The 144,179-nt window shown below is 37.8% G+C and overlaps 1 protein-coding gene and 1 pseudogene across 1 annotated transcript; one reads left to right on the top strand and one right to left on the bottom strand.

Moving 5' to 3' along the window:
• The first annotated feature begins 48,523 nt into the window (after positions 1-48,523).
• Tinag (tubulointerstitial nephritis antigen) lies at positions 48,524-133,568 on the top strand. The gene is made up of 11 exons (NM_001005549.1): positions 48,524-48,932; positions 62,984-63,047; positions 63,801-63,890; positions 68,571-68,685; positions 80,319-80,439; positions 83,668-83,818; positions 86,705-86,885; positions 88,578-88,623; positions 91,190-91,313; positions 119,807-119,852; positions 133,235-133,568. Exons 1-11 carry the CDS (start codon positions 48,578-48,580, stop codon positions 133,367-133,369), a joined length of 1,428 nt encoding a protein of 475 aa, NP_001005549.1. The 5' UTR covers positions 48,524-48,577; the 3' UTR covers positions 133,370-133,568.
• On the bottom strand, positions 96,829-96,981 carry LOC120094535 (U2 spliceosomal RNA; annotated as a pseudogene).
• Positions 133,569-144,179: the final 10,611 nt, after the last annotated feature.

The raw sequence follows: 144,179 nt of genomic DNA, 5'->3' as shown, positions 1-144,179 counted from the left end.
ACTTAACTTTCATAAAAATGATTTTGTGAGGCAGTTGATATCATTACTCATGTTTTATGTTTACAAAAGTAGGCATATCCAAATGTCAAAATCAAGCCAGTAAGTGGAGGGGTAGAAGCCAAGTAGATTGATTCTAACACCAATATACTTTTCAAAAGTTTCATTGATTTGTTAATCCGCTCATTCATTCAATTGTTGGTTATACTCCTAATATCAAGCACAATTGTTTCAGCAAAACCCTTCTAGTATTTGATTATTAATTGGTGACTTATTTTATAATATTTTATAATATTTTCAATTGTTCCCTTGAAGAAGGCAAAATTCTTATGTTTAATGTTTATATGCTATGAAGATTTTTTTTTGCATAAATTACATTGCTTGCTTACATTGCTTCGAGTATAGCTGTACCCAATTTAATTCCTACCAGAAGTTCGGCAACTGTAAAGACAACTTTTAATATGCAAAAGTTGATTGAATGTGGTATCTTATATATCTTATGTGTTCAAAGGCTTGTGTTACTTGTTTTATGTTGTTGTGAAAGACTAATCAATAACTGACATTAATAATTTAAGAGGAGGAGTGAAAATTTATTTCAGCTTGTGGCATCTGACATTTCAGGCCATAGCTCCATTGATTCAGGTCCACGCTGGGTAGAACAGCACAGTGCTTAGCATGTGTAGAACAGAGTACATCTGTTCACGTCATGAGGATCAGGAAAACTTGAGATAGGAAGGGATAAGTTGTAGTAAAGATATGGTTTCCAGTGTACTAGGATGCATCCTAAAATGTCCAGAACCCCTCAAAATAGTGACATCAGCTGTGAACAAAGCATTTAAGACATGAGTCATGGGGGGGCAACACATACATGTTTCATGCATTGCATTGTCAAGCACACATTATTAGATTCATTTTATTGGTAAAATCCTTGAATCTGTTTTTAATGGAGACATTAATGAACACTAAATGTATCATGAAGCCTTTTCATTCTTGAACTACATCTAAAGATCACATGTTCAGATGAACATCGTGTTCTATGTTTGTTCATCTTCTCAGTGAAGATAAGCATGTTACTAGTTTGAAGACAGGAAGGGGAGAAAGTGAATCATCAGAGAACCAACTGCCTAAAGGCTCACCCTATGGAATTTGCTGTCCAAAGGGGTTTGGAGCACAGTGGATGTTTCTGAAGAGGAAAGATGTATGTCCGTTTGTAGAGAGACAACTGTGAAGCTGTGTCCCATCTCAGCTAGGGTTTCCCAGAAGCCAACTGTAAGACATGCCTCTAATGCAGTTAGCTACCTCAGCGGTGAGTACCAAACACCAGGGAAGCAGCAAACACAGGGTCTGTTATCAAGCCATTTAGCAACATGGGCAACTGGAGCATATTCCTTCAAGGAATCTGGGATATAAAACTTAATGAATGTGTGTTAGAATTAGTTCAACTGTGAGAAAAAGAAAGGTGGTCATTAGTCTGTAGCTTGAGTACCAACCTTCACTGGCCACAAATTCGATTTGTGAGGCTTTTAAACAAAAAACTGAACAAACAAACACCATTTCATTAGGCAAATCCAGTAGGCCTCATTATTTACTGTGAAATTGTTTTCTTAGGGGGGAGGGGTAGTCTTTTGAACTGTAGTGTTCATTCCAGGTTCCAAAATAAAGGGCAAGAAGAAAGAGACAAAAGAGCGCTTGTACCAAGGGGCTATTCTCACTTTAGTATTCTGGGCAAGCAGAAAACCTTGCAGGTAGCAAATGGAACAAAAATTTTTCCTTCAAGTAGACTTCTGTGGATTTGCACATTTGAAGTTATCTTCTATTAGATATTAAATTAGTCGCGAGAGGGTAACTTCGATAGAAAGAAAGCTTGTTTTATTTAGATTAAGTCCAGGGGATTTCGAATTATAACCTAAGAAAATATTTTTCAATTTGTTTGAAGCATGTTACATTTGGAACTTTTCCTTCATTTTCTGTGGTATACTATAAAATTAACTATTATATTACCTTCATTTTGAATGCTCAATTTGTTTGAGTGGAATCAAATTTTCTTTACTATGTATTTAATGAGTGTCTGTTGATACTTCTTAAATGAGGGTTTTATAATGTGCTTTTAAAAAATGTTTGTGCAATTTCTCGGCATCACTTAAGCACCTGAGCCTACATTTTCAGTGGCTAAAAAGTTTGAAGGTAAATTAAAAAAAATTATTCAAGAGGCAGAGGAAAACTTCACTAATAATGAAATAAAAGCATGAAATAAATAAGGACAAAATTTTCCAGGGACCAACAGATCGCAGCTAAAAAAATATGAGTGAAATCTTTACTCTGAGAACAATAATAGACTAAAGGGAGGGAGAAAGGCACCCTTGCCTTGCCAGAGCATGAGGACAGGGTGGAAGAGTTCATGTACTGTGGATAGAAAAGGAGATGGTTCCTTGGGAGGCTTGGGAAGTCTTTCCAAATTCGAACTGAGTTATATCATTTATGTAGGAGTCCAGAAATATTTACCAATTCTGCTTTTGGGTTTCAGTTGAGTATTTATCTGAATAAAAAATCATAATAAAAGAAACATAATTTGTTGGGAAGTGAAAATGAATAGTTTTTGTTTTCTAATAAATATGGTTTATGAAAAATTGTTTATTAAGTCATTGCACATCAGAGAATAATGCCACTAAGGGACTTCAGAGAGGACTCTGAGGATGAAACATCTGGTGTTGAAGTACCAGGGTCTTACGATCAATTCCTAACACTGTGAAAGCCCAGTGCACTGTTTGCAGAATCGGGACTGGGAGGAGGTGGAGAACATAGAGGCAGACCACGGAGCTTGTCTTCAGCCAGAATAGCCAGTTGATGAACTCTAGGCCCAGTACGGTCCTCTTTCAAGGGACAAAATTGAGAATGATTGAACTCAGGGTTGATCTTAGGCCTCCATGTACAAGGGCAGAGCTACACATCTCAACATCATAGTCTGGTTTCCTTGGTACATTCTGTGTGTGTGTGTGTGTGTGTGTGTGTGTGTGTGTGTGTGTGTGTGTGCATGTGTGTGGTATGTGCGTGCATGTGTAACAATAAACAACAAACAAATAATAAATACTATATATTAGACTATGTCTAAATTATCTCAGTCAGGTCCTGGATGGTAAACACATTAAATAGGTCCAGCAGAATTTGGAAAAATCCACAAGCAAGAAGTCATGTGCTGTTGGTTAGAACATGCTAAATGGTAGTGCCAAGAGAGGAAATGAAAACAAAAACAAAAAAGCCTATTTCCCAAGATTTTATCCTGTACAAAACTAATGACATTTTCTAAGAAGGAGAAAATCGAAATAAGCCTTCCTCTCAATTTTCAATCCTATCGCTAGCCATAGATTTTAGCCTATTATTGGCCCAGTAAAGCCACACAGAGATGCCCCTCTACCAGCACGCAGTACTACATGACTGGTTTCTGTATTTCTTACTACAGAGTGGTCTCACTAGCAAGGGCCTTTTCATCTTTTCCTGCCACATGCCCTCTGTGCAGGTGAATCATTCTAGTTATTAAGTGGAGATGAAAGCCGGAGCCTGTCTCCAGCTGAGATAGGCTTGAGCCTTTTATTTCTCAGGTTAAGAGTTCAAATCTCCACTTGAGCAATCAGTGGGAAATCTTAATGGCTCCATCTTGACATTGTACTTTATTCCCCTAGACAAGATCTGTGTGCAAGATGAAATAATCCTTTGAGAGCTAAGTTCTCCCAGGTTGTCTGGATAGACACTAAACTACTCAATCAGCTCTCAAATCTGCTGCAGGGGGATGAATCTCTGGAAGTAAGGCCATAGCTCTGCCTCTTTCTAATTTTTTTTTAAGTTCCACTTTGGTACTCCACCACTACAGAGGAAGTTTTCCAGAGTAGACTTCAGGGGTCTTTCAAGCTTCCCTATACACTCATGTTTCATTACCACAAAGGGAACGTCTTCATCACACTATTCTCCAGAGCCAAGGAAGCCTCGTGTGATTTGTTCACAATTCAGAACATATTTGGTAAGCTACATTCAATAATATATAGAAAGTGCTGCTTCCGGTTAAGATTGGCTTATATCTCTACCTACTTGATAAGAGAAACCCAGTGCTCTATCGAAGGTGTCAGTGAACTCCCAAAGACTACAGTGTTTTTCTTAGCCTTCCATAGGTCACAACCTGGCTTCCATGGAACACTCACTGTCATAACTTGTCCTTGTGACCTAGAGGGTGCCCTGTGGGGACACACTCTTTTCTCTTGTCACCTTAAAATTCCTTGCCACATGGTATAAAACTGACTTCACTATAGATTTGTGAGAAGGATGAGAGTTGAAAAGATGAGGACCTTTTCCTTTATGTAAACTGGCTGAGTTGAGTTACAGAGTTCCCTGTTCTTAGAAAAAATAACAGATTTGTGTTCTTGGTTTCCATCTTGGGGTTGAGGAGCTCTTCTACATACACTCTGACCTTCTTAAATTTACAAATGGCACCTTAATATTGATATAACCATCTTAAGATGTCTTTCTCACATCTTACTACCATTAAGTGGCATGGGGAGTTTCCAAAATCAAAAGGTAACATTCCCACCAGAAGTGTATGAAGGTTCTCTCTTGTCTGTATCCGGCTTTGTTCTTATTGGTTCTCTTACTGGCTGCCCTTTTCATGATATCAATTGGAATTTCAGTGTAGATTTAAGTTTGATTCCTCTGTTGGCTAGAGAGGTTGAATAATTTTATATTAACTTGCAAGAGAATGTATTTGTACTAGTTGGTTCTGAGAGTCAACTTGACACAAGCTGGAGTTATCACAGAAAAGGAGCCTCAGTTGTGGAAATGCCTTCATGAGATCCAGCTGTAAGGCATTTTCTCAACCAGTGATCAAGGTGGGAGGACCCAGCCCATTGTGTGTGGTGCCATCCCTGGGCTGGTAGTCTTGAGTCCTATAAGAAAGCAAGCTGAGCAAGCCAGGGGAAGCAAGCCAGTAAGCAACATCCCTCCATTGCCTCTGCATCAGCTCCTGCTTCCTGACCTGCTTGAGTTCCAGTCCTGACTTTCTTTGGTGATGAACAGCAATGTGAATGTGTAAGCTGAATAAACTATTTCCTTCCTAACTTGCTTCTGGGTCATGATGTTTGTGCAGGAATAGAAACCCTGACTAAGAGTGTATTTAAGTAGGAACCATCACATTTAGTGAATTATACAAGTCACAGAAGAATATTTTTCTCTTTCATTTGTGATCCTATATTTTATGTAGACATATGATATCATTTCTGTGCATATGAAGATAGATGTGAAACTGTCTGGAAGAACAAAGGTGTGAAGTAGGGGTGAGAGAAGTGGGGATAGATGAAGGGAATAAGCCCAAAGTACATTGTATGTTTGTATGAAAATTAATCCCTTCAAGTAAACGTGAAAACAAAAGAAAACCTTTTTTCTTCAGAACTTCACCCAGGAGGTGATGACATATGATAGCAGCTATTAGAAGATCATACTATCAAAAGCAGTTAAAAACTTGGTTCAGCCTTTCTCCTTTCGTCTGTCTTTACAGAAGGTGGAAATATCATGAGAGCTGAGCAAATCAGAAGCAGCACTATGAGAACTGAAATAAAATCAGTCTCCAGAATGAACACACAAACCAATCTGCTCAGCTCCTTACTTGTTAACTAGGCATCCTCTGACAAGGTGCAGTCACTGGTGGATGTTGGATTTCCATGCCAGGAAGACTTTCTGCTTCTTTGACCACTCAAACCTCTGATGCTCTCAGCTTCTCTTGGTTGCCACCAAGATCCAACTCCCCCTTTTTGCCATGTATTCTCCTTTCTTTGCAACTTGACTTTGGGCCAAATCCTGGACCCTGACCTGATGGTTCTCTGAGGGGCAGATTCCTTAGTGTTAAGACCAATGATACTGCATGGGTGCTTTTGCAGCTTTGGTGGTCTCAGGCAGCAGGACCACTCTATCTATATAGGAACCCCAGGGCAGGAGGACTGGAATCACTTGGAAGAGTGCACAGTGGCCAGGAATTGACTATGTGGTGGGGTGAAGCTGACCTGTGCTGTCCTTTATCTCTTAGAGGTAGAAAAATGAGAAGGAAAAAACTTAATGTTTTTTACTGAAAATATACTTGATTTTCCAGAAAAGTACATATTTTTTCAGTTTATATTTATTGCCCCTGTGAGCATCAGGTATTATTCTGCATAGGGTTTACATAGAAGAGAATGTATAAGGCTTGCATATAGGCTTTGAATCCTAGTGTAATTTGTTGCATAGAACACTTTTTTCCAGACTTGTTAAAATATTATATGTGGTTTGTTTGGTAATACTCACTGTATCTCTACATTTATTGAAAGAAGAAAAGGAAACTTGCAGCTGACAGAATTGTCCATTTAGCTGATGGGGCAGTTCTATTTATTCAAAGTGTTAGGACGAAGTTAAGAAAGTGTTTATGCCCAGAATGGGAATCTGCTCTGGAGGACACCCCAGGGAAAGAGTTCCCGTTATTTCCTACAAAGAGGACTTCCTATTGTGGTTGTGTCAAACAAGATACAATCTGGTTGAAGGCTCCTGGCAAACACTTCTCAGGTAGCATGTAGGGTGAGATGGCTGACTGATTACTCATCTCAGGCCTTTGGCTTTGAAGTGTCACGGCCTCCTAGAAACTTTACCTGGTTCAGTTCCAGAGCCAGAGAACAAGGGAAAAACAAATAGACACCCCCCACCCCCACCCCCTCATAGACATGTACTCGTCATTGTTTTTTTTTTAACTTTTGATCTACCATATCTCCTAACAGATACAAAGTGTGTACGCATGCACATGCACGTGTGTGTGCATACACACACACACACACACACACACACATACACTCTCATAAAAAAAAGATACTTTTGTACATTGCCATTATCCGTCAACTGTAAGTGTTATTTGGCTATTCTTTGGCTCAAGAATAGTCAGAACCTCCTGTACATACTCTTAAACAAATCAAGGTGGTGATTCATGTCAGCCCACTGGTAAACCCAGCACTTCGGGAGATGAGAAAACCCATTCCAGTCACAGTGCCAAACCCCTGACATTGGTATTCACATTTGCTGACATATTATGGCAAGATTTCTTCCTGTTCTGCTGACAGAAATCTCTACAATCATGGTCATGAGAGCTATGATGTCTCATTTCAGCTCCAGTATCTGCTACACAGGATTCTGGGCTGTGAAAAAAGTGATTTTAATTTATGTCCACAATAAACCCTGTTATAATTCCTGCCTTAAAGTGTTGCAATTTGGCTCTTAGAAAACCAATTAGAGCTGGACCCTCAGAAATGCAGACACTCCTGAGAACCCAGAGGAGACTACTTTGTACCCACATTCTGGAGTCAAGAGGAAATCACCTAGTGCCATCTGTACCCTCTGGGCACAGGGACCTAGAAGCAGTCAGGGGCAGGACCCTGAGGGTTTCTGCCTGGGCCAAGAGCTGAAAGCCAGTTTCCAGGAGTGCCTACTCACCTGAGAGAAGAGCTCTCTGTTCCCAGATCCAGCTGAAAGAAAACAGGTCTACAGGCATGCTGACACAGAGGCCTACAGGAAGGTACAGCCACTGTCAGAGACAGTAAGACAACCTAGCACCAGAGACAACCTGATGGTGAGAGACAATCACAAGAATCTAAGCAACAGAAACCAAGACTACATGGCATCATCAGAGCACAGTTCTCCCAGCAAAGCAAATACTGGATATCCAAACACGCCGGAAAAGCAAGATTTAGATATAAAATCACATTTTATGATGATGACGGAGAATTTTAAGAAGGACATAAATAATTCCCTTCAAGAAATACAGAACAACATAAGCAAACAAGTAGAAGCCCTTAAAGAGGAAACACAAAAATCCCTGAAAGAATTGCAGGAAAACACAACCAAATAGGTGAAGGAATTGTACAAAACCATCCATGATTTATTTTTTTCTTTCTTTCTTTTTTTTTTTATTAACTTGAGTATTTCTTATATACATTTCTTTTTTTTTTTTTTTTTGTCTAAAATATTTTTCTTATATACATTTCGAGTGTTATTCCCTTTCCCGGTTTCCGGGCAAACATCCCCCTGATCCTTCCCCCTCCCCTTCTTTATGGGTGTTCCCCTCCCCATCCTCCCCCCATTGCCGCCCTCCCCCCAACAATCTAGTTCACTGGGGGTTCAGTCTTAGCAGGACCCAGGGCTTCCCCTTCCATTGGTGCTCTTACTAGGATATTCATTGCTACCTATGAGGTCAGAGTCCAGGGTCAGTCCATGTATAGTCTTTAGGTAGTGGCTTAGTCCCTGGAAGCTCTGGTTGCTTGGCATTGTTGTACATATGGGGTCTCGAGCTCCTTCAAGCTCTTCCAGTTCTTTCTCTGATTCCTTCAACGGGGGTCCTATTCTCAGTTCAGTGGTTTGCTGCTGGCATACGCCTCTGTATTTGCTGTATTCTGGCTGTGTCTCTCGGAAGAGATCTACATCCGGCTCCTGTCGGCCTGCACTTCTTTGCTTCATCCATCTTGTCTAATTAGATGGCTGTATATGCATGGGCCACATGTGGGACAGGCTCTGAATGGGTGTTCCTTCTGTGTCTGTTTTAATCTTTGCCACTCTCTTCCCTGCTAAGGGTATTCTTGTTCCCCTTTTAAAGAAGGAGTGAAGCATTCACGTTTTGATCATCCTTCTTGAGTTTCATTTGTTCTAGGCATCTAGGGTAATTCAAGCATTTGGGCTAATAGCCACTTATCAATGAGTGCATACCATGTGTGTTTTTCTGTGATTGGGTTAGCTCACTCAGGATGATATTTTCCAGTTCCGACCATTTGCCTACGAATTTCATAAAGTCATTGAATTTGATAGCTGAGTAATATTCCATTGTGTAGATGTACCACATTTTCTGTATCCATTAAAAGTGGAACTAGACAATAAAGGAAGCAGAAAGGGAGACAACCCCGGAGATAGAAAATCTAGGGAAGAGATCAGGAGTTGGAGATGCAAGCATCACCAACAGAATACAAGAGAGAGAAGAGAGAATCCCAGGGGCAGAAGATACCATTGAAAACATTGACACAACCATCAAAGATAATGTAAAATGCAAAAAGCTCCTACCCCAAAACATGCAGGAAATCCAGGACACAATGAGAAGATGAAACCTAAGTAGAATAGGTATAGAAGAGAGTGAAGACTCCCAACCTAAAGGGCCAGTAAATATATTCAACAAAATTATAGAAGAAAACTTTCCTAACCTAAAGAAAGAGGTGACCATAAACATACAAGAAGCCTCCAGAACTTCAAATAGATTGGACCACAAAAGAAACTCTTCCTGTCACATAATAGTCAAAACACCAAATACACAAAACAAAGAAAGAATATTAAAAACAGTAAGGGAAAAAGGTCAAGTAATATATAAAGGCAGACCTATAAGAATTACACCAGACTTCTCACCAGAGAGTATGAAAGCCTGGACAGATGTCATACACACCCTAAGAGAACACAAATGCCATATATCCAGCAAAACTCTCAATTAGCATAGATGGAAAAACCAAGATATTACATGACAAAACCAAATTTACACAATATCTTTCTACAAATCCAGGCCTACAAAGGATAATAGATGGAAACTCCAACACAAGGATGGAAACTACACCCTATAAAAAGAAAGAAAGTAATCTCCTTGCAGTGAAACCAAAAGAAGAGAGAAACACAAATATAATTCCATCTCTAACAACAGAAATAACAGGAAGCAACAATCACTGGTTCTTAATATCTCTGAACATCAATGGACTCAATTCCCCAATAAAAAGACATAGACTAACAAACTGTTTACATAAAGAGGACCCAGCATTTTGCTTCATAAAGGAAACACACCTCAGAGACAAAGACAGACACTACCTCAGACTGAAAGACTGGAGAACAACTTTCGAAGCAAATGGTTCAAAAAAGCAAGCTGGAGTAGCCATTCTAATATCAAATAAAATGGACTTTCAACCAAAAATTATCAAAAAAGATAAGGAAGGACACTTCATATTCATCAAAGAAAAAATCCACCAAGATGAACTCTCAATCCAAAATTGACTGTGTAATTAGTCACAAAACAGGCCTCAACAGATACAAGAAGATAGAAATAATTCCATGCATCCTATTAGATCACTAAAGACTAAGGCTGGTCTTCAATAACAACACAAACGACAGGAAGCACATATATACATGGAAGTTGAATGATGCCCTACTCAGTGATAACTTGGTCAAGCAATAAAGAAAGAAATTAAAGACTCTTTAGAATTCAAAGAAAATGAAGGCACAACATACCCAAACTTATGGGACACAATGAAAGCAGTGCTAAGAGGAAAACTCATAGCTCTGAGTGCCTCAAAAAAGAAACAGGAGAGAGCGTATGTCAGCAGCTTGACAGCACACCTAAAAAGCTCTAGAACAGAAGGAAACAAATATACCCAACAGGAGTAGAAGGCAAGAAATAATCAAGCTCAGGGTTGAAATCAACCAAGTAGAAACAAAAAGGATTATACAAAGAATCAACAAAACCAGAAGCTGGTTCTTTGAGAAAATCAAGATAGATAAACCCTTAGCCAGACTAACCAGCGGGCACAGAGAGTGTATCCAAATTAACAAAATCAGAAATGAAAAGGGAGACATAACAAAAGAATCTGAGGAAATTATAAAAAATCAGATCCTACTACAAAAGCCCATATTCCACAAAACTGGAAAATCTGGAGGAAATGGACAATTTTCTAGACAGATACCAGGTACCAAAGTTAAATTAGGAACAAGTAAACCATCTAAACAACCCCATAACTCCTAAATAAATAAAAGTAGTTATTAAAAGTCTCCTAAGCAAAAAGAGCCCAGGTCGAGATGGGTTTAGTGCTGAATTCTATCAGACCTTCATAGAAGGCCTCATACCAATAATGTCCAAAATATTCCACAAAGTAGAAACAGATGGAGCACTACCGAATTCCTTCTATGAAGCCACAATTATGATTATACTTAAACCACACAAAGACCCAACAAAGGAAGAGAATTTCAAACCAATTTCCCTTATGAATATCGACACAAAAATACTCAATATAATTCTAGCAAACTGAATCCAAGAACACATCAAAATGATCATCCATCATGAAAATGTAGACTGCATCCCAGGGATGCAGGGATGGTCCAATATATGGAAACCCATTAATATAATCCACTATATAAACAAACTCAAAAAAAAAAAGAAAAAACAACCACATGGTCATTTCATTAGATTCTGAGAAAGCATTTGACAAAATTTAACACCCCTTCATGATAAAAGTACTGGAAAGATCAGGAATTCAAGGACCATACCTAAATGTGGTAAAAACAACACACAGGAAACCAGTAGCTAACATTAAACTAAGTGGAGAGAAACTTGAAGCAATCCCTTTAAAATCAGGCACTAGACAAGGCTTCCCACTCTCTTCCTACTTATTCAATATAGAAAATCAATTCTCCTCTTGTTTAAAAAAAATCAGGCATCATTATTTCTAGTTGTCAGCCCATCCAAATTCCCAGTGTGTCTCTTACCTCCTGGAAGTTGTGGGTGATACTCAGCTTTATAATCCAGAGTATAGAGAGATACCCTGAAACTTGGGGACACATTCCTTTAAAGTGTTTATACCATTCCTTCATTTCTAGAATGAGCTAGCATTGATAATGTCAACCAAACAGGACCCTTGTGTTAGACAAATAGCTGTTTAAGCCCTCATCCCGTATAGAGGCTCTCCACTGTATATAACATGCATATATAAGAAGACATAATCAGAGATTCATGCCTTCCCAAGTCTGGGAAGTTGTAGAAAGAATCCTAAAGGAGGTCACTGAGATATTTGTACCACTCATGTTCTACTTATCTCTTCCTCTGAATTTCAAAAGTCTAATTTTCTCTTTTTTCTCAAAATTAAAACAATCCCCAAATATTTATTTCTTTATTTACCTATTTTGGGAGGAATTTTACATAAGCCAGTACTCATGTCATTTCTACCCCTTTCTGCACCTGCCAACCTCTCCTAAGTCCTCTTCCTTAACTCCCTCTCTAATCCAAGACCTCTCCTTTAATTATTATTGTTGTCAGTGATACTCTTGCATACATGTTCATATGTAAAAAACTACTGGGTCTATTTAGTAGACATTTTTCAAAACCTACTTTAAGAAGGGTTTTTAAATACTTTGACCCCCTTTCTAGTCCACTGTCCAAAGGTACGGGAGAAAAGGTATGTGGACATATTTAGAAGTAGTTCTTTGGGGTGATTCCAATCTTTGTCATGATACAAGCATCCAGTTTAGTACTGTCAGGATACCAACATTCTAATTTAAAAGTATCATTGGTGGCATGATCCAGCAGAAAATGCCAGGCTTCCGCTGAATCAGCATACATCAGTGGGAGTGACCAGGACCAGCCAAAATGAAAGGAGGTCTCAACCATACCTCTCTCAGTGAAGTGAAGATCAGTGAAGCATTGCACATCTATCTTTGCAAGGGTCCATCACTGTCTGTTGAGTCCTATTCATACTCTTTCCAAACATCAATTGTCCTCCTATGGGTCTTGCCTCAGCAAAATACCATGTGAGTCTGCCTCAGCAAAAAAATAAATCACATGATTCTGTGTCAAATGACACAACCAGAGATTTCACATATGCTTAGGGCTGACCACTGGGGCTAGATATTAGTGGCCTTATTTCTGGAGAAGACTGATTTTCCCTCTCTCAATGGCCTTTGGTTACCTGAAACTGTTCATCTAGTAATAGGACCTTATGAGATTCCCTAGCATTCTTAGAGGATGCTCTTTCACAGTAGGCATTATGGTCCTCTGGCTTTTACAGATTTTTCTGCCCTTTTCCTGTGACATAGGTGGAAGCCTTGTATTGTTGACTTACCCATTGGTGCTGGGCACCCTACTGCCCTTTATTCTCTGCATTTTGAGCATCGTGGGTGTCTTAATAGCTTCCATCTACTACAAATCAAAGCTTCTCTGCTGACATATGAGAGCTATACTTATCCTTCGGTACAAGGATAAGTGAGGATAAGTGTTTAGAACACAGAAATTATATTGGCTTTGGGAAATGGCAGGAGTAAGCTCTCCTCTCTAGTCTGTAATTTCTTCAGCTCTGGATATTTTGCTCTGTCTCAAGTACCAGGAATTAATTCCTACTTATTGGGTGGGTCTTAAGTTTAATTAGACAGCTATGGATTTTCCCCAGAAGAAAAGCTTCACTATAGTATCACTGAGTGAATTGTGCTGCCCTGATCATTAAAGTGGTTCATAGACATAACAGCTGGCTAGGACCAGTGATTTCTTTTCTCCTTTTGAACTTTATATAGTACCTTCCAATGCTGTGGGAGTCAGTCCTCAGGGGAGAAGCTTCTAAAGAAGTAGTTTTTACTCAATTCCTCTGAGCTAAGTGTGTGACATCATCAGCAAGGGATCAAAGGCCTTAGCTTAGATAAGTTTTGGAGTTCCTTGGGCACAGCTCTCTCCCCGCACCTCCCTCACCTATCATGAACAACTAACATAGGATATTTCCTATGTCTGGCTCTAGGATTTTGTTAGCTAGCACAGGGCTAATGGGAGAAACATTATCAAGTCTGATTATCATAGTCCCATGTGTGTGTGTGTGTGTGTGTGTGTGTGTGTGTGTGTGTTTGTGTGTATGGATTTTAAGAGTACTTATAAAATGTCTCTGAAAAATTTCAAGCATCTTTAGTGTAACTTATCCTTCCTGTAGTCCTTTCACTTTCTATTGTATTACCCTGACTTCCATTCCCCTCTTTTAATTTATTCACTTTACATCCTGCTCACTGCTGCTCTCCTTATCATATCCTCCAACAATTTCCCCCTCCCTATTCTTCTCTGAACAGGTGAGGTCCCCCTGGCTATCCCTCTACCCTGGTACATTAAGTTTCTGTGGGGCTAAGCACATTCTCTCCCACTGAGGCCAGACAAAGCAGTCTAGCTAGAAGAACCTATCCCATGGACAAGCAATAGCTTTTGGGATAGCCACTGCTCCAGTTGTTTGGGACCCACATGAAGGTCAAGCTGCACATCTGTTACATATGTGTGGGAAGTCCTAGGTCTAGCCCATTATGCTCTTTGGTTGGTGGTTCAGTCTCTGAGAGCCCCAAAGGTTCAGGTTAGTTGACTCCTGGTCTTCCCTGAAGGTCTTCGCTTTAGGTCTTGAAATCCCTTCCCCTATTCTTCCATAAGAGCTCCCAAGCTCCACCCACTGTTTGGCTATGGGTGTCTGGCATCCTTTTGAGTCAGCTCCTGGGTGGAACCTCTCAGAGGACAGCCATGCTAGACTCCTGTCTGCAAGCATAACAGAGTATCATTAATAGTAAAGGGATTGGTGCTTGCCCATGGGATGGGTCTTAAGTAGGTCAGTTAATTTGTTGGCCATTCCCTCAGTCTCTGCTCCAATTGCTGTCCATGTGTTTCTTCTAGAGAGAATACATTTGAATAGAAAGTTTTGTGGGTTGGTTGGTGTCCCTATTGTTCCACTGGGGGTCCTGGCCCTTCAGGCTCCTCTTCCTGAACCTCAGGTGGTTTCTTCAGGTTCCATATCCCCAATGCTGTGAGTCACAGTTAAGATCGCGCACATTGATGTCCTCCACTTTCTTACCCCTGACATTTGTGAATTTCCATTCATTCTCAAAGTCATCTGGCCATCTCTCCTGTTCCTTCCCACACCTGATCCTAAACTCCTCTTCCCCTTTCTATCCCTTGTCCCACCCAGTTCCCTCCCTCCACCTGCTTCTTATGACTATTTTATTCCCATTTCTAAAGGAGATTCAAAGCATCCTCCCTTGTGCCTTCCTTCTTGTTTAGTTTCTTTGGGTCTGTAGAGTGGAGCATGGATATCTTGTACTTTATGGCTAATATCTACTTATAAATTATTGCATACCAGGCATGTCCTTTTGGGACTGGGTTACCTCACTCAGGATGATATTTTCCCATCCAAGTATTAACCAGGCCCAGCCCTGCTTAGCTTCTGAGATCATGATGGTATGGCTGTAGACAAGATGATATTCTCAAGTTCCATCTATTTGCCTGAAAAATTCGTGATGTCTTTTGTTTTAATAGTATTCCATTGTGTAGATGCTCCATGTTTTCTTTTTCTATTCTTCAACTGAGGTACATGTAGGTTGTTTCCAGTCTTTGGCTATTACTAATAAAGCTGCTATGAACATAGTTGAACAAGTGTCTATGTAGAATGTGGAGTATCTTTTGGGTATATGCCCAGGGGTGGTATAGCTGGGTCTTGAGATTTTCTAGTTTTCTGAGAAACCACCAAATTGATCCAAAGTGGCTGTTCAAGTTTGGACTCCCACCAGCAGTGCAGGAGTGTTCCCCTTGCTCCACATCCTCGCCAGCTTGTGCTATTACTTGAGTCTCCCTTCTTAATGCCTCTGGCTATTTCTTTACTTCCCCTTCCACAGTACCTGTGCCCTACTGCACCTTTCTCTGGATTCCCTTCTCTTCCTCTTTACAGTCTTAGCTTTTGTGGTTGCTTCTGGTTATATATGCATGTACAAAAATTCATAGCCAGATTGCATAAACAGGAGAGAATATGTGATATTTATCATTCTTAGTCTGGGTTACCTCACTAACTATTGTATTTTACACTTCTGTCCATTTACATGTACATTTCATCACTCTTTGTAGTTGGATAATACGCCATTGTGTACATGCGCCATGTTTCCACTTATGTTGGACTTCACTTAGGAATTTATTCTGACCCTCATTAAATCCACTGAGGTCTTTCTTAATGTCCTTAAAAAATCAAAAACAAAAACCTTGAATTCTTTGATTGTAATTGTGAATATCCTTTTAAGTTCTGTATTCCAGGGTCCATTTAAGTAATTCTCATTACAGAATATTTCCTTCAGACTAATGGTTTTTGCAGAGGGTGTTTGGTATTCTTTCTATGCCTATATTACTTGTGTTTTTCCAGTCTAAGCTGGGCATATGGAGATCTGAGGACTGGCTCAGCTAGTAGAGTGTTGGCCTTATATGTTTGATCCTGGGGTTTGATCCTTAACATTGATAATCCAGACATGGGAATGCATGCTTATAATCCTAGCACTTCATGAAGGAGGATTAATAAGGCAAGGTTATCTTGGTCTACACTGAAAGTTTGAGGATAGCTTGGGCTGCATATAACCATGCTTCAAATAGAAAAATATTTATGTATCAGTTCCCTGTATAGTCAAGAATATAATCTGATAAATAGGTTCTTGAATCTTAATTAGGACTGAGAACAGCTACATCCAATATAGCAAGAAAATAGCTTTTCTTCCTGATTCATTACTATGCTGAAGAGGAAATTATGAGTGCTGAGTCTCCCTAAGACTATATAATACTTTTAAATTACATTTATTTATTTATTTATTATTTATATACAATTGAAAGGGGCTATGCATATTCCATGACACAGGTGTGAAAGTCAGAGGAAAACTGGTGTGAATAGTTTTCTCCTTCCATCAAGTGTGCTCCAGGAATCTCAAACTCACACCATCAAGCTTTACAGTGAGCTCCTTGACCTGCTAAGCCATTTCTCTAACACTGTATTGCATACTCAGACAGACAGACAGACAGACACACACACACACACACACACACACACACACACACACACACACACATGCATGCACGCATACACACTGTTCAAGAGGATTCCCAAGTTTAGGTCTATACTGAATCACTGATAAGATCCAGTTATCCAGAGACCTCTATTAATACAAAAGAAATCAGGCAACATAGTACTGCTCCAGAACGCCCGTGGTAGGCTGCTACAGCTTGATGTAGTCATCCTCAACAGGTTGTCCAGGAAATTGGTTTCTGTCTGTCTTGTTTTGGGAATGCAAAGGGAAAGAATGTCAAAGCATATTGCCACCATCACCACCACCACCACCACCACCACCACCACCACCATCACCGCTACCGCCACCACCACCACCACCACAACAACAACAACAACAAGAACAGCAAAACCCAGAATAATGAGAGACAGTAAAAAGAGGTACGAAAGAATAAAATGGCAAAATATATGGAAAATAAAAAATGGAACTATTTCCTCATCAATAATTACACTAAGTATAAACAATTAAGATTCTTAATGAAATATAGTAGAGTGGTGGACAATAAAAGCAACCAAACAAAACCACCAACGATATAAAGATCTATCTTCATGTCTACTTTACAGAATTGTTTTAGATTAGAAATGCTGAAGATGAAGACATGGTTAAACACCCATTGTGAGTGGTACCATAAAGGCTTGGTGGATAGCAGTACCTATATCAGGCAAAGCTTAAAGACATGGTGATATATAGAGGAGGCATAGTGTAACATCAAAGGAGAATTCACCCGATATCAAAACACCTAAATACAGGAAGCGAAGAACAATATAACTGAAGGGGAACTTCATCAACAACATAATAATAGCATGAGATTTTCATATCTGACTTTAATCAGCAAAAATACAGTTTCTTAGTGAAAGAGGCCACCATAATAGTACAGACCATTGGAGCTAACCCACATATGCTGAGCACGGAACCAACAGAGCGACAACTGTGTTATTCTGGGCCTTCTCTAATCTACACATCATGCTAGATAATAGGAAAAGTCCTAATAAATTTAAGGAGTATAAAATCATATCAAGTGCTTTTCCCTAGTGTGAAGTAATAAAACAGAGGTTAATAGCAGGTGGGAACTGGAAAATTTACAAATAAGTGGTAATAAAATTTACAATCACTTGAGCATCACTGGATTTGACAAAGAAAAAAATGACATGGGAAAAATAGCTATGGATAAATGAAAAAAAAACAGTACATATCAGAACTTATGAAAGGGTGCAGAGCCCCACAAAAGAGAAATTTATAGTGACAAATACTGAGGTAAAAAGAGTAACATCTCGAATGGGTGCTTATATTCCAGTTTTAGTGCGTCGAGGGACTAAAACAGGGAAAACCATGGCCACAAACATAGTAAAGAGAGAGAAAAAGTGAAGGTTAGAGAAGAAAAAACAAATCAAAATTAATGGTAAAAATCTATTAGTATACGATGTGCATATGAACAGAACAGCACTGTCAAAATTTCAGCTTTATTATGAAAAAGTTTTCAAATACAACCTGAAGCAAAAGAGGGACATCACAGCTTATACCACACAAAGAGGGACGCACTGGGTAAATAAAGACACTGCATAACATAAAGGAAATGGATGGACTCCAGTAAAACACAAACCACCAAGAATAAGAACAAATGTAAACCCCCAAGACTCAACCGAGAAACAGAACAGCTGAGCAAACCTGTAACTAGAAGCAGATTGAATCGATACTTGAAAACCTCTCAGAAAAGGAGAGTCCAAGGCCAGATGGCTTCGCCGATGAATTTTACTGAATTTAAAAATGAGATTGAATGTCATTCTTTCTCAAACTCTTGCAAAAATTAGAAGGGAACAAAATCTTCCAAACTGATATGAGATTGGCTTTTCCTTAATGCCAAAGCCAAAAAGACATTATTAAAATAAGGACGTGGGACAACATCCCTGAGGAATATAGACTTAAACGCTCCCAGCAAACACCAACAAACAAACTCAGCATTATGTTAAAGATTGGGATGTAAAGTGAATAAATAAATAAATAAATAAATAAATAAATAAAATAGTGAAAAACAAAAAGAGAAATCAGTTTACATTAAATTTACCTGTGGATTGCAAAGGTGTTTCAAAGCATGTAATTTCACCCATGTGACACACCACATTAACACTGCAGTTATAAAAATTACACAATCATCTTCTGTAGGCTCAGAAAAATGGTAAAATTTAGTGACTGTTTGTTAAAAAATATTTCATAAACTAATAGAAGGAAATTGTCCTAACATGATAAAGGCTATATTTAAAACTCCACAATAGAGATCATATTTAATGTTGAAGAAAAATCCAAAATTATTTTTTCTTAAATTAGAAGTAGTGTTCTCCTTTGAGATAAGGATAAAGCTGTCTGCTCTTGTAGCTTCAGCAGTCATAGTCAGAAGAACAATTTGGCAATAAATAAATGAAAATATTCTCATTAGAAAAGCAAAATTATCTCAAAGTATGTGATATGCATGATCTTACATAAAATAAAACTATTTAAATGCTATTTGCATGTCATTATAAAAATAAAAGTATTTTAAGTTATAAAGCAGGGCCAGCAAGACTGCTCAGTGATAGAAGCACTTACCATCAATCCTGACTGACTGTGTCTGGTCCTCTGAATCCACAAGGTAGAAGGAATGAACTGACTCCTACAAGTTGTACCCTGATCTCTACATATGTTATATAGCATGTGCATGGCCATGTGCATACATAAAATAAATAAACAAATTTTATATTTTTAGTATAAGTTTAAATGTATATATGTAAATCTAACTATTTGTATAATTTGAACTATGATTTAAAAATTAAAACTAGAAGTAAAGAAAACTAAGAACAAGAAAATCCATAAGAGCTATGAGATAGAAAACCAATACAAATATCAATCCTATCTCGACATACTCACAGTGGTGAAACTGAAAGGATGATCAAGAAAATAATCATATCTACATTCATTTAAAAGTCTTTGTGGTGGATTTAATCTAGAGGTAAGAGTTCTGTAGACTTAAAACCATAGACTATTGCAAAATGAATTAATGAAGTCAGTAAATGAAAAAATAATCTATGTTTATAGGTGGGAACATTTCTAACTTTAAAAGTCCTATATTCCCCCCCCCCCAAATCTTCATACTTATTACAATCTCCGTTAAAGTTTTATTGGTATTTTTAAGATAAATAAGAGAATAATTAAACCAGTGATCCCGGATAATTACAACAAAGCCTAGAAGAGCAAGGTCAGGGGGCTTTACTTTATGTTTCAAGACGTATTAAAATACGGTAACTAAACTGGCATTGACCTGCTGTAAGAAGAAACATAAACGGATGGAGCAGAATAAGAAGACCAGAAATAAGCTTATGATTCGATAATCAATATATCGGCTCCAGGGGCCATGCAGACTTAGTATGAGAAAGGATAGTTTCAGAACAATTACGTTGGAAAACTGGATTGTGTCTTCTTTTTCTTTGTTCTTCTCTCATACAATACATCCTGACAGCAGCCTCTCCTCCCCCCCTCCTTTCAGCATCCCTGCCACCTCCCCTCTCCTCCAGACCCATTGCTCCTCCATCTCCCTTCAGAGAAGAGCTGCCCTTCCAGTGGTGTCGACTGAATATGCCCTAACAAGTTATAAGACTAGACACAAAGCCTCATACCAAAGCTGGGTGAGGTAACCCAGGAGAAGGACAGGGTCCCAGCACAGGCGAAGGAGTCAGAGACACCCCCAGGAACCACAGCCAGGAGTCCAACAAGAAACCCAAGCTGGACAATCACAGCATGGCCGTGGAGAGTAGTCCAGACCCACGTAGGTCCCATAGTAGGATTGTGTTTTTTAAAAAGATGTTGAGACCAGATATGCAGAAGGATACTAGATCCTTCCTTATCTTATGTGTACAAAAATACACTTAGGTGGGCTAAGTATTTAAAGAGGAATGAAACTATAAAACTCCTAGAACATATTATACATTTATGCTCTCATCCAACACCCCTCTGGTCATTTCTTATCTGAATTCCCTTCACTGCTACACCCTGTTTTCAAATAGAAGCTTTGATAATTTTTCTATACTCATGCCAAGAACTCAAAGACCGTTCTAATTTTCTATTCCTGACACGTCCCATGAATTTCTTGCCCAGATTCTCCTGGGTTGCTTTATTTTCTTCTTTGCTAAGTGACACCTTTGTTACCGTGTAATTCATAGAGCACAAGAGCGCCTTCATGGAGTATGGAAACTGGACGGCGAATTACATGCATTCATTATGCTGAACAGTTACTGTCCTCATACAGCTTTCAGGTATTTTCATCACCCCAAGGAGATCCCAAAGGAGCTGTCACCCCACCCCACCCCCATCTTTAATCCCTAACAACCATTCATCAGCCTGACCTCTCCATGAATTTTTTTTTTTATTAACTTGAGTATTTCTTATATACATTTCGAGTGTTATTCCCTTTCCCGGTTTCCGGGCAAACATCCCCCTCCCCCCTCCCCTTCCTTATGGGTGTTCCCCTCCCAACCCTCCCACCATTGCCGCCCTCCCCCCATAGACTAGTTCACTGGGGGTTCAGTCTTAGCAGGACCCAGGGCTTCCCCTTCCACTGGTGCTCTTACTAGTATATTCATTGCTACCTATGGGGTCAGAGTCCAGGGTCAGTCCATGTATAGTCTTTAGGTAGTGGCTTAGTCCCTGGAAGCTCTGGTTGCTTGGCATTGTTGTATTTTTGGGGTCTCGAGCCCCTTCAAGCTCTTCCAGTTCTTTCTCTGATTCCTTCAATAGGGGACCTATTCTCAGTTCAGTGGTTTGCTGCTGGCATTCGCCTCTGTATTTGCTGTATTCTGGCTGTGTCTCTCAGGAGCGATCTACATCCGGCTTCTGTCGGTCTGCACTTCTTTGCTTCATCCATCTAGTCCAATTGGGTGGCTGTATATGTATGGGCCAAATGTGGGACAGGCTCTGAATGGGTGTTCCTTCAGTCTCTGTTTTAATCTTTGCCTCTCCCTTCCCTGCCAAGGGTATTCTTTTTCCTCATTTAAAGAAGGAGTGAAGCATTCACATTTTGATCATCCGTCTTGAGTTTCGTTTGTTCTAGGGATCTAGGGTAATTCAAGCATTTGGGCTAATAGCCACTTATCAATGAGTGCATACCATGTATGTCTTTCTGTGATTGGGTTAGTTCACTCAGGATGATATTTTCCAGTTCCAACCATTTGCCTACGAATTTCATAAACTCGTTGTTTTTGATAGCTGAGTAATATTGCATTGTGTAGATGTACCACATTTTCTGTATCCATTCCTCTGTTGAAGGGCATCTGGGTTCTTTCCATTTTCTGGCTATTATAAATAAGGCTGCGATGAACATAGTGGAGCACGTGTCTCTTTTATATGTTGAGGCATCTTTTGGGTATATGCCCAAGAGAGGTATAGCTGGATCCTCAGGCAGTTCAATGTCCAATTTTCTGAGGAACCTCCAGACTGATTTCCAGAATGGTTTTACCAGTCTGCAATCCCACCAACAATGGAGGAGTGTTCCTCTTTCTCCACATCCTCGCCAGCATCTGCTGTCACCTGAGTTTTTGATCTTAGCCAATCGCACTGGTGTGAGGTGAAATCTCAGGGTTGTTTTGATTTGCATTTCCCTTATGACTAAAGATGTTGAACATTTCTTTAGGTGTTTCTCAGCCATTCGGCATTCCTCAGCTGTGAATTCTTTGTTTAGCTCTGAACCCCATTTTTTAATAGGGTTATTTGTTTCCCTGCGGTCTAACTTCTTGAGTTCTTTGTATATTTTGGATATAAGGCCTCTATCTGTTGTAGGGTTGGTAAAGATCTTTTCCCAATCTGTTGGTTGCCGTTTTGTCCTAACCACAGTGTCCTTTGCCTTACAGAAGCTTTGCAGTTTTATGAGATCCCATTTGTCAATTCTTGATCTTAGAGCATAAGCCATTGGTGTTTTGTTCAGGAAATTTTTTCCAGTGCCCATGTGTTCCAGATGCTTCCCTAGTTTTTCTTCTATTAGTTTGAGTGTGTCTGGTTTGATGTGGAGGTCCTTGATCCACTTGGACTTAAGCTTTGTACAGGGTGATAAGGATGGATCGATCTGCATTCTTCTACATGTTGCCCTCCAGTTGAACCAGCACCATTTGCTGAAAATGCTATCTTTTTTCCATTGGATGGTTTTGGCTCCTTTGTCAAAAATCAAGTGACCATAGGTGTGTGGGTTCATTTCTGGGTCTTCAATTCTATTCCATTGGTCTATCTGTCTGTCTCTGTACCAATACCATGCAGTTTTTATCACTATTGCTCTGTAATACTGCTTGAGTTCAGGGATAGTGATTCCCCCTGAAGTCCTTTTATTGTTGAGGATAGCTTTAGCTATCCTGGGTTTTTTGTTATTCCAGATGAATTTGCAAATTGTTCTGTCTAACTCTTTGAAGAATTGGATTGGTATTTTGATGGGGATTGCATTGAATCTGTAGATTGCTTTTGGTAAAATGGCCATTTTTACTATATTAATCCTGCCAATCCATGAGCATGGGAGATCTTTCCATCTTCTGAGGTCTTCTTCAATTTCTTTCTTCAGTGTCTTGAAGTTCTTATTGTACAGATCTTTTACTTGCTTGGTTAAAGTCACGCCGAGGTACTTTATATTATTTGGGTCTATTATGAAGGGTGTCGTTTCCCTAATTTCTTTCTCGGCTTGTTTCTCTTTTGTATAGAGGAAGGCAACTGATTTATTTGAGTTAATTTTATACCCAGCCACTTTGCTGAAGTTGTTTATCAGCTTTAGTAGTTCTCTGGTGGAACTTTTGGGATCACTTAAATATACTATCATATCATCTGCAAATAGTGATATTTTGACCTCTTCTTTTCCGATCTGTATCCCTTTGATCTCCTTTTGTTGTCTGATTGCTCTGGCTAGAACTTCAAGAACTATATTGAATAAGTAGGGAGAGAGTGGGCAGCCTTGTCTAGTCCCTGATTTTAGTGGGATTGCTTCAAGTTTCTCTCCATTTAGTTTAATGTTAGCAACTGGTTTGCTGTATATGGCTTTTACTATGTTTAGGTATGGGCCTTGAATTCCTATTCTTTCCAGGACTTTTATCATGAAGGGGTGTTGAATTTTGTCAAATGCTTTCTCAGCATCTAATGAAATGATCATGTGGTTCTGTTCTTTCAGTTTGTTTATATAATGGATCACGTTGATGGTTTTCCGTATATTAAACCATCCCTGCATGCCTGGGATGAAGCCTACTTGATCATGGTGGATGATTGTTTTGATGTGCTCTTGAATTCGGTTTGCCAGAATTTTATTGAGTATTTTTGCGTCGATATTCATAAGGGAAATTGGTCTGAAGTTCTCTTTCTTTGTTGTGTCTTTGTGTGGTTTAGGTATAAGAGTAATTGTAGCTTCGTAGAAGGAATTTGGTAGGGCTCCATCTGTTTCAATTTTGTGGAATAGTTTGGATAATATTGGTATGAGGTCTTCTATGAAGGTTTGATAGAATTCTGCACTAAACCCATCTGGACCTGGGCTCTTTTTGGTTGGGAGACCTTTAATGACTGCTTCTATTTCCTTAGGAGTTATGGGGTTGTTTAACTGGTTTATCTGTTCCTGATTTAACTTTGATACCTGGTATCTGTCTAGGAAATTGTCCATTTCCTGAAGATTTTCAAATTTTGTTGAATATAGGTTTTTATAGTAAGATCTGATGATTTTTTGAATTTCCTCTGAATCTGTGGTTATGTCTCCCTTTTCATTTCTGATTTTGTTAATTTGGACGCACTCTCTGTGTCCTCTCGTTAGTCTGGCTAAGGGTTTATCTATCTTGTTGATTTTCTCAAAGAACCAACTTTTGGTCCTGTTGATTCTTTCTATGGTCCTTTTTGTTTCTACTTGGTTGATTTCAGCTCTGAGTTTGATTATTTCCTGCCTTCTACTCCTCCTGGGTGTATTTGCTTCTTTTTGTTCTAGAGCTTTTAGGTGTGCTGTCAAGGTGCTGACATATGCTCTTTCCTGTTTCTTTCTGCAGGCACTCAACGCTATGAGTTTTCCTCTTAGCACAGCTTTCATTGTGTCCCATAAGTTTGAGTATGTTGTATCTTCATTTTCATTAAATTCTAAAAAGTTTTTAATTTCTTTCTTTATTTCTTCCTTGACCAGGTTATCATTGAGTAGAGCATTGTTCAATTTCCACGTATATGTGGGCATTCTTCCCTTATTGTTATTGAAGACCAGTTTTAGGCCGTGGTGGTCCGATAGCACGCATGGGATTATTTCTATCTTTTTGTACCTGTTGAGGCCCGTTTTTTGACCAATTATATGGTCAATTTTGGAGAAAGTACCATGAGGAGCTGAGAAGAAGGTATATCCTTTTGCTTTAGGATAGAATGTTCTATAAATATCCGTTAAGTCCATTTGGCTCATGACTTCTCTTAGTCTGTCGACATCACTGTTTAATTTCTGTTTCCATGATCTGTCCATTGATGAGAGTGGGGTGTTAAAATCTCCCACTATTATTGTGTGAGGTGCAATGTGTGTTTTGAGCTTTAGTAAGGTTTCTTTTACGTATGTAGGTGCCCTTGTATTTGGGGCATAGATATTTAGGATTGAGAGTTCATCTTGGTGGATTTTTCCTTTGATGAATATGAAGTGTCCTTCCTTATCTTTTTTGATGACTTTTAGTTGGAAATTGATTTTATTTGATATTAGAATGGCTACTCCAGCTTGCTTCTTCTGACCATTTGCTTGGAAAGTTGTTTTCCAGCCTTTCACTCTGAGGTAGGGTCTGTCTTTGTCTCTGAGGTGTGTTTCCTGTAGGCAGCAGAATGCAGGGTCCTCGTTGCGTATCCAGTTTGTTAATCTATGTCTTTTTATTGGGGAGTTGAGGCCATTGATATTGAGAGATATTAAGGAATAGTGATTATTGTTTCCCTTTATATTCATATTTGGATGTGAGGTTATGTTTGTGTGCTTTCATTCTCTTTGTTTTGTTGCCAAGACGATTAGTTTCTTGCTTCTTCTAGGGTATAGCTTGCCTCCTTATGTTGGGCTTTACCATTTATTATCCTTTGTAGTGCTGGATTTGTAGAAAGATATTGTGTAAATTTGGTTTTGTCATGGAATATCTTGGTTTCTCCATCAATGTTAATTGAGAGTTTTGCTGGATACAGTAACCTGGGCTGGCATTTTTGTTCTCTTAGGGTCTGTATGACATCAGTCCAGGATCTTCTGGCCTTCATAGTTTCTGGCGAGAAGTCTGGTGTGATTCTGATAGGTCTCCCTTTATATGTTACTTGACCTTTTTCCCTTACTGCTTTTAATATTCTTTCTTTATTTTGTGCGTTTGGTGTTTTGACAATTATGTGACGGGAGGTGTTTCTTTTCTGGTCCAATCTATTTGGAGTTCTGTAGGCTTCTTGTATGCCTATGGGTATCTCTTTTTTTAGGTTAGGGAAGTTTTCTTCTATGATTTTGTTGAAGATATTTACTGGTCCTTTGAGCTGGGAGTCTTCACTCTCTTCTATACCTATTATCCTTAGGTTTGATCTTCTCATTGAGTCCTGGATTTCCTGTATGTTTTGGACCAGTAGCTTTTTCCGCTTTACATTATCTTTGACAGTTGAGTCAATGATTTCTATGGAATCTTCTGCTCCTGAGATTCTCTCTTCCATCTCTTGTATTCTGTTGGTGAAGCTTGTATCTACAGCTCCTTGTCTCTTCTTTTGGTTTTCTATATCCAGGGTTGTTTCCATGTGCTCTTTCTTGATTGCTTCTATTTCCATTTTTAATTCCTTCATCTGTTTGATTGTGTTGTCCTGGAATTCTTTCAGGGATTTTTGCCATTCCTCTCTGTAGGCTTCTACTTGTTTATTAATGATTTCCTGTGTTTCCCTAAGTGTGTTCATGTCTTTCTTGAAGTCCTCCAGCATCATGATCAAATATGATTTTGAAACTAGATCTTGCTTTTCTGGTGTGTTTCGATATTCCATGTTTGTTTTGGTGGGAGAATTGGGCTCCGATGATGGCATGCAGTCTTGGTTTCTGTTGCTTGGGTTCCTGCGCTTGCCTCTCGCCATCAGATTATCTCTAGTGTTACTTTGTTCTGCTATTTCTGACAGTGGCTAGACTGACCTATAAGCCTGTGTGTCAGGAGTGCTGTAGACCTGTTTTCCTCTCTTTCAGTCAGTTATGGGGACAGTGTGTTCTGCTTTCGGGCGTGTAGTTTTTCCTCTCTACAGGTCTTCAGCTGTTCCTGTGGGCCTGTGTCTTGAGTTCACCAGGCAGCTTTCTTGCAGCAGAAAATTTGGTCTTACCTGTGGTCCCGAGGCTCAGGTTCGCTCGTGGGGTGCTGCCTAGGGGCTCTCTGCAGCGGCAGCAACCAGGAAGACCTGTGCCGCCCCTTCCGGGAGCTTCAGTGCACCAGGGTTCCAGATGGTCTTTGGCTTTTTCCTCTGGCGTCCGAGATGTGTGTGCAGGGAGCAGTCTCTTCTGGTTTCCCAGGCTTGTCTGCCTTTCTGAAGGTTTAGCTCTCCCTCCCACGGGATTTGGGTGCAGAGAACTGTTTATCAGGTCTGTTTCTTTCAGGATCCGGCGGTGTCTCAGGCGCAGAAGTCCTGCCGCTCCTGGGCCCTCCCCCACGGGAGCCCAGAGGCCTTATACAGTTTCCTCTTGGGCCAGGGATGTGGGCAGGGGTGAGCAGTGTTGGTGGTCTCTTCCGCTCTGCAGCCTCAGGAGTGCCCACCTGACCAGGCGGTTGGGTCTCTCTCTCACCGGGTCTGGGAGCAGAGAGCTGCTGCGGGCCGGGCCCTCTCCATGAATTTATCTGTTCTTCACACTTCATATAAATGGTTGGGGGTTTTCTTATTAATTTCCTTTATGAAACATAAATAATAATCAAGGTTCATCCATGCTCTAACATTTATCAGGACTCTGCTACTTTTTATTACGAGGGTTTTCTTAAAGGGTATATTGCATTTTGTTGTGTCGTGTAAACTGATTGCACCCTTTAGCTATTTCTTTATAAAATTGCTGACTTAAGAGTCATAGATAAATTTTCTGAACATATATGCTGATAATTTTGCCACGCAGATTATTTTTAGTTTGATTGAGTCCTGTTTGTTTTGCTTTTTAACCTGTGGTCTTGGTGTCATGCATTAAATCATTGCCAGGAACAATGTCATAAGGTTTCTCTGACGTCATGCATCATGTGAAGGTCTCCATGGATATCATAGGCTAGAGGAGCATCCAAAATGCACAGGAATCATTGAGAGAACTTGCTATGAGGAAAGCACTACATGATGCCCAGTTTGCAGGGCTGAATAGGCCAGACTCCGGGAAGAAATGGATTGAGCGGAGGATTGAGCAGGGACATCAGGAGTGACATTGGGGATTTCACAGCTTTGGTAAGCATTGGAGAAAAAGGCTCTTTATGAACTTGGAAAGGCTTTGACAGATGTGCGACACTCAGACCTGCAAGAAAAGTGTTTGCAAAGTGAGAGAAATCTAGAGTAGATAAGAGAAAGGCAAAGCTGGGCTGTTCAAAGGTCAATGCCAAAGGATTTGCTTCAAGCAGGAGTTCCTAAGGGGGAGGGGAATGGAAGAGAGATGAATTCTTTGCTAAGGAGCTTTGGGAAGGTGTTACGGTCCAAGAAGTAGTTTACAGAAGGGCTCCATGATAAAACCAAAAGGAAAAAACTTCAAACAAAAGCAAGCAAGCAGACAAACCAACAAAACAAAACCACACACATGCATGCATGCACGTACCCACAGAGGCATGAGTGGGTTAAAAACATTCAAGCCTGTCTCAGAAGTGGGTAATAGCCTCCTCCCCCAGTCACCACAGTAAGGTGTGTCTCTCCCTCTAGCAAAGGTATGTACATATGGTGGGTTTTATAAATTTCCTCCAAGAAAGAATTTTAGCAACTCTAAATCATTTTGGTACTTGGTGTACGCCATTGTTTATTACTGCTGCATTTATTTTCCAGGTGGAAAAATGAGTTGTATAAGTGTATAATGAGTTAAGTATATTAGCAAGCCTACCCTGTTACAGATCTTAAGAGCCCAATAATATTCACTCAAGAAAACGTTTTAGCCGCTCTCTGGGAGTGAGCGTGGCTTTCAGGAGGGTATAGTGAAAAACTGATTTGGGAGTATTCATTAATTGTCTCAGTCACTTCATGCATTTTTTTGTTGTGTTGAGTAACTAATCTGAACAGGGGCTGGGCTGCAGAGCATGACTTAGGAATGTTAAAACTGCCCAGAGAATGGTGGCCAGAGCTTCAAAGTTCACTCCTGAACAACTCATTAACCAAACTCCCCCAATCTTGAGGTATGCAAATTCACCTTTCTAAGCTACGAAAAGAAATTCCTCTCATCACGAGAAATTGTGTCTCATAGACTCTATCGCTAGGCACAGCAGCGTTTCTGCTGAATCTCACATTTGCCACCATGTCCGAGAACTCCATTACCACCTGGTGCTTTTCCTCTTTTCCTTCCTCCAGATGCTAGTGTTCTCCTCATTAATTCCTCTCATATTTACATTGTATTGTATATGCTATATATATATATAAAACAAATCCCAATGGATATATATATATATGCATACATATATATATATCCAAAATCTTTTCTGCTCAGTATTCTAAAGTATATATTATTTACACTTTATATTATGCATACTTATATTACATATATTATGTTATATTGTATATAAATAATTGGTGTATATTAATTTTCTCCCATTGCTCTTTCTTGCATCTCCCACATGAATCTCCTTCCTCAAATAGCATGCTTCTATTTTCACAATTTAGAAAAACTCTGAATTCTACCTTTAATATGCTGAGAAGAAGATATTGTATTTTTTCTAGCATATGAGTTTGACTTTTGAAAAATGTGGTTTGCAGTGAAAGGGAGAAATGATGGATGCCAACAGAGAAAACCAAGAGCCTTGGAATGCACCATGCCCTCACTGCCCCTTCCTGCCATGTTCTCTGCACCCCTCCAATGGGTGCTGAGATTTAGTCCAAACTAATTCAAATGGAATTTTGTTACTTGTGGCTAAAAGAACATTCTTTAACTCAATAATGGCTTAACACACACTAGCTTTTGTTACTTTTAAATAATTTATTAATTATTTGAGAATTTCACATAGCATGTTTTATTAATAATTCATTCCTTCTCCTCTAACTCCTCCCAGATCTAAACTCACCTCTCTATTTACCCAACTTTAGTTCTCTATAAGCAAACACTTTTTAAAAAAGATAGATTTATTTATTTATTTAATATAATGTGAGTACACTGTTTCAGACACACCAGAAGAGAACTTCAGATCCCCTTACATATGGTTGTGAGCCACCATGTGGTTGCTGGGAATTGAACTCAGGACCTCTGAAAGAGCAGTCAGTGCTCTTAATCTCTGAACCATCTCTCCATCCCCACAAACAAACACTTATCCAGTATAATTTGTGTTGACTAAAGATTTTTTGGGTATTGGCCCTGACCTGAAGATTAGTGAACTACCGGGGGTCACTCCTTAAAGTTAACAGACTCATGTTCTCCAAGAAGCTATGAAATGCCTATAACTTATTAGCTGGGGGGGGGTGTAACCTCATGCCCAAATTCCCTGTCCATGATGGATGGGATTTGTTTTGTTTCGGGCACACAGACGGTGTACATATTATCACACTTGTCACAATTACAATGAGTTCATGCAGGCATTTGCCCTGCTACATCTGGAAGACACTGTTCTGTTGAATTCACCCACTACCTCTGACTTTTGCCATCTTCCTGCCCTTTCTTCCAAGGTAATCCCAGAGTTTTTCAGGGAGAGATACGATAAAGAATACCATCAGGATTGAGTACTTTGTAATTACTTATTCTCTACATGTTGGCCTGTTGTGGGTTCTGTGCTGACTTCCAATTTTGGTAATCTGTTTGCAGCTTGTTAAGACTGATGTTTTCTTTTGTTCCTCAGGTAACATACGTAATGCCTTCTAGCTCTATGAAAGCTAGACAGAGGGAGGAAGCTTACCAACATGACTTCCTTCCTTCCTTCCTTCCTACCTAACTACCTACCTACCTACCTACCTACCTACCTACCTACCTACCTACCTATGTCTGTCTATCTCTTTATCTCTCTATTATCTACCTACCTACCTTCTTACCTACCTACTTACCTACCTACCTACCTATGCCTACCATCAATCTATCTGTCAGTCTATCTAGCTGTCTGTCAGTCTATCTGTCTTTCTATCTATCTATCTATCTATCTATCTATCTATCTATCTATCTATCTATCTATCTATCTATCTGGAGTTACCCTAATACAGGGGATAATACCCCTACTAGACACCACATGCAAGCAAATAGAAACCCTAACATCATGAATGGGCTACTTCCTTTTGAGTTGTTTGTGAGTGGTATGAAAAGTAACCCATAGACCCCACCCCCCAAATTACAGGTTTTGCCATTGTTCTTTGTTACCCTTCAGAGCTTGACAGAAAGAGCATGTTTCTAAAAACCAGATACATGAGTCACTTTTTTATTACTGTAGCTAAGCCTTAGAATAATTTAAAAATTCTGTTCACCTGTATTCATAATTAAAATCAGTACTATGAAGTTAGTTATAATTATCAAATCTCATTCCTTTACTTGCATATTTATGCTTGCTGGGTGGCATTGTTTTTAAATTATATTAGGAAGATTTTAAATCAGTAATAGAACAGGAAAAGAAGATTACTAAGCATTAGATGTCACAGTCTAGTGGAATATTCAAGACAGTATCTGGTTGGTGAAAATAATTAATAAATGTCAAAATATAACTAATTAGGATGTATGCCATCATTCAAATTCGTAGTGAGTGAGGATAAAGTTGAAAAAAATGTTGTATGTGGCATCCACAGGAGAGGAAAGGTAGCCTAACAGAACTTGACTGTCAGGCAGACCAATGTTAACCCTATGTGTACTTACCTGAGAACTTTTCCAGGATGATCTCTGGAGATTTCCAGGGTGAGCTGCAGAACTTTCCCTAAGAAAGGACATATTGGTGAGAAAAGTAACTCTTCTTAATTTATACCTGGTTGTCATTGTTTTTGTTTTTACACTTTAAGGAAATCAGTAGCTCTGAAGGAGATCATAATGAAAGAAGTGGTTTTTAAAATAATTTTATTTTCCTTAATATATCACTGTGTAAATGGAAGAGTGAATTCAAGGGGAAGAGATCTTCAGATATCAGAGAACAAATGTAAGCTTTGAGAATGAGAAGAATGAGAGAACAAGGAGAAAGATAAAGACTTCTGGAATGATCCCAGCTGACACCTAGTTCTTACATCCCACAGTTACTACATGGTTGAGTAAAGACAGAGCAGGAGAAATCTAGGGAACCTTGTCCATGAACTGAATTAGGATGATGTGGAACTTCACAGGTCAGAGGTGCTGATGATCCCATAGAGCAAGCACAGGCTTATCTTCAGAATGAAGGGTATACATGTTCTATGCTTCAAGATGAAGCCAAATGATTAGATCATAGATTTAATGATGAATCCATCAGGTTACCTCAAACAGAGGGCCTTCGTAATTCAATTTTCCAAGAAGAACGCAGACAGAGTTGGAGCAAGGAGGGGGAGAGGAAAGGGTACATATGCAGTGCTTGCTATAGAGTTCATGGGGAGGTATCTTTGTATGGAGTTCATGGGAAGGTATCTTTGTTGATATGATATTTATTAAAGGATAAGTAGATTTACTCCAGTGGAATTTGGGAGGCATGAGTGGCTTTCTGATGCACACACACACACACACACACACACACACACACACACACACACACACATAAATTGTTTGTAAAAAAAGAATTATTAACTTCACGCTATGAGAACGTCCATCAGCTATATAACCTTGAAATATGAACTTAAAGCATGCTTTATGATCTCCGGAAAATAGTAAGAATAGTTATTTTTTTAAATTGGATATAATTTTTTACTTATTTTTCCATTTATTTATTTATTTACTTTATACCCTGACCACTGCTCCCCATCTCCCCTCACAAGTCTCTCCTCCTATCACCTTCTCCTCTGAGAGCCCCCCTCCCCCCTGCCCCAAGTATCCCCCTCTCCTGGCAAATCAAGTCTCTCCAGGGTTAGGTATACCTTCTCCCATTGAGGCCAGAAAATGTAGCCTAGTTGGAGAATGGATTCCACAGACAGTCAACTGTTTTAGGGACAGTTCCTGCTCCAGTTATTGGGGCACTTACATGAAGAGTGAACTGCACATTTTCTACATATGTGCACGTGCCAAGGACCAGCCTGTGTGCGCTATTTGGTTGTTCATTGAGTCTCTGAGAGCCCCCAAGGGTCCAGGTTAGTTGATTCTGTTTGTCTTCCTGTGGAGTTCTTATCCCCTTTGAGGCCCTCAATCATTTCTCCAACTCTTCCGTAAAGTCCCTAGACTCCATCTAATGTTTGGCTGTGGGTGTCTGCATCTGTCTGAGTTAGCTGCTGGGTGGAGTCTCTCAGAGGACAGCCGTGCTAGACTCCTGCAGGTATAACAGAGTATCATTGAAATGTCAGGGATTGGTGCTTGCCCATTGGATAGGTCTCAAGTTAGGCCAGTTATTGGTTGGCCATTCACTCAGTCTCTTCTCCATCTTTATCTCTGCATTTCTTTTAGACAGGATGAATTGGGGATTCAAAGTTTTGTGGGTGGGTTAGTATCTTTGTCCCTCCGTCAGGGATTCTGCCTGACTACAGGAGATGGCCCCTTCAGGTTCCACATCCCCAAAGCTCAGCATCTCAGTCAAGGTCACCCATATTGACTCCTGGGAGCCTTACTCATCTCAGGTTTCTGGCATGTCCTAGAGATGTATGCAGAAATAAATATTTAATAAATCCCAGTGGTGCTTTCCTGCTCCCTGAATGAAAGACATACACACAGCCTTTACATTTTGATCCTCATTAAACAGTGTAATAACTGGACCAAGGCCTAACCTCCACATGGTTAATACACCTTCCTCTGATAATTCCGAGTTATTATTTACTAAATTCTATATTCTACCTTGGCTTCCCAGGACATGGAAGGCTACCCAACCAGGCCACACTCTCCTGGCTTCTTTCTATGCTGGCTATGCCTCCCTGTCCTCTGCTATTCCCAGGTATGGCGTCTCTCCTCTCTTCCTAGCATGGCACATCTCCTTCTTCCTCCTCTCTCAATCCTAAACCCAGGAATCCTAAAACTCCCACTTCTGTCTGCCCTGCCTAGCCATTGGCTGCCGACATCTTTACCAATCCGAACCAACTGGGCACAGGGTCCCTCAGTGTCTTATGTGCAGACACTCATGTAAGCAGTTTTGAGGACCAAAATTAATATTATAATACAAGAAGCATTAGGTCAAACCACTACAGATGTCCCCCACCCTACCACTGCCACTAACTGCAGATTTCCTTTCATTCTCCTGCCCTCTGGACCTCTCTCCTGTCTCTCCCCGCACCTGATCATGACAACCCTCATCCTCCTTCCCATCCCCTCTCCTACTCAGTTCCCTCCTGCTATCTGCCTCCTATGACTATTTTGTCCCCCCTTCTAAGTGAGATTCAAGCATCCTTACTTGGGCCTTCCTTCCTGTGTAGCTTCCTTGGATGTGTGGAATGCATTGAATATATCCTGCACTTTATGGGTAATATCCATTTATCAGTGAGCACATAGTATGCATGTCTTTTGGGGGCTTTGTTTCCTCACTCAGGATGATATTCTAAAGTTCAATCCTTGCCTGTAAAATTCATGGTGTCCTCGTTTTTAATAGCCAAATAATATTCTATTGTGTAAATGAACCAAGTATTCATTCTTCAGTTGAGGGACATTTGGGTTGTTTCCAATTCCTGGCTACTGTGAGTAAAGTTGCTATGAACATAGTGGAGCATGTGTCCTTGTGGTATTGTGGAGCATCTTTTGGGTATATGCCCAGGAAGAGTATAGCTGGGTCTTCAGGTAGAACTATTTCCAATTTTCTGAGAAACCACCAGTTTAATATCCAGAGTGGTTGGACAAGTTTACACTACCATCAACAATGGAAGAATGTGTTCCTCTTTCTACACCTCCTTGCCAACATGTGCTATTGCTTGAGATTTTGATCTTAGCCATTTTGATGTCTGTGAGTTGTCATTTTGATTTCTATTTTCCTGATTACTAAGGATACTGAACATTTCTTTAAGTGCTTCTCAGTCATGCGAGATTCCTCTGTTGAGAATTCTCTGTTTAGCTCTGTACCCCATTTTTTAATTGGGTTATTTATTTATGTATTTGTTATTTATTTTTGGTGTCCAACTTCTTGAGTTCTTCATGTATTTTGGATATTAGCCCTCTGTAGGGTTAATGACGATCCTTTCCCAATCTGTAGACTGTGTGTTTGTACTACTGACAGTTTCTTTGGCCTTACAGAAGCTTTTCAGTTTATGGGGTCCCATATATCAATCATTGATGGTTTTACTTATAGGGGCATGGGTGCTTCGCAATGTATGCCTAGTACCCTATGCTGGCGAGAAGAGAGCCCTGGGTCTGGCGTTTCAGATGGTTGTGGACTGCCGTGTGGTGCTGGGAATTGAACACTGGTCCTCTGGGAACAGCATGTGCTCCTAACCGCACAGCCTTCCCAGCCTTCCCTGCAGTCCCATGAACAGACTTTGGTTCAAAGAGTTATATGGAAGTATTCTTAATGAAAGTAATCATCAAAGACTGAAGGAGACTATACTGGGCAGTATTCTAGTTGTAACCAAGCTCACAGAAAATTATCAATGGTGAATTCTGGAAGATGGGGATATTTGCCTTTCATTTACCCCGAGTTAAAGTTTAAAGATAATGGAGCAAAGCCTTCATAAGGCAGCTTATGTTCATTCTCGGGAAAGCATTTCAGCTGTGAGCTGTCAGCTGGTCCTACCAAAGCAGCTACAGAAAGGGATTCACACGCAAAGGGAAATCTACACAACACATAAAACTGTAAATTATGACCAAGTAAGACTAGATAACTAGGGGGTATTGTAAATCACATATAAAGGTTTATTATGCTGAAGGGTAATTTTAAATAATGGGGTCTTAATGATTTTAAGTTCAAAGTTAATGCATGCGATCATTTTACGACTTAAGTACTTAGTACTTAAACAGTCAATATGGCTTAAAGGTAAAGTTGACATTAGGGTAAGGATAATAAAAGAAGAAAGATGCATTATAAACTTGTTTTAGGTGACAAAGAGGAGATGGTGAGAATTTGTTGTTTGTGGGTGGAGCTTGGAATGAAGAAAAGTGAACTGGCTAAAGGAATATGGGAATATTCTAACTGGCACTCCATACTTCAAATGAAAAGTATGCAGGGTGATAGAGAAAGATTGATGAAAGCTGTTTCTGGCCCAGGAATCTGAAGTAGGAAATTTGGTCTAAGACAATGAGTGTTATATGACTTTCATTTCCTATGTTTTCTGTCTGGCTCATAGAAAATGGTTCATGGCAGTACACTTGAGGTTAGGGTGAAGTGTGCAACCATTTCTGGCTAATTAAGCATGATTGGAAATGATACATGCTACTTCTGAGACAAGATACTAGAAAAATCTCAGCAATATTGAGATTTTTCTATATACTATACTTTTTCTTTCTCTTTGGCAGGAAGCAGAGAGGCCATATGTGAGGTGTTGAATCCAAGAAACAAAGTGCTGAGGACAGTGAATTCCCTCCTGGAGGGCAGATGCTTTGGGCTGTTGCCTGGTCAGGAAAGGATCTGTCTGAGCTAGGAATATACTTTACATGGTATGCTTTTAAACTTTGTTGCTATTGTTCCTGAAAAATAGGGCTAGCCTATCCTGATGTATACTGGTACATAGAAGAAGGGTGTGTGTGTGTGTGTGTGTGTGTGTGTGTGTACTTGTGTGTGTGTCATTTATGTGTGTGATTGTGTACATGTATGTGTTCATATAGGCATGCACTTGCATGTGTGTGTGTATGTGTGTGTGCATGCGTGTGTGTGTGTGCGAGTGAACAAGCACAATGTGAGTTTCATTTAGAAACACCAAGTTTGAGATAACTAAGATATAAAATGGACATATTTAGAATATAGTTACTAAATATGTGTGACAATTTCAAGCCAATACTAGACTAAAAACAATATAGATTTTTAACAATTAGAGCCAATGTCGAGTCATGTGGGCGATGACTACTAAATTGTTTAACGGAATAGCTTCTGTGCTCACAAAAGGCAAAGAAGTCACCCCATGATCATTAGCTAGTTATAACCAGCTACCCTCTTTCTTGTGAAGTTTCCAATTCAAATCAGAAGTTGTATTTGAAAAATTATCCAAGGAGGCCGTCACACAAACATAGAACAAGTCACTATAGCATTATCAACAACTGTAAAGTAATCTCAATGCCATTATTTTTGGGACAGAAAATAAGATAGTTACTTGGTGATGTAAAAATTGCATGATCAGGGGCTGGGGATTTAGCTCAGTGGTAGAGCGCTTACCTAGGAAGCGCAAGGCCCTGGGTTCGGTCCCCAGCTCCGAAAAAAAAGAACCAAAAAAAAAATTGCATGATCAAGCCAGACTTCACAATGCTACAGGTGTTGTACTAAGGAGACAGAGATATATCAGAGTCAGTTATAAGTTCAGCCTGCTTTGGTTAGTGAACTCTTGTTCAGATATGTGTGCGTATTCCTGCTTAGCAGTTAGCCGTTAGAGACTTAAATTGAAACTCTTGAGATCAGCAGGAAAACACAATCATGAAGTTCACATCATGTTGTAAACAAGGTAGAAAGAATGAAATTATTTGAACATGTCCAGCCTAGTATGGTCTAAAATGCTGTTGTCTTCCACATAATAATCTAAATGTATGTGAGTGGGGGGTAGGTCCATATTGAACTGATACATTATATAATCTATAACTAAGTTGCAAAAGTAAGAAAAGGTTAAAACCTCAAGTGAACTCTAAAAGGAATACCTTGCAGGATAAAGTCAAACCCAGAGCCAAACTGGAGCCCTTTTGAATCTAAGTCCCCCACGCTTCCCTCTTGTCCACATAGTCTTACATGGGATTGTTGTAGGTGAGGATTTTTGTCAATGTCCTGTAAAAATGTCCTTTCCTTTCCTTTCCTTTCCTTTCCTTTCCTTTCCTTTCCTTTCCTTTCCTTTCCTTTCCTTTCCTTTCCTTTTCCTCTCCTCTCCTCTCCTCTCCTCTCCTCTCCTCTCCTCCTCTCCTCTCCTCTCCTCCCCTCTCCTCTCCTCCCCTTCTCCTCTCTCTCCTCCCCTCCCCTCCCCTTCCCTCCCCTCCTCTCCTTTTCTTTGCTCCTCTCCTTTCCTTAGTCTTCCCTTTCCTTTTCCTCTTCCCCTCCCCTCTCCTTCTCTTCTCTTCTCTTCTCTTCTCTTCTTTCCTTCCCTTCTTTCTCTCTTTCTATTCTTTCTTTCTATCTATCTGCTTGTAACATTAAAACATCTTAGAAAGCTATTGGTCTTTATCCTTTCTGATTCCTTGTGTGTGTGTGTGTGTGTGTGTGTGTGTGTGTGTGTGTGTGTGTGTTCATTAAAATAGTTTCCTTCTTTCTTTTTTGGTTTTAACTACAACAATGCTGAAAAGCAACTTTGCATTTCAAGCTAGGGGTGGTATATGCCTTATGTTGGGGAAAGAAGATTGACAACATACCATCGTTATAACACTACACAGAAAGGTAACTGCTTCTGATAAAACAAGGAACTCTGGTCCTGGCCAGAGCCATCCACTATCTCAGCCCACATACATCCTGCCTCTCATCTCATCTTGCTCATTCTGTTCTGATTAAACAGCATCTTTTGAATGACTTGTTATCATCATCTTTATGAGTAAATGGGAAATGAATACCCTGAGGATACCACTCATGAATACAGAGTTTCTTCTGTTATACAAAGGAGATGCGTGATGTTTCTGAATAATAATAACCCACCAGAGATTAGAATTTAAGATTAGATAAGTTCTGCCTAATGCATTTATTATCTGGAGGAGAATGATAGGAAGGGGAGGGCAGAGCAAGAGGCCGATTTAGAGGAAGTGGCAGATACTGACTGCCTATTACGCATCTGGTGCAGAGCCTTTTAATCAGATACACTTTCAATTTATGGAGTCTCAGTAAGTGAACAAAATTATACTTTAATTAAAATCACCCATCACCATTAGATATGGTTAGGACAGTGTTAGGGCATTTTAGTCATTGGGTTTCTAGACTCATGGACAGGAAGTAGGCCATCTGCACCATTTCGGTAATTTATTACTTCCATGCATAACCCTATATGCCTGGTAAGTAGCAAGTGACAGCCTAAAAGACAAGGCTTATGGGATAGAGAGTGAAGGTAACTTTTATAAATTAGAGGATGTGAAAATGGATAATTATGTACAATTGTGGATAGTGACTCATTTTTCTCAGAATGAGTCCTGCTCGTAATAATCAATCAAGGCAGAGGGAGGCCTGAGTCTATACCACTGGAAGCAATAGAGGAAAGGGGACAAGAGAGTGATTGACAAGTCAGTCAGCTTGTGTTCCAGTAGATGTCTCTCAGCTGCCTACACCTCGTGGGTCACTAATGATGTAAAGTGTCACTTCTTCGCTCTTCCTTGCTGCTCCTGTCCCTAATTCCACAGGAAGAATTGGTCATTACGTTGCATGTGCTTTTAAACTTCCCTGGAATAAAACATAGAGGCTGATGACTTGGTTCTAATACAAAACTATTGTGAAATAGCTTAGGAGTTTTTGAATGATATTCTGAGTTTCTAAGTGAAAAGTCTTTTAAGCATCTAGAAGTGCCCCTGAACTATATTTTTGATAATACAACTATGCCAGTGGTAATTCTGTAGGCACAAAGCTGCTCAGCGTAAACACTTAAATCAATGAAGGGTCAGTGATTGGTGACACTGGGTGCTGAGACGAATTGTTCATGCATAGACATCATTGGGAAAGTTTAAGATTCCATCCATGTATTTTTGTATATATGTTTCCAAAAGGCTTTCTAATTGAAAGAAGATATTTTATTTGACTTTAAGTCATTTATGTGAAGTGTATCTTGGGATCTCAGTTTGTAATTTTCTCAGTCTCTGGACTTCAGAACACATGGATTTTATATCAGCCTTTCAAAACTATATTTTTCAAGTATTTAATTTCCACATGGTTCCAACAAATTAACCTGTGTTGTTTTATTTAATCTCCAAAGCAGCTCTATTAGTTTTACATTGCTCTTTCTACTTTGCTAGTTGAGGTAGTCAAATCTCTTAGGATATAACTAACTTGATCAATGTCTCATGGCTAGTAAGTAGGGCTTGAATTCAAAGCTAAGACCCATTCTATTATACCACATTTTTCAAAAACATATATATGAGGTACGTTGGAATTTTGTATCATTTGAAGATAGAATTATGAAACATTTTTGTAACATTCATGAGGCATTAAAATACAACCCCTTGCAGTTAACTTTTATAAACACACTTAGACCATTTAAATGTCTCTCTGACAGCCCTGGCTGACAAAGGTAATGCCACTCAATTTACAGCTTTCAGTATCAACTGTATGCCGATAGCTTCCAAATCTACACTCCAGCAAAGACGAAAGCGAGTTTCTCATTAGACTTTTCCATCTGGACAAACCAATGGAATGTCAAACTGGGTACGTTGGAAACCGAGTTCATTTTTGCTTTAAATTGCTTTTTCTAAGCTACTGACACCTACTATCTAGCCACTCATGCAAGAAAACTAAAATTCAGTGTAGGTAACTACAGTTCATTTTCTGTCAGATCCAAGTGACTTTCACAGTTCTTAGTTCCTTACTGTGTCTTTTCACTCTACAGTCAGTTCTCAAAGGAAGGTTATCATTATTTTTCACAAGTACTGCAATGTTTTCGCAGCTCATCTTCAAACCTCTAGTCTTAACATTACAGAGCCTGTCCTCTATTTTGATGACATAGCAATCCACTTAATAAGCATAGACTTAATACAGCAGTTTACCAGGTGTGTTGTTACCCATCTATAATCGCAGCACTTGGGAGGCTGAGGTTGAGAGACTATGATTCCCCGACAGATTGAGATGTGTAGCAATTTTTTATCCTAAATAAATAAATAAATATTTTCCTTTCCTTTTTAAGATTATAATATAATTACATTATATCTTCCTCTGAACTCTTTTATATGCTCCTACTTGATTACTTTCAAATTCATAACCTTTTAAGATCAATTGTTGTAACCTGCAAATATATTCCTAAATATAATCCGCTCAGTCTATATAATGATTATTGTATTTATGTTTTCAGAGCTAACATTTATTTGTCATTTACTTTGGGAATTGTTATTTAATTACAACATTTCTCCCTTCTCTTTTCTCCCTCCAAACCTTCCCATATAACTCTCTCCACTCTCCTTCAAATTTGTGGCCTCCCTTTTTTATTTTTATTGAATTTATGTATGTATTTGTATACACACACATTCTCAAATATAACTAGTTAAATCCATGTAATGTTTCTTCTCTGCATGTATTCAGGGATGGATTTTTGGCACTGGGCAATCAATGTGTGTGTGTTCTTGCATAGAGAAGACTTCCTCTCCCACTCCTAGCTTTATTCAGTTGCCAGTAGTTCTTTCTGTAGGATTGACGTCTGTGGGCTTTTCTCTGTGAGGGTTGGCACGTTCATTGGTATCATTCTTGTTAGCCTTGACTGCTCATGTTGGTGAGACATTATGGGTTATAGCTTCGAGTGTTATTAGGAGACATGATTTCGCATCAAACTCCATAATTCTCTGTCTCTTGCAATCTTTTCTGCACCCCTTTCTATAATGTTTCCCGTGTCTTCAGTATTTTGTAGATGCATGCATTGGGACCCGGTTCTGCAACTCTGCATTTAAATAGGTTGTGGTTTTCTGCAGTGCTCTCCTACTGCTGCAAAGAGAAGCTTCCTGGATGAAGGGTAAGACTTGGTGAATCTGTGGATATAAAGACAAATATTTGTAGATTGTTGTTAGGAATTATTCTGCTTTTCTAAACTAGTGGTTATAGATTCCCTTCCAATAACCATGACTTCACCAATAACCGTGATTTCACTGGCACTGGGCTTATCTAGGTTTCCAGTACCAGGCATGATCCCTCTTGTTGAACAAATCTTAAGTCCAATAAGAGAGGAACTGATTACTGCCTAGGCGTGTGCGTCACTACTGCTTCTATAGGGCGATCATGCCATGCTGGTTATTGACGTGATCCATAGGCATCATGGTTCGGTAGGACTGTTGGTTTCTTCCCTCTTTTGGAAGCTTGCATGATGCCTTTTGGTACCATAAAAACTAGTCTGCATGGAGGGGACATTCAGATCAGTTCCAGCTCAGGGGTCTCTGGGCCCTGTATTTGAAGTATATCATATCTTTAGCACTAGGGACTTGCTTTCTATCTCTGGGGAATGACCAAGGACAACAGCAATAGACTATATGTTGGAAGTCTCTTAGCTCTGTTTAACAATTCAAAAGAGGGCTTATCTGTCTGGTTGGAGGTTTTGTTAGGTGTTTTTGGATCTTGGAGGGATCACTATCAAGGGCTAATATTTAAAAAAACCTCATTTGGACATGATTCTTGTCTTGTTACAAAATTGTGGTAATTTTCTGCCTCATGAAATCTTTGTTTTGTGGCAGAGGGAGTTTTGGATGACTTGAGGGTGCATATGATTAAGACACATTGAATGGATGAAATTGTTAAAGGATGAATACTAATATTTGTAAGAAATGAAATTTTGGTTACAGTCTACTAGGTTTTCTGCTAGCTAGAAAAGAAGAAAGGAGAATGTTTTAAGAGAACATTGTCATTTACAGAGTTAAGGGAAAGTTGAAAGATTGTAAGTCATGATCAAGTTGATCAAGTTTGGGGACGTTGTATCTGAATGATAAACACTGCTATTTATATAGTCAGTGTCATCTGGGACTTGGGTGACTAGACAGAGGGCCTAGTTTACCATGGGGTAAGAAACATCTAAGAGGTGGTAGAGATGAGTCCCTGTGGCTGACAGTTCCTCTAGAACTTTAGGATAGAAACAAAGCCTACGGGTCCACCAGGGAAACTATGAGCTGTCACAGACATGAGAGTACCAAGACAACCAAACATGTCTTCTTGGCTTTTAAAGTCCCCAGTGTTGGTAACTTGCATGTCATTCAAGATACGGTTATGTGGGCCAATAAGTTTTTCAGGTGTGCTTTGTGTTCTATTCTTTTTCTCGTTCTACAAATTGCATGGCAAACAGCCTCCTGTGTGATATCACTTGGTGTTATTTTTCTTACATCCACCAGAAGGGCTCCCTAGCATCTCTCTCTGTGCCCTGGTAACAACCTTTTACTGGCCACAGCAATAAAACTTGGGGGGGGGTATTGAAATGATTTCCTTTGTAAAGAATTTTTAATATGCTATATTCTTCTTTTTAATTGTTTGTTTATTTTATTTATACGAGTACACTATAGCTGCCTTCAGGCACACCAGAAGAGGGCATTGGATCCCACTATAGATGGTTGTGAGCCACCATGTGGTTGCTGGGAATTGAACTCAGGACCTCTGGAAGAGCAATCAGTGCTCTTAACCACTGGACCATCTCTCCAGCCCCTGAGATAGTTTTCTATCAGGTTTGCTTTCTGGGTATCCTGGACTTGTCTTTAAGGATTAAGATCATTAATCCACATGCTCCATTATACGGTATGTCGTTTTGAATCTGTTTTAAATGAACCTTTTTCTTGCATTTGCTGGGAGCCCACCCCAGGGCCTTTTGAATGACAGGTACATGCTCTACCTACTGAGCTACATCCTCATCACCCAACTTTTTTTTTTTTTTGAGTAAAACGGAATGACTAATATTTACCTTCTTCAAAGCATTCTAAATGCTGGACGTGCTGGGTATGTTTAGTTTGAGACAGCATGACTATTTCTTCTTTTTGAGTGATTCTTGTGAAATGAAGTACTAATCAAACAATTTTTTTTACCTCTAGAATTGATGCTTTTGCTTTCTCCGTTACTTCCGATTCCAATACTTTAAAATGGAAGTTCTACAGACGAACTTGGTTCTGACTTATAATATGTGCAGCCTCCGTCTGCAGAGTGGTTTCTGTTGGCCCTTTTCTCTCTCCTGTCCTTTGTCTTTGCTACCTCCTTTCCTTTGTGGATTTCCCTTCATTTTCTATTGCAGTTTTGGCTTCTTTGGGAGATGTGTAATTGGGGAATTTGAAAAACTACTTCATAGTCCACAATGAAGCAAACAGTTGAAAATGTTTCTTCAGGAGGCCTTTCATCAAGAATAGAAATTCAGGAATGAGGTGAGGCAAGGCTTCAGTCAGTCTCTCTTCCTTCCAGGCTCAGAAGAACACATCATATTGGACTATTAGAATATTCTGTGTTGCTGGTGGCTACCCCCAGTTCCCCATTCCCCATTGTTACAAAACTCTGTTCAAATTCCTGACACTCTGTACATCATCTCCATCTCCTCTCATACCTGATCCTGTTCCCCCTTTCTCCTTCCCTTTTTCTCTTCTTCCTAAGTCCCTCCCACCCTCTATTTCCCGTGAGGATTTTGTTCTCCCTTCTAAGAAGGATCAAAGCATCCACATTTTGATCTTCCTTCTTCTTGAGCTTCATATGATCTGTGAATTGTATCTTGGGTATTCTGAGCTTTTGGGCTAATATCCACTTATCAGTGAGTGTGTATCATGTGCATTCTTAAAGCAAGAGGCTCCCAGGACCCAACAAAGATGAGATTAGCTGAAATGCCCAACAAAGGGGAGGGAGAACTTGTATAGACCATATCTAGAGGTTAGTCAAGGTCCCAGGTTGGGGGATGGAGCCACCTAACCTTATCAAAATTTTAACCCAGAATTTCTCCTGTCTCAAGAAAATACAGGGACAAAGAGTAGAACAGAGACTGAAGGGAAGGCCATCCAGAGACTGCCACACCTGGGGATCCATCCCATATGCAGCCACCAAACTCAGTCACTATTGCTGATGCCAAGAAGTATTTGCTGACAGGAGCCTGATATGGATGTCTCCTGAGAGGCTCTGCCAGAACCTTACCAATACAGGTGAGGACGATTGTGGCTAACCATCAGACTGAGCTTGAGGACCCCAATGGAGGAGTTAGAGAAAGGACTGAAGGAGCTGAAGGAGCAACTCCACAGAAAGAACAACAATATCAACCAACAAGAACCCCCAGAGCTCCTGGAGACTAAACCACCAACCAAAGAGTACACATGGAGGGACCCATGGCTCCAGCCACATATGTAGTAGAGGATGGCATTGTCTGGCATCAATAGGAGGAAAGGCCTTTGGTCCTGTGAAGGCTCCATTCCCAAGTGTAGGGGAGTGCCAGGGAGGTGAGGTGGGAGTGGGTGGGTCGGAGGGACAGCAATGCTGGAAGGGGTGGACTGGGAAAAGGGATAACATTTGAAATGTAAATACATAAAATATCCAATAAAAAAGAAAAAAATTTCTGTGTTGATGATCTAGTTTGTCTAAATATGTATTTCACAAATCATGATACTGTACAGCTGTGTGTTGGTACATAAACAGATAAAGATGTTGAAAAAAACAAGAGGAAAGTGATATGCAGAGCATCTAACAGTAATGAGATAATAGATGACTATGAACAAGACTGCCAAAGCCTCAGACCTTACCCAGCATCCAGAATTGTACTGTAATACCCATTCAATCTGATGGGTCTGTAAGGTTTTCAGTATCTTTCTATTTTTATTAGCATTGTATAATTAGATTCTGGATTTACATTAATGACCATAATTCTGCACAAGAAAATTCTTTTAGCACTTGGACACTTTTATGATACATAATTAGCCAGTTAGCAAAAATCATTATCCTTGCTTAGATCTCTACCTCTGACACCCACCTCCACCATATTCTTTCTTCTTCACAGATCACACTGGCTTGGAAAGTGACATGGAACAATTTTTTTTTCTGATGTCATGGATGGAGGCCAGGTTTCAGTCTAGAGACTCAGGTGAATATTTAGAGAGTAGAGCAGATGGGGCAGCAAGATGTTCTCTGAGCCAACCTTTTGTGTGACCTTGATTAGTCTCTTGATCCATAGCTTTTAAAACTAAATATATACCATATACATTGAAATATGAATGATGGTTACAACCTATATCATCAAAGAAAGCTGCAGAGATCATATGTGACTACATATTACCATATATATGTTTTCTTTAGTCACTAAAATTCTTCATTCTATAACATTAAGTCAACTATGTGGAGGAGAAATAGGCCACTTCAATATTGAGTTGAAGAGTGAGGAAAGATCCTTCCACTTACAAGTCTTCAGGTATCTTTCCAGGCCGATCAATCTTCAGCATCTCATGACCCATCCTGGGCCTCTTATCAAGATAAAGGTGACGCCTGCCATGCTGAGGTGAGTCTACATTACCTATCCCCCATACCGAGAAATCAGTGAGAAATGTTTCCCTAGTAAATGAGTACTGATAGAATGTAAGCCACTTAGGTCTGTTGTTTCAGCCAGACCACCTTTCTGTTCTATTCTCCAAATGTCTCCTAACCTTTGGGTGACATTGAAAAAGCCCTATCAATCCCTAACAAAACCACGGATGGCAGGTAGTTCTCCCTGGAAGTACATAGCATTTCATTAGTCACTTTCACGATGGAGCCACTTGTTGGCGGTCTATCTACTGGAACTTTACAGAAGGCAAACTGAAAATAAGCACTTTACAGACACTGTGTGTACCAGGATGCTTAACGTCGACCCTATCTGCTGCCCACTAAGTAAACATCAGCAGCATCTCCACAGCAAGAACATGAAAATTTCTACAGACCCTGCCTAACTTCTATGAGTGAAATCACCCTCTACTGAGAACTACTGACTTAAGGGAGTTAAGCCCTAGTAGAACATGCCTTGTACAGGACATTTTCAGCATGGAGTTCTTCTTACAAAATCTAAAGCATTACTTTAGAGGTCTAGATATTATCAGAGGTATATGTACTTACCAGACATTGATAAAGTCAGGTATTTAATAATGCCATATACAGGTACATTAAGATAATTATGTCCATTCTACTCCAGAGAGCTTCCCATAGGATATGACATTGATATGGGTCCCAGAAAGAACCTTTTCACATGCTGGCAGAACATGGCATTTAAAGGCCAATTTTTAGGGCATTGTTTGAGATCTGCTTCTGAAAAGCTTCCTAACATTGTTGTGGGTTAATATTTTATAAACATATTCTATGATTTCACCCATAAGTAGGGGATACACACAACACACACACACACACACACACACACACACACGGCTAATATGTACAGAAGATACATTTAAAGCTATTGTCATGTAAATAATAGTAAAGCCATGAGAGGACATCTCACATCTGTTAGAAGGGCTATGATAAAAGGACAAAAATGTAGCAAATGTTTGTGATGATATGGAGAAAAAAGGAACTGTATGCTGTTGGTAGAAGTGTAAATGAATTTAGCCATCTTGGAAAACAGGATATAGGTCCTTCAATGTAAAAATTACCAGTGTGATTGTGTTCTAGTGATAGTACCAAGGACCTCATACATGGTAGGGAAGTTTGCTGACTGAGTACAAGGCAAAAAGGTAGAACCATCAGTTACTAGATGGGAGGTAAGACAGGAGATAGGATAGTGATACCAAGAGGGTGGAGAATCTTTTAAACATACAGAAAGAATTATACTTGTTTTTACCTGAGAGTTCACTACTCCCACGGAAGTGCTATAATAATGAAGAGAGTGATAAATCAAAGGCAGAGCAAGATCAGGGAATATATTGATGATAGGTCTTAGATGAAATAGCCACCAAGAGGAAGAACCATTGCTTTATAGGAAAATAATCAAGGAATATATAGGTGAATAGTGGTCTACAGGCTACAGAGCCAGTACATTGCTTGCAGGTGGAAGTCCAGGTCTCTGACTGCTAAGGTAGATCCTTTTCAATAGTTCACCTAGACGCTCTTGCTGATTCATTGCCTTCTGGTTATTTATTCCACATCCAAAGGCAGTTACTGTAGTTAATGAATAAATACAGTCTGGCGAGATCCATTGTAAATGCATAGCTTCGCAGATTACCAGACATCTTGACCTCTGAGTGTGCCTTACGGCTCCCCCTACCCCAGATGCTTAGCAGAGAGACCTGACTTTTCTTGGCTAAAAATGTTTCCCAGAGTGTTCAGTTTCCCCATTAACTTTAGGTAGAGACTGGGGTGGGGAGAAATAAGGTCAAAGTCAGAGTATTCTTGCTGACTAGGGCTTTGGCAAGCCTAAACATGGAAATGCTTGTGGTAGGTAAATGAGGTACAGATGAGAGATGAAGCCAGCATGCGAGTGTGTGTGACTCAGAGGAACTGCTGTCCATGGGACAGTTCCCAGCAGGTGACATTGCAGGAGCCTGGGTTTAGTGACCAGGCAAGCAGGTGAAATGAGTAATTGTATTTTTGGCTTTTGCATTTCCTGCACCTTGCCAGCGCTTTTATAGCCATGTTTTAGTGCATGCCTGTACCTAGGATTGTTTTCTTAGATCTAGCAACCTAGATTTTCTGAAGGACAAGCAATAATAGTCCATGTATCATTTATACACTTAAGATTGTAAGTAGGTTTTGTTTGTTTTTTTTGTTATTGTTGTTGTTGATCATATAAACTTTGTGACATTGCATGAGATAGACATTTTTAAAATTTTAGATGAATTATAATAGTCAACTTCTAACACTTGTATTATCTTGTGCAAACACTGAAAGTTTTGTTGATTAATGTTTAACTCTAAGAGGCTCAAGTAAAGAATGAGTCTCAAGGTCCAGGCTGAGGTATCCTGATGGTTACTGATCAGGCTTCAAGGAAAAAAAAATCCCCACGACGAAAAGAATTGGGTATAGCTGAAGGAGGAAGCTGAACTGACAACCAGAGAATGTGGATCGGATATAAGATCTTAATCTTCTTCTCTCTGATGACAGAAATCTGTGCAGGAACTCATTATTTATCAGGAGGAGAAGTGGATCCAGGGCTGAGTTTCACTAGAAACCACACCAGTTTTGAAGGTACTCGGCACAAAAGAGCCATTTTCCAAGGGGAATACTGTAGGCGCTTTGGCTGCTGTGAAGCCAGAGATGACACCTGTGTCACTCAGTTCTATGAGGCCAATGCATTGTGCTACTGTGACAGCTTCTGTGAGCGGGACACCTCTGATTGCTGTCCTGATTACAAGTCATTCTGCCGTGAAGGAAAAGATGGGCCTCCTCTCCAACAGCCTTTAGACCCGGAAGGTAGGCTTCGGGAATGTGTTTGAACATTATCCTTGTCATTAGATCTGACAATCTCCTCTCCTCTCCTCTCCTCTCCTCTCCTCTCCTCTCCTCTCCTCTCCTCTCCTCTCCTCTCCTTTCCTTTCCTCTCCTCTCCATTCCTCCTATCTCCTCCCTGTAGCATTAGAGTTCATGGTATTAGTAATAACATCAAAATTAATCAAAGCAAAATAAAACTAGTAAGTACCCTTGCCTAAGGATAAATTCTTCAAGTATATTTTTGTCTTATTTCACCACTCTGGAAATTTTAAGACTGTCAAAGAGAGGGGTATGAAGATGATTCTGTTGGTAGAATGATTGCTTAGCATATGGGAAGCCACGGGTTTGATCCACAGCATCACACAAACTGTACATTGGTAAGACACATCTGACATCCTAGCATCCCGGGGGTAGAGGAAGGATGACGAGATGTACAAGGTCACCCTCAGCTGGGCAGTGATATTGATGACAGCCTGGGTTGCATGAGAACCTGTCTAAAAAAGAATCATTAAAGAGAATGTTGGGGGGTGGAGAATACAAAAAGAATAAGAATAAAATATTCTTATAAAAACCTAGGACCCAAAAGGTCAATAGAAGCGATGTGTAGAGAGATAAGTAGAACAACGGTATTTGGTATACGGATGCAATTAAAGGAGGATGGATATTGGTTTGGGGAAGTAATTACAACAAACCTTCATAGGATACACGGACACATGCACTTGAGACACTTCCCTAGATGAAGATCTCATAGCATCAAATATCTCCATCTGAAGTTTGAGTTAATCAGAGCCCTATCACACTATGTTTAAATGGGATTAGAACTTGTAGTTAGAAGAAGAAGGCACTTAAAAATCTTATTTCAAAATAGAAATGGCATTGGTCACTCTTATTTTCAATAAACTTGTCCTGTTTATAAGTCTTAAAAAAGTTTTTCTTTAAATGCATATTTATTATTTAGAATTGTCCACAGAACTTTCAATTAGCCCCAGCTGTAATTTTACCAACAGCCATCCCAGTAAACATTTCCTTCATTTTACAAAGTGGCAAATACTCTCCTGGGTATGAAAAACCTAGATTTCCTTCCACAATTCAAGTATCCCTGTTGTGCCAGGCATCGTGAAACGTCTTACTGTTATGAACATTAATGAAGTAGGACGAGTAGGGAAAACTTTAGGAGATTTACTGAGTAGCTGAAAATAGTGATGTATTCTTTGAAGAAAACAAGAGTGTTCCTCTAGACTGCAAATAGCTTAGATAATGAAAGTGCTTGCCTTGCAAGTGCCAGAACCTGCCTTTGGCATCCAGAAGCCAGATAGAAAAACAGGATTGGTGGCAGGTGTTTATGATATCTTGACTGGAAAGGCAAGGGAAGGCAAACATCAGGGGCTTGGTGGCCAGCTAACCTACTGTACCTGTCCCACATCAATGACAAACCCTGTTTCAAAAGTAAGGTGGTGGCTCCCTAGGAAATGCACTCACATACAAACCAAATGCCCTGAGAAAGTCTAACCCAAGAGAATATTAATATGTATGAAGCTATATACTATCTGTCTCACCAGAGGACTAGTGAGAGAAAACATACAAACTACCACATGATAAAAGAGGAGCTGAGTTGGAGACCAGTTTACATGAGTGTTACAACCCTGATCATGAAGACCACAGTGTTAGTTAACAACTGGAAGAAAACCATGTTTTCCAGAGAATCCTGATGAGGGAAGGGTGAGAGGAAGATCAGTTTGGGAAGTGACTATAAGTTATTGTACTTGAGACCATTCAGGCCATGTTGGGCATTTGAGATCACATTTGTTTGCTAGAACCCACCAGACGATGGACCATTGGAATAGGGTGAAGTGTCTTAGATGTGTAGAAGTGTAACACTAGAGTCAAAGACTTCCTATTCTCAGAAGACGCTCAAGCTCAGTCAGTGCCATCTTGAAGCCCTTGACAATTTATAAGCAATGAGTTCCAATCTTAACTTTTGACTCTGCTCCTTAGTACATGTGTGCTTTAGATTTTAAGTGGTATGGGAAGATGAAGAAACAAGGTAGTGTGGGAAAGCCTTTCAGCAATAATGCTCAGATGGTGTTAAAGCAGAAACTTTGAAAGACAGTCTTACCCTAGAAGGACTTAGGACATCCAGGGGCAGTACTTGCGACAAGAATATAGTCAATGGGCAAGAACCCAGGATATTTGGACTGAGTCCTAAGAAATGAGTGGGTTATCTAGAGGATAAGTGTTGTGGGCTGCCTTATCTCCAGGGGGAACATAATATGTGCATGATTAATGTGTAAGAAACTGCATAGTCCAGACTCAGAATCAGCAATAGGCAGAAGGGAAAGGAGAGTTCCAAAAGGACACTGGGTATTGCACTAAGAACACAAGTCTCATATTGCATATTACCTGTCTATAAATGTGTGTCTGGCTTTATAGACAGTGTTTTAGCAAATTGAAATATGTTATTTCTCCTCTGTATATTCTCAGGAGAGAATGAATTGAGCTAATTAAAGTCCATTTAGGATTCAATATATCTAATGTGTCATAAACTATGTGGGATAATTTTATGTATCTGAATTATTAATTTTTTAAAGTATCTTCTGTCAAAGACAAGTTTCTTTCTTATTCTGTTCAGACAAATGATGTTTTAGGTCTGTCTCTGTCTTCGTCCATGTCTAGATCTCTCTGGTTGTCCCTTTCCTTTCTGTTCTCTCCATGATGAATGAGTGTGGGCAGCCACAGAAGTCAGTGTTGGAGAGTTTCCCGCATAGCCTCTCTGTTAACAATCAGTCTTCTTTTATGTACCGTCCTACTATACCCAATTTTTGTGTGTTACAAACTGGTACAAGTAAAATTTTCATTACTTTTTTAGTGTATATATGTAAAGGCTACCCATAGTAACAAAATTCACAGTGAAACTTAGTTATTACATAATGTTTATAATTTTTTTAAAGTTAATTGAATGTTAACTGCCTTTACTGAAAATCATTCCATTCTCTTCTGTCCAACCTTATAAAATAATAATGTTTAAAAATGCATTGGTCTCAACATCCTAAACTAATTTATTTTTTATTGAAATTACCCTTTTACGGCGTCAAACTTATACATAAATGTATTTTGCTCATATCCTCCCCTAATTTACTTTCCCCAGTCATGCAATCTCTTGTTCCATCAGATCTCTCTCCTGTTTTCATGTGTGTGTGCCCACTGTATTTACTTAGGGTTCCCCACATGAGTCTGAGTGGGGGGCTAACTACTGGAAGCAGGGTTACTTTCTAGTGGCTACATCATTGAGAGGAGTATGACTCCTTGGTCCTGGGTAGACTTTAAAGTCTATAACTTTCAAGGAGAATTGGAGCCTCAGATGCCCCTCCCCACTCTGTGATAGAACTTCCATGAACCCAGTCTTGAACAGGTCTAATATAGCTTCTGCTTCTATTCCATGCCATGCACAGAAGACAGCTCTGTACAGGACTCCATTGCTTCCCCTGGTTCTTTTTTCTTCCCATGCACTCTTTGGATATCTTCTCTTGTAACTGTGTGACAAAAAGAACAATAAACAAGACAAATGCCTGAGATTCCTAGGAAAGGGACACACAATGATGTAAACTGAATATTGCTCCTTGGCTCTCCACATTGTCTATCCCAGTCTGATAGTCCCAGTCTGACTCTGAATACAAATTTAATTACACAACATTTTTAATGCCCCATGTTGTAATCTTTCCTTAGATGAACAGTGAAAATTGGCTTTCTCCCTAGATTACTGATGGGTTTGAGCTTCTCTTCTTATCTCATGTTGGGCTTTCTTCTCATGATTTGCTTGTGACCACCTATAGCTTTCTACTTGTCTTAACATCTAGAACTGCCAGTTTACTTATTTGTTTACTGTTTTCTTTCTAGGATGACAGGATAAGTACTTAGTCCTTTAAAAGGAGTTATGTTGTTACTTAAAACAAGCTAAGACTGTGCAAATAATTGCTTAGAATTTGCCATTTTTATTTAAATTAAATTTGAATTGACACAAAACAAACTGTAAGGATTAAGGGTACGGTGTGATGAGTTGATATAAATGTATATTGTATAACATTTAAATCAAGTTTGGCATATGTCATTTGTTTATGGTTAGAACATTCAAAAGCCTCTGTTCTACTGAGTACAACATGTAGGTACATTGCTTTTGTTTGCTGTCACCCTGCTGTGCAATAGCACATCAGGACTTCCTGCTTCTACATACTTTGACATATTAGCATTTATCAACCTTCTCTGTGTCTCACCCGTCCTATTCTTCAAGGTTCCTGGTAACCACCACAAGATCTGCTTTGAGATCACTGCACTTGTAAAGTTCGATGTTCTATCAAACAGTATAGAGTATGTTTCCTCTTACTAAGAGTATTTGAAGTATAAGAATATAAGAAGTCTTTAGATAAAATAATATTTTTCTCTATAGTAGCCTTATTGAGAGGATAATATAACAACATCTTTTGCTTCTTAAGTTTCTTCTATTCAAATTCTTCTATATATCTCTCTTAGCTCCTGTTCAAATGCATGGCCTCCTTTATCAATACTTGTTGATCTCTCTCTCTCTCTCTCTCTCTCTCTCTCTCCTCCCCTCTCCCCTCTCTCCTCTCTTCTCTCTCTCCTCTCTCTTCTCTCTCTCTCACCTATATCATGTATCTATATCTATGTGTGTATGTATTTATGAATATATTTTAAATACATAAATGTAACCTACTCAGTCTGTATAATGCTACTTTAATGTAGATGTTTTCAGGGCTGACCAATTTGGTTTTCCTTAGTTGCTTGCAGTTCATTGTGTAGGATTGAGGCCTCATGGACTTTTCCCTGTCCGTGTTAGAATACCTATTAGTATCATCCTTGCTAAGCCTAAGTTCAGGCAGCTATGTTGATCAGACTTTGTGAGTGTAGCTTCGAACATCCTTAGGAGACACAACCTCATGTCAAAATTCCTATTTCTTTGGCTCCTAGTCTTATATCCATTCTTCACAATGCTCTCTTAGCCTTAGGTGCAGGAGTTGTGTTGTAGGTTGTAACCAAGCTTAACAAATCTGCATGTTGATCAGTTTTATCATCTGTGATGATATCTGTTTCAAAGAACATTTCTTAAATGGGGAGAGCCAACCATATCTTTGAGTATACAAATATAGTTAGAGACTATATTGATTTAGTAAGGTGGTGGTTATGGGTTCTCCTTAAATTTCCACTCCTGTCAAATATTGGTTCTAATAGTATTGGGTTGATCTATAAAAATTTACATTTTTTATTGCAATATTCACCAAATAATTTTATTTTGATATACTTTAAACCTTTTACTTCTTTTATTTTTGAGATTATACTATAATTACAATCCTTCTCCATTCCCAACACTTTTCCATTCACTTTCCACCCTCTAAACCCTTCCATATATCCCTTCATGCTTTTTCCAAATTCATGGCCTTTTTATTATTAGTTGTTGGTATATTTCTATCTATTTGTCTATCTGTCTATCTCTCTCTCTCTGTGTGTGTGTGTCTGTCTGTCTGTCTATCTGTCTATCATGTACCGATCTATCATGTATCTATAATTGTAAGCTTCTCAGTGCACACGATGGTTTTTGTCTGTATGATTTTAGAGCTGCTCATCTGGCACTGGAGAGACAGTTGGTTTGCTCTTCTGTAGGGAAGACCCTCCTCCGCCAGCTTTCTCCTGTTCCCTATACTTCATTGTCTACATAATTTTAAAGAATAAACACATTTTAAGAGTCATGTTTTTTTTCATGCTGGAGGTCATTATTAAAATTTACTTAAAGTAGTGAGCTGTAATTTTCCAAGTTTCAATAGATAATGGTTATACCTTTTTCAAGGCAACATCTTGACAGAAGCTGTTGGAAGCATTTAAAGTGTGTAGTACATCTCTCCATGAAGTTAGCATTGATGTGCTGATAAACCAGGACTATAAAGGACTCTAAAGCCCCACATTTTAAGATGATTATGGCCTATATAAGTGAGAAAATTTTAGCATATAAAACAGAGCAATTGTAAATGAGTAGGAATCTCATATATGAACAATGTTGTCTAAAAATTAAGAATCATGCAAAAGCATGATCATCTAGACGTTTGCCTTCTTAAATGTAAGTCATAATTTCAATGAAATAAAATTGTCTCCTGCTTTGAGATAGGACTTTGCTTTGTTTCCTAAGCTAGGCTTGAATACTTGGACTCAGTCAAGTCTCTTGCCTCCACTTCCTGATTATTAGGAACCCAGGTCCCTTGCATATTAGAATTATAAAATAAGATGACTTAGTTTCATTGACAAAATATTCAGGGTCTCATCTTGGGACCCAAGCTGGACTGGACCTCACTGTGTAGTTCAGAGCAGCCTTAAGATCACAGCAAGCTTCCTGCCTCAGCCTTTCTCCTACTTCGGAAGATTATAGGTGTCTGCCCCCATGTTGCTGACACTGACAGCTATTGCTGCCAACATACTAAAGTATATCCAGACTTTCCTTATTTAAAACATATACTTCATTATGAAAAATGATTTTTATCTCCTTAACTTAATTTTTTGCTCAAAGGAAATATTGCAAAGATTTCAACTCAGTTATATTTTAGGTAGAATTTATGTTCCAGGGATAGTTTTTAGACGACCATTCATTATGGATAAAAACAATTACTCATTTTAGTTAGTAGCAAAAAGTTCACATTGACTGTAATTGCTTTCAAGAAAGATAAGTTTCCCTTTTGTTTTGTCTTACCTTGAGAAAGAATTTGTTTAAAGAGTACTGCATGAAATTGAAGAAATGTGTAAAATTAACTAAAATGAAAGGAAAATAGTATATTATTTCCACTATTTTCTATTTACAAAGCAGCTTTTCTCTATGATGCTACATGTCTACTTAGTGATTATGAGTTTTACATGACCTGGTTATATGGTCACTTCTATTTCTGCCATGAGAACAACTAGCATGGAGTTTATATGTACACACACATACGCATGCATACACTTACATACATGCACACATAGATAGGACAAACGTGCATGTGTATATATGTGGATCACTGACATATTTGAATTTTTGAGTTGTACAAGTTCCTCGATCCCTTTGCATCCTTTTAAACCATATTTGAATGAAGTTCAATCACAATGAATTTTTCAAATTTCCCTACATATATCAACCAACCCAAAGATACATTGCTTAACAAAAAGATCTGCAATGTGTAAATTTCAAGTCTCTGTGTCATAAGAAATTCATTTCTTAAAAAATAAAAGAAAAACACTGGAGGAACACATGATACTATTATAGAGGTTGGGTCCTATTACCCTTGTAGTAGGTATCATATTGGCAAATCTTAAGTGTTGTTGCAGTATGCAGGATAAAGATCAATCTGAAGGGACTGAGTCAACAATTGTATATGATTTTCCCTTAAGGAATAATAGATAAATATGAACTGTGATGTGAAAGATACAATGTGACACTGAAACATTTCAGCTAACCACCTATATTGACCACTATTAACTTAACCAGTGTGAATGTTTTAGACCTACTGTGTTTAGTGTCAAGCTGCTAATTTTATCAAAAAAAAATCCAAGTTCCCTATGCTACCTCTGGTGCTGAACATGTGGGACATGTAAGCACACCAAGCAGCCGCCCTCAAGTCTGCCATCATAGAATGCATGCCAGTGCACACCCCTAGGGTGTGGATTCCTGATTACAGCAAGTGACAGTCTTTCCTACAGTGCAGCTTCAGCCTGCACAGATATTTATAACACACTGAGGTGAATGAAGTATTTTAAAATAAATCACATGCATTATATTGTTATCTTTTCTTGAAGCAGCAGGACCCCAACTATTTCCCTCTCTACGTAATTGATTTGCCTAATCCTAAAATCTGTTAAAAGACTCCCTTAATTTCAATGGTCACTAGATTGTTTATAAAACCGTTATATGTATACACAATTTGGTGAACTCACTCAGACATACTTCGTACATATTTTACAATAGATTAGCATCTTCTTAGCTCCATCTGGGTCCCAACTTTGGTTGAACTGAGTCTCATGCGCTTGGAGTCCTGTATTCTTGTTGGCTCAATTCCTTTTCCGTATTACAATATTCTCTCTCTCTCTCTCTCTCTCTCTCTCTCTCTCTCTCTCTCTCTCTCAAGTGACCATTGATTTTCTAAATGTAATTTTCAAATACTTTAATTAAAAATTAAAAAGACCTTTCCTTGACTCTGTTAGGTTCTATTTTATTTTCCTTTGTCCATTTAATTGCAAAATATCTTAAAGAAAAACCTTCGCTTGCTTACTTTCAAGCTGCTCATCACTTCAGGCCCAGAGGATCTCACGATTGGCTACTCTGCTGATCCTCCCTTGATAAGCCAATTGGTGACTTCTCCTATGTTAGATGTAATGTCCAGATTTCTACATTCTTGCCTGTAATCTCTGCCTAATATTGCACATGACTGGCTAATCTTGTTTTTGTTTCCCATTGCTTGATGAACATTAATTCAGAGCATGAAAAAAGAAGCTTGGAGAGGAAAGGGTGTATTTCACTTGATAGTTTATAATCCCTCATCCCAGGAGGTCAGGGCAGGCATTCAAGGCTGAAACCTCCAGGTAGAAAGGAAAATGGAAGGCATGGAGGATGGCTGCTTCAAGGCTCCCTCCTCAGGGGTTTCTTATGCTACCTGCCTAGGGGAGCTACTGCTCACAGTGGACTTGTGCCTCCTTCATAAATCATTAAGCAAAATGTCTTACAGACACACCTACAGGATACTCTTAGAGATATTTTCCCAAATGAGCTGACCCTGCATCTGTCGACAACAACAACAACAACAATAACAACAATAACAATAACAACAACTAACCAACAAACCAGCCATTTTGCTCTTGAGAAATTCTTTTCTTTCGCATTCAACCTCTGTTGAATTTCCTGCTTCCTTACAAGCCATTTAGTCCTGATTCTTCTGAATATTTCTCATGTGGAGTGCTTTGAGCACAGCCCTGGACAACTTTTTCTTGCCTAAACCCACTACTGTAATACACATGTAGTCTCAGGTTTTAAGAAATATGTAATATATTATAATTTCTGTATCAATACCTCCATTTAGATGCCTAGCATAGATTTAATCTAAAATGTACAAAACAGAAGTCTTACAATATGTTAAGTAAGTACTTAACTACTGATAAAAACCTCTAACCTTAGAATTCTTTATCTTATAGCACTGTCTGATTCATTACTCCGGTAATAAATATTAGTCATTATTAAATAATATTAAATAATAAACTGCCTCATTATTAAAACTACCTCATCCATGGAGTAATTAAGCAATAAGTTTAATTTAAAGTTATATTTCCCCTTTACTTGAGTTTATTTTATTATAAGATGCTTGGTCAGGAAAGCCCAGTCAATGATTATGGAATAGCAAATTTCTATAGGAAAGGAGTGGAGAGCTGCAGACACTTGGAGCTTTAGTTCATTAAACGAAAGAATATCAGAGGAAACTTTCATGTGTTTAAATCAAACGGCTTTGAATTTGAAGTTGTCTATGACATTGTGACTAGCAGTTGAATCAAGTCTCCTGGGGACTTTCGGAAATGTGTTGACCCATATCGGTGTAAGAAGATCATAATTCTTTTGCTAAATTCAGGGCAATTGATATTAGGAGACTAGAATTTCTTTTGCTAAATTTGGAGCCATTGATATTATAAATCAATAAATATCTTTGTTTTAAAATGTTACATTATACAGAGAGGGGTTCCTTTTGCTAATTCAGCATTGATTTTAAACTTCTCAAATTATAATTTTAAAACTGACCTAGTTTGGAACCTGGATATTACTCTCATAACACTTTGCCAGCAGTTTCAATATTACCACAATTCATTATCAGTTCCTTTTAGATAATTTGTGTATTATAAACCAATTAAAGCCAATTTTTGTAAAGAGTTAAGAGGCATTTGGCTCATACACATTCTTTACCTCCCTACACATTAACCTTGTCTGTCTGTCTTGCTCTCTTCCTCTCTCTTTCTCTCCCTCTCTCTCAAAAAAAGGCCCCATAAAATAGAAAATCAAAACAAACACAATAAGACAAAAATGTAGCAACAACAACAACAACCAAAAAATGAAACAAAAATCTTACATACAAAACCACATGGAGTTCATTTGTGCCGCTATTGAGCATGGGGCCTGCCATGGAGTGTGCTATATACATTCCATGATACTGCATTGTAAAACATTAATTTTCCTTTGTAAGCAGCGATCAATTGCAAATAGTTTCAGTTTTATTTTTTTGGTTAGATTTTTTTATTGCGTTTTTAAATTACATTTCAAATGTTATCCCCTTTCCTGGTTTCCTATCCATAAACCTCCTATACCATCTCCCCTCCCCCTTCTGTTTAAAAAATTTATTAGATATATTTCTTTAGATATATTAGATACATTTCAAACGTTATTCGCCTTCCCAGTTTGCTGTCCATAAGCCCCCATTTCCTCCCACCTCATATGGGTATTCCCCCTATACATAACTCTCATTGCTCCCCCATATTCCCCTGGGTTTCCCCTTCCACTGGTGCCCAACAAGGCTATTCTCTGCTACATATGCAGTTGGAGCTCTGGGTCAGTCCATGTATAGTCTTTCGGTAATGGTTTAGTCCCTGGAAGCTCTGGTTGGTTGGCATTGTTGTTTTTATGGGGTTGCAAGCTCCTTCACCTCTTTCAATACTTTCTCTAATTCCCTTCAAGGGGTCCTGTTCTCAGTTCACTGGTTTGCTGCTAGCATTGACCTCTGTATTGGACATGCTCTGGATGTGTCTCTCAGGAGAGATTTGTATCCGGTCCCTTTCAGCATGCATTTTTCAGCTTCAACAATCTTATCTAGTTTTGGTGGTTGAACACACACACACACACACACACACACACACACACACACACACACACACATATATGTATATATATATATATATTTGCCACATGTCAGACTCTGAATGGCCATTCCTTGAGTCACTGCTCTAAACTTTGCTTCCATATCCCCTCCTATGAATATTTTTCCTTCTTTTATGAAGAAGTGGGAGCTTATGCCTTTTGGTCATCCTTCTTCTTTAGCTTCCTATGGTCTGTAGTTTGCATCTTGGGTAATTTGAGCTTTTTGGCTAATATCCACTTATTAATGAGTGCATACCAAGTGTGTTTTTCTGTGATTGAGTAACCTCACTCAGGATGATATTTTCTAGTTCATTCCATTTGTCTATGAATTTCATGAAGTCATTGTTTTTGTGTAGATGTACCACATTTTCTGTATCCATTCCTCTGTTGAAGGGCATCTGGGTTCTTTCCAGCTTATGGCTATTATAAATAAGGCTGCTATGAACATAGTGGAGCACATGTCTTTGTTATATGTTGGGGCATCTTTTGGGTATATGCCCAAGAGAGGTATAGCTGGGTCCTCAGGTAGTGGAATGTCCAATTTTCTGAGGAACCTCCAGACTGATTTCCAGAGTGGTTCTACCAGTTTGCAACCCCACCAACAATGGAGGAGTGTTCCTCTTTCTTCACATCCTCGCCAGCATCTGCTGTCACCTGAGTTTTTATCTTAGCCATTCTGACTGGTGTGAGGTGAAATCTCAGGGTTGTTTTGATTTGCATTTCCCTGATGACTAAGGATGTTGAATGTTTCTTTAACTGCTTTTTGGCCATTCGATAATCCTCAACTGAGAATGTTTTGTTTAGCTCTGTACTCTATTTTTAATAAGATTATTTGGCTCTCTGGAGTCTAACTTCTTGAGTTCTTTGTATATTTTGTATATTAGCCCTCTATCAGATGTAGGATTGGTAAAGATCCTTTCTTAATCTGATGGTTGTCATTTTTGACCTAATGACAGTGTCTTTTGCCTTGTAGAAGCTTTGCAGTTTTATGAGATCCCATTTGTCGATTCTTGATCTTAGAGCATGAGTCATTAGTGTTTTGTTCAGGAAATTTTCCCCAGTGCCCATGTGTTAGAGACACTTCCCCACTTTTTCCTCTATTACTTTGAGTGTATCTGGTTTGATGTGGAGGTTCTTGATTCACTTGTACTTAAGCTTGTACATGGTGATAAGAATGGATCGATTTGCATTCTTTTACATGCTGACCTCCAGTTGAACCAGCACCATTTGTCCAAAATGCTATCTTTCTTCCATTGGGTGGTTTTAGTTCTTTTGTCAAAGATCAAGTGACCGTGGGTGTGTGGGTTCATTTCTGTGTCTTCAATTCTGTTCCACTGATCTATCTGCCTGTCTCTGTACCAATACCATGCAGTTTTTATCACTATTGCTCTGTAACACTGCTTGAAGTCAGGGAAGGTGATTCCCCCAGAAGATCTTTTATTGTTGAATATAGTTTTTGCTATCCTGGGTTTTTTGTTATTCCAAATGAATTTGCAAATTGCTCTTTCTATTTCTATAAAGAATTGAGTAGGAATTTTGATGGGGATTGCATTGAATCTGTAGATTGCCTTTGGTAAAATGGCCATTTTTACTATATTAACCCTGCCAATCCATGAACATGGGAGATCTTTCCATCTTCTGAGATCTTCCTCAATTTTTTTTCTTCAGAGACTTGAAGTTCTTGTCATATAGATCTTTCACTTGCTTGGTTAAAGTCACACCAAGATATTTTATATTATTTGGGACTATTGTGAAGGGTATCATTTCCTTAATTTCTTTCTTAGCCTGTTAATCCTTTGAGTAGAGGAAGGCTACTGATTTGTTTGAGTTAATTTTATACCTGACATTTTGCTGAAGTTGTTTATCAGGTTAAGTAGTTCTCTGGTGTAACTTTTGGAAATGGACAATTTTCTAGGCAGATACCAGGTACCGAAGTTAAGTCAGGAACAAATAAATCATCTAAACAGCCCCATAACTCCTAAAGAAATGGAAGCAGTTATTAAAAGTCTCCCAACCAAAAAGAGCCCGGGTCCAGATGGGTTCAGTGCAGAATTCTATCAGACCTTCATAGAAGACCTCATACCAATACTGTCCAAACTACTCCACAAAATATGAAGCCACAATTACTCTTATACTAAAACCACACAAAGACCCAATAAAGAAAGAGAAGTTCAGACCAATTTTCTTTATGAATATTGATGCAAAAATACTCAATAAAATTCTTACAAAGTCAATCCAAGAATACATCAAAATGATCATCCGTCATGATCAAGTAGGCTTCCTCCCAGGGATGCAGGGATGGTTCAATATACAAAAATCCATCAATGTAATCCACTATGTAAACAAACTCAAAGATAAGAACCACATGATCATTTCATTAGATGCTGAGAAAGCATTTGACAAAATTCAACACCCCTTCATAATAAAAGTCGTGGAAAGATCATGAATTCGAGGACCATATCTAGATACAGTAAAAGCAATATACAGCAAACCAGTAGCTACCATCAAACTAAATGGAGAGAAACTTGAAGCAATCCCTCTAAAATCAGGGACCAGACAAGACTGCCCACTCTCTCCCTACTTATTCAATATAGTTCTCTAAGTCCTAATCAGAGCAATCAGACAATGAAAGGAGGTCAAAGGGATACAAATTGGAAGAAATCAAAATATCACTATTTGCAAATAGTTTCTTAATGAGGGTTAAGATCCCATGTTCACTGGCCCTTTCAGTGCTGGCACTCTACCTGGTTTGAACCTGGGCACTGCCACGATTTCTGTGAATTTATGTTTGCATCTGTCTTGTTGTGCCTAGAAGATACTTGTTCCGTGAAGTCATTCACAACCTCTGGTTCTTATAATCTCTCTGTTGCCTCTTCTTCATAGATTCCACATTGATCTGTTTTGGGATGTAATGCACACCATAAAAACAAAAGCTCACAGAGCAAGCACAAAAGAATTTGATATATAAACCCTAACCCAAATCAGATGGAGACTGCTATCAGATTGGCAATAAGTAGTTTTTCACATTCCATCAACTAATGACAATCGTAGATGGCATGTCACGCAGATATGGTTTCTCGGCTTGAAATTCTCATTTGCTTGCATGTCCTGTTATCAGGTTGCTCCAGAGATAGTCAACATTATGAAGAAGGATCAGTGATTAAAGAAAACTGCAACTTTTGGTGAGTAACATAAGCGACACAGACTAGGGCTCTTCTGCCCGTATATTTTTCCAGGAATTTGGGAATCTGCTTTTTAAAGCATACACCTAACACATCTAAGCCAAAGTCGCATTCCCTAAGACATACATTTTCAGAAGTATGAAAACAGTTTTGGAAATGTAATTCTGTGAGTAATTAATGCAAGCTTCAAATTTGATGTTTTCATAGTAAGTCTTCATATAACAAGTACTCATTAAGCCTATTCTAAATTATAAATGTTTTGATGGACTGCTGACAAATTGTGTTTTTTGTTTTTTTTTAGCACAGTAAGTATACATGAAAACAAGCTGATTAAATTGAGTTAATTTGCAGAGAATGTTCAAATATAAGTATTTCAAAGTTACATTTTAATTTGTTTTTTTATGATGTAGTGAATATGAGGCCATGTCTTATATAGTCACTTTAGAGGACACAAGCACATTGACCAGGATTTAATACAGGTTTTATATTTTATTTTCTCCAGTAATCAAATGTGCATGTAGCCTACATTAATTAAGAATGTTTGGGGTTGGGGATTTAGCTCAGTGGTAGAGCACTTGCCTAGCAAGTGCAAGGCCCTGGGTTCAGTCCTCAGATCCGGAAAAAAAAAGAAAAAGAAAAAGAAAAGAAAAGAATGTTCTATGACTTACTTAACAACGTACTATTCTTATTAATATTTTGGAAACATATACCCTGTAGAGGTCAAAGGACTTTGTAACTTTTTTATCTTTACAGTACATGTTCAGGACAACAATGGAAATGTTCCCAACATGTTTGCCTTGTTCTTCCAGAATTAATTGATCACATCAATAAAGGAGACTACGGGTAAGCATGTCTTTCAGTATAGGCTTCTTGTCAATCCCACTTACTCAAAACACATACAATGTGTCACTTGCTTCTAACAGGGTCACTAATATTAAAAACTGACTGGAAAAGAAATATGGGGGGGGAGATTTTCAGAAACATGCATTTCAGATATACAAAGTGAACATTAAATGGTTAAAGTAAAATGTATACAGAAAATGAAAACATAGATGTTAGCCTCAGAGTGTCTAGGAAAGACTTGTGTTTGAGTGGTGAGAGAGTAAAGGAATATTCCCTTCCATGCAGGGTAGTTAAGAAGACTTACTGATTCTGTTCAGTTTTTCCCTCTTGTTGCCTTAACCAAACCAAACTCACATGCGGCTCTCCTAGGTAGACTATAAACTCAATCAGGTAGAGTTATATCTTCACAACACCCCTAATATTGTTCTAATCGAGAGTTTCATAAAAATGTTTGACACTCAATAAATATTACTTACACTGACATCAAAAGACATGTGGAGATGACTATGTAGCTAGCAATTTTATGATAAAAGGATGGCCAAGGAACTCTGGGAACAGCTCTTGCTCAGCTGAGGACCCTGGAATTTGGTCATTTCTCCTCTTACACACAGGGATATAAGTTTTAGGCTCCCAGTGATGTTTTCTTTACAGAATGGAATGAAAAGGGAATAATCTGGCTAACCTTAACATCTCCCTGCTGCCACTTGTCAGTCTATAAGCCACCAGTATCATTACTGACACTCTTCCAAATACCGAATGTAAAAAGACCATCTTGAAGCAACTAGAAAAGTGAAGTAATTTCCAGACATGTATCTTTAAAGGGCCTTTCGAAATTATATTTTTAAAACTAAAAAAAGAGTAAAAAATGTGTGTGAGGAGGAGTGTGGGAATAGCATGGTTGTGGTATGATGCTAATACCTGTGGCTCATGTGCTATATCCACACAAAATTGGAGGCTCGGCTCTGTCCTTCCACCGAGTGACACCTGGGAGGGCACTACCTTCATCGGTCTTGGTGGTAAGTGCCATTGTCTCCTGACCTATCCCAGTGGCCCTTGAGATACATTTTAAAAATATTACAAGGATTTCTTTCAGGCATAAAAATTTATATCTCCCAAGACAATGGTAGCACTGAATTTCAATGTATCTAATGCATTTTCTTGGAAGGCATAAAGTACAGAAAGTCACATTTTTGCCATTAATATTCTGAAGTCATTCTTAAGTTCTCTGTATGGTGTGTTTGTTTAACTAGTATTTTAGGAGATAGCTTGATGACATTTGAGTACTTCTCGGGAAACCGATTATGGTTTCTTGTGCCTAAATTATATCCAAATAATTGAAAAGACATAACAAACACAAGAGTATGTATCATCTTGATAAATGACTCTAGTCAGGTTTCTCGAAGGATTTAAATAGTGGACCCATGCAGCACAAATTTCCAAGAAATCATAAGAGAAAAGCCTTCTACTGTTACAGCATGCACGGGAACCAGTCTTAAGTAGGGTAGAAAGCAGGCATTCTTAAAAACATGGATGTTGTGTGAATTCTGCCTTCCTCAGAAGATGAGTTTTTCTCCTCTCATTTACTTGTTTTAAGGACAATGGAGGTATATTTAGGAGGCATGAGTCTTTTACTTTTGTAAAAAAGAAATACATTAAAATGTGAATTATAAGCACACAAGCAAAGCTTGAAAATGTTGCTTCCCCAAATCTTCACTGTATTAAGCCCAGACCTGTAATTATTATACATAATGCCCTTTAGTGTATATTTATCCACTATTTGTTTGTTTGTTTATTTGTTGAGACCACATTTTGCTGCACACTCCAGGATGCTGTCTAAGTTAAGACAGTCCTCTGGTCCACTTCCCAAGTGTATTACAGGCATGAGCCACCATGTGCCACTTGTTTGTGCTTTCTTTTTACAGCAATTAGTAATGAAAGTGTCTTTCTTTTATGGGATTGCTGAAAATATAAGTAAAATTTTTTTTGCTTTAAACTGATTTACTCTCTACTTGAAGAGCCAACATGCCATACCATTCTAAAATGGCAGAACACAATGCCAAGTTAAAATTGCACAAATAATTCTCAGTGAGTTAGCAGAATAAAGGGATTTATTTATCTGCTATATTTATCTGAAACTGTGGAGCAAACATTCCAGACTCAACACTTTAAAGCTGATCTCTTCCAGGCTCCAGAGCTGAAGCTTGCAATCCCAGCAATTGGGAGGCTAAGGGAGGAGGATCGGTATTTGAGGTCAATTTAAGTATGGCGTAAGCCATTCAGGGTTACAGAGTAAGACACTGCCTAAAAACCCAAATGAAGCTAACGACAAAACAAAACACATTCTTTCAATTTACTCATGCCGACAATTTGGAATAGATTTAGGTAAGCTCTGTCATGTTCTCCCCTGAATCCTAGTTGGTTTCTTGCTTGTAATAGGGTAGGTTGATAATTAGCTGTGCAGATATTTCAGCTTTATGGTCCTTAATCTTTTCTCCAGAGCTGCGTCTGAGGGCTGCTGTGCCTCTGTCACTTGATCGCGATTTGGGCAGGCTGAGTTCGCTTTGGGTGCAGCTCTCGGCCCTTTTTCATCAGTCTTGTTCTGTGGACCCACAGGCTGACCATGTGCTCCTTCAGGCATCGGCAGAGATCATCGCGAGCATTGGGGATCTCTTCATCTGAGATTTCCCCACCCTCTCCTAGTGCTTGCATGGCAATCTCTTTCCAATGTCCTCTTTAGTCCTTAAGCTCACCCAGCCTTTGGGGTTTCCCACAGAACCAACCGATTCTCCAAGTTCTGACAGGTCCAGGTACTGAAATCCTAATGGTTCTTCCTGGCAGGATCTAGCTCTGTGCCAGTGCTGGGTATTTTTTACTGCTCTGACTTCCTGGTGGGCAAAAGCCCATCTTGTCTTAGTTCTGTGGTCTGCAGTTCTTTCTCTCATTTCCTCTATTGTTGTCTTTTTATCTTGATGTTCTTTAACTTAATTGGTTTCACAGACACAATTTCTGATTCCCAGAATTGAGCTCGAAGATGCCTCATGCCTTGCAACAGTTCAAGATGGAGTGAAGTCCCCACATACCATCAGCCAGGACCAGATTTTTATATTCTTGTTATCTTTAAATATTTATATACTTATTATGTATATGAGTGTTTTGCCTGTCTTCATATATGTGTACATATCACACATGGCAGCAGTCAACAGTGGACATTGTATCCTTTGGTTCTGGAATTACAGAGGGTGTGGGTGCTGAGAACTGAATTCCAGTCCTTTTCAAGAGCAGCAAATGTGCCTAACTGTAGCTGAACATCCTCTCCTGACTGTCTCACTTTGCATCCCTGGATGCTAGAACTCACACTCTTGACTGGGCTGGTGTTGAACTCATAGAGCCTCCTGAGTGGTGGGGTTAAAGGTAGGATCCCCCACTCCAGATCCATACCTCCCTCCTAAATTTTAAAATGCTTTTTCCTTTCATTAAATTGAGTGCAGAGTTAAATGAACCCTGGTTGTATCAGACCAATTTGAAGACTACAGGGCACCTCCCTCCATTCCCATCACACTTTGTTCAAACAAGTTCTCTTTGTCTTTCAAACAACAAGACCAAGCATAACATACATCCAGAGGTTTCTACCTTGAAATTTCTTAGGTGTTGCAGATTGTGCTTTAAAAATATTACTGAACATGTAGTTGAAGTTTTAATCACTCAAAGGAGCCCATCACACTATGAGTAATTTTGCTAATAAACACAACAAAGTACAGTATGGACCTGATTTAAATACTGCAAAGATTTGTGTGTAATGTGAATGCTTTAGATGAGCAATGTTTAGATGTCGGTCAAATGTGCAGTTTTCAGCCAATATCACCTACTGGAGAAATCTAACTTTAATTTCCTATATCACATTTTGAAATTAGAGATTTTTAATAAGCAAGGTAGAAAAGTAAACCTTTAGAAAAACTTGAATTTTAATAGCTAATTTTAAACAGTGGATTTACTATGTTTGCCAGTAACTATTAATAATGGCTAACACTGTATACAAATTAACTCCTTAACACAATTGTCTTAATGTCTATTAACAGTTGCTAATATAATCTCTTTGAAGTAGGACAGTGAGGACTACCAAGCAGTGGCTCAACGGTAGGACACTTGCCTGCATGTCTGAGGTCTTGCCTTCAGTGTCAAATACTGCAAAAATAAAATGCCTAGCTAGCTAGCCTTAAATGTTTCATGGGTACTTCTTTTTAATTGAGAATTTTCAAATATAAATTCTAAAGGTACAGATTATTCTATTTACCCTGTGAGTACTTGTCTGTAGAGTCAAATTTCTTTCTAAAAAGCAATCAAATACATTTAAAGGAAACTGCATATATTAGCCTTACTATATTTAATTATTTTGTAGAACATAAAGACTTCATATTCCTGGTTTCAACTTATAACTATGTGGCCTCATGTTTCTTATATCAATCATAACTGTGATGGGTCAGTTTCAAAACTAGTGTTTCATGTACTTCATTGTAGAATAATCAGTGCCGAATCTGTATGAAGATTATCTGACCTGTACTAATGTTTCCCATATTTTGAGATCCTGTTGCTATATACTATTTAGACTTAGAAATAAGCTTGTATTCGTAAGAGTGATATCATGTAACCTATGCATATTTCTTTGCTTCATTTGTAAGGTAGATGGACAGCACAGAACTACAGCCAATTCTGGGGAATGACCTTAGAAGAAGGATTCAAATTTCGCCTTGGCACCTTGCCACCTAGTCCCATGCTTCTGAGCATGAATGAAATGACAGTAAGTGTTGGGTTTTTTTCTGATTCATGGATGTACATGTGTTTTTACAGGTGAATCCATGTACATGCTTAAGAAAATCTGAATGATAATATACAGTTTTGACTTTTCAGGCCATGGAAATGAGACATTTTATCATAATTTTTTTCCATCTTTATTAACTTGAGTATTTCTTATTTGCATTTTGATTGTTATTCCAGGGCCAACATCCCCCTAACTCCTCCACCTCCTCTTCTCTATGGGTGTTCCCCTCCCCATCTTCCCCTCATTACCGCCTCCCCCCAACAATCACTTTCACTGGGGTTCACTCTTGGCAGGACCAAGGGCTTCCCCTTCCACTGGTGCTCTTACTAGGCTATTCATTGCTACGTATGCAGTTGGAGTCCAGGGTCAGTCAGTCCATGTATAGTCCTTGGGTAGTGGCTTAGTCCCTGGAAGCTCTGGTTGGTTGGCATTGTTGTTCATATGGGTTCTCAAGCCCCTTCAAGCTCTTTTAGTCCTTTCTAAGATTCCTTCAATGGGGGTCCCGTTCTCAGTTCAGTGGTTTAATGATGGCATTCGCCTATGTATTTGCTATATTCTGGCTGTGTCTCTCAGGAGAGGTCTACATCCAGTTCCTGTCGGCTTGCACTTCTTTGCTTCATCCATCTTATCTAGTTTGGTGCCTGTATATGTATGGGCCACATGTGGGGCAGGCTCTGAATGGGTGTTCCTTCTGCCTCTGTTCTGAACTTTGCCTCCCTATTCCCTCCCAAGGGTATCCTTGTTCCACTTTTAAACAAGGAGTGAAGCATTTGCATTTTGGTCATCCTTCTTGAGTTTCATGTGTTCTGTGCATCTAGGGTAATTCAAGCATTTGGGCTAATATCCACTTACCAGTGAGTGCATACCATGTGTGTTTTTCTGTGATTGGGTTACCTCACTCAGGATGATATTTTCCAGTTCCATCCATTTGCCTATGAATTTTATAAAGTCATTGTTTTTGATAGCTGAGTAATATTCCATTGTGTAGATGTACCACATTTTCTGTATTCATTCCCTGTTGAAGGGCATCTGGGTTCTTTCCAGCTTCTGGTTATTATAAATAAGGCTGCGATGAACATAGTGGAGCATGTGTCTTTGTTATATGTTGGGGCATCTTTTGGGTATATGCCCAAGAGAGGTATAGCTGGATCCTCAGGCAGTTCAATGTTCAATTTTCTGAGGAACCTCCAGACTGATTTCCAGAATGGTTGTACTAGTCTGCAATCCCACCAACAATGGAGGAGTGTTCTTCTCTCTCCACATCCTCACCAGCATTTGCTGTCACCTGAGTTTTTGATCTTAGCCATTCTCACTGGTGTGAGGTGAAATCTCAGGGTTGTTTTGATTTGCATTTCCCTTATGACTAAAGATGTTGAACATTTCTTTAGGTGTTTCTCAGCCATTCGGCATTCCTCAGCTGTGAATTCTTTGTTTAGCCCTGAACCCCATTTTTAGTAGGTTTTTTTTTCTCCCTGCGGTCTAACTTCTTGAGTTCTTTGTATAGTTTGAGTATAAGCCCTCTATCTGTTGTAGGACTGGTAAAGATCTTTTCCCAATCTGTTGGTTGCCATTTTGTCCTAACAACAGTGTCCTTTGCCTTACAGAAGCTTTGCAGTTTTATGAGATCCCATTTGTCGATTCTTGATCTTAGAGCATAAGCCATTGGTGTTTTGTTCAGGAAATTTTCTCCAGTGCCCATGTGTTCGAGATGCTTCCTCAATGTAATGACCATTACATACTCAGAGAATTGTGTGTTCCCTTTCAGCAATGACTGGTGTTTTGGTTCATTGTCAATGACTTCAAAGAAATCCATATTTCTGCTGAAGGCTTATTCATTGTGTTCTGTGTTAAAACTTGATTGTCAAGTTGATTTGATTGAGGAGCATATGCTTGTGAGAGGGCTTCCAGAAATTAGTGGAAGACTTTTTAAATTATTTTTTACACATAATTAAATAATTAATTAAAATAATCATTTGATAGTTTTAACTAATAAACTTAATAAAGTTATTAAATATTTTAATTAAGTTAGAGTAGGAAGACCCGCTTTAAAACTAAGTGGCATTATCACTTGCTTTTATCTAAGGATCCTGGTATAATAAGGAGAGGAAAAGTGGGAAGCTTGCTGTCTGGCCTCTCGTCCCTCCTCTGTTTCCTGGTCATCAAAGTGAGAGTGGCTGGCTCCACCTGCCCTCTCCTCATGACCACCTAAAACCTCCAAAACTATGATCTAGAGTAAACCCTTCCCTGCTATGCAGTTTAGACAGAATGTTTTGCCACTTTGAAAAGCTTGAGTGACATAATACACCAATTTATTTGTATTACTTTCATTAGTTTCATTATAATGCTTAAGACATTGTCCTATTGTACAAGGCAGATTGTGATGGAGTTTACTACATTGGACCAGGTAACCTTTATCTCACAAATATATTCAAATCGATTGTGTGCTGAGATTATAGGAGTGTGCTATCATGTCCGGCTATGCTTTTATTTTGCGGATACATCAAGACTTTGATGACCTTTCTCAGACAACTCATTATCATATAAGGATAAAGTAAATACTGGGAACCTTAGTCATGTATTCCATGGTCATTAGAAAACAGTTGTCCTCAAAAGTCCTCAAGCTGCCTTAAATAATACATCTGAATGTTGCCTGGGACCTGACATACTCATTTACATAATTGTTTATTAGTATTTTCTTGCTTTGTGCTGTTGCACAGGTTGTATTTCATGTTGCATAAAGAAATTTCAACCTTTCTAGGGACCACAAATACCACTTGGTATAGTGTTTCCCAGGCACATACACTTTTAAGTTGAGATGTCTCTCTGAGACCTCTACTCGAGTCCAGAGCAGAGTGGCATGCAGTGGCACCGTGGTTGAGCTTGTCAGTCTACAATGAAGTCATCAGTCCCAGCTGCCCAAATGCTCTTAGTCTTCTGCCGCTAGAGGAATTGCAAATTAACCAATGCCTATTAAACATCTAACCCAAGTTTTGTTTTTTAGGAATATGATCACCACAGTAAAATTCCAATTTAGATTCCAGCATTGCTGGAACATAACTAGTATCAGAGAAAATAATACCAAGTGACATTTCCTGAGCAGACATGTGCCCAGCATGCAAATACCTTCATACTTCACTTCATTGAATTCCCATAATAGCATAGTGTTCAGGGTTCTACCATCACTCACTGTCAAACAAACTAAGACTGAGTGAGCCCAAACCACACCGAGAATGAACAAACAGCATGCTGCCTCCGGGTTCATTACACGCAGAGCCTTGTCTATCTCCCCCATGCCAATGGTCTGCAGCATAAGCCGGCCCAGGTAACTTTAACCAATTCACATTCAACATAGGGAAAAGGGTGGTTAATCTCCCACTAAAAGCTATTTTTCAACAATGCCCAGTTATGAAATATTTTGAAGTCATTTACAACCAGTCTGACAAAATCTTTAGCAGTATGTCTCATTTCATGTTTTTTTAATAACTTGACTTAACTTCATGCTCAATTGGAAAAAGTCATTTTTCCTTGTGGTTTTTTATGGTGTTCTTGTTGCTGCTGTTGTTGGTAGTGGTGGTGGCGGTAGTGGTGAGTTTTTTCTTTTCTTTTTTCGTTTTTGCCTCTAGCATTGCTTCATTATAATGGTTATCCTTGAGTTTTCTTTCATCCAGGGCCACAATGAGCCCAATTTTTGGAAAATATTAATATGATCTTCCTCAAGATGATCTCCAATGTTTTCCTGTTCAAATTTTAACTTTTCAGCTTTTGTGATTTACTAATTTATAAAAACACATGATAAAAAAACTTCAAGTTACTACTCATCACTGTAGACAGCAGAATATTTCTAGCCATGTATTGGTTCCTGGATATTTGTTTGCCTAAAAGTATCTATGAGATTTATAATTGAAAAAAATTACTGATTAGTATTCTAGGACAGTTTAAAATCCCTAGTTACTGAATAATTCCAAGAAAGCGGCAAGAACAATTCAGCTGACCTTCAAGAGTTCCATTACTTAATTACTGCATAAGTCATGGAAATAGGTTCTGACTTTTTGGGCACAGTAGCTTGAGTGCTAAGTTTTAAGTGTCAAAATTGTCTTAAATACTAGTCAAATGGATTAGAATAGAACTAAGGTAAGTGCTTAGAGGAAGGACATGAGATCAACATGAACTGAGTTGAACTGGTGGTGGCCAAATGTAGGCTAAAGATGTAGACTTTTGACTGTACAGTTATTGTACAGTAAATTACTGTACTTGAATACAATAAAAATGAATGATTTATGTAATTGTATTTCTGAATAACTGGTATTTCCTCCATTTAAAGTTATTTTCAGTACAGGAGGGACTATATATGTACAAGGGTTACTGGTGTAAAATCCTATGGAGCAGGGAACTATAAATTTGGTGGAGTTATTGGTCAGTTATTGATTTGTATCTGTACTTGCCAAACCAAGATAGGAATGCTGGTGTACCAAGGAGATACACTGTACTCTAACCCCACAATCTCTCCCATTATTTGGAAACATTGTCTAGATGAATGTTGAGACTCAAAAGCCTTTACTCTGCATTGAGAAAATGGGTGCTGAAGCACCCTTAATTCCTGGGAAAACTCTGCTCTTTCCTATTTGTTACCTGGTTTTATTCTTCAGCTTAAGTCACAGTTGGTCTGTAATAGTCTAGTGGATGCCATTTGAAGGGATATCAATGGCTGTTATGAAGATAGGCACAGTAAGTTCAAGACTCTGTTTCACTAATGAACTGACTGCAGATGAGGTTGTCTGCATAAGACCTGTATAAGATCAAGCCAGTTAATGTACTCGCATAAAGGGGAGAAGGGTTCATTGTCTCTCACTCCTAAATGAGGAGCTATAGTCTGTGGCTTCTGGGGAAGGGAGAGGCAGTTTCTTCAAAGCTATTTCCACTAGCTAGTCGACTATACTACTACAGTGGATGGCCCCATATCCATGAGTGTATCAACCCAAAACCAAAACAGATGACAAGGAATTGTGAATTGGAGGTAGATCTCAGAAAGGTTAGGAGAAAGGATGGGGGATAACTATGGTCCAAAATACCTTGTGTGAGATTCTCAAAGATAATACATATATTATATTGAGAAATTAATTCAGGAACTTCTTCAAACACATTTTCATGAGCTGTGATTAGTAACAATGTGGAATACAAGTATGTCAATGGTGTGGGGCTAGAAGTTAATTTTATGATTTGGGGATGACCCTCTGGGATGTGAAACCTAGATAAGGCAACCAAAAGGCAAGTGAACATATTTTCTCAGGCACAAGCAGAATGGTGAGCAGAGGCAGAAGGAACAAAAGGGAGAAGTTTGAGAGGCAGCTAGCCTGGACTCTGCAAGTAGGTTTCCATGGGTTCTGGACAACTAGAACCATATCTCAGCTGATGCAGGAGGAAACTGTGATTAGCAGCAAACCATATCTTTCTTTTGAAGATTCACTCTATTCATAAGGACATTGAGGCTATTGTAATGTTTATTTCATCAACTTTTTTTAATGCAGCATTTTCTAAATTCACAAGATTAGAGAAGCTTTTGGTTAGTAATCAGGTATTAGGTTCCACACCACACAGTGTAATTTAAGAAATACTGACTTCAGCTAAAATTTTTAAGTAAGAGTGGTGAAAGGAAGAGAAGCATATTCTGGGGAGAAAAAATAGAACACAGTTCCTTAGAGGGCAAAATGGAAACAACCAATTATTGTAGCTGCATACAAGCTTACACTGATGGCGGTTCTACTGAGCCAGCAGAAACAACATTGTTGAAGAGATATGAAAAGTTGTAGGTGGCTTTAGTGATGAGCTTAGGAGTAGAATGCTTGCCTAGTATATGCAAAGCCCTGGTTTCTACCTCATGTTCTATACATCTGCACAGATATGTGCATGCGTTCATATATCTAGGCTATCTAGAGACTAGAACATTCCCTGGAGCCAGGGCGTTTGGATATCAAGGTCTTACTGCTTATTTCATCCATACAGTGATGGTTACAGTTCTACCTCGGTCTTAAAGCTTCATGAGTTTTATATATTCATGCTCAGAATGTGATTAGCAAAACAGGCTACAGTACGATTCTCAACGACTACTATTATACACTATTAGATGCTTTTCTCCTTTGTGTTTTTGACCTTCATTTCGTTAACCTTGAGAGAAGAACAGTATTTGGAAATGGGTTAGGCCTACGAGGACCTAATTATTTAGACATTCATCATTTTTAAAATTTTATTTTCTACTAAAATGTGCAGCTTTTCACTTATTGACTGAAGGAGTTTACATATTTCCGATGAGCCTGAAAATTGACTTTGTTCTTAGACCAAACTAAACCCAATAAAATCAAATTAACAGCATAAGATTCTTATTACCGTATTTAATATTCCAGTGCTTGGGGATTTACCAAATAGCTCCAAGAAACCTAATTGTGTTACATCTTTTGTGTAAATCTTGAAAATATTTTGCATTCAAAATATAATTTCTTATTCAAAAAAACCTGAAATTTAAGAATTTATTGTCTAATTTGGTTCTGTTGAAATTGTTGAAATCAGGACCCAGAGAGATGGCTCAGAAACTAAAAATACTTTCTACTCTTGTAGAAGACACAGTTTTAGCTATTAGCACCCACATGGCAGTTCACGAGTGCCTGTAACTACAGTTCCGGTCCATTCCATGTCATCCTTTTCACGCCGCAGGCAGCAGGTATAAGTGTGGGACACATACATTCATGCAGGACAGACAAGGGGATGAATGCAGTAAGCTCAATAAATTTAAGAAACCATCATTTTTACTGTGCCTGTTGGTTACCCCATGTCAATAATTTGTTGTTCCACCTGAGGTGAAACTCGTTGGAAAGTATGAAAATGTTAGGAAGGCTGGCACCCATAACCAAAATACTCTATCCGATGCCAAGTTGTTATGGTTAAAAATGTTCACAGTTACCCTAGCAAGTATATTTATTCAATCATTCGGTGTAAATGAACTTAGTTGATAAAACTAACAATTAAAAATGACAATATAAATTTTCGATGGTATGTTAAAAGTTAAACAAAATAACATTTTATGAATTACAAACTAACTTTCAAAGTTCCTAAGTTTTTTGATGAGAAAATAACAGTGCATCTGACCGACTGAATACTTCATTACTATGTAGCACACACCAGTTGTTTGACTGACTGCTTTATTATTCTCCTAGTCATTAGATAATCAGTTTATTTTCTTTTTCTCCTTATTTTTAACATTTTTCACCCAATATATCTTGATCATACTATTTTCCTTCCATCAACTCTTCCCAAATTCTCTCCATTTCATGATCTCTCTAACAAAAAAAAAAAAAAAAAAACAGAAGCAGAGAAATCAGTCACATGATTTTGTAATTCACATAATATTAGACAAAAATGGCCCCTTCCCCCACTTTTGCACACAGGACAGTTGGCCGCAGCACAATGAGTCTGGACGGTGCCAGACAGGCAGGTCAGGAATGGTGGAGACTGTGTCAGTGTGTGTTCACCTCAGAACCTTCTCACATCTGTGGGAAAATGGCAAGAGCAAACCAGAATGTAAGACATTCTCACTGTCACTGGGTCAAGGTTCTTAAAATTCTAGCCACCATTCTATGCCCAACGCTGTGACAGTAACTGGTACAACCAGACCAGTCATGGAGCCTAAGCGATCAGCACAGATAGATTTTTCACAAGGGCTGAGGACATTTCTGAAGTAATCTGAGGTGCTTATGTACCATATACCCACTTGCTGGCTCTCCGATACCAGACTCCCTTTTTTCTATTCCTATTTCTTCCCCAAATCTGCTGCACTAGACACCAATTCTTTGCTTTATCATCAGCGTGAGATGAGAGAAGGAGTAAAATGAAACATTTTGCATTGAATTAGATGAAAAGCCTTTAAAACTACGAAGAGTGTCCTCACGAACATTGGCGCTTGCAAAAAAATATAAGCCCATTTAATTAAAAACGTCTCTTACAAATTCCCCTTAAAATTACCTTCTAAATTTCCTTCAAACTAGTGTAAACCATCTGAGTAGCCATTTAGGATGTAGCCATCTATTTCGTCTGTGTTTTTCTTTAGTACCTCGGAAACCGGGGTGCCTTCTTGTAGTTCATGTTTTTGGTACAATGTAATACAATATTAACCTAGAACTTTATTCTTTAGTAAGTATGATAAGGCAAACCGAGACCAAGAGAACAAAAAATGACAGTGGCATAAGCGTGGCAAGAGTCACCCCCACCCCAGCCTCTGTAAGCAAAGCCTCTGATGGGGAGGATCCTGCACCCAAGCTGCTGTCTGTTCTGTTGTTCCTCCTTCACTTTCTCCTTCATTCCCAAGGTTAGAAACCAGCTCAAGGGGTCACCTCTAAGCCAAACTATGAGACCCAACTGCTGGCAGCAGAAAAAAGCAGGAAGAGTAGGGAAACGATTTGTCTTTTAAGGAAAATTACCAAGCACTACCAAGTGACACTTAGGTGTAGTATGCTGGGAACGGTATCAGTAGCAGCTGGCTTGTGGCCAGTGTAGTCACTTTTGTGAGCCTGCATGTGCCACGATACAAACTCCATGACTGTGAAGGAAGAATAGGGCTACAGAAGAGCTGGCACTAGCCACTGAGCGTGAGACAACAGAGAAGCATCAAAGGATTTCAAATGCTAACGCTCAAAGGTAAACACATTGGAGGATGAGAAGTATTTCCGTATCCCCTGACCACCAGAAAAAACAATACTGTCCTCCTCAGGATGAAACAGTCCAGAGAAATGTCTCTACCACTGACGTGGAATACTGAAATAAACTTAGGTTCTCAGTCTCATTATTTGAATTTTATGTTTCTGGTTATCCATATTAAAATGGGGAGGAAGGTCAAATTGGAGCTGGAGTTAAGAGAGGGGTGAACCACATAGTATGTGTCTTGTAGGCATAGACTCAATAGTAATTATGCATATAATTTTTATGCATATAATTTCTAATGTCTCTGAGAAAATAAGTGTGTCTTAGACTTCTCAGTGATTATCTTTCCATTCTCCATAATCTAGATGCAAAGGTTAATGTAGGGAAGGCTCTGGGGATTAGCACTGCTATGAATTTGTATATCTGTCCACAGTATCCTTACTTTATTTTATTATTATTATTATTATTATTATTATTATTATTATTATTTCCAAATAAAATGTTGAAATAGGGACACTCTTCAAATTTAATCTCAAATTTGGCTAATGTTTGTTTGAAAATTATGAGTCAAATTATGATTGATTTCCTTCAACATAACAATATAAGAAATTAAAGAGGCCCTTATGGAAGAGTGAGTACTTCGTTTGAAGACAAATTTCTATTTCACATAATATACCAAATTTATAATTTCTGTAACCTCTTAGGTTGTACTTCTGATTCTTTTAGTTACCTGGTTATATTCCACCAAATTAATTAATTAAAATGTATCATTTATTAAAATCAGAATTCTTTAACCCACGTCTAAGAGTTATTATTCTGTAGTACTATTTTTACTTTCTGGCTTTCAAAAGTATTCTTAGTTTCCACAGGAATATAATACTTAGGGGATTTTCTCTGTGTTCATTACTTAAATAATTTGTTATCATGAGGGAAATAAAATTGAAAATAATTCCTCTGAGAAGCTTTAAGTCATACAGGCCATTTTTCTAAGAAGAACCAATATTAAATAAGTGGTAAAAAAATCTTTAAAATGTTAATGGATGAATTTCATGAATTCTTCTGGCTTTATCCTGCTGATGAATATGTTTTCAATAAAAGTATTACAATTTCTGTGTGTCTGTTATGTTATCTTACTGAGAAGGATTACCCAAATTTCGTGATCAGTATTTTAAAGCAGAAATCATGAAAGTAGAAATATAAGGTGCTACAGTAGTTCAAAGCACTAAGGAGAAATCCTATTTTAATAGATGAAATCTACCTGGCTTGCACAGGTGCACATGTGTGCACACACACTTTTCTTATTAACAGGCTACCTTACATATGCAAAACAATCTGATTATCTTTCAAGTGTGGAAGTAATATTCTACATAACTAAATCCTGCTGAAATGCATTAGCAATGAGAGATCATTGCTTCAGCTCAGTAAAAGGGTTATATCCTCACTGGACTCTTAAATTGTATTTGAGAGTCGTATGATAACAACGGCCATTGAGACAATCAAGTTATCTGGAAACGTGAGGCAACCTCATGTGATAAGTGCTTACATGGGCACTGATACGCCGATGGGCATGATGACAGAAGGCACAGGGAGGTATATAAGACGTGTGTCTGTTTCCTATTCAGAAAGATAGCGATGAGGCCGAGCCTCTATCTCCTCAGTGATCCCTTTCAGACCACCATGCTTATATCGCTCCACCTCAGCTCCTGCTATGCGCTCCATTGGGCAGCACTGGCATTTTAGACCTCTTGGTTCTGTGACGCTCATCTTTATCATTCAGCCACGTTGTAGTGACAAGCTCTGTGTCCTTCCTTCACTCTTGTAAGTAGCAATGCCTTTGAAATGGACTCAGGATGTCTTACTCTCTCATTGGGTAGTAATACTTCTCTATGTCTAAAGTGATGTGTCTTATCACTGCTGTAATTTATAATTAGTTTGGGTGGGCGCCCTTTTCACAAAGACATTTTACTTGCCTTAGACTTTGAATCTGTTTTGTAACTGTGAGAAGAAATTTTTGGTAACTTTTCAGATTAGTAGCTTTACTAGCACGAATCATAAAACCATTAAGTCAATGAGCTTTTATTATTTATAGACATCCAGTTTCTGACACAAGGAGCAGCACCCACACATTTCTTGTAGAAATGACAATAATGGTTCATGAGGTCAACAGAACTCTAAGCCGATGGTCTAGTCCGTGGAGAAAATCTTACTTAACAGAGTCTTTATATTATCAATTAGCTTTTAGAAAGTCATTTTTCCTCATTTATTTAAAAATGCTGCAAATATTTCCTCTTCTTATGTCACCTAGGTATGTTGAAATAGTAGCAAAAACTGACCCTGTTAGAAAATTATTATGGGTTTTCATGACATCATGCCATTATCTATTTTGTTTTACACAAATTTTATAGTCCTCATTAATCTTTAATAACTTTATAAATATGAACAAATTAATTTTAAATTCATTTCTCATAATGATGTAAAATTGAATGATTTCTTGCATTAATAGGCAGCTACTCTAAATGGCTTGTTTTGAAATTTCTTTCCACTGACAGCCATATATACTCCCAAGAAGAAAAGAGGTACAGAAATATAAATTCTCTATTAGTAGTAATTTTCACAATTGTGTGTGTGTGTGTTTAACATGAATGAGAAAGCTATGATTCAAGATGACAGGTGCACTGGCAGGAACATTCTTGCACTATTTGGTAAATTGAAGAAGCATTCAGTCCATGTTGTGAGTCTCTGCATATAGCCGCCTTTCAACACAAATGGTACAGAAATCCTCTATACTTAATGCTTCCCTCAGAAACCAGAATGTATAAAACAATTCAAAATCATGATAAGCATTACAAGAGGGCGTGCACGCATCTTACCCTGCCAGCGGGGCCATACTTGAGAACATGTAATATGTCTGCTTCTCTTTCCCTTAGGCATCTTATCCCAGAGCTGATCTTCCTGAGGTTTTCATTGCTTCTTATAAGTGGCCTGGATGGACTCATGGTCCACTGGATCAAAAGAACTGTGCTGCATCCTGGGCTTTTTCTACCGCAAGTAAGAATGTCATCTCAATCCTTCCTTCATTACTTCTGTTTGTCATTAGAGCATGACAGAGCAGAGGAACAGTTTCTAAGTTAAGAAAATGTAAATAACCACAAACGATTAGTCCAAGGAAAGGAACACAGAGGTTATAAATTTGGAAATAAACCCGGATATCGATGTCTAATTTATATACACAATAAATAAAAAAGAAATAAAGGCACCAAAATTCATTTGATTTTGAGTTTGGACCACATAATGAGAAGAGAACTTTACTTTCTTTTCACTACAACATCACCTAGAATGCTAACATTCATATATAAACTCTATATTATTTTCTCTTTATAAAATGTATAAAATGTATATTTTCTCTTTATAAAATGTATAAAATGTATAGTTATTAAACTGTTTTGAAGCAAAGTCAAACTTTAGAATTAAGTCATAGTAGATTAAAGTATTACACCTCATTTTAACAGATTACTTTCCAAAGTAATGTTTGGAGGCTCATTTGAAACTGTAAAAAAAGAATCCCTTCTCTAATGGCTATTTTTACACAAGTTCCTAAGCACAACAAATAAGATACTCAGGTTGATCCCAAGTTGATCTCCAAAATTGTCCCCAAAGACTTTTCCACAACGAAATAGAACCTACCATGATGATATCTGGATACTATTAACATCCTCATAGAACTGTCTGGTGGGGCTTTAATGGAGTCCAAAAGAGCATTTAGGAGCGTGCTAAAAACACAACAAGGATGTGGAATGAGTGCCCAGGCTCTTGCAGAAGCCAGCTCAGGCAGTGGCATTCCCTGTGACAGAAACTTGCTAATCATTATGTACCTCTACTTCTTTGTATTAACTTGGTTACTCTAGAAATGCTCTGGCATAACTTTAGCCTTAGGGCTGTTTACCTCTGGAGTAGTTATACCTTTTTTTTTAATTAGGTACTACTGCCCACCTTATCAGTATAAATGTTGTCCGCACTGTGTTTCTCTTATTGAGTTAGGAACCCATGTCTTCTTTGAGCACTGTTTCAGACAGTTAAATAAAGATTTAATCAAGTAAAATATTTATTAATTTGTGCTTATGTGCTAAATATTTCCTAATCAATGCCGTTTCCTTACATTTAGGGTAGACCAGTAGACAGCATTTGCAAATGCATTTAAGTAATATTCTTAGTGGTAAGAAACAAAAATCTGGCTAGAACTGATCTAGAGGATGGGTCCTTTAGACTTCCCAGGTCATGGTCCTGCAGAGGTCTATATGATGTCAGGTCACAGTGTAGCCTCTGGCAACCTTCCTGTTCATGAAGGACAGCCATGATCGTGAATTAATTTACAAAGAGCAAAAGTGTTAGAAACCATCCTGAGCATCAAGCCTCGAACTCCATCACCCCTGTTTTCCTTCGTTGCAAAAGTATTCTGAATGGAATGTTATGCAAACATTTAAAACTATATTTGATCTCGATGCACAAAAACAAATATCAACATATCAAAGAACCTCTATTCTCTACTGCAAAATAAAGATTTGTTCTCTTTGAGAATATCAGAGGCAGCAGGATACTGTCATTTTATCCTACAAAGTGTATCTTGTTAAAGAATAAACGGGAGAGAATGAAGTGTAAGCTGTTAGTGAACACATCTAAACATGGCAGAATAAGACACACAGTTAAGGCATGTAGAAAGCACACAAAAACTTCAAGATGACACCTTCAGAGACTTTCATGAAACTTGGTTGAGAAAAAATATCAAACAAACAAAAGTTAAGTTGCTCTGAGAAAAGAAAATGCATAAAAGCAAATCTCTTTTTCTTTTCATCTTTATTAAATTGGGTATTTTTTATTTACATTTCAATTGTTATTCCCTTTCCCGGTTTCCGACCTAACATCCCCCTAGCCCTCCCCCTCCCCTATTATATGGGTGTTCCCCTCCCCATCTTCCCCCCATTACCGCCTTCACCCCAACAATCATGTTCACTGGGGGTTCAGTCTTGGCAGGACCAAGGACTTCCCCTTCCACTGGTGCTCTTACTAGGCTATTCATTGCTACCTATGAGGTTGGAGCCCAGGGCTAGTCCATGTATAGTAAAAGCAAATCTCTTAATGTTCTGCCTTTAATTGAAGGTATGTAAAATACTGACTTGTGATTTGCTTGTGATGAAGCATGAACAATGACATGATATAGATTTCTAGTATTTCAAGAATTCTTACTGAAATGGCCCTCACCCTAATTTTTTCATCTCACGATGATGAGTTGATTTCCACTACTTTTGACTCATTTCCCATTTTATTATTCTTTAAGGAGAGAGATGTGTTATTTCTTTTTTTCTACTCTTCAGCAGTAAATATGTATTTATTTTTCATGTTAAAATTTTAAAATGGTATGCATGATATTATGTCTCATGGCATAAAAGTAGCAGCAGCAGCAACAACAACAATAACAACTATAACAACAAAACAAACAGAAAAAGGCTATACCTAATGAGACATTTCTCTAGCAAAGCCATATTTCCTAAAACCACTCTAATGCTGCAACCAACTGAGAAATAAGGATTCAAGTGCTGGGCACTACTGGGGACATTTATCATTTAAAACAAACATTATACCCCTATCAATTTTTAAACTATTATAATAGAGACAGTATAACCACATCTACTTATATACTCATCTAGTTACATATGTGTGTATCTATATGTTTATATACAGAATTAACTACATGTTTACTAAAATATGATTATTTTAATCATGTTATAAGTATAAAAAAGTATGCTATAAAGATTTTAGCTATACTTTAATGTAGACTTATGGTAGCATAATTTAGTCAAAGTATGGCCTCCAGGAGAGTTATATGAGATGACAATGTAAAAATATGGATTTGGTTACTGTAGTATGTAAAATTCCTATGGATTAATTTACAGTTAATTTTTCTGTAACAAGCTTTCTTGATTCTCTGTCACATAAAACATAGATTTACCTGTAATTCTCTGGAAGATGCTGTTCCAGGTGCAATCGTTAGACAATTTGGCTACATATGTCTCTTTCAGAAAACCTACCACTCAGCAGGCTTCTTAATGAAAAGGGGGGTTAAATATATATAGACTATATTTGAATAACTAAAAAAATGACTTAAAGCAGTAATTTACTGGAGCAATATCAATTTTGAAAAAGTAGTTGTGGGTTCAAATAAAAAAGTATTAGAAATATAATATGTCATTTGAATATTAATCGGTATTTTGTTTGAAACAGGTGTAGCAGCTGACCGAATTGCAATTCAGTCCAAGGGTCGATACACAGCCAACCTCTCCCCTCAGAATTTGATCTCCTGTTGTGCAAAGAACCGTCATGGATGCAACAGTGGAAGCATAGATAGGGCCTGGTGGTTCCTGAGAAAACGTGGGTAAATAACTGCCCAACATGTATATCTAGGTTTTTATAAGTGAGACCATGGAAAAAGACGAGTTTCAAGATTGTATTTTTTTTTTTGCAAAAAGACACCCCTGAATATATCTTATCTATATAGCCATGAGAAAATGCCACATTTAAATATATATAATACCTGACTTCTAGCATTATCAGCCATGAAGATAATGTTGGAAGACAGTACTCATTTCTAGCTAAATGAGTATGAAGACTGAACGAAGTATTTGTTCTTTGTTGCTCTGAGTCAAATAGTTTTACTGAGTCTTCACAGAGGAAGTAATATTGGCTAATGTCACTAATAAATCTGTTATTTCATTTGTTTAACCAGGTTAAGGAATATATACCTGAAGAAAATCATATTAAAAACAAGAAAAGTAAAACTAATGAGCAATTTAGGGTTTTGGCGACTAATTAGCCTCCTTCCAATTTGGTGGAAAATAGCAAATAGCATTTTCTTACTCTTATTGGTATTTGATATCTATATAGCACCCATGACTACCATAAAAACAAGTTATTAAAACGCAAAAAGGAACTGTGGCTGTAAGAGAGTGGTGTAAAGGATGAGTCATTTGTTCTTTACCATACAGTTCTAATATATCTGCTGTTTCATGGTATCTGACTATAGGCAGACGTGAGTGCGAGCCATATCTGATATTGATATTAAGTTATTTTACCTAATAAAATTTATTATAAATTAAAGTTGCCTTATTTGGACTGTTAACTTCCAGTCAGATTAACTTTTGCTTGGTCCTTCCTAAGCAATCATCCTAAACACATATACATGTAAGGAACATTAAATGGACTCAGTAGGTTGATATTTACATATCACATATATATTGCATGTATGTGTATATATGTATATACATACTATAATAATATAACAATATTTAGAGAAGAAGTCATAGGTTTGAGAGGAAGTGGAAGATGGGGCATTGTGGGTATTGGAGGTGGGAGAAGAAATTGTAGAAATGATGTAAGTCCAGTATTCATGTATGAAATTATTTTTAAAATATTAAATTATCATCGTCATCATTCTTATTAATATGTAGACATGACTCAGTGGGTAAAATGCCTGAGTAGAATTATTTTAACCTTCATAAAAAGCCAGTTATGGTATTATAAACCTATATCATTGCTGATAATCAGAAACAGGAATATCCTAGGGACTCACTGGCCAGACTACTGACTAGTCCATTAGTGAACTCTAGGTTCAGTGAGAGACGCTATCTAAAAGCTAGAAGGAGCATGAAAGAGAAAGACACCAACATCAATATTTACTCCATACATATAATTATAGATGGAAGCAACATCACACATGTGCACAAACATGTGTACACGGATATGACACACATACAAATTTTATATGTGCATATTAAATATATTACATACAGAAACTGATATTACAATCCAATTAAAACATATCACGTTTTTCTGCTTAGGCCATCATAAGAAAAAGCCATAGACAGTAGACACTTTTCTCTGGATCTTGCAAAGTCATGATCAACATGCTGCCTGCTTCAGTCCATCAGAAGAGCTCTTACATGGCTGGCAAATGTCTATCCTCTCATAGTATCCCTATATAATGGAGAAATAACATTTTTATGAAGAGAATAATCCCATTCACAAAAGGCCCATTCTCATTACCTCACTTAAATCTACTTAATTTCTTAAGTTCAGATATCACTACCTCAGTTTTAGAAATTTAACATTTTAAAAAAATGCATTTCATGGAGCTGGAGAGATGGCACGGTGGTTAAGAGGACTGTCTGCTCTTCTGAAAGACCCAGGTTCAATTCCAGGCAGCCACATGGCAGTTTATAACTGTTCGTATCTCCAGTTCCAAAGGATCTGACACCCTCATACCAATGCACATAAAATAAAGTTAAATAAATCATTAAAAGAATACATTTCTAGTTAAAATAGAATGGTATTGATTACCTCATTCCATTTCCTTTCTGTAGCTCCTCCACTCAATACATCTTCTGTACCCCAACACTCTAATTTATAATTTTACCCTGATCAATTTCGTTACAACCATAGATACATATGTCAGGAATTTTATGTACAAATATATAAATATAATCTGTTGACTCTGTTTTTGTTGTTTGCCTTTATACATTTTCAGGACTGACTAGCTTGTATTAGATAAACAATAAAGGGGTTCATCCCTGAGAGAAGCTAATTCATCTTTCCTACCAGCCACTAGTTACTGATAGTTCTTTGTGTAGGGTTATAGCATTTTTGGTATTGCATATTTACATAACTAAATGTATAATTCTGTTTCTTTGCTCTCCACTTCTCTATTCATTAGGGTAATGATAAATTTGGAATCAGATATTTTGGAGCCAAATAATCGGTATGCTTAGATTCAAAATCTACCAATAGTAGTCTCTTTTTAAAATGACATACAACTTTTAACTTTTTACTCTATAAATTTCAATATCGTACAAACATTATATTGTTTCCCCCTCAGTATTATGAACTAGACATATATTCAATGAATTATTAAGAAAATGTCAGCTTAGTGGAAGTGTCAAAAAATCAATCCTAATTCTAAAAGTTAAGTTTTTAGGATATCCCATCAGGAAATAATCAAATTATTGTAGGATCCTTTTCATCTTCAGGAAACTGCATGCCAAGTATTTATGTAAAATGTGTGAAAGCAAGACTTTAAAAAAATCATAATGAAATAGCAAAAGGAGGGAAGACTGTGGTATCCTTAAGCCACTGTGCTATGTAGTCGGTTGACATTTTAGAACCATGCAGGTAAATAAATAGCAAATTTTACAAATGTTTAGTTCGGTAAACTTGATTATTGACAGAACTTTCTTAGATAACACCCTCCTCACTCTTATTCCCTCAGACTGGTATCTCATGCATGCTACCCACTTTTCAAGGAACAAAGCACTAACAATAATAGCTGTGCTATGGCCAGCAGATCAGATGGGCGGGGGAAACGGCATGCCACAAGGCCGTGTCCCAACAGCTTCGAGAAATCCAACAGGATTTATCAGTGTTCTCCTCCATACAGAATCTCTTCCAATGTAAGTCTAAACTTCAAGAACTAACAAGGATGACATTCCCAAACTTTTGGCTCTGCTGTTATTCATATTATTTTTAAAACATTCAAAACAATTGTAGACTAACAAATGTGCTTACAGATATAGTTTTCTCTATTTACTACATATATTTGTGTCTGGTGTGTGTGTGTGTGTGTGTGTGTGTGTGTGTGTGTGTGTATGAATGTACTATACATGTTTGTATAAATCAAACAACTTGGCAGGAACAAGCTTTCTCCTTCCATCGTGTAGGTCCTGGGGATTAAACTCAGGTCGTCAGTCTTGGTGGCCAACGCCTTTACCCACTGAATCTCCCTGGTCTGTTCAGATACAGTTGTTACTATTCTTACTTCAAACTTGCATTTTGAGCAAGTTTTAAATTGTTAAGGCAGCAATCTAAAGGGCTGACTTAAATTTTAATGTACCGTCTAAAATGTTTTTTTTTAATTATGGTTTATAAAGTATGCACATGAATGAAACTGACAGTTCACAGCTAAGCCACTACCTTTTGGTGGGAATAGCTTCTTTTATTGATCTCATGCCTCAGTCCACAATATAAGTGAACATTGCTATAGGGAAAAAAGGATCCCATTAGACTTCAGCTTGTCATGCTTCATGCTGACCCAATTTTAACCTAATCGCATCAGGGTTATCTAGACTTATTTGGGAAATATATTAAACTTTGGTTACCACCATTTCTTCTCTACATCACAACCTAGTGTTTTTATTTTGGCTCACTGGTCTTTTATGAATGTTTGACCTATAATCTACAGAAATTAGTGTCTTGCCAGTATTTAATCCTCTACTCACCCATAATGACATTGATGCATATGACTATTTTCTATTGTCTAGATATATAATATATCTTTACTTCTTTACTGACATAGAAATTAATTCCCTTGACTCAAATGAATATTCACCTTTTCATCTGGGGAAATGTCACCCAACAGTCCAGACCTGTGTCACAACTTCCCGATGCTTTATTTTACTTTTGAGTGGCACTAGGTGCCTTTTGTGTTTTTAATCAATGGCCCTTTATTATTTACCCATAATAGAATGTATTGTATGATATTATGTTAACTGATTCATAGGCTGTCTACACCATCAAGATGTAACTATCTTACAGATAAAGCATCCAAATTTGTTTTTATCACAGTTTATAATACATAATTTATATGTATGTATGCATGTTTGTATGTATGTATGTTTGTATGGATGGATGAATGAATGAAAGAATAATGAATGAATTGCCTCCCTACTGAGTGGACCTTGACTGCAACATGGCAATATTCATGATTAAGTTGTTGAGTCTCCCTTATCAGTTACTTGGTGTAGCTGCTTTTGTTTATGATAACGAGATCAAAGATAACATGAATATTCACAGTTAAATCTCCTAACTTTACTATTTTTCTCCATCACCACAAAAAGTTACTCCATTCTCTCTCCACTGTAAAAGTTATTGCAATAGAAATCAATAAAGCAAATGAACATTTCACAGTTTTAGCATGCTCATCAGTGCAATACGGTGCAGAAGACCATTCCAAAGCGCTGCTGCACTGCAAACGGCCAAGTCACTGAGAGTCACGCAATCATGAAATGGGTTGCACAGTAGCTCACGTGCACCAGACATTAGCTTTAGTCGTTCTCATTGACACTCACTGATGTATTTCATTTCAGGAAACTGAAATCATGAGAGAAATCATACAAAATGGACCAGTTCAAGGTAAGCCCAGATGAAATGTCATTTTCAACTATGAATTCCTATAGTAAACAACATCATGTGATACGACATCAAAGGAGTTTAATAAAAGAGAAAATCTCAGACATCTTCCTAAGGTTTCAACACTTCCAGCCTGTGCTATCACAGAAGATTTGTTCTCAAAGCCTAGCATGAGCTTCCATTTTGAGAAGACCGGGATCATGAGTTGAACTCGTAAACAGTAAGAACACATTTAAGGAAAGGCTGCTAAGTCTTTTCAGAGTTATCATGGACACATGATGGGCACGTACAACATGCCATTATTAATTCAATGGATCTCACATTATTCACAGGGTTACATGTAAAAAAAAATCATACATAAGAATAGATATGTAATCATTTTCAACTTAGGTGGCCTTAGGAATGCATTGAAAGAATACAGTGTTACTAGTAACAAAATTTACTTTTTCTATTAGGTCAAGGAAAATCAAACAAACTAGGATGACTTTTGTGTTTTACAAAAAACATTTTAAGTGACCTAAATTTGTAAATTTGTTATCAGTAATAAAGTATTATTAAATAATATAATTATACTGTGGCATAGTAAATATAGATTTTGACCTTAAGGCATATCTGATCCTTTTCCTTTATTGGAATTTGTCTTATATCAATAATGTTAATAAAGATGAATACACAAAATGTATTTTCTGTATAACATTTTCCCTGAAGTGCATAAGGAAACAATCCACTGAGGTATGAAGTGGGAATCTGAGTAGTAAACAGCGAAGTGCCTGGATACAATTTCAATACAGTGGGATATAAATTAAAATCACTTGTTACGCATTTGAAGGAATATCAGCTAGGTTTTTCTTTTTTTTCCTGAATGCTGGTCCAATTAGTATTGATATAGGAAGAACCATAGATTTTAATAACTTCAAATTATTTATCGAGAAATCAAAGCTTATATAAACATACCCTAAATTTAATTTTAAAAATATTAAAACTTCACATTAACTTTGCAACCAATAAGGTTTCTTTCCTCTTAAATGTGTGAAGTTTGTTGGCTGTCATAACTGTGGAAATTGGTGTGTAATTTTATTATGTGCTTTGTCTAGTGGTGCCGTGAAACATATATGGAGATAGAAGACATTTTAATTAAAGGCCAAACTCACAACCCCCCCCCCCACACTTTGACATTTTCTTCTTAAGTGGTTCTAGCAATTCATTAGGCAACAAAATTGGCTTACATAATTCTGAATTTCCAAATCATAGGAACACTAACCCTCCAACCCATGCTCTGAAATAAAATAAATTTAGATGCCAACTTTTGAAAGTTGTGGAAAACTCAGGTTTTCTTTTGCCCTCACATATCTTATGGCTCTGGGCAATAGTTTACTGTGTGCCGCTTTTCAAGGGTTAGAGTGTAGAGCACTTCCTTGCACATCCACAAAACCTGTAGCTTCTTCTGCCCTGGTTTAACGTCAGAGACTGAAGGATGACGATGCCTTTGATTACTCGTGATGGGTTCTTACCCTTGGCTTTAGCTGGCAGTGTTTTGTAGCTGTGATCAGATAATTTTTTTCATAGTACTTAAGCAGTGCTGAGTGGTGAGAGCTAAATGAGTCAATGGTTATACAGAGCGGGAAATTACTGTGAATATCATCATTTTTTTTAATGAAAAGAATGTTATTTGGTCCTTGCTGTAGGTGCAGTTTGATTTTCTGCTTGCTGTAGCCTGATTTAACTTCTGTCTTGGGACAAAAGAATGTCAAATGGATTGAACCTTGAATAAATAAGACTGAGAGCATTTCTCTAAGACCTTCAGAAAGCAGAAATTTGCATAGGGTACAGTCTAAAAATTCTTAAAAACCCTGTGGGGATGTGTTTTATAGTAGATAAAGGAGACTTAGCTTCCAATGACACAGTCCCCCCAAAGGCCCTGAATGATAAAGAACAAAGTTAAAAACAGAACAGGAAAAGGCACATCTCCTTCTGAGGCATGAGCTTTACTGTAGGATCTAGCAAATGCCAGTGACCTTCACTTGGACTTATTTAGAACACACGTTGAGCTAAGATAAGCTCTGTTCTTAGCTACCACGATATTCATATCTAGTCCCAATTTAAAAACAAAAAAACAGAAACTACTTCGATTTAAGCCTCCTGAGAGAGAAGTTTGACGTCTTCAACCTGAATTGCACAAGCCCTTGCACAAAGCCCCACGTGAAATAGAAAAGATGTAATCTAAGTGAGGAGTGAAAGAACGTCATATGAAGTATACATAGGCTCTGGTTTTCAAAGAGTGAAACGCAGACTCAGCTCTTCAGAGCGGTAAGGATGAAATCCTGACAGAATGTTCTTTGGCACGTGACTTTCTTTTAATAGAGCTCAACAAGAGAAGGTTTGAAAAGCATTTTAAATGTAAAAACTGTATGTAGGTAATATTCTACGTAGCTGAAATTGGCTTGTTTATAAAGGAATAGAAAAAGTTTGTAACCAGCCAATCAGAGTAAAATTAGGTGTCATCTCTCTCTTAGATTTTTAAAGAGGCTTTTTAGTAACTGTGGTGTTTATCCTGTTGGGCTTACTTCAGCCATAATGCAGGTCCATGAAGATTTCTTCTATTATAAGACAGGAATATACAGACATGTTGTCAGCACAAATGAAGAACCAGAAAAGTACAGAAAACTTCGGACACATGCAGTTAAACTCACTGGGTAAGGCAATTACTTTAAATTTTTACATATATATATATATATATATATATATATATATATATGTAATGTGTAAACTGAATTCAAGAGTAGAAAGAAACAGCCATATATTATTGATTAATTGATTAATTGGTTGGTTAACAACTTATGAGTATTCAGTTACATTCTTTGAGCCTGTATCTGATATCTTTGGTTGCTTTGGATAACTTATTTTCATCTGTATATTCTCCATTTGCACTTCCATATTACCTTTAGAAATTTAATCTCATATATCTGTATCCCACTCTGACTAGCATTTCCCATTTTTCTAGTTTATATTCTTTTCTATCTTGGTATTCAGCAGCTCTTCATATGTTATAATAAATTATGCATTCAACTTTAATTGTTATAAGGCCATAGTCAGTCTTTATAACTACCTTTATACACACCCTGCAGTAGTCAGAGATTTTTAGAAGAACAGAAGAGATAGGATGAACATGTGAAAATGCCTTCAATAGACTTATACAAAGCAGTTTCCTTGAATATGAGAGGTTGACAACCCAGTAGTTGCTTGGTCCTTGAAGCCAGGTTCCTGCGCACTGGCATAGATCCACATTGGCCATGTCCTCTCAGGCAGGACAAGAACCCACTAGTTATTCAGTCCACAAGACTGAGTGAGTGATTCAGCAGTTCCTGTCTGGCCCGTAAAACTGGGAAGGTTCCTCGAGACCTAGATCTCAGTCAGTGATGGAGCCTGGATGCTGGTTCTGACATCAGCTATGGAAACAGCAGGAGCAGTAGCCACGGGATAAATCAACTTGGCAGTGTGCAGGAGGGAGGGGCAGGCAAGAGGGACGACAATAACCATCCTGTGTCATGGTCTCTTCTTTTAAACCAGGGCTGCTTCTGAAGGTGCTGCCTACACTTGGATGGTCTTTCTGTCGATAAGGCAAACAGGATGATTCTATAGTTTAGTTTCCCTACTTAGCTAAGGTGATTTTAATTTATGGCCAGTTGGCATTAAAACCAACCATCACCATACCTTCCACTTTTCTTCTTTGCCTAAATCACTGTTTTATCCCGTCAAATTTAAAAATAAAAATATTTGTGAAAACTATGTTAATTTTACTTTTATATCATTTTATAATGATAACTTTCTGTGGGATGTCTTATGCTAATTGCCTTCTAAATGCCTATTCTCTTTGCTTCTTCATTTTCAAATTGTTTTCTCAAAACCATGGATGCACCTTCTTGTTCTTAAATGATAATCGTATGTGTGATATCACTGACGAGTTTGAAACCATCAGAACACATTTCCTGGAGTCACACGTCACTCTCAGCATATGTTGTCTTTATTTTGCAGATCGTACCCAGAAACCCTGTGTCTTTCTCCCTAAGTTTCTCTTTCCCCTACCCTCTTACAACTACTCAGAGACTTCCTGAGGAGTTTTCTCTCTTTCTTCTTAGGATTAGACGTCATGTGAGTACATGCCCTTATTTTTCAGTTCTCAACTTTTAAGAGCAAAACCTTTATTCTTTGTTTGGTTGTTCTGTTTTTGCTTTGCTTTTTCAAGACAGCTTTTGTTTGTTTCATTGTTTTATGTGGAGCCTGGCTGTTCCTGGAACTCTCTCTGTAGACCACGCTGGTCTCAAACTGAAAGATCTGCCTGCCTCTGCTTCCTAAGTGCTGAGGAAACTTTATTCTTAACTTCTTCCCAATTTTCTAATGTTCTCACTCCAGGACAGGCTTTGCCTGCATTCACTGTCCTCAAAACTTCTTCCCCAAAGTCTTTCTTAACCACGCTGCTTATTTTCTCGTGCCTATTCACCTTATTACCTTTCTAAGACCTGCTTGTTCCAAGGTTATTGGTTACTTCTTCCTTGTTAAAACCACTTGTCAGATTTTCCTCTTGCCCCTCCTTTCCTTGTGACATTCTCATAGTTGCTGCAGTTTGCCTGGTTTCTTTTCCCCCTCTTATTCCGGCTCTCACTGTTGTAGATGCTAAATCCTGGCCTCAGGACTTGCTCTCTTTTTCCTACTTGTCTCACCTGTTTTCAATGAACTCTGTCCTCTCTGAACTCTTTCTCACTTTTAGCACCAGATGAAAGCTGGCATCAATTAAACAATATTGTCAAGTTAGACCCCCTCTTCTGAACTCCAGACATGTATATTCTGTGTTCTAGCAACATCTCCCAATGCAGAAGATGGACACCTCAAACTTAACACTTCTGAAACGGGGCTCTCTGTCTTCCTCTTTCTCAGCAGCATTTTCTCAGACTCGACGAAAACTCTCCTCCCACATGGTATTGTGGGAAAGGTTGGAATTATTTCTTATTCCTTTCCTTAAAACCCACTTTGAGTATATCCATCAACACTGTCTTCAAAACCAAGGGATAAAACCTTTTTATCCCCTGTATTATCTCTGCCTGAATGTCCATGACTCTTATTTTGTATCTGGATTACTGATAGGTATTCCAGATAATTGTATTTTTAATATAGAAACCAGAGTTTCATTGTAAAACGTTACTCAGATCTAATTTGCTTAGAACTAGTGGTTCATGATTTTCTACTTCTCTTGGAGTGAATCTGAAGTTCTGTTGCCTACTACACTAACACAGCTACCAACTTTCTGATGTCAAATTCTAATAACTCTCCTTCCATCCAATGTGTTCTTCTACCAAATAACCAGTCCCTTGGTGTATACACCTCATCTAGTCTGCCCACATTTACTGTGGTGCAGTGAAAGACACCCTGCTTCCTGGTTGAGGAGGTTTGAAATCCCGATGACGCTCCTAGGAAACCAAGACGATCACTGGCCCGCAGCTCTCCATAGGTGTGTGACCATCAGTCGTGCAAGGGCAGTGCCCCAAGCCTCTCCACAGGTAGAAGACTTGACCACAGGTCATGTAGGTCCAAAACAGACCTCCATTATAATGAAGTACCTAAAGGCCTTGAGGCTTAGCCAATGTAGCTTTCCTTCCCAGACACTCCTTCCTGCCAAAGGTATTTCATCTCTGGCCCATTCTTGAGAAGTGGGGTAGGTTTAACTTATCCACTTTCCGCCATGACAATAAACGTCTTGAAACCACAGACTGTCTCCTTTCATGGGATCCATCTTGGGAAGCCATAGAGAAGCCCTTCACCAGGGTCTAATCTCCTGCAGAAGGCCTCCCTGCTTACCCAGCAGCGGCTGCCACTAAGCTCAAGCCTACAGCTGTCCAGCCAAAGACTCTTCCTACAGGACCAGCCGGGCATTTCCCCATTTGCCCCTCCGCCCTGGCTAGATTCAGCCCCGTGGGCCCCCACTCCATTCTCAGCTCTTCCGCAGCATCCCAGTGGTGCCATGATGCCCAAGAGCCTGAGAACTGACGGCCCTGGCTTTCTTGCAGCTTGGGGACCCCCAAGGCATCTCAGGCTGTGTCTTCCCCAAACCCCAGGCGGTATCCTGTAGCTTCCAATAGCCCCACACCACCCTGGCAGATGCAGAGTGGGATAAATGCAGTCAAACTTCCCCTGTCTTGCCTCCCAGAGTGGCCGGAGCCCTGTGGCGGAATGGATGTGGGACCCCACTAATCCTACAATTTATTTTATCAGTGTGACTTCTCTAAATGTTCTATGGGACCCATTATTTACTCTGTCTTCCATTAGTTCTTCTTTTCCTTATCTATCCATCTGTTTCTCTACAGTTTTATATAGCTATGAATTTCTTCCTTAGTGAGTAATTTAACAATCTCTTCTTGTTGATCATGTATTATCTAAGTTGACGCTTCTTGTGACCAGGTCTGTTTGCACGATGTGTGTATGTTACAAAGTCATCTAATCCAATGTTAACTCATGATAACTGTTTAAAAATACCTTTTACTATTGAAAAGTGACTTTTAAGCTTCTGTTCTTAGCTAGTTTTCAGTTGTTACTATTAATCTTTAGTAGGGCGATTTTTAGTTTAAAAATAAGAGAGGGGAAAAGTGGAGAAAAAAGCCAAGGTGCTCATAGCTTTGATTCAAGTTTGTGGACAATGGACCTGTGATCACAGGACCCTTCTTTTTTCTTTCTTCCTAGAGGCTTATCTGGTTCTGTTCTCAGTTTGCACAAGGCTCTTCGAGCCTTCTAATACATCTCTCGCAGGTGTTTGATACCGTGCATGGTTTTTCAGCCATTACTCTGGATGCTGCTGGAATTTCCAATGTAGTTTTGATTCTGATCATTCGTGGATAGTTTGGGAAGGGAATAGAGTCTGCAAATGGTCTCACTGTAAAGATCTTGAGAGAAATTTCTACAAACTCTGACATAACTTTCAACATGGATTTAAGTATTCAGGTGAAGTAAGGACTGGGTTGAACTGAATGTCTCTTCTCAATGTCCGGTCTTATTTTGATATAGTGCAAAATGAGTCTTTCTGTTGTTCCATGAGGTAATTTTTTATATCATGACTGCTTCAATCAGCAAAGATAGAAAAATAAGGAATTGGTGCTTAAAGTTTGCCTTTGTGTGTGTGTGTGTGTGTGTGTGTGTGTGTGTGTGTGTGTGTGTTACTCATGTAGTGAATTTCAGGAAGTGAATGGACTATAAATGGACACGTCTGTGACTTTATAATGTGTCATTGTGATTCAAGATTAATTCTAATTTGGTCCTACACTCCATCAGCTTAACTTTTATTTTTCTAATCTTAATCTGTGTCATTTATATCCATTTCTGTCTTCGTCTGGTGATATCCTTGGTCCCAAAAATCTTCTTCATAAAACCTTATGTGGTAGGTGTATTTTTCTCTTTCAGAGCTCCCTGATTTATGGCAACTCCTCACTGCCTGTCCCTACTGCTTTAGTGGGCGCGGAGTCTGTTATCCTCACTCATTAGCTCACAGGCTGTGGTGGACAGAGATGGAATGTGTTTCCATTCTATCACTGCTGCTGTTCGCAGTGCCGTGCCCACATCCCGAAGCTCCTGGGATTTGGAACCTTTAAAAATGTATCTCCTCTCCGTGACAATTGACAAAACTAACTTTGTTGGTAGGAATATGTCTATATTTTAACAAATGTTTTAGGCCATCTGGCATTGTTTGGTGCCCCGGAGCCATAGATTTTAATTCCTTGCTCCACCATCAATTCCTTATTTGGTAATTACTACATCCAGGAGATAAGTGCATTAGTGAGTTAGAGAGTAATCAAGTATCTCAAGAAAGTTAATGTCCCTTATCTGCAGAGCTCGATATGCTTTTGTGAAGTGCCTAACAAATTTATCTGAACAAACTGCTGTCCTTTGTGTAGAAGTCAAAGCTAAAGCTATTAGGTTTAATTTACTTGAACAAATGAATTTGAGCTTATATTAAGTGCTTAGCACTAGGGAACAAAAGCTCGAATAATGTGTAGTCTCATTTCTCAGAAATTACGGTTAATTCTCATTGTCATTTCTATTGGATTGAGAAATTCCTCAGAAATCAATGAGGTCCGCTTTAGGGTGTGTCTGTAAGCACTTTGCCGAGTGGATCAACTGAGGTATGCGCAGGCTGTACTTTCAACGTGGTCTGTATTTTCAGACTGGGTACTGAGGGGAAACAGAGTTGGTGGAGTACCAGCATTTTTCCCCATGCTTTCTGCCCCACCAAGATGTGAACAAGTTCTCCTAATGGCAGATGTGAGTCAGTTTTGCTGCTATGCCTTACACTTGATCTTAGCCAAAAGGCCGAGAAGCGATTGTTGCTAGGCCTTAACCACCAAGATGAACTGTATCTTCTTAACCCATAACTCGATGTATGACCTTCTTCCTTTGTTTCTTGGTAGACATTTGGTATCAGCCATGAAAACGTAGCTAACCCAGAAAAATGAGGCACAGACATATATAACTGATTCTATTGGAAGGCAGCAAAGACTGTCTTCCTGTGTACGAAGCATAGGACAGTGAAAGACATACATACATCTAGAATATAACACTCTACTTTCTCTCTTTTTTACTCCCCAGACATCTCTTGATACTATTTGGGGGATGACACACTAAATAAAAAAAATACTATATCTTTAAACAGAGTTATTTCCTATACTACAAATTAGAAAATATCACTGCCAAAACTAAGGAGTCCCTTTGGTTTCAAGATGGATCCTAAGTTTCAAGATGTTGGAACATGAAAACATTGCATTTAAGTAACAAAAAGATATTCTTTGAGATACTTCATTCCAGCCCATGGCCCCTATGTTGCAATCCCACTGCCTTGTCATGGTTCATCCATATCCCTGAGACTTACCTGAAATCCAAAATTGGCAATGCACTGCACGAATGGTGTTTACTTTGCAAGTGTTTCTCAAGAATTGCTGAGAGAATTCAGTGATTAAATGCAGTATTTGAAATTCTAGATAATTATAATAAAAAAAAACAAGTTTTTACTCTCCCTTATTTTCATCTCCGTAAAATACAATTACATCAAAACTATGCTCTCCATATTGCCAAAGGAAAATAATGCTTCAAGTTGTTACTTTGTTATGTATAGCTAATGTCTCACTTATCACATTTTTGAACAAATGGTTAAGTAGTGAGGTTTTATCCATGGGTGGAACAGACAAAGACTCTGCCCCCACCAAACCGAAAGCCTGATAAGTGCTTACATAACTATTCAACAACTAAAATTGTATTTTGTAAGTACTAGAATACAGATACTGGACGCTGTTGTCCAGAATCAGTAGCATGAAGAATTTTTTAAAACTTATGAACATTATCTAGCAAATGAGAAGACAAACTAAAGTGATATGAAGCCTGATTGGGTACAGAAATCATAATAGTCAAAGAAAGGCAAAGAGGAGAATTAACAAAGCAATTTCCTGAGTGGTTTGTGATTTATTGCTCTTTAGATAAAATTGAGTTAATTTAATTTAAATTATTCACCCACAGATATCCCAAAAATTTATGCTGAAAAATGATTTAAAACTTTAGTATATTTCCTATAATCATTGTAAAGAAATCTGTGATATGAAAAACTCCAGGGGAAGGATAGGGATGCAGCTCAGTGACACATTATTCACTCAGTAGATGTGAGGTCTCAGGTTTGATCTTTGACAATCCCACCCACTGACCAATAAAGATAAATGACAGAGCCAGCAAGTGTAGGTATATTGATCTTAGGACAGAAAACCAATAAAAGCTGAAGACGGATAGTATTAAAAATAAGAAGAAAAGCATTGAAACTAAGGCATGAGAAATCCAATGGCTGATGAACTAAGGAAGAGTCCAGAGTGATGGATCAGGGAAGGCTGGCAAGGAGGAGTGTTGAGAACTTTAGAAAGCTGAAAGAGGTTGGAATCCAAAGAGCACATGAGCCTTGTTTTGATATCCTGGTAACTTCCTTGTGTCAGGACAGTATATAAGGATAAACCAAAATGCTTCAGTGTTTAGGGCAGAGATATCTTGATGAAGAATGGTTCTTTTGTCTCTTTGGAGCATAAGATTACATTATTTGTACAAGAGAGCCAGGAATTAGATTTCATTGCCAATAATTTGAGGGAAAAAAGAATTGTTGGCAATGGGCTTCTAGATATTTAGGAAATAGAGGCGACTAGGAAGCAAAAGGAATTGACATTTTTTGGTCATGGAACCACCCTGTTCTCTGTGCAGTGGTGGGCCACTGCTGATGTTAGAGACAAACAAAACTAATGATGTTGGGGATGGGTATCATCAAAGAGTCAGAAAAGCTGTTTCCTCCATCCACACCTAGACCTTCATGGAGACATGGCTGGCTAACACATCCATCAAAGTTGAGTTCACAGTGGTCTCCAAGGAATGCAGGTGTATAGTCACAGAGGTAAGCTCCAAGAGCATCTTGACACCACGTAGACAGGGCTCGTATCCACATTCTTTATTTCCAACTCACAGTTCACACCACAATACTCCTGAGGACAGACACACATGAATCTTCCTGTCATTGAGGTCAGAACTAGTACTGCGATACTCGGGTAGCAGACTCACAGGAACAGTGTAAGGCTTTGGTGCCACTTTGTTGTTCAAAACTTTGTCACAATATACAGTTATGTGAAGACGCTATTGACATCTACATTTGTCACTGCTGGACTTGATACACAGTTAACCTATGTGAGACAAACATGAATGCATGTAGTTGCAACCCCTACTAATTTGAGAGGGGGGAATGTGCTGAGCTTTAGTACCCACGAGGGTCACCCGCTTCTCAGAGATGAATGGAAGGGGTGGGGGAGGGGCTGTGTGAGGGAGAGACTGGGAGGAGCGGGAGCAGAGATACGGATGTAAAGTGAATAAATAAATAAATTCATAAAGAATAAAGCATCAGAAAAGCAAGGTGTTGAGGATGTGCTATAAAAATTACAGAAACTTTATAATATAGGAAAAAAAAACCAGCAATTTAGGAATTTAGAGAGTAGAAAAGGAAGTGAGCTAGAAACCATGACCATTTTTATTCTCAGTGATTTCATTTCTTTAATTATTTTTTACTAAATTTAGAAACAATTATAGAAAAATGTCATGTACTAATAAAGAAATAGTATTATACAGGTTAAATACTTTCTGGCCGAGCTACTAAACACCCTGATTATTTAAAATAGATGCTTAATTGTTTTCTCACACTATTTGTGTACTGTATGGTCAGAAGCCATATCTATCTATCTATCTATCTATCTATCTATCTATCTATCTATCTATCATCTATCTATCTATCTTTCTATCTACCTATCTATCATTATTATCATCTAGCTATTATGGATCTATATACCTATCTATCACCTATCAACATACTTATCTGCCATTTATCTGTATGGTAATTGTCACCTCTCTATGCATCTACTTGCTCACTAATGTATCTTAAAACTGTTCCTTCAGGTTGATTTACCAGGATCTTATCCTGTATTTTTGCATATGTAAATTTCAATGATTTTCGGAACATAAAGTGATTGAATGATTATAAAATCGTCTGACATAGTTTTTATTAGGCCACTAACCTTTTACCAACATGCTATTTTGATCTCTATCTTTTAAAATAGCAATTGAAAGGTAAGCCTGAATTTTTAGACAATGTTATGTTTAATGCCTGGACAACTCATTACTTGTGAGTAGGAGTTTCAGTTAGATTTTTAATGCACAGATTTAAGATAATTGGGTGAACATTTCTACTGTGATGATTTAATGAGTGCATATAGATATGTAATTGTAATAAGTAATACAGACTGAATAAATTATTTAATTTGTGTGTTAAAATGACATCCAAGTGCAAAATGGTTTTTATTTCACTTTTCTTTGTAATGGGTATGTGACAATATACCTGATATGAAAATATACTCTAATTCTTCTTGGGAAAAAATTGATCAGAGAAAGATTTAATATTTTTGAAGTCTTGCATGTATTTGTAACACACTCAAACATACAAATAATCGCATAGTTTATAATGTTAGTATATAGTATGTATAATAAGTTATATCGAGGTATATTTTTTAAAATAGTGTTTGCTGTTTATGATCAATGAAATGATTTACTTTATCAACCTTTACATTCTTGGATTTTATAATTTGCAAGCTATCTCACTAATTCAAGAAATATTTGCAATGGGTAACATTTCAAAGATTTGAGTTCGTATCATGTAAACTTGTGTCTGTTAGCATACCATTATTACACTATATCAATCTTGTTATCACCTTTTCATATGCAATTACTCATAGAAAAACATTAATGAAATCTTAATTTTTGTTTATAAAAGCTGAGGTGTTCACGAACATTAGTGAAATTTTAAAAGGGAGATTGCATTGATAGGAATTAGAATATATTATTATATAATAAGAGTTTAATGAGAAACAAAAGGTGATTTAATGCTTATTAAATTGTTCAGATTTCAGAGCTCCTTTTTCCTGAGATAAAATCTCATTACTCTCCCCTCCTGTATGTTGATCGCTCCCAAGTTTTAAGCTTCAACGACTTTTGGTTCATAATTCAAGATTGATTGACTTGACAGTATAGATCCATCTGATTATGATTTGAAAAATACAATTTTTAGTAAGCTTGAATTTTTAAATCGATATTAATATAAATTTAATTTAAATGCATACCGGAGTAAGTAAACACTTGTCATGGAACCACTGATGTTATTTACAGCAGTAGACTCCTCACAGAGATGCTGTCAATGGTCGAGAATTAGCTCTAACGTGCAGAGGCTCACAGGCTTCATTTACATAGTCAGCTCTCTTTCAATTTTCATTTACAGAGGAAAGGCAATTTAAAAATTGTCTCATTATTGTCTTTTATGATTTTGGTAAAAGATTATGATACATTGTGAAATAAATAGAATAACAGAATAATAAATAAACAAAAGCTTCTGGAGATATTTATAAAGTAAATTTTCATTTAAGAAGCTTACATTAAATGTAAATATTTCATATCAACACTATTCTCATAGTGTATTATACATATTATAAATAGGTGTGCTTTTGTTATTTTTTAACTGTCTTGGAATGGCAGAAAATGAGAACATCTAATATGTAAACTGCTCATTTTACATTGGTAAATGCTAATGTATTTTAACTCTATTGCTTTTCATAAAATTAATTTATTTGGAGTGTTTTCTAGTATAAAGACAGTGTGTTTCTGCATAAAAATTTCCTGTTTACAAAACTTATTTTTGCAGAAGTATCAAGGGATTCACAATGGTTAAAATATAAGATTAAACAAAGTCTGGTTCCATAGAGCTGTAGTCACAGAGTTCCTGAAGATATGGCAGAACAATTGCAAGTTTAACGATGGCTTTAGTTATAGAATTGACTGAGAGGCAGCCAGTGGGACCCCATTGCAGAATGCAAATGTGTGGGAGGCAGTCGCTTAGTGACAGAGCATTTCTGTAGCCTGTCCTAGTTTTCACTCTCCCACACTACAAAAATAAATGAGCAAACAAATAAATAAAAGAACCCCCCAATGACTAACTAGAGAAACAAAAATCAATCAATCAATCAATCAATCAAAGTTTCATACACAGTTGAGACTGACTGGACTGACTGGTAAGAAGAAAAATGCAAAATAAGATAAAGTAGAACATCAGAAAACAAAAAAATTGAATCTAACTAAGTTAACAGAAGAATATACATTTTATAAAAAAAAACCCCACAATTCTCAACCTCCAATTTATAGGAAATAGGTTAATAAATCTAGGGTAGTGTCATAAAATACTTACTGACCTCTTATTAGAAAGTGTTCTATAGTATGGTTACTTTTAATAATAATTTCTTCTTATTATAAAAAACTTTAATTTATAATCAACAATAAAATTTATAAAAACAATTCATTAAAATATAATAAACAATAAAATTAATATAATTTAATTGTAATAAATAATTTGTTATTATATATTGATAATATAAATTATTAAGTCAGCATTGATTTTCCATAAGATCTCTTTCAGTTCATAATAGCCTTAGACTCAGGTAGAAGTTTTCTACTACAATCTTAGCTTCCTTACTTTATCTGGCTTGCTTTCTCTTTGGTTGTATAACACCTCATTTTACTTGTTGTACATATTTCTCATTGTTTCCCACTCATGTCAATGTTATGAAAGTCAAACTTTTTTCAGTCTACCAATCATACAAATTAAAACTCAAGAGAATGTTCTCAATTCCTATAATAAATTTTTTCTAGGTATTAACGTTTTCTAAAGTGTCTAGTTCCTGTCTTCTTTACATTCCCTAAGACAAGGAGAAATTTGTCCAGTCTCTCATGATGGGAAACAAAAGTTCGGAGTCTTTTGGTCCCCACTTGGCTTTTTCTTCCTCTCAGGAGCCATTCACAACCAAGTTCTGCATTGAATTCTGTGCTTTTGTAACCAGATGCTAGCTCTGTTGCCAGGCCTTGTTGATACTAGCCCGTCTTTGGAACACTAATAAGACTGGTTATTCTCAGGGGCAGTCATTGTGCATCATTACAAAAAAACGTTCTCGATCCTTTTTTTATGAAGACTATATTACCTCAAGTATGGTAATTCCCTGATTGCATATTTTTCTCTCCCTTGGTAGATTTTTATTAATAATTTGAGGAGGCTCAGGAGAAACAAATTTTGGGGAATGTGGACAAGAGAAAAATTGAAACAGATGGAACAAAGAGTTTGTGGTTTCTTTGGTCATTTAAAGTCAAAGGGGATTTTATTTTCAAAGCATTTTCATCAGAAACCTACGTGACTTAAATTTTAAGAATGGCCACTCTTTGTGAAGCTTAGAGAATAAAATTATATACTTGAAATTTAGAAGAATCACAAGTAGGAAACTAATGTACACGCACCAGAGGTTTAATAGCAGACATGAGGAAGAGATTACTCAGCAGTTAAGATTGCTTGGTACTCTTGGAAAAGACAAAAATTAATTTTGTAGCAATACATGGGCATGGGTGCTCAACAGCACCTCTAACTCCAGCATCAGGATATCTGACACTCTCTTCTGTGTTCAGCAGGCATCTACAATCACATGCATATATAATGCACACACATAAATACAAGAAGAAATCTAAGAAAAATAACAGAAGCATTGCTAGACATAAGTATGAATAGGTGAACATGAGGTATAATTTTGGCAGAACGGATGGCTCATTGTAGTTTGCTGGATGTTTTGAGAATTGAAGAGAAACGTGCCAACTGTGACTCTCAAGTTTCTTCCAGGTTGTAAATATCCGCTGTTAACTGCATTGAGGAGTTACAGAAGGGTAAGAGATGGGTTTACAGAAAGAGTAGCAAGTTTATACTTAGCATGCTGACTTAGGGGAATTCTAGGATAGCTAAAATTAAAAGACAAAGCAAACACAGATATTTCAGAAATTTAAAACTGTATTTCTAAAACTCCAAAACAAAAACTTGAACAATTATTGACACTTCAGGGAAGGAAATATGGGTCAGTTTGAAGGGAGAAAAAAAGGAAGGGGCAAATGATATAATCTTATTTTTTTTTAAAAAAAAGCTTTTAAAGAGGCAAAATTGATTATATGAGCATGAAGAAATGTTAGTTTATTTTCCAATAAGGAGACTGACAATGACGTGTCTCAAAAAAAAAAAAATCACTGCTGACATTTCGTCTATAGCCCAAGTCCTGGAAGTAGAGAACTTCCCTCAGAACTGGAGCATCAGATAAGATTTCAGTGACCCTGGCTTTAAAGGTCAAGTTGAGAAATAGCCAAATAAGGAAGAAGAAAACAAGAATATTTCATGTCTGATAGATCTTGGAGCAAGAGGACTCCAAGGAAGACAAATCGCTTCATAGTGTGAAATGTCGCTTAGATGCTGGATGAATGAGATACTGAAAAACTGTACAGTGGGATTGGGGTCTTGTGTCTTAGAAAAGGGAATATTAAAAGTTACAGTTGGTTCTCACTAAATCTTTTTATTTGCATATAACTGTAGTGAAGACTCTTTTAACTCCATTTTTAAGTGTTAACAAATTTCATTTCTTCCCTGTGAGTTTTCTTGGCAATCATCTATTTTCAGAACATGTTAGTGTGTTTGTGTGTGTGTGTGTGTGTGTGTGTGTGTGTGTGTGTGAGAGATATGTGCTGAAACAGGGATAGTTAAGAGTCTCTGAAAGCATGACTGGAAAGGTGGTTCAGTGGTTAGGAATGTTTTCTTGCCGTTCGTGCAGTAGACTGGCGTTCTCTGTTCCAGGCACCCATTTTGGGTGGCTAATAACCCCCTGTAATTACAGCTCTAGGGATTCTGACAACCTTCCCTGGCATATGCAGGTGCCTACATTAGTAAAGAAACACATAGTTCTAAAATAATACCAGTGTGGAAAGATGGTTCAGTGATTAAGAGCTCTGGTTTCTCTTCCAGAGGACCAAGGCTTAGATCCCAGCTCCCACATCAGGCAGCTCGTAACTATCTGTAAGCCCAGGGCAAGGAGCTCTGAGGTCTCTGAGAATGCCAGCACTTTGATGTACACATGCTCACATATATACCTATTTATGGTTTAAAATAATAAATAAATCTTTTAAAATATAAAGGTGAAGTTAATGACTTTCCAAAATATTTGAACATTGCATAGAAGTGGGAAAATGTTGTCATTTAGTTCAGTTCGAGCCTCCCCGAGTTTTTCTGGACTTTCAATAAATTTTATTGCACAACAGCTGTGTAAAAGGCCTTCAGTTAGGTACAGAGGATACTGAGATGAATAACATGTATTGCATCAATAAATGAAGGAAATCAATGGTCTCCCTGTTTTGATGTAGATCTGTTACTCTGGGAACCCACTGGGAGGTCCCCCAGGGCTGCTGGCATTCAGAAAGTTCTACTTAGCATGTACAGGAAAGGCTCTGGAGACCGTGAAACTGATCAATGGGTTTTCTTTGCTTCTGCTTCAGTGCTGATTGACTCCTGTCATCTCTTTTGTCAGGACTGAATCAGAGTGACAAGTCCACGCCTCCCTTGTTCTCTTCTCAGACACTGTCTCTAACTGATTTGTCATCTCTGTGGCTGATCAGGTCTGCCCCCCGTTATAACCACTGTTGCTGTGATCTGCCTTTTACAAACAGTACATCAAGCAACATTAAGGGAAAAAAGCTTAATTTTGTTTTTTTTTTTTTACTTAGAAAAATGAATGATAGGGCTGTTATGAAAGAATTCTGAGAAAAAACATGTTGGTGTTCATAAAAACATTTATTAAATGTCTGTGCACACATGTAAGTGCATGTATGTGTGTGTGTATATGTGCATGTAGGTGTATGAATATGTGTGTGCACATGTGTATAGGTGTACGTATACAATTGTGTGAATGTGTATGTACATGTATGTAGGTGTATGAATATGTTTATGTGTGCACTTGTGCAGAAGTGAATGTATGTGTGTATGTGGGTGTGAGTGTGTGGGTGACTTTTTGATATCAGGTCAAGCATATGATTAATGATGACTGTGATGAAGTACTGTGCATCATAAAATACAAGAGTTCTTCACTCAACCTTGGATTGAAACGCCAGTTCTGTACTCTCTCAGCAATCTCCACTTATCACGTGGTGGTATCGCACCTTTCTCAAATATTCCACTATGATAACATGTTTCCTCCCTGCCTTGTTATGAGGTTTAGTTAAGATATATGTCTCTAGTAGGCTTATTTATGCTTCAACTTTTAAAATCTGAGCTTGCTCTTGGTCAAATTGATCCCAAAGTAAGTTTCCTTGTCCCTTAATGTGAGGCACTTTCATGCCCCCTCTGAGGGTTCTTTAATGTGTTCACCCACACAAATGCTACCCTACAGGTCTCTCTCTCTCAAAGTACAAATCAAAGGTTGACAAGAGTTGGCCACCTATTTCAACTTCTCTGGAAAGTCACGCCTGACTGGAACACAAGCCTTCTGGTTGTGTGTGGACCGGGACACAAAAGTATTATGGAAGAACTGCACCGACTATAGACAGCGGGGTCACGTGTGGCTAGCAGAGGTGTTAGCATTCAAGGAAAAGATGCTACTACTGTGACGTAACTCTGGTGAACAACAAATGCTCACAGCCCAGGCTCAGCACCAGAATAAACCATGAGTAAGAGAAGCACAGAAATTAACCCCAACTATATCTACCCAAAGCCTGGGAGTCCAGAGAACCACAGAGAAACTGCATTGAAATTCATATCACTTTAATTAGAATGGTCATAAAAACCAGGGAGTTTGGGGACTATTGCTTTCCTTCTTTCTTTCTTCCCTTCTTTCTTTCTTTCTTTCTTTCTTTCTTTCTTTCTTTCTTTCTTTCTTCCTTTCTTTCTTTCTTCCTTTCTTTCTTTCTTTATCTTTGTTTTTGTCTTTGTTCTTGCTAATAAAAGAATTTCAAAACTGACTTGGAAGAAAGAATGTAGATAATTCTCATAAAAGGCAAGAGAAAAACCATCCAGAGAGTGAAACAATAACGTTGGAATCTGCCGGGAGGAGGCAGATGGATGAGAAGAAAGAAAAGGCTGTGTCTTTTGAGTCCAAGTAAACAGACAGTCTAGTTAAGCATGTCCTTAAGCAGCTATGGGACAAACAAGCACTGCCACTGTACAAGGTAGGGTGAGAAAACCCCAAGTGTCAGGGAGAGTATGCTGAGCCTTTAGGCCAGTATTCAAAGAAAACGTTATGAACAAAGACATAAATGTTATGCTTTTCTGAGTTAGAACTCAAGAAAATGGACAGGCTTGACAATGCTGTTTGATGCAAGTTTTGTATGTGACTATGTTGAGGATGAATTTATGGTGATTATTTCCCCTGATCCTCAGTAAGTTTGCAGGTGAGTTATAGTTCCTAAGAATGGACTCCTGGCCGTGTGTGTGTGTGTGTGTGTGTGTGTGTGTGTGTGTGTGTGTAGCCCTGGCTGTCCTGTAACTCACACTAGACCAGGCTGGCTCTAACCTGCGACTAACCTTCCTCTGCCTCCCAAGTCCTGGGATTAGTTGTGTGTGCCACCACCACTTCAGCTGTGTTTACTTTTTCATTTTTCCCTAGTGAATACTTGCTCGTAGTTTTACTATTTCACGTGTATTTTGCCAAGACTAGCCCTTTAATAGGTATTTGTTGAAAGAATGAGTGCCTCTCAAAATACTAACTCTTAAGAAGTTACTTAAAGTAAACTTAGTTTTTATCACATTATTAAATTTTATTATTTTTACTTTATAAAAACTTATTATCTATTTTTATTGAATAGTTTATGTGTTTACATTTCAAATGTTATCCCCTTTCCCAGTTCCCCCTCTCCCATCCCCCCTCGTCCTTCTTCTATGAGGATCCTCTTGCTCCCACCCATCCACTCCCACGCCAATACCCTGGCATTCTACACTAGGGCATCGAGCCTCCACAGAGCCAAGGGCTTCTCCTCCTGTTGATGCCAGACAATGCCATCCTCCGCTGCAGATACAGCTGGAGCCATGGGTTCCCCCATGTGTACTTTTATGAGTAGAGACAACACTATGTGATTTTCTAATCTTTGGAGATCAGTATATCCTGCTCTTTTGACCAGAAGGAAGCAGTTTTCTCTGTGTATCTAGAAAGCTCTGAAATCTCAACCTTTTCATATGGTTAGAGGGATTTGCTATTTATTATTGAACAACAAGGATAATATGAAATTGGAAAGAATTGATGATTTATTTATAGAAAAAATTTAAGAAGGATTTACAAGGAAAGAAATTTCTTTGCCAACTACCACAACCACAAACAGATCTGCAAATAATTACAACTCTCTCTCTCTCTCTCTCTCTCTCTCTCTCTCTCTCTCTCACACACACACACACACACACACACACACACACACACACACACTATTCTGTGTCAGGGTATTAAAGAGTACATAACTTGAAGATAAAGTAATACACTAAATTAAGGTTATAAACATTGATAGAATGGGAAATCCAATCCATAGTAAAAAAGATTAGATTATTTTCTTGGAGGTTATTAAAACTTAAACTGGCTGACTATGCAGTAGTATAGCAGGTTAAACACAAAATCTTAAAATTATCTCAAGGTATATTATTAACTTGGATGTAAAGACCAGCAAAATTTGGGATCAAGATCTATTTTCAGAAAACCATATCACCGCAAGCACTCTACCTTTAAGCACATAGGTAATTCTGATTACCTATCAGAATGTTAAACTAGTATTTTATCCTGTGGTCTAGAAGTAATATTTATACATATGGAATACATATAAGTATATATATATATACATATATATATATATATATATATGAACAAACAAACCAGGAGGTTTTATTAAGAGAATGTGTTGCTATGGCAACTTACAATTTGTTCTCTGCACAGAAAAATTTGTTTATCACTGACTACCTCAATGAGAACAAGGAAAAATTCTGCTCAAGTCTATGCTGTAACAAAAAAGAAAAATGCACTAACCCCACAAAAACTTGTAGATAATAAATGGATACCATTTACTACATTAGTGACAACTTTGATTCATTCTGACCTGTAAAATATACATATTAAGTATTAATCCTACCCATCTCTTCTTTGTAACAACTTCATCCATTACATTTCAGGATATAAGAACCAGGACTATAAGAAGTAACTAGATGAACTTTTATTAGAACACACTTATGATGGCCCATGTGCTTTCTCTGTCCCAAAGTTCTCTTATTCATTCAACTGATAATGTTGTCATCAGTAACTAACATTTTAATCCTATGTGTGGCCACAATTGTCTTTCTTCCAAACTTTCACAATTTTGTAGAAATATATGAAGGAAAGATCTTTACATTAGCTTGTGATTGTCTCTGATTTACACCCTCATTTCTCCTTATGATCTTCTATAAATTATTCAAGAATTATTATGCTTTCATAACTCAGCACAGCAAGTAATGGCTCCATCCTTTCTCCCTTAAGGTCCTAGAGTTCATGGTTTATGTTATCAATTTCTTCTCAGATATTCATAACAACTTGGAAACTTAGATTCATGTTTTGTTAGTTTATCTCTTCAGGCCTCATTTTTATTATCTGTTAACTAAATATCTTAGTTTGGATAACCATTGACGTGATTGAAACACTGTGACAAAATCAATTTTGGAAGGATCAGGTTTATTTTATCTTAGAATTGTAGTTCATCATCCAGGAAAATCAGGGCAGGAATTCAAGGCAAGAATTTAGAGATGTGAACTGATGCTGAGGCCATGGAGGAATGCTGCTTATAGACTTGTTTCTTAGGCTTGCTCAGCCAGCTTTCTTATAGCAACTAGAACCACAGGCCAATGGCTGGCACCAGCACCTGTGGCTGAACCCATGTCCATTAATCACCAATAAAATGAATGCACCACAAACTTGCCCACAACCTGATCTTATGAGGAAATTTTCTCAATTGAAGTTCTTGTCTTTGAGATACTTACAGCTTGTGTCAGGTTAACAAAACCCTAGCCAGCACATAAAGATTTTAGATTAACTGCAAAGCTTTTGTAAAGCAAAAGACACTGTCATTAGGACAAAACGGCAACCAACAGATCGGGAAAAGATCTTTACCTATCCTAGATCTGATAGAGGGCTAATATCCAAAATATACAAAGAACTCAAGAAGTTAGACTCCAGAGAGCCAAATCACCCTATTAAAAATGGGGTACAGAGCTAAACAAAACATTCTCAGCTGAGGATTATCAAATAGCCAAAAAGCACCTAAAGAAATGTTCAACATCCTTAGTCATCAGGGAAATGCAAATCAAAACAACCCAGAGACTCCTCCTCACACCAGTCAGAATGGCTAAGATAAAAAACTCAGGTGACAGCAGATGCTGGCGAGGATGTGGAGAGAGAGGAACACTCCTCCATTGTTGGTGGGATCGAAAACTGGTGCAACCATTCTGGAAATCAGTCTGGAGGTTCCTCAGAAAATTGGACATTCCAGTACCTGAGGACCCAGCTATACCACTCTTGGGCATATACCCAAAAGATGCTCCAACATACAACAAAGACACATGCTCCACTACGTTCATAGTGGCCTTATTTATAGTAGCCAGAAGCTGGAAAGGACCCAGATGCCCTTCAACAGAGGAATGGATTAAAAAAAATGTAGTACATCTACACAATGGAGTACTACTCAGCTATCAAAAACAATGACTTCATGAAATTCATAGACAAATGGAATGCACTAGAAAATATCATCCTGAGTGAGGTTACTCAATCACAGAAAAACACACTTCGTATGCACTCATTGATAAGTGGGTATTAGCCAAAAAGCTCAAATTACCCAAGATGCAATCTACAGACCACAGGAAGCTCAAGAAGAAGGATGACCAAAATGTAGATGCTCCCACTCCTTCTTAAAAGGGGGAAAATATCCATAGGAGGGGATATGGAAGCAAAGTTTAGAGCAGCGACTCAAGGAATGGCCTATCAGAGCCTGCCTCACATGTGGCCCATATATATACAGCCACCAAAACTAGATAAGATTGATGAAGCTAAAAAATGCATGCTGAAAGGGACTAGATATAGATCTCTCCTGAGAGACACACCCAGAGCATGTCCAATACAGAGGTCAATGCTAGCAGAAAACCACCGAACTGAGAATAGGACCCCGTTGGGGTAATCAGAGGAAGTATTGAAAGAATTGAAGAAGCTTTCAACCCCATAAAAACAACAATGCCAACCAACCAGAGCTTCCAGGGACTAAACCACTACCGAAAGACTATACATAGACTGACCCAGGGCTCCAACTGCATATGTAGCAGAGAATAGCCTTGTTGGGGCACCAGTGGAAGGGGAAGCCCTTGGTCCTGCCAAGGTTGGACCCCCAGTGCAGGAGAATATGGGGGAGGGCAATAAGGGGGATGTATACGGGGAATACCCGTATGGGGAGGGGGAGGGAGAGGGTAGGGGATGGGGACTTATGGACAGGAAACTGGGAAGGGGAATAACCTTTGAAGTGTAAGTAAAGAAATATGTAATAAAAAATTAAAGAAAAACAAAGAAAAAAGATATTAGATTAAAATCAGATACATTTTGTGGGGTCTTTAGCATCAGTAGACACAGACAGCAATGAACACAGTTATCTCATTATATTATATTTAGAAAAATTGACATCCAGTCAGATTGAGTCTGTGAACTACAGTTGCCCAACCCTTTGTGTGGATCATATCTCCAAGTCTACTAGTGCTAAGAAAATGTAATTTCTACTCTTAACACTAAAGGACTAACACTTTTATTAAACTATCTTGTTGTACCAATTACTCGGGTTAACTGCCATAACTAGGGGTAGATGATTTGAGACATTACTTCTCTTTCCCCTGGATATTTCTCATGATTGTGTGCATTTAACATATAGTTTCTCCATATGTCAGACTGAAAAGAGGCAGCTCTCTCGGATACACAAGACTTCATTAATGGGGTTTAACTGTCTACCCATCTCCCTTCGCTTATTCCCGTATTGCCGGTTTACATCTGTTCCTACATTCACAATTCCTTTCCTTCTTGATATAGTAGGATAAGAAAGATATAGGAAACAGTTTATTTAAAAAATTTAGCTTTCAGAAATCTCCATCTGTTTCTCAAATCTATGACAAAAATTGGAGCCATTTGGCTAAATATACCAATGAAACTAATGTTAGAGTTGGTGAATACTAGCTTGATTTCTGTTTACTTGAAGAGGAAAATGAAGTGAGGCGCAGAAGTAGCGTCATTTCACTCTTCTCTTTCACAATCCATTTTCATTCACCTTTGATGGAGTGGCAAGAGACACTTGGCTGCAGCCTCCCTGATATACTCTCCACAGCTACATGCAGTAGGTATGAACACCTTTACAAGTGAGCCTCCCGGACATTTCTAGTAAAACATTGATGGGGAAACAAAAGTCTGTGTGTCTTTGCCTGATTCTCACTGCGGTTAGCTTCCAAGTCTTTGTGTAAAAGGAATTGAGGCTCTAACTAAAAGGCTCAAGTCTTAAAGCAAATTCTGTAGTGTATAGTTATATCATTGTAAGTTGCTCGAAATCTATCTGAACGTTTCTTCATACTCGGAAACTAGCTTTCATTTTACAACATGAATGATTGTTTTTTCACATGAACAGCAATATATCCTGCTGAAGTGGGCGGTGCCTCTACCATTTGTGAACTTTGTCTCCCTCCATCTGGATCTATCCTCACCAGTGTAGAATAAGTCTGTTTAAAACACATAAATTTGAATTCTCTGGCCTTTTGGGGACATTCCAGGGTCCCAGAAGTAGCAAATCTTGGGAATATTCTGACATTTTTTTTGTCTGATGATTCTGTTACAAAACAGATCTGCCATCAAATAAGATAAGCTGGAGACAGGGCTCATGCTATTCCAATACTGAAAAATATGTTAATGTCCGTGTTTCATGCTGTGTCTGAGGCCTGTGTTACCACCAAAGGACATACAGATGTTTGTGGTCTGTGCTGTATCCTGAAGTTGTAGGCCAACCCCCACCTATAACACCAGCTCCAGGTGATTCATTGTCCTCTTTTGATATACATGGACACCATACCCACATATCACCTAACCTTTAACTTGTATCACATAAATAAAAATAAAAATAAATCTTGTGTCTTAAGAAGAACTATCAACCACCAATACTGAGATACCAAAAGAAGATGTCTTTATTATATATTTGTGGCATTAGACAATGATAAAATAGTCTATCACCAGGAAGGCATAGCTGTATCATATAAGGTACGTCACATGTAAGACATATGGCACGTGACTGTCAATTTAGCCTTGAAATCCCTGTGTGGATTTTGTCTTTCATCCCGCTTGCAGCCCATTAAAATAAATCAGTGAATTCCATCACTTTACTTTATATTTTGTTTTTATTCCCCTTGCCCATATACTTCACAAGCACAACAAATACTTGTGGTTACCAATTTGATAGTCACTCTTTAGTATTATAAGAATAAGTAATATTGGTTTTTATCAATATTTTGTTATTTTCTGCTTGTCCTACAAGATTTATATTTTCTACTAGTCTCCTTCCCATGGAATCTATTTCTCATGGTAGCATCACAGCTGTGATTTTCAAGGACTATCTAGATTATACCATGTCTTGTGTAAGAAGACTTCTTATCACATACACTGTGAATACGAATGTTGGTAGACATAAACGCTGCCAAAACTGGATTTTCTAACATTTCATGACACTTCCACTCTATATGGAACAAATTGTTGTTCTAGAATGAGCTGCAGTGGGGTTCAATCACTGCCCCCAGAACAGGCTCAGATGGGATTCAAGTACTTGTCTACATTAGGCTAAGTTTAGCTTCAAGTTAGGTTCTTAGAATAGGTAGAGGTGAGGTTTTATGGCCCAAACTAACTAAAGTAGAAGGTTTAGGCAATGGTTCTTAACTACTTTGATCCCATTTGAGGGATTGAATGACTTTCACAGAAGTCATCTCAGACCTCAGAAAGATATTTAAAGTATAATCCAAAATAGTGGCAAAATTCAGTTTTGAAGTAGCAACAAAATTAATTTTGTGGTTGGGTATCACAGCAACATGAGGAACTGTATTAAAGGGTCACAACATCAGGAAGGTTCGGAACTGCTGATTGAGGTTGGTTTTACCTCACCATAAAGGAATAATATATGTTTGAGGTGGTACACTTGCAAATTACTGGATGTAATCACTATACACTATAAGCTTATTGGAAAATTACATTGCACTTCATAAATACAAGCAATTGTGTGTTAGCTTTAAAGAATGAATGTATAATATGAAGCCTAAGGGAATGCAAAGACCATGACACTGAGTGAGAGCTGCTTAGAATTTTTCAAAACCTGCATGTTCCAAAAAATAGAAACTACTGAGTCCAAAATAAGTGAAAGTTTATTTTAATGATGTAGGTAAGATTCTAAAGGACAGTATAAGATTATAATTAAGTAGACTATTTTAAGATAAGACAAGTCTGTGCTAGGAGCTCTCTAGCTTGTCAACTTAAATGATAGTAAAGTTATGAAAACATTTCATCAAAAGTTCTAGTCTTTCTGAGTAAATGTTTATCAGTTCTCCTTAAAATAAAGGAATTAATTTTATTGGAAAAAGAGAATGGTTATGATTACCAATGATATTCATGTTGTAAAAGTATTTATGTGTTCAAAGACATTCATCGACTTACAAGAGGACATATGTCAAGATGTATGCATATTTTTTGATTTTCTAACTCTTCTTGTTATAGTAGGCCAGTGTATAGAGTACAGTTCAGAAGCATGTGTGTATTAAAGGAAAATGTTCTCCATCAATAAAGAGAGGAGTTTTTAATATTGAATAATGTAGGTTGTATTAGTTGTTTTTGTTTGAATAAAGATTTTTAGTCTCTTGAATTTACTGTAAAACCAGGTGGGAGATCATTTGCTTCAAAGTAGTTATCCTTAGTCACTTAGAGCATGGGATATTTGGAAAACAGCCCTCAAGTCCGGTTCTTTGCAACACTCACTGAAGTTCTGTCATATCTCACGGCCATCTTAGATGTCTAGAGAAGAGCAGAGAATGAAAGGACAGTTTAAGGTCACTGTGCAAATGCTGAGTTCAGTTATGAGTAGGTCTTGCTTGTTATTTGGCCCAGAAACTATAGATCAAGCAAGCAATTGTGGTATATTTCTCTATGTAATATTTTATTTCCACTTGAGTGGTACACTAAGGTGAATATTCTGTTAAAATATTCTGTCACAAGCCTCCTCCCTAAAATATTCAAGTCAGCCATCTTCCTTTGGTTTTCTTCTCTCACTTCTGGCCAGTTATAGATCATGTATTTTGCTGTCCATTTTGTGGATGTTTATTATAAATCTTAACATCAGCATCCTAAGTGTGTTGAAAATGTTGATGACTTATTATCTATTTACTCATTATTTAGTGTTAACAGAAATTGAAGCTTGTGCCTAAGACATTAGATACTGTCGTACTGGGCCACATCCCTGGGTTTCTTCTTACTTGGTAGCTTTAGACAGTCTTACTCAGTGGCCTCGGATTATGTTAAACTTGTTTCCCTCCAGTTTTGACTTGCTGCATGCTATTTTAAATAAGCACACTTAAGTTATAACTAAAATGGTTCTTGAGAAAATATTGGAATAATTCAGAGATTTATAATTACTGCTGTATTTCATATGACTAAAAATATCCTTGGCATAATCACAAAGAATATATAGAAGCAGAGCAAAACATGTTAACAAGTGAACAAATATAAAGACAAAAAATTGCATGTGTTAAAAGTCAGCAAACTAAGGAAATTTCTTTTACCTTTAATTCATTTAGGATCACTAGAATAATGAAGAATTCGAAATAATTAACTACCTGTCATACTTTGTAATGAAATATTTTGTGTGTGTGACTGTCACGTTGTTGATTTTCAATCCCATTTGTCACCATGTATTTTCACTTATCCCAAATGTATCACAGTATATGTGAGAGGCCTGAGGGTTATGCTAAGTAGGCTTATTAAAAACACAGTATTTGTTTCCTGGCATATTTTCTTGTAAGTCTTATCTGTTTTCTCTATTAACTTTTTTGGTTCTTCTATGCTTCACTCCTAAATGCTCCAGAGCATAAGGAATTCAAAATACCTTAGTAAGTGACAAAGCAATATTGATAATGTTGGGTTTGCTGTTTGAATGTTGTGAAATTGTTCTGTATAATGCGCATAACTTTTAGGGAAGTAATTCTTTCAGATGTTGATAACAATTCTGTCATATACCTTCTTAAAAGCAACTTATCACAATACCTGTTAGTATCTCAGAGAGAAGGACTATGTTGTGCTTATATAATCTCAGATTAATGATTCTTTCTATTTAATCCTATATTTTGCACTTTAACTAAACAGCTAATGTGTCAGCCGGGCCACGTGAAAGGAAGTCTGCAAGCATACTGAAGGCATCCTGAAGTTGTTTAGATGGCTCTTATCAATGAACAGAAAATAAGAAATAAGATGTTTTCATCTGTGTGGTTGGGGAGATTGCTTAGTAGGTATAACAGTTGAGTACAACCATGAAGACTCATGTTTAAATCACCCTAACCTGTAAAAACCAGACTTTCTACAAGAAGAGTCTGTATTCATAAAGGAATATGAGGTGTAGAGAAAGGAGATCCCCAGATTCTCACAGGCACTCATCCTGTAGTCTATAGCAGGAAAGGAAAAGAAGAAAAGAACAGGAACCTTGTTTCATACAAAGTAGAAGATGAATATAAATACCTGAGAATGTCCTCTGACTTGGACAGACCACATGGCACACACAAAGATACATCCAAATTCTCTCTCTCTCTCTCTCTCTCTCCCTTCCTCCCTCCCTCCTTCCCTCCCTCCCTCCCCCCCCAACCATGATAGGTTATAGGATGTGAAATAGGCATCGGACTTCTAATATCTTGAGACACTTTTGAATGACAATTTTTTCAACAATCAGTGGCTTTTGGAAAGTTGCAAAGAGTTAAAAGCAGCTATAAAACTGTACAATGATTTTGGGAATTGTGCTCTGATCTTATTAACCTAAACATTAAGCTGCCCAGATATTCAAGCCAACGTATTCTCATTTTTTAGCAAAACGGAGAAAAAGGAGATCAAAAGTGCAGTTAGCACCCAGCCTCGGACAGAATTAAAAGGAAGCAGAGATGATCTTCAGATTTTCTTAATCATCCTTATTACATTTTCTTTCACAAGCTCATGACAAAGGGTCAAAGTTCAGAATATTCCACAGATCCTACCAGAAGCTATTGCGTGAAACCTTCCCAGGAGACCTCAGATGTATTTACCTGAGATAGAACATTAACTATATAACAAAATAATGACTCCACAAAACTTTGTGAGCCAATAAACTTATGGAATTGTTAACAACAGGAGTGTGGGGAGCAGTTATTCATAAAAGTTTGGACAACTTAGGGCAGACAGATCACTGAAGCTTACCTCAGCTTGGGTGACAAATTATGGGAACTATATCCTTGGAGTTCACTGAATGACTTGAAATAGGGTCATTTTCTAGGCAGCCCAGAAATTCCTCCTCCAACGTTTCTTTTACTACTTCCATATCTTGGGTAGGGGCCCTGTGAATTTTCTTTCAGGAACCTTCTAAGACTTGTGAGTCATTTACTTTCTGAGTCTTAAGAGTGTATTCCCATTATTCTGGAGGAAATGGCTCAATTGAGAGAGAATATCATTGTACAACAGAAGCCTGTCATCTGTTGACAATAACTTTTCATTTTTTTTATAATTAGTACTTAAGCCATTAAATGCCATTTTTGCAAATGGACAGATTACAAAATATTTGAACAATAAGTTTGTGTGTTTTCTGGAAAAGCCTGTTCTATAAAATTTTGTCTTGATTTTCAGTATAAAGAAACTCTGAGGATAAGGTTGTATATGTTAAAGAGATGTTAGTGTAATGTCAGAGAATAATACATTTTATTCTCATAATCCATCAAATTATATGAAAATGAAAGTCACCATACAATCCAGTGTTTCATAGGAAACCCCTACAGCTGGGGTTATGTGTTTATAATAGAAAGCAACATAAGATGAATATAAGTATAAGTTTTACAACTCCAAATGTTAGGAAGTAGAGGCAAGATTTATCCACATAACTTGGTCTGTATAGTGAGTTTTTGGCCCATGTCACCTAACAAAATCTTGTTTCAAACAAACAAGAAATATGCATGTGTCTACACTAGATCTTCTGTACATGTGTTATGGTTATTAACTTGATGTTTTGAACAGTGAGAGTGGGAGTGTCTTTGACCCTGTAGTCTGCTCTAGAACTCCTTTCATCATACTGGGTCACCTTTCCCTGCCTAGTATGAAAGTTTATGCTGGTTTTATTGAGTCTTGTTAGATCACGTTTACTTTATATCTCTGTGAAGTCTGCTTTTTGTGAAAGCAGAGAGGGGAGGTGGGGTGCAGGTATAGGAGAAGTCGAGGGAGGGGAACTTACAGTTAGGATGTGTTGTGTGAGAGAAAAATAAATTTCAAAAAAAGAAAAAGTGAAAGAAATGAAGAAACAAATTAAGAAGGAAAGAGAATGAAGAAACAAAGTATGTTAATGAATATGAGATTTGGTTTTCTGGTTCATCTTTCCTACTGTACAATTCTAGAAAACTATTCATTATGTCATCAAGTAAAACAGGAGAACAATACCTACCTCACACATATTGTTAAGAGGAAAAAAAACCCAGAAAATATTGGAGGAACTGCTACATGTAACTGAGAGTCTAGTATTCAATTTCTAGATGTGTACATATGTGCAGAAATTGGGAACATAGGTACTTCATTAGGTAGTATGTATATATGAATATTTTATATGAACTTTCCAACCTATATCAATTACTTATATCTACATTACACTTTTAGAAGTCTTGGGGACATCTATGGTCATTTATGGTAGAGCTTCAGTGTGTGACATGAAAATATGACAGCTATCTTTAAAACCCCTCTTCACAGGTGTCTTAGAACCTGTTGCTGAAATTCCTTCCTAGGTGATAAGTAAGCATTGTGTACCCAATGTCTCAATGACAGATTGAGGCACCATTGCATAAATGTTCATTCTGAGACCGGTGAATCTATTGGACTGCTCCACAGAGCATAGGCAAAGAGTTACTTAAGAGGGTGGGCATTCTACCCACAAACTCCGGTACCTGAAAAAACTTTACCCACTAACTGTGAGGGCTTCTCTATGCCACATAGACAGAATCTCTGATTTTGTCTACACACACACACACACACACACACACACACACACACACACACACACACACACACACACACTTTCCTAGTCCACAAGGGAACTTCTTTCTCAAGGTAGTAGTTGCTTGTCTGAGAACTGATCACACATGAAAGGGTCTCTCTCTCTTTCTCTCTCTCTCTCTCTCTCTCTCTCTCTCTCTCTCTCATTTCTTTTGGTAAACATGTTTAATTTCATGCTACTTGGATAAAGATAACCTTTTATTTCTCACATAAATAATGTTATAGTGAAGAAGAAAGCTATACAATCAAACTCTGGAAGTCAATTATGACATTTTTGTTGTAAGGCAGATTAGAACATGCAACATTTAAAAGAGAATGACAGTAAAAGAAATGTTTTCAGGTAAAAACAAAGTGTTTTAACTAATTAATCATTGCTATTATTACAGATGGGGCACACTGAGAGGAGCACAAGGGAAGAAAGAAAAATTTTGGGTATGTATAGCTCTCCCACTGAATTCCTACTGTAAAATGAAACCCAGCCCCACGGTTCCCAGATTGATATTATGTAATCACATTATGAAATGTTTTTCACACATTGTTATTTTCTTCAGCACAAAGCTAATTATAACAGTTTGTATTGTAATAACAGTTTTCTTCAAGTCCTGTGTTTTCAAGTTATAAAAGAATAATTTGTTTTTGTTTCTTTCAAATTGAGGCTCAGTAGGATAACTATTTTATTATCATCTAGATTAAAATAATATTATATTCCTCATATCTGTATTCATATCAGCCAACTTGAAGCCTTTGCTATATTAATATCATGCATATATGCAGCATATGCATGTATATATATAGTATAATATATACATACATATCTATAAAAAGTTAAAAGTTAAAAGTAATTTTTGCCAATTATCACATAAACATGTATCTTCTCTGTGAAGGAGCTAACATCTAGTCTCAAAAGTAATGTGGAACTTTACCAGGAATGTTGATGCATGCCTATTACATCAACACTTAGAAAGTCACGACAAGAGGTTCAGGTATCCTTGCATACATGGATTTAAAATGGAATTTAAAATCCAGCTCAGGTTACAAGAGATCCTTTCTAATAGAAAAGTAACTCCAAAATAAAACACCTTAATAAGTAAGAAACAAGTAATAAAAAAATTGAGGATTAGAATATATTGAAAAAATAGTCAATTATTTATAATGAAAGCATGCAATTATTCCAAATCTTATTTTTAAAATACATTGATATTTATATATTTTAAAAATTTTAAAATACATTTAAAATTAAATTACATTGATATTTATTTATTTTGTGAACATGTATTTATATGTGTGTATTATTATCATCCACCTCAAGAAAAATGGACATTAGAGAACCACTAGCAGAAGTAAAATTTCTCATCTAACTATGTTAGTTGCAAAGGGCAAACTCAGAATTCTTACCATCAAGTGGCTTTACCGACAGAATGAGCGCACGCGCGTGTGTGCGTGCGCGCGCGCGCGCACACACACAGAGAGAGAGAGAGAGAGAGAGAGAGACAGAGACAGAGACAGAGACAGAGACAGAGACAGGCAGACAGAAAGAGGGTAGAGGGAATTTTCTAATAAAACATTACAGCCAAAGAAACATATGAAAAATTATTTGGTTATAGTCTCAGAGTGTTAGAGTCTATGACAGTACTGGTGGTGAGCATGGTAGCAGGTGTGGATCTGGAGTAGAAGCTAAGGGACTGTATCTTTAGATATATGGCAAAGATGTAATTGTTTGAGTCTTGTGAACCCTCAAAACCCTTTCCCAATGGCAGACCTCGTTAAATAAGGCCATACCTTTCCAAACAATTCTACCATCAAATGAGCCTAAGGGGACTATTTTCATTTTAACCATCACAATCTGCTCTCTGACTCACACAGCCTGTGGCCATATCATAGTACAAAATGTGTTTAGTCCATCTTATAAATCTCCTATAATCTTTTATAATATCAATACAGTTTAAAAGTCCAAGATCTCTTCTGAGACCCAAAGCTCTACTGAAATGTACCTTTCTGTACAATCAGAAAATCAACTTACACAGTTCTAGCATACAACAACAGATAATATATCATTCTAGAAGGGGGGATGAAGACATAGTGAAGAAATACTGGGCCAAATCTAGACCAAAACCTAGCAGGGAAAACTCTGTAGCTCTTTGTCTGATACCAAAGGGATTAGATGACTTCGTCCTTCCAGTTTTATACTAAACTTCTCTCTCTTGAGGTCTGAAGCTTTCCTTGGTAGATGTCTCAAGAATCTGGCATCTATAACATATTGGGGTCACTAATCAATTCAGTTTACCTTTACAAGTTCACTCAATAGTTTTTAGAGCTTCCTTGAAGAGACTCCCCTCCCCTGCTACATACCAGATCTCAGTAATTCTCCTTAACAGCTGAAGAAGAGTCCACAACCCTTATTACATGTGTCATTCATGATTCTAGAGCCAGAACCACATGGACAATACTGCAAAATTTGATACCTTTCTTGGTTTGGAGCTTTGACCTCCTGAATCACATTTCAATATATATCCATTTGTTATTTCTAGGTGTAGGGACTTCTTTAGTCCTTTCCTTTTTATGAGTTGGAAGCTTAGCTTGGTGAGCTCTTAAACTTAGAGAACCCCACTCTTTATCCTATTTTGGAAAAGACCTTTCTTTATTCTTCTCATTTCTTTCTGCACAAACTTTGGTTCCAACATTAATTTTCCAGATGCTTCCCTCTCTCTTTTTACTTTAACCTGTTCTCTCTGTCTCTCTCTGTCTTTCTCTCTCTGTCTCCCTCTGTCTCTCTGTTCTTTCTCTGTCTCTGTGCTCTGTGTGGGTGTGGGTGTGTATGTCTCTTTCTCTCTCTTCATGCATTTGTGTTTGTTTTGTCTTGCTTTCTCATTTTTATTGAAACTTACTTAAGGGTGATTACCAATAACCATACAACAAAGGTAATAGTAGGCCTTCTTAAAAACTCCACCAAGAAAATTAGTCTAATATTTCAATTTAGACTCAGGAAGCTACTTAGGACAAGAGCAAAGGACACCTATGTTCTTTGCCAAAATATCACAAAAGTGATCAGTTGCTTTCCCTTAGAAGCCTCTTGAACTGGGACTCCATAGTCTCCATTGCTCTCAGCACTACTTTCCTCCAATCTTCTATTGGGATGCCCTTCTATTGGGATTGCCCCACTTGCAATATTAAACAGTTTTTCTAGTTCAAAGCTTCAACGTTTTCCACATCCTTCTAAAACCAGCATGGTCAGGTCTGTCATAATATGTACTCTCTGATATTAACTTGTAGCTATTTTTCTATTACTATGATAAAACACCATGGACAAGGCAAATTAAAAAAGAAAGGATTTAATTTTGGAACTTTTAATTCCAGAGGACTAGAGTCCCTGATGGAAGAATGAAGGAATGACAACAGAAACCTCTGAGAACTTATGTTTTGACTCACGAGTGAGAGGCAGAGAGAGAGAATGAGACTTAACATGGTGCTAGTCACTGAAACTCCAAAGCCTACCCCCAATGACACACCTCCTCCAAAAAGGCCACAACTCCTAATTCATCCCAAATCATTTCACCAACTAGAGACTAAGCATTCAAACACAGATTTATCTCATCTAACCTTTCAGCCCTCAGACATGTCCAGAAATACTAAAACGTCTATACCTGTAATCTACATTTCAATGGATAGAACATAATGAAAATAACATAGAAGCCATTAAGTGTTGGGATGTACACTCACCAGAGTGGTTTTTAGCAAATATCTTTATAAATAACACTAATGTTTTATAGTAAAAAAGAATATGGAGGGCAATATTTAATATTTATAATTGATTCTATGTTGAAATTCTTATTGAAGAAATTTGAAGCATATTCAATTTCATTATGATGTTTAGAGAAAGTCATGTTTTGATATAATTAACTCATAATAGTTATTAACACATTACACTGGATAGCTATTTGTTGAGTGGGTGTGAGGGGAAATGTGTATTGGAAAATGGTGTAACATCATCTCATCTTGATCTTCTCCAACTGAGAGACCATAAGTGGTATGCATATGAATACATGAACAGATGCGTATGAAAAATGCCTACATATATATATATATATATATCTCCACACATATATACTCTCAGATATTTACTATATAGATATCAAACACTATCTTTGTGTGTGTGTGTGTGTGTGTGTGTGTGTGTGTGTACATGTGTGTACATATGCTCATGCCTATGAAGAAATGTGGAGGTTAAGGGCAACCTCAGGTGTTGTTTCTTTGTTACTACTTTTTCAAGGGTTCATTGTTGCTCACTGATCTGGAACTTGCCAATAGGTATGTCCCTTTTCTTCACCTTACTAGCACTGGGATTCTAAGCATGCACCACCATACCAGGCTGTAATCATAAAGATTGAACTCCTGCCCTTAGGCTTCTTGCTCATCTTTAATTGAGATACTATTTGACTTGTTATCAACATGTACACACAGGCATATCACACATAGGATGGAGTACCTGGGTTATAAACAGAGCCCAGTTCACTATACAGCCAGGTCAACATAGAGTAACATCCCAGGGAAACAACATAGGCCCTACATACCTCATACTCACTCATAACATAATGTGAATCTGGAAATTTCTAGCAGTAGATGCCCCATAATGTAGTAATAGAGACCAGGAGATTTCTCCAATTACCAACAGGAGAAAAGCAGTTTCCTTTTTTCCTGAAGAATAAGGAAAATAAAATGACATTTTTCACATTGCCCTGGCCTTTAATAAAATAAATATAACTTCCAAAGGCCTGAATAAACTCCAGATAATGTCTTCTAATACTGGGCTTTGTCTATTCTGACATGTAAATACTGAGGGAGATAAAGTTATGTCCTTGGGAACTAATTTGGGATTTTGTCTGAACAATCACTGTTGGGCTCAGGGGAGAGATAGGAGAAGCTGCTTCACATATGTACATTAAGTCAGTGAACCAGACAGATGACTGCAGGCTTAATCCCTGTTGTATGTGAAGAGTAAATGTTTTTAGGAGAAGAAAAGGAAAGCATTCCTTATCATTACATTATTTCCATTTTAGGTTCATGGAGATTTTTTTTCAAAAGCGCCCAGAAATAGAAAACAAACTACCTATTGTTTTCCCAAAGTTACATGATAGGAGTATAAAAATATTTATAACATTGGCCCATTTTCTAATAGAGGTGTTAGGTGTTTTCCATTGCTGGGTAAATGCAATAGATACTAGTAAGCCAGAGACAAAACTAAGTAAATACAATTTTTTTCTTTTCCTTGAAAATAGATTCTTTTTTTTTTTTTTTTTTTTTTTTTTTTTTTTTTTTTTTTTGGAGCTGGGGACCGAACCCAGGGCCTTGCGCTTGCTAGGCAAGCGCTCTATCACTGAGCTAAATCCCCAACCTTTGAAAATAGATTCTTATACAATACATCTGAACCAGTTTGTCCTCCTACTTCTCCTTGATCCTGACACACTTCCTCTCCTTCAGATCTACTCCTCCTCGATTTTCTTCTCAGAAAAGTGCAGGCCTTCAAGTGACGACAGCCAGACAGGACAACACAAAGTACTGTAAGACTAGGTAAAAGCTCTCAGCTTGAGGCTGGACAAGGCAACCCAATAGGAGAGAGAGTTTCAACAGTAGGTGAAAGAATACAGATACACCTGCTCCCACTGTTAGGAGTTTGAAAAAGAAAAAAAAAACCTACCAAGATAACAGCCACAACATATATGTAGACATACATTTAATCTTATATTTTATTTTAAAAATGGGAGTGGATGAATTATGTATCTTTTCTTGTGATCTGGGGGTATTTGGTGGGTCCAGACTCAAGCTGAGAATCATTTTTTGTCATGGGTAGAGAAAACATTACTGAGAATGTGATTCAGCTTACAGAGAAGTCTAGAGGGACCCAAAGCTTACATCTGTTTCCTCCCATGAAATAATGACTGATCACTTGAACTTACAAGTAAAGGAAGAGAATGGAAAATCTGCACAAATTCTTCGGTATCCCAGGATCCTTTGTGAAGTGACCATCTTGCAATGCTTAAAGTCACATGTGAATTGAGTTTAATAAAATTCCCATTTCTGACCAACTCAAGTTTTTCAGTGCTTAAATGATGAGTCTCTTAGCATATCCTCCTATATAAAGAAAGGGCTAAGCCTTTGTGTTAAACAGATCCTAGACCAGTGTTTGCAATTAGCAGATCTAGTCCATACTAAAAATTTAGGTGACTAAGCAAAATTATGGCCAGTCCTCAGTAGAAGAAAGCTTTCAATATAATTAACGAATTGTGCCTGATAGGTAGGACTTAAAATAGCAACCATAAAAACACTTCATAAAGTAGGAATGAGAGAAATCTGGAAAAAAAGGAAATTTGTACAGAAGCTTTTTAGTTTTGGTTTTTGTTTGCCTTAATTCCTGAACAGTTGGAGTCAGACTCAGAAAGCCCTTTGTTATCCCTGCCTTATCTGATTATGTTTTCTTCTACCATTTCAGGCTCCATATTGAGGTCTTTGATCAATGTCGGGTTAGTTGTTGTTCAAATTAATTGATACAGGACAAATTTAGTTTTTCTCCATGTTGGCATCTAGTTTTCACAACACCATTTATTGAAGTCACTCTTTTCTCCAGTGTATGTTTTTTGTCATCTCTGTCAACTATCAGACGGTCACAGTTGTGTGGACCAACATTCAGATTTCCTATTTTGTTCCACTGGACTACACCAATGCATGGGAAGTCTTTCTACTTTCTTACTGTTTTCCTCAGTCTCTTCAGAGATTTAAAGTTTTCACTGTAGAGGTGTTTAACCTACTTGATTAGGTTTCCTCCTAGATATTTTATTTTTTTCTGAGCTATTGTGAAGTGGGAGTGTGTCTGTGATGTCTTGTATTCTGTCATTTTGCTGAAAATGCTGATAATTTCTACAAGTATTCTGATAGAATTTGGAGATGTATATTATATTATACTACATCTATATATCTATCTATATGCCTATATATGATAGATTATGTCATCTGCAGATGGTAATAATTTGACTTCTTTTCCTACTTGTATCACTTTAGTTTTCATCTCTTATTTTTATACTTAGCACTTCAATTAATGATTTTAAATAAAGTTAACAAAATATGCACAAATTATAGAGAAGATATGGAATAAAAATGAAAATTTCAATAAATGTGTGCAGAAACAGATGGAAACATTACTGCAAGCTTAATTTTTTTCAAGCCTACTTTTTTTTTCAGCACAAAGGTGATTTATTTGACCTAGAAAGACAAGGACCAAGAGTAAGAGATAAAGACAGGTGATAGAGGACTAGGGAGAAGCAGAGGAGATACTTGTCCTAGGGGTGGGGTGGGGGGGACAAAGGACTGCCTCTGGATAGAGAAAAAACAATGTTCAAACCTACTTTTAATGATGGTTCTTAAATGCTTTAATCTTCCTTCTAGCCCACCATCTACCAGAAGTGGTAGAAAAGAAAATGTATGGGGAAGTGAACCTATTTAGAAAATGTTCTTTGGAGCAAATATCATATGCATTGTCAGGAAAACAGCAGTTGAGTTCCACAGGTCAGTAGTGGAGCTCGATCCACTTGCAAATTCTTCACAGATATCCCAGCAGTCCAGTTTAGTAGTGTCAGGATAGGAGCAGCATGGGATGACCTAGTAGCAACAGGCAGGCCTTAGCTGAATTGGCCGGAGTGGTAAGGAAGAACCAGTGCCTGCAGGAGTGCCAGGGAATCGAGGATCAGTGAAGAAGGGAGAACAAGAAGTGTTTAGCTATGCAAACAAGCCAAGCTCAGCTCACAGTCCATTGAGTCCTATATATACACCCTTCAAACATCATGTGTCCTCCAAGCTTCTTTCTTTTCATGTTTTGCCCCAGCATATGAGTGAGTCGGACTTGGCAAAACTCCGTGAGTCTGCTTCTGACAATTGGCTCAAGTCCTCAGAGGTGATAAGAAGCTTCCAGCACACCAGCAGAGGTTTTTGGGTGCATTTCTCTCTATGTAGTCACAGCAAATGGAGCTCAACTTCACAATGTAAAGCAGACCAATACATGCCTGTTGTTAGCAAAGAATCCTTCATCTGCTTGTGTTAGCAGAACATCCTTCACCTGTGTTTGCTTCAGTGACACATTCCTTCACAAGTCTAGCCTTTCACCTGTGTCTGCTTCAGAGAAATGTTCTTTCATGTGTTTGCCCCAGAAAAACACCATCTGACACAACTGACTTTCCACAGAACCCTTAAGTTTCCACCGCATAATATATGTTCATATGTTCATACTCCTGGAAAAAAAGGGAGAAAGACAACACAGCAGAATTTATATTTCACCTTATAGTGGCCAGTTTTCCAAACATAAAAGATACTAACTCAAAGTTTCAGATATAGCCATAAACTCTAATCAGGAGAAATCATGAAAATAGAAGGATATATGAAAGAATTTCATTATCAATAGCAGAACATAAAAGATAAAGAGAAAGACACAGTCTTCCATTAAAAATATATAACAACTATAATCAAAGGAAAATATGCCCACAAGTATGAACAAAGTGAGGAGGAATATGGGATGGGTTAAAAGGAGAAAATGGAAGGATACATATACAAATACATACGCATATGCATACACATATACATATACATATACACAGACATCATATACATATGCATCATATACATATATAAATATGCATATATTTAAGTAAATAGGACAAGCAACCAATGTTTAAATACAAAAACAAAGAAACAAACAAAACAAAAGAAAACAAAGCAGAAAAATCCACCAAATAACAATGTTACAAAGTTGCTTAGTCAAACAAAGATGACAAGGGGATAGTGAGGGTGTGCCTGCCTCCTTGGAACTGACAGCTGTCTTGAAAGTGCAAGTAAGATAATGGGTATCCAGACAAGGAAAATTGAAAGAGTGCAGTCGTGTCAGGATAGCAGGAACAGTGGCACAACCTAACAGTAACAGCCAGGCTAAAGTTATATAAATAAATATATGTGTGTATTTCTAACTCAGTATCTCATAGGAAAATCCACTAATATCTAATTATGGATGAAGCCTGGTAACACTGTTTGATGGAATTCTACTATAGATAAATATTTGAAAGCTCATGAAATATTTACCAAGGTGAAGGTAAATTCAATGAGCACATAAGATTGAAATTATATAGACTACACCTTGTTAGAAATGTTTGTGCTTAAAATATTATAAAAATTAATATAAAATTAATGGATTATAAAAGAAGTAACAAATACCATTTTAAGAAGATGTCATAACAGTGATTCCTTCAGTTATTGGAGAACCTCATAATCAATAAAGAAAGAAAATTTATAAAGATAAGGCCTACAGTTAATAAAAGGAAAGAAAGCACATGTAAACTAAAGAAAATAATTGATTCTTGAAAAGTAATTTTCTGAAAAACTAAAAAAGAAACAAAATAATCCACACTGAAAGTGAAACTGCCGAATGTACACAAAGTTAATAAAGAGACTATTGTGAAAAGGTTTGGCGATACAGCGGTGGTTCTTTTTCCTTTTTATCTACTCTTCTAGTCTCACTTCTCCCCCATCCCTCTCCTGGATCCACCCACTTCACCTCCCCCCAGAAAAGAGTAGGTCTTTCAGGGACATCAAGCAAATATGGCATAACAAACTGCAATAGGACCAGGCACACATTCTCAGGTCAAGGCTGGATGAGGCAACCCAGCAGGAGGAAAAGAGTCCCACAGACAGACAAGAGTCAGAAAGAGCCCCTGCTCCATCTGTTAGAAGTCCCCCCAAAACAGTGAGCTACACAGCCATAACATACATGCAGAAAACCTAGGTCAGACCCATATAGGCTCCCTGATCTCTGTGAGCCCACTCGCATCCCAGTCAGTTGATTCTGTGGGCCATGTTCTTGTGGTGTCTTTGATCTCTCTGGCTCCTTCCCTCCTCTACAGGACTTTCCTAATTCCACCAAATAGAATATTTGGTTGTAGAACTCTGTGGCAATACACTGTAAATTATTCAACATGAAATATATGTGTTTCTGAGAAAGAAAACCTTCAAGGGGATTGCGGTAGAAAGCCTGAGCACTTCTTGGGAGATATTTAGAAAACTGACTTCATTACGTCATTCTCACAATAAAACCCCCCAAAAAACCAAAAACAAAACAAAAAACAAAAATGAAAAAACCAACCAACCAAACCAACCAACCTTTGGGTGGGCAGTCTTCTCAATTTCCACAAATATCTAAAGAACAAATAAAGCCAGTGCTACATTAAATCTTTCCAGGGCCCATAAAATAAGGAATTCTACAAACCAACATACCGATACTAAAACATAAGACTCTAATTTTCTTCTTCTACATGTTTATGTTGCTTTCAAATAACTGTGAAAGATACTGTGTTTTCTCAATCTGTATTACCATATTATCATTCGATCTGGTGTCTGTGATTGTGGGGCTGTGTGTGTGTGTGTGTGTGTGTGTGTGTGTGTGTGTGTGTGTGTGTGTGTTGGTTCTTTATTCCATTCTGTTGATCTTGTGTATTTTCTCCCCACTGTCAGGCTATTTTTATCCGTTTCTATTTATGGCATTAGAATCTTTATCAACATTGTGTTGAATCTGTAGTTAGCTCTTAGTTGAATGGCCATTTTCACAAAATTAATTTTGTAATCCCTTATCACGGGGGATATTTTCTAGTGTCCTTTTCAATTTCTTCAGTTTTCAAGGTAGAGATTTTTACTTTCTTGTTTATACCAGGCATTTTGTTGTTAGTGTGTGTTTTTGTTTGTCTTATATATAGGATTCTTTCTCTTATTTCTCTCTCCATGTTTTTGTAATTAGTATGTAGAAAAGCTTCTGATATTTGTATGTTAATTTTGTCTCTCACAAGTTTAATGAAAGTGTTTATGAGCTCTTAAAATTTTCTGGTGGAGTAGTAAGATCTCTTATATATAGAAGATCACTTGTATATGTTAATTATATTTTTATTAAGCATTCTTTGTCTTCTTTAAATGGAGCCTAAGGGCCTTCCATTAAAGTGTTGATGTGTGTGGTAATAATAAATGCTCTTGCTTTGTTCTCTAAGAATAAAAGAAATGCTTTCAACACTTCAGAAGTAACTGCTATTAAGTATAGATTCTTGAAGACACATTATATAAGATGGTGGAAGGGCCAATTCATTTTAATTCATTAATACTTATATCATGAGTTGATTTTATGATAGGTCAAATGTAATATATCAACACCTCACCCCTCCCCCAAGATTCTTGCATCTTTGTGACAAAGTTAAGCATTTTTAAGAAGTTGTTTAATCAAGTTCTACATTAATCTCAATAGTCCCAATCTTGTGTAAGGGATCGACAAGAGTCTGAGAGGGCTGTTAGCCTTTAGTTTTGGTTGGAATTCTGGAGAGGTAGGTTCTGATGTCAGTGAGCGGATAACTCAGCCAAAAGATAAATAGACTTGACAGGCGAGTCAGGAACCTGCCTTCTTCACGTCCCATATGAGTTGCACCAGAAGGTATATCTCAGATTTAGAATGGGTCTTCTCATATCAAATGATTCCTCCAAAAAAAAATATTCCTAACAAGCATGTTCATCTGTTTGGGTTTCAGTTGATTCCAGATGTAGTCAAGTTGACAGCCAAGATTAGCCATCCCAGCTTTCATCAGCATATAACTTTACATTTGTTTAACAAATTTTACATGTAGTTCCCAGTTTTTCCAAAGGTGAAGTAACAAAATTTTGAATGGTAATAATCTTCAGATTGTCAGATGGGAACATGTACAATGTTACAAATATCATAGTTTCACTATAAAAATAATGCTCCTGAAATATTTTTCACTTGAGGTTATCTGTACTTGATTTTCCCATCTGAGGGAAGACATAAGCATATACAGATACATAATCACACAACAAACCATTCTCCAATATGTACACATATTGGTACTGACGACAAAATTTGGGAATTGGAATTCTGTTTAGATCCTAGTTAGAATGATGCTCATCCACTTTGTGGCTGTCTCATTTCCAGGTGTTCAAAGTCCATTTCAACTTTGAGGAGAGACACTGAATTCATGATTTCAGACCTGTCTTTGAGAGTTCCCCTTTCAGGTGTCAGGGATGATTGAGGAAGCAAAAAGCCAAATCTAAAAAAGAAATGCTGATGATAATGGGATGTTTTTTTTTTTTGAAAACTGAAGCTGTCAGGACAACTTCTGAAGCTGAGGGAGTCTGTTTCAGAGGAGAAAACTGTGGAAGCTGCCTGCTACACCATATGCCTTGGCAATATTGGTATAGATCACACTCGAGATCACTTTCTGCCTTAGACCCAGAACAGGGTGAATGGAAGCCAAGTGTGGCAGCTGTTGTTATGAAGTCTCTAATTTACAGAGCTGGTCTACTGCATTTAGATGTGGTCAAATAACTCCCTCCATGTGCCTCTCCTGCCTTTATGACATTCTCTGCACAGTCCATTAGCACTTTTGCCTCCCAATGTACTTACTCACTCAACCTTCAGATCTCAATGTTACTCTGGATCCAGTCCAGCTCTCCAATCATCCCCAGAGTTTAAAAAGAAAAAGAATAAAGGAAGAACTTCTAATTCCTGCTGATTTTATTTTCTCAGATACTTTATTTGCTCTGCCTTCATTAGATTACATAACTGAGAGTAGTCATTTAGCAAACAGGCCTGGTGTCTATGGAGCTAGTCCTAGGGAGGAATTTCTTAGCTTTGAGGATTCTAATGTGCCTCCTTAGTGTGTTTGAGGCTGGTATATAATCTATGATGAATCCGAGGTTTTCTCCTAGGTTGAACTATCTAACAAGAATTTTTAACAATTTAATTACTTCAATAAACTTCTTTATGCTGCTCCATGCATAGTGCTTATGGCTTATGGTGTTTGCTGCTTTTCTCTGCCCCAGCATCTCTCTACACTGTAAACTGTTTGGCCTGTTTCTGCACAGCCTTCCCTATGTGTTTTGGAGAGTAGTTCCATACCTTTCACGTGCCAAGCATTAAAGATGGTGCAGCTACAGTGACCTCAAGTGCACTCCAGCTATATCTACCTTAACACTTAGCCCAGGATGGTCACAATTCATTAGATTATAACTTTGCTGAACTCAAAGAATAATTTATTATTTATTTTGTGCTTAACACAGTATGGGTCTTAACTCTCATGCAATCTGTATCATATTGTCTTCTTCATTTGATGTGACAAAATATCCGGTCAAAAGTAATTTAAGGAAGAAAGGGTTTATTTAAGCTCCCATTTCTAGTTTCTGGTTTATCGTAGTGGGGAAACCACAGGAACAAAGTATGAGGGAACTGCTCACATTGTAGCCACAGTCAGGAGCAGAGAGGAGAAAAACAACACTTACAAGCAAGTTCTCATTGTGCTATTTTTTTTTTTTTGAGTCTGGCCCAGGAAATGGTGCTGCCCACATTCAGGGATGGGTCTTTCTATCTCAGTTAATGAAATTAAGAAAATCGCTAATGGGCATACTCCTAAACCAATCTAATCTGTAGAATTCCTCAGTGTGACTCCCATCTCAGGAGATTTTATTTTATGTCTACTCTACAGTCCACACATGTTATAACATATAAGGGCCATCAGTTCTGGTTCTTGCCAATGAATCTATGCAAGGATACTAATGTGATATAAGGAACAGAATTCCTTGATCATTATTCAGAAAATATTTAGGTGCTTAATCATTACTTTCTGTACAAGTCAAAAGTAATTTAAAGCTAAATAGTATTTTTCTGTTTGTAGAGGAAGGATTTAAAAAATATCAAAGCATAATGCTCAACGTTTTCATGTTTTTGTTTCTTCCTGCAGATTGCTGCCAATTCCTGGGGAAAGTCATGGGGAGAGAATGGCTATTTTAGGATTCTTCGAGGAGTAAATGAATCTGACATTGAAAAATTGATTATCGCAGCATGGGGGCAACTGACAAGTTCAGATGATCCATAGCTATCACATTTCCATAAGGTCATGCATTTAAGTAACTCATTAAATTGAATTTTAGCAATCAAAGATTCTCTGTGCCAGGGGAAGTGTTGTATTTTTGCTGCATGCATAGAGCATTCCTGTTTTCTTGGTTTACTCCAGGCTTTATCTGTTCTCTTTATATTATTAAAATACTAATAAAAGGAAGAATGACTGAATGTCATTAAAGTTTCTCTAGTGCTGTTATTTTGGTCTCATGATGGTGTTCCCTTTGAATATAATGTTCACACTGTGGAAGGATTAGGTTTCAAATTTCCTAACAATCCTTTATAGAAGTTAGATGAACCTACCTTGAGTCAATTAGACACACACACTCTCTCTCTCTCTCTCTCTCTCTCTCTCTCTCTCTCTCTCTCTTTCATACACACACACACACACACACACACACACACACACACACACACACAAACCAACTCACCAGTGTCCTAGCTCTGTGACTTTTTTTCAACAAATAATGTTTTCTTAGTTTAAGCATTGCTTATGTTTTGCTGGAAGCAGAAGACATGAATTCTTAATTATTCTTTCACTAAGCTAATATTTTGTTTCCTTTTATTTTGTCTAAACCTTGCTTGTAGTTCTATCCCAAAACAAAGTAACTCCCTGTAAACAGCTACTTGAGAACTAAGTATTTTCTATGAGATGGAGACAATGATAGGCAAAGAAAAGCTTAGAAGTTAACAAATGACATAATACACTTCTATTTGGAGAAGCTAGGACACTATATGTAAACTTTACCATAAAATTAACTACAAGTTTGTGCTTAGGAAGTTAACATATTAACCCCTGAAAACAAAAACAGAATGATGTCAAGAGTCATAAAGAATAAATGCATTTCTATATCAAAAACATTTCACAGTTTACTGCTTGAAACTGTAAAAAAGTAAGCTACATTAATACTAATTTTGATTTTAGTTCTCCATAGTAGGTGAAACAAAAATGGGTACATGGTCTTTTAGAAATTCATGGGCATGAAAATACGAGAGCAAAGTTAGTCAGTAAATGAGCATAGAAGATCATGTTGAAATGGTAGGATAGCCTAGGAATTTTTATGTTGTTTGTTCAGAAGTACTTAGATTAGAGAAGCCAATAGTTCTGAGCAAGTGAGAATGCACCACATGTGGACAGATCCCCTTAGCACTCACTATTCAGGCACATAAGCATATATGCAGTTGTGTTAATCATTAATCACTGTAGGTTTATCATAAATATCTATTCACTTAGTATTTTTCCCTTTAAGTATTTACATGAGGGTTATTCACCTTGTTGGTGTAGCTTTCCATTTATAAGAGTTGGAAAAATAATTTGAGTTGTTTTGTTATCCTGGGATGCTTTAGAAGCAATCCCTACAACACATGCTTTGTTTAGGTTCTGAAAGAACTGCTAAGCCAGGAGTGAGCACTGAGTAGACATGTACTGATAGGCTTGCAGGACCAACTATACCTCACTGAAAAAGAATTATTTGGCTGAAAGCTGCTCTGGAGGCTCTTTCTTGCCCAGCAAAAGTGGGGGGAAAATAGATCCCCTGCTGGGGTCCAGCCCCTGTGGGTCTTCTTTCTTATTCTTGGTTCTTCTTGAGAGGAAAGAATACTCATGGAGGTAAGATATAATTCTAGGAGATATTTAGGGTTGCTGTATAATAATAAAACGTTTACCTATTTAAGTCTAAGTTATTTTGCTACTGTAGCTGACCTGCTTGAATCCTTTTGAGGCCAGAAACTGCAGTCTCTGGCATTTACCACCTTATTGTAAAGCAGCAGGAGATAAAGTAAAGGATTAATTGCTAGAGGTTTTTCCATTTTGTCCAGATGCCTCTCCCTAGTCAGGCTAGGGGGAAGTTTGAAGCAGTAAACTTCTATTGAACCAGGAGAGGAAAATCACAATCACAGAAGAAAAAACTTTTACATAAGCAAATAAGCATAAACTCACATAAATCCATTTACAGATTCACATATGCATATTTATGCATTTCTGTTCAACCCAGTTGAGCCCACCTTTCATACATTTTCATAATTACATACTTCCAAACACACATCCATACTTACATATGCGTTTGGAGCAAAGGACCAAGCACCTGTGCAGAAAGAGCTCACTCATTCTTGATGGAAAATGAGCTCCAATCTTTATTACATTGAGAAAGAAAAACCTTCTACACTTTTTATTGATAAATGAATTAAACTCAAGTCTTTAAGAAAAAAAAAGCTTTGTTCTCTTTAATAAGACTAAGCCTGCCTTACTATTAAGAAAAGACCTACTCTGTCTCATGGCAAGGAGAAGGTTGCCTGCTCCTTCTGTTCTCTTTGCAGCTTCTTTTTTCCTTCTTCCTCTTAACATTCTGCACATTGCTCTTTGAGTGTTTTAAATTGCCTTATAAGTTTCTAAGTTATTCCACTCTGCATTCTTCTTCTAATCTTACTCTCTTCTCCTGCTCTGAATGTCACAATAATGCCCTTACTCTCAATACCATTACCCCAAATGCTATGCCTTTACTTCTAAGTTCTTCTTGAGTTCAGTTCTGTCTAAAAATCGTATCCTCAGCTCAGTTCTGTCTCCTCTTTTTGTCCTCAGCACTTATATCTTTCAGAATACATGATTACATGGTAAAAGGTTTATCACAAGTTTACACATAAATCCGAGTCATAAATTAAATAAGTTTACAACAAGAATGTTTACATGCATATCTATTAGGAGTAATTATCTGACTAAACATTCATCAACTGTCATCAGCTCTGCAGGTTCATAGAGAGTTAAAAACTATAACTCTTATGATCAAGGTATCAGTGAAGTTTTGTATAGATTAAACCCAGTCAATATTTTTCTTCTGTCCAAGCACCCATAATAAATTATTAGTTTCTTTTTTATGACCTTTATTTAATGGTTTTACCACCTTTTGGAATGTGCTCTCAATAGTAGATGCCTACTTGCTACCTCAGAAGCAGTTAACTCATGACACTAAAGACTGGCAGTTTTGATTATCAGAGAGAACATAATAGCAGTCCCAGTATAAAAGCGCATACTAATATAATTTTAAAACTTCTTATAGGATCATCATTAAGGATTAAGAAATCATCTATTTGTCTATATAGCACCACTACAAGACAGTACATCTTCATTTTTCTACAGAGGTTTGCTCAAAAGGGTATAATGATTGTTATATATGTTTAATAATAAAAGTAAAAGCATATTAATAGCAGGAATCTTTCCTAAAATGATTCCTGGGCCTAACCTACTGGAGTAAATCTTTTGTGGATTATAATTCGAGACAGACTCATCTCAGGAAGTATCCCCTGCTAGTTATTAGCTTTTCCTGTGATGACTCCTGATACTCAAAGTGTCAAGAAAAAGAAATGCTATAAAAAAACTCAATGTCTTCTTGTTCAATATCCAGCCTACACTTGTTGAAACAGTACAGATAAGGCAACATAAGTAAACACTGTCAGTGTTTCTCATGGGTGTTAAAACATAAGTGATACTTTGCAAGGCCTACAATACTGAAAGTTGAATATTTCTTTTCCAAAGATAACAGCATGATGCAGTAGGTGCACATACATCAGAGCTATTCAAGTGGAAAATAACATTAGAACTATTTCCTCCATTTTACTTCTGTTCTTTGATTTTGCTGGTTTAAATCCCCATTACATGGAAGACAGGTAAGAGGATTCAAGGCTAGCCAGAGCTATGTCTAAAACGTTCTACTTTTCTAGTGAACCCAAGTAAGAAGAAAACTTAACTCAAAGAAGAAAAAAAGAAAGAAAATACCAGTATATTAAACCTTAGAGAATATCATACGGTAAATTTAACCCAGCAGAATATGATCTAAGGAGAGTCAGGCACTAATTGTAGAGTTGTCCACAGATAAACTGATGAAAAATTCTCTTTGAGGTTTGATGAGTTGGTGACTCACCTTAACACACAGTCACAGCAGAGCTGATATCCAATGGTCAGGGCTCTCTGATGGAAAAACCATGGCAGCTGCAGAAGCTCAAGTATATATGGTAGAACAATAAGGTGGAACTATTACATAGAGATAAACAAGGAAGCAGGGTTATTATATACAACCAAAGAGACATGTTTAATTGATCTCAGTAAAAGCAGCCTGGAGCAACCTTGATGCTATGAAAATCTTAGGAGAAGAAAGCTACTATGGAAATTGTCTGCACTCCTGGTCCACATTCACATTTGGATAGGAGGAAGGCTTTGTACTTCAATGAGCCTTATTCAATGAAGGCTTTGTCATTCCCAATGAACTTTTGAGGCACTGGGGTCCTTGAGATGGCTGTGCTCATGTCAGCAATCCCACTCAGGATGCCACTTGATCCCTACAAGCTACTCCTAGAAATTAATGTTTTAATTCTGAAGGGATAGTTACACAACATATGAGGACTGCACACTGGCTTATGCCATTTATTAGCTTTGTTTGTTTGCTTGTTTGTTTGTTTCCATGCCTGCCATCTTGTTTCAAGTTAAAAATATATGAAAATAGATCATCTACAGGTTCAATTTTTCTTTTATGTATGTGAGTCCACTGTAGCTGTCTTCAGACACACCAGAAGAGGGCATCAGATCCCACTACAGATGGTTGTGAGCCACCATGTGGTTGCTGGGAATTGAACTCAGGACCTCTAGAAGAGCAGTCAGTGCTCTTAACCACTGAGCCATCTCTCCAGCCCCCAGGTTCAATTTTTTAACTGGAAAAATAAGTCTCAGATCAGAAAATTCTTGATTACCACACCTAAGATTTTTTTGTTTGGTCAGAAATCTTGCTTTTATGTTGTTCCCTGTTTAGTTATTTCCTATAATCTTCTTAATGAAACAGCTAAAATATTGGATACTGAATTAATGCTTGGACATTTCTTTGACTTGAGCTCTGTCTCTTGAGATGTGATCAAGAAATGCATGAAAGTGAGTCAAAGGAGGAGGAAAACATGGGAAAATGTATTGTATGAAAAAAAATTAATGAAAATCATTTTTAAAAAGACAAAACTTAAATATCAGACTCACTCACATTTTTCCTATTTTACAATGCTATCATATCTCAATTTGTTCTAAATAACAAAAGTACTTCCTTAGCTTTTAAAAATACTTATTGACAAGTTCTCAGTAAGTGAATAAAACAGAATGAAATTTTTATGTTAGTGTTCAATAATTAAAAGAAATTTAGTAAAAACGAACCAACCAACCAAACAAACAAAACAAACAAAACAAGACAAAATCCAATTACCTGGCTGGAGGCAAGAATGCAAGAGAGAGCTCTGAGTCAGAACTGAGATGAGAAATATTAGACAGCAGTCATCATTCCTAGGATGCGGGGATGACGACAAGAGTGGGCTAGAACTCAGCAGCTAGAATTAGTTCTGCAATGGCTCTAAATGGGAGTGGTCTCTGTGAGAGGGCTAGAGCAATTCACAGAAATGGGGTTGCCAAATTTGCTACAAGTCACACAAAGGGGTGGACCCAGGTTCCTCCCTATCTAATGATTTCTAAATTCTTATCAGAATTTCTCCTTGGCTGACATTTTTGGAAGGAAAGGGATAGATATTTGATGAAAGGAAGTCAGGTGTCAGGATCAATTTTTGTACTTGATCAGATACAGAGGAGAATAAAATAAAGGCAAGAAACAAACAAAGAAAACATAAGAAACAATTTTTTAATTTAATCAATGTAGATGTGGGAATAATTTATTTAGTTAATGAACTTTATTAATATATTTTTATTATTTGCCTACTACTATGTATCTGTTTTCATTTGCATTGAGTAAATATATTACAAACTGCATAAAGAAAGGCTTTTATCCAACTTTATTTTCTATGATTTGTAGAGACTATTTTACCATCATATGTCTGAAAGTCTGTGAGGATGTGGAAGAGTATGACATTTCTTTTTGTTTAGATGGAAGTTAATCCCATTTTCAAGGAAAAGAAATGAAGGTAAAGATGGGACTTCATAAGCTACTAATTTATGAAATGTTTCAAGAGACAAAAAAGCATCAATCCACGAGGTGCCACTGTATCAGAAAGGAGACTTCCAAAGAACGCACAGACATTCTGTCTCCTGGAAAGTGAATGTAAGAAGAAAAATTCTACCCCACAGTGTCAAGAAAGGATGATTGGAGGAAAAGAAAAAGCTTCTCTAGTTCCCCTGTGGCTATTATCATAACTCATTTTGATGCTCCCTCTGATAAAAATGATTAAAAATAATTGGCACTGAATCCAGGATAATGGACTTTTTTGCTCCAGAGCCACCACCAGTAAGAGCTCCATTATTTAGACAAGAACAGCAATAATTCTTCCTTCTGCCTATGATGTGTTGTCTACAACCTCAGGCCTCCTATAAAGCAAACAGTTGAGTTGGTTCTCAAGATAGTTTCTGTGGTCTTTGTGACATCTGTGACTATATGAGAAAAGGGGTACAGTGAATTTAAGGCAAAACTCATATTCTTAAGAGGAAAAACTCAGTTTGCAGCTGCTGAGGAAGCTTACAGTGAAACATCACACAGACCAGCTATGATTCTGTCTTCATTCACCTTAACCACATATATGTCTGTGCTTTTGGAGTTACAGTGTTGAAAACTATTCTCCTAACATCTTTCATAAAATATACACTATTCATTTGTGTTTAAGATATATCTCCAATGGGGTAGTCACTTGGAGAGGTACTCCCTGTGAGATACTCCCTGCTTATTTTAGGTCACTAAATAGTCTTTTGTAAAACACACTTGGAAAGGCAAATAACAACTTTGGTGCTTCTATTAGAGTGCAGATACCAGTTGGAGTAATTGGGTTTGAGATATTTGAGTATATATTTGACAATGCACTGACTGGAAGATTGAAATTGTGTCATAAAAGTATATAGTATTTTTTCTAAGCTCCCAAACTCGATATGAATAAATTACTTCGAGCATTTAATCTATGTTCAACATAGACATTCCCAGTGACAAATCTTGTGACTTGCCAGATCATTTGGTTGATCATCATGGATAGATGTTTTAGCCATAGCGCCATGAGTAACCATTTGACAGTGTGCAAATTTTCTTACTTTAAACAAGAAATTAGAATTCACAAGGTAATTTTGCAGGTAATGTATAGGTTTATGATGATGTTTTTAGTGGAATATATATATTGCCTTAGAGCCATTAAGTTGGGCACATTAAATAAGCACAACTTTTTGTGTATAGGTCATACACATTTTTGTATCATCATGTTAATTGCCATTATTTCATTTTATTCAACTCCAGGCTTTATATTTACTTACCATGTATCAATTGGGTTGCTGCCTGTTTGTTTTATCTCTAAGGTAAATCATTAAGTAATTTAAGTTCTTCCTGATTTTTTTTTTTTACTTTTTATTTTTTTTTATTTATTTTTTTTTTATTTTTTTATTAACTTGAGTATTTCTTATATACATTTCGAGTGTTATTCCCTTTCCCGGTTTCCGGGCAAACATCCCCCTCCCCCCTCCCCTTCCTTATGGGTGTTCCCCTCCCAACCCTCCCCCCATTGCCGCCCTCCCCCCATAGACTAGTTCACTGGGGGTTCAGTCTTAGCAGGACCCAGGGCTTCCCCTTCCACTGGTGCTCTTACTAGGATATTCATTGCTACCTATGGGGTCAGAGTCCAGGGTCAGTCCATGTATAGTCTTTAGGTAGTGGCTTAGTCCCTGGAAGCTCTGGTTGCTTGGAATTGTTGTACTTTTGGGGTCTCGAGCCCCTTCAAGCTCTTCCAGTTCTTTCTCTGATTCCTTCAATAGGGGACCTATTCTCAGTTCAGTGGTTTGCTGCTGGCATTCGCCTCTATATTTGCTGTATTCTGGCTGTGTCTCTCAGGAGCGATCTACATCCGGCTCCTGTCGGTCTGCACTTCTTTGCTTCATCCATCTTGTCTAATTGGGTGGCTGTATATGTATGGGCCACATGTGGGGCAGGCTCTGAATGGGTGTTCCTTCAGTCTCTGTTTTAATCTTTGCCTCTCCCTTCCCTGCCAAGGGTATTCTTTTTCCTCATTTAAAGAAGGAGTGAAGCATTCATATTTTGATCATCCGTCTTGAGTTTCGTTTGTTCTAGGGATCTAGGGTAATTCAAGCATTTGGGCTAATAGCCACTTATCAATGAGTGCATACCATGTATGTCTTTCTGTGAGTGGGTTAGCTCACTCAGGATGATATTTTCCAGTTCCAACCATTTGCCTACGAATTTCATAAACTCGTTGTTTTTGATAGCTGAGTAATATTCCATTGTGTAGATGTACCACATTTTCTGTATCCATTCCTCTGTTGAAGGGCATCTGGGTTCTTTCCATTTTCTGGCTATTATAAATAAGGCTGCGATGAACATAGTGGAGCACGTGTCTCTTTTATATGTTGAGGCATCTTTTGGGTATATGCCCAAGAGAGGTATAGCTGGATCCTCAGGCAGTTCAATGTCCAATTTTCTGAGGAACCTCCAGACTGATTTCCAGAATGGTTTTACCAGTCTGCAATCCCACCAACAATGGAGGAGTGTTCCTCTTTCTCCACATCCTCGCCAGCATCTGCTGTCACCTGAGTTTTTGATCTTAGCCAATCGCACTGGTATGAGGTGAAATCTCAGGGTTGTTTTGATTTGCATTTCCCTTATGACTAAAGATGTTGAACATTTCTTTAGGTGTTTCTCAGCCATTCGGCATTCCTCAGCTGTGAATTCTTTGTTTAGCTCTGAACCCCATTTTTTAATAGGGTTATTTGTTTCCCTGCGGTCTAACTTCTTGAGTTCTTTGTATATTTTGGAAATAAGGCCTCTATCTGTTGTAGGATTGGTAAAGATCTTTTCCCAATCTGTTGGTTGCCGTTTTGTCCTAACCACAGTGTCCTTTGCCTTACAGAAGCTTTGCAGTTTTATGAGATCCCATTTGTCGATTCTTGATCTTAGAGCATAAGCCATTGGTGTTTTGTTCAGGAAATTTTTTCCAGTGCCCATGTGTTCCAGATGCTTCCCTAGTTTTTCTTCTATTAGTTTGAGTGTGTCTGGTTTGATGTGGAGGTCCTTGATCCACTTGGACTTAAGCTTTGTACAGGGTGATAAGGATGGATCGATCTGCATTCTTCTACATGTTGCCCTCCAGTTGAACCAGCACCATTTGCTGAAAATGCTATCTTTTTTCCATTGGATGGTTTTGGCTCCTTTGTCAAAAATCAAGTGACCATAGGTGTGTGGGTTCATTTCTGGGTCTTCAATTCTATTCCATTGGTCTATCTGTCTGTCTCTATACCAATACCATGCAGTTTTTATCACTATTGCTCTGTAATACTGCTTGAGTTCAGGGATAGTGATTCCCCATGAAGTCCTTTTATTGTTGAGGATAGCTTTAGCTATCCTGGGTTTTTTGTTATTCCAGATGAATTTGCAAATTGTTCTGTCTAACTCTTTGAAGAATTGGATTGGTATTTTGATGGGGATTGCATTGAATCTGTAGATTGCTTTTGGTAAAATGGCCATTTTTACCATATTAATCCTGCCAATCCATGAGCATGGGAGATCTTTCCATCTTCTGAGGTCTTCTTCAATTTCTTTCCTCAGTGTCTTGAAGTTCTTATTGTACAGATCTTTTACTTGCTTGGTTAAAGTCACACCGAGGTACTTTATATTATTTGGGTCTATTATGAAGGGTGTCGTTTCCCTAATTTCTTTCTCGGCTTGTTTCTCTTTTGTATAGAGGAAGGCAACTGATTTATTTGAGTTAATTTTATACCCAGCCACTTTGCTGAAGTTGTTTATCAGCTTTAGTAGTTCTCTGGTGGAACTTTTGGGATCACTTAAATATACTATCATGTCATCTGCAAATAGTGATATTTTGACCTCTTCTTTTCCGATCTGTATCCCTTTGATCTCCTTTTGTTGTCTGATTGCTCTGGCTACAACTTCAAGAACTATATTGAATAAGTAGGGAGAGAGTGGGCAGCCTTGTCTAGTCCCTGATTTTAGTGGGATTGCTTCAAGTTTCTCTCCATTTAGTTTAATGTTAGCAACTGGTTTGCTGTATATGGCTTTTACTATGTTTAGGTATGGGCCTTGAATTCCTATTCTTTCCAGGACTTTTATCATGAAGGGGTGTTGAATTTTGTCAAATGCTTTCTCAGCATCTAATGAAATGATCATGTGGTTCTGTTCTTTCAGTTTGTTTATATAATGGATCACGTTGATGGTTTTCCGTATATTAAACCATCCCTGCATGCCTGGGATGAAGCCTACTTGCTCATGGTGGATGATTGTTTTGATGTGCTCTTGAATTCGGTTTGCCAGAATTTTATTGAGTATTTTTGCGTCGATATTCATAAGGGAAATTGGTCTGAAGTTCTCTTTCTTTGTTGTGTCTTTGTGTGATTTAGGTATAAGAGTAATTGTGGCTTCGTAGAAGGAATTCGGTAGGGCTCCATCTGTTTCAATTTTGTGGAATAGTTTGGATAATATTGGTATGAGGTCTTCTATGAAGGTTTGATAGAATTCTGCACTAAACCCGTCTGGACCTGGGCTCTTTTTGGTTGGGAGACCTTTAATGACTGCTTCTATTTCCTTAGGAGTTATGGGGTTGTTTAACTGGTTTATCTGTTTCTGATTTAACTTCGATACCTGGTATCTGTCTAGGAAATTGTCCATTTCCTGAAGATTTTCAAATTTTGTTGAATATAGGTTTTTATAGTAAGATCTGATGATTTTTTGAATTTCCTCCGAATCTGTAGTTATGTCTCCCTTTTCATTTCTGATTTTGTTAATTTGGACACACTCTCTGTGTCCTCTCGTTAGTCT

Source organism: Rattus norvegicus, chromosome 8, assembly GCF_036323735.1.
Source record: "Rattus norvegicus strain BN/NHsdMcwi chromosome 8, GRCr8, whole genome shotgun sequence".
NCBI lineage: Eukaryota > Metazoa > Chordata > Mammalia > Rodentia > Muridae > Rattus > Rattus norvegicus.
The sequence above is the reverse complement of the archived record's forward strand: the minus strand, read 5'-3'. Positions and strand labels throughout refer to the sequence as shown.

Coding starts and splice junctions, on each gene's coding strand:
- Tinag (NM_001005549.1), top strand. CDS start 48,578: ATGTGGATCGGATATAAGATCTTAATCTTCTTCTCTCTGATGACAGAA. Junction 83,819..86,704: donor TGGTTCCTGAGAAAACGTGG/GTAAATAACTGC, acceptor TTATTCCCTCAG/ACTGGTATCTCATGCATGCT. Junction 119,853..133,234: donor GGAAGAAAGAAAAATTTTGG/GTATGTATAGCT, acceptor TTCTTCCTGCAG/ATTGCTGCCAATTCCTGGGG.